Here is a 123,343-nt window from a genome sequence, read left to right on the forward strand (position 1 = left end):
GTGTGTGTGTGTGTGTGTACGTGTGAGAGAGAGAGAGAGAGTGTGAGAGTGTGTGTGTGATCGAGCGTTGCGGCGGCACGACGGCGGCGAGGCGGTTGAGCGCGGCGTAGCGGCGTCTCCCTCTTCTTCGCGGCGCGGGAATCCTTCATTCGCAACTACGCAGGAAGGTGAGTGACACACCATTCTTCCTTGTGAACTTGTCTGTTGTATGACTGTGTGCTAGGAGCCTTTGTGGCTAGCACACGGCGCGTAGCAATTCCCTTGCCGTGACATTTTTGGCGCCGCTGCCAGGGAGCTGCTGCGCGTGAAGCTCCAATGGCGATCTGTAAATTGTATTGAAGCTATTTTTATGTAGGAAAGGCGCGGCTTAAGTTTGATTATTGTTGTTATGCAAAAACAGTAGAGAAAGACACAATGTTATTGACTGCATTCAAGTTTTATGTGTTCTGTTAAGCTCTGTTTTGCTAGTTCTATTAAGCTCAGATTTCAGCTTACACAGTTAGCATTTCTTGCGTTTCTGCATTTTCTGCATTTTTTGGTTTGCACTGCACAGTTCTGTCAAGTTTCAATTTTCTGCATTTTCTGTGTTTTCTGGTTTGTGCACAGTTAGGCGCACAGTTAGTTAATTAAGTAGGTTAGTAATTAGGTGAACCACTGATTAGCAGGTCAGTAGGTAGGTGAGACAGTAAATAGTTAGGTGAGGTCAACGCGCACCAAAACGCGCACCAAAACGCGTACCAAATAATATCCATAAAAAAATTTAAAAAAATAATATCCAAAAAAAAAATCAAAAAATAAAAACGTGAGTGAGGGGGAGGTTATATAAACGGACGGGTAGGTTTGTATAAAAGTGAGATCGGGATCATATGACCCAATCCCAATCCCAATCCCAATCCCAATCCCAATCCCAGGCCCAGGCTCTGTCTCTGTCTTATGATATAGGGTAGTCTCACTCCTATATATATAGGCTAGACTCACAAGGAGGGAGTGAGGAATGTGGGATAAGTCCTACACTCTCCTCTCCTTCATTGCACACTAGGACTTGCTATTTGGAGCCTAGTTCCCTAGCTAGGAAAAGACTGTTTCGGGCTTTTCTGGAGCAAAATAGAACCAAACGGTGGGCTGTAAAGCACAGCGCGTCCCTCCTAGCGATACGCTCGTTTCGAGCTATCACACGGCCCATTCCACGACACGCTCTAAAAAATCTAGCAAAAAAACAAACAAAAAAAACGCAAAAAACTAGTCACAAGGCCTCCTAGAGCAGCTTTTTGACACCTTAGGGTATCAAAAGCACATGCACTTACGCTCTGGGTGGGTGCTAGAACACGAGCATATTGAGGGTGCCTCTGTTCATATGGACACCCATTACCCATCCACGATAGGCTCTAGACCCTCAGCGGGGACACAAGGTAGCACGACCCAAGACCCTAAAATAGCCGCTAGTGATTCCTCCTCCGACTCAGAAATCATGGAAGCATACCCTACCCAAAACACTAAGAGAGAAGGCCATGCACCTCCCGAAGCTCCACAGCCTAGTACTAGTATGTTTAGCCGTTTCATGGAAACATTAGGTAGAGCTACTCGCTCGGAACCTGATGCAAATGAAGCACACGAAGGGGGTGGGGAAGTGGACTCTCCTTTCACATCGCACGTGGACCCCACACCCCCAAAGAGTGTCCATGTGGATATCCTGCCAACTTCTTACCAAGAAGGCCCTGTTGAGCTGCCTCCTTCAGAAGTTCCCTCTAGAGTACCGTTGGTGACAAGTAAAACCACGGGGAGCAACATTGCTTCTACCTCACAAGAAACCGTTAACACGTCGACTCTAGAAGGATTGTTCATTAATGATCATTGGACATACGACCTCCACACTGAGGTGTTGACGGATCTACACTCTGGCCACGCCTACCATGTAGGATGGATAGAGATTGTACAATCCACCTCTAGTGCCACGAGCATCGAAGATCAACAGAAAATGATCTGTAATGTTATCCATGGCATTATTCAATCAGAAAGGCAAAACCGAGGGGTAAATATACTCTCAACTGGCCCCATGAGATTTCTGGATACGAGCAAGGCTCAACAGCCTACTCTATCACAAATGGAGACTCCTCTAATGAGTCCCATGGACCCATCTTACGTCATTTCACCTGGGGTTTCTATGCAATCTGAGCCTCCGAGCGAAAACTTTAGCTTCCCTAACTTGGCTCAACCCTCTACTAAGGAAAACACAGTGCTCACTCCAGGGATAGACCTGACAGAGAATGTACCGATGACATCTACGGTTAGCACAGTGCCACTACCTAGTGTCGTAGTACCTAATATGGGGCCTCGACCGTATGTGCCTCTAGCCCCTTATGCACACATGGCCCCCACACCTCCAATTGTACCACTTGTTTATGCTCCTCGAGTGCCGCTCCCTAGCCCTTATCCGAGTGGACCTATGCCCGGTTATGTTCCATATCCTGCATCATCCACACATATGCCAAGACCGGTACCCGTCCCTCTCCCACATATGATTCCAATAGTACCTCCATCGGCCCTGCCTCCTCACATAGGTGACTTGGCAGCGTTTGCTCAAACCATAGGTCGATCTATCGCGGAAAATATGCGTCATGCATCTGATAGAGAGCTTAGAAGTAAGGCAGTACAAATTGCCAAACTCACGCAAAAATTCGATGGGGACGAAGATGCTAGAAAACACATTGAAGTGTTTGAACAAGTATGTGATTCCTTAGGGGAACGCAACGAACTACATAAGTGCAATGCCTTAAGCTTGACATTAAGTGGGAAGGCTGGAGATTGGTATAGAACCCTAAGGGTGGACGAGAAAACAATCGACCCTCCCCTTCGAAGGTTGTTTCTAAAGGAGTACATACGAGAAGGTGTGCTTTGGGGTGTAGCATCTCAGCTACAGAAGCCCGAACGTAAGGAAGGAGAGTCAGTAAGGGACTTCATTAGTCGTCTAAAGCACTTAAACTCTCGCTGCCCTGTAAATGAGCGCTTCAACAATAACCAACTGCTTGATCGATTCATTCGAGGGTTGAGGAATGAAGGAATCTATAATGGACTAGTGATTAGAGGTATCACAACCTGGGAAGATGTCACTGCCAATGCAATCCAATTAGAGGACAACTTGATGATAGCAGGCATGAGGGTGTCTACTGACACGAGATCCACTAGCTCACAAGCCATTGAGTATGAACCCATGACTCCAAAGCCCATTTCCAATGAGCCAAAGGTATTTGAGACATTCTTGACAGACCTCACCAAGGAAATCCAAGAGTCTCTTAAGGATAATCGACCCCCTCAAAATAGTCACATGTATCCAAGAAGGGAGCAACAATGGTGTTCCATTTGCTTAGGTCCACATAGCACTAGTGAGTGCCCTACGTTTAGAGTAAAATTTAATGGAACTTGCAACGCATGTGGTAGGTATGGTCACCAATCTAAGGATTGTTTAATGATCAAACGTATGATGGCAAATAGACCACCTGTAGCCTGGACGGATGCGCCTCGAGCTCCTGTATTGATGTCTGCTCCACCTGTTGAGCAACTACCGCAACACATGGTCCCTAGATCTCAAAATGTTGTACAAGCTACACCGCTACCACCTCCTGTGCTAGGACCGCAGCCCCCGCATCCAAGAGTCGCCCCTATGAACCAAGTGGGTTGCGAGCCATCTAATGCTTATGCAGACGGTTGTGAGGAGCAAATAGACACTAGTATTGCCTACGGACTTGATACATTGGAAGAGTGTCTTATATACTACATGGAAGATTGTTAGGGGCAAGTCAAGTCGGTTTATCAAGCTGCTGCTCTCGCATCCAGAGGTCAAAATATCAACACCCAGGCTAGGAGGCCACCTCTTCAATGCTACGAGTGTGATGGACCACATCGGGCAGCGGAGTGCCCTATTAGGCTGCAAAAGAATGCTGCACAGATGCAAATGAATCAAGGGAGCACGTCTGCAATGCCAATACTCACATGTAATCGTTGTGGCATAGATCACTTGATTGCCCAATGCCCCTATAACCCAAATGCGCCTAAAATCACACCCCTAAATTTGGTCGAAATTGCTAGTGTGACATCGCCAATACCACCCGTCGCACCCGCTTATGCGATTACACGGTCCATGCTTCAAGGGCCAGGCCATATCCTCGAGGAGAGAGATACCACGTCAGTTATCCAAGCAAAGAAAAAGAAGACACGAAGGAAGAGGTCGCAGAATACGGGAAATTCAAAGCCAAGTTCCAAAACAAACATAGGAACAGGAGATGACCCCGTGTATATGAATGACCTCGAGGATGATTCAGATTCAATCGAGACAATGGAGACTAGAACCAATACCACAAAGGGAAAGACCGACAAAGAAAACCGTAACATGGAACCAAATGAAAACCGAATAAGAGAAAACCATAAAGAGCCTCTGAAAACACCACAAGTGTTTCCAAATCCAATCCAAGACCCCCAAGATAAACCGCAGGGGCAAAAAGGGAAGAATCGTAAAAAGAAGATTGCGACGAACCCAAACCCAGTAGACGAGATTGAGCAGGTGAAACATCTAAGAGGTTTAGTGGAGGAGACTCAAAGGAAACTAGAACCAGAACCCATGCATGTCAAAATTCATGACACAGTGTTTCCCACGCAAGTTCATCCACCCCACATGAACCATAGACTGTTAGCCATACCTAGTATCATCCAAGAAGGGAGTGAGGACGGGACATCAGAAAGTGAGCATACACCTTTCTTGTTGGAAAGGATGTTCAACGAAGGAATACCTGATCCCATTGAGGAATATGAGATTCCATCCTCACCAGTTCCTAGTCAAGGACCTACACCCTGCAAAATGCCAATGAATGTTGCCAAACTAGTGGACTTCATGTCTTCTGAGGTCCGAACCACGATCATAGCAAAGCTGTATGGAGATCCTGAGTTATTCTTTGCACTTCGAGCATTCCTTAACAGAGAGCTGCAAACGGGATTACCGCAATTTGCACAACCAAATAGGCCTGACTCGATTATGATTGATGAGGAAAATCATGTGCAATCACTTGACTTAGATGGACACGAGTCTGTGATCGAGGTACCCATTAACGAATTAGGGCAGTATTTTGAAGGCGACGAGTCTAATGCGACCCTACCCATCACTACCAAGGGATTAACTATAAAGGGAATTCTTGATGGTGGTGCGGGAGTTAGCATCGTTACAAAAGATTGTTGGGAATCCATGGGAAAACCCCTCCTCATTGTTACTAACATTGTGGTAAAGATGGCAAATGGTACCATAGCCAAACCTATGGGGATGCTCAAGGATCTTAAGATCAAAGTTCTCGGACACAAGGTACGACATACATTCATTGTAATGGATTTCTCTAAACACCTTATGTCATATGAAATGATTTTAGGACGACCATTCATGAGGGAAGCACAAATGGTTCATGATTGGTCTAAAAATCATGTGTATTTGCAATTCCAAGACTCTGTCCTTAGAGTGGATTTGGTGACTGGTAAGGTACACCCCTTAGGGAGTAAAACCATTATTGGTCATCGCTCTGACACCACAGTTCACTCGGCCCCACTACAATATTGTTACACTTGTAAGAAGGATACAGACATTGGCCAAGATTCTCCTTACATGGATGTGTTACCGGGTATGACGGAATCAGACAACGTGGACTGGGTACACCTAGCTGCAACCATAGATACCTGGGGAAATAGAGGAACCACTTGGGTCACACCAGAGGGGGAAGAGGTACCACAAATTGCACCTCTGAACATGATAAGTGCCATACATGCATCTTCTAAGGGCAAGGCAATTGTAGACCAATCTGACAGTGACACCGATAGCTCAATAGAAGACTTTGACCAACACGACTCAGACACGGACTCCCACAGTGAAACGGATTCTGAATCTCATGAATTAGAGAGTGGAGCAAGTTCAGAGTCAAAACATTCGGAAGGACCGAGCACATCAACCGATGATAGCTCCTCTGAGAGTGAAGAGGACACCAACGAGGACTCCTTTAGTGAGCCAGATCTAAATGCAAATCAAAAGCAGGTCTCAAATAAGAAAAAGAAAAACTTTAAGAGGCGTCGATATCGAGCCAATGTACGTGCTAGGATAAAAAAGAAGAGATCCTCAGCAGAATGGCTCAGTTATATAGGAGCATGTGATGCTCATCGAAAATTGGTAGACGATTGGGGTGAATATCTCCAAAATGTTATGTGGTGTAGACCACGACCCCATGACATAGCCCAATTAGAGATCATAGACAAGCCAAAGTTGAGCCGCACTGCAAGGAGGCGTCAAAACCAAGAGTTAGCTCGACAACACAAGAAAGCAGAAATAGAAGCACAGACCAAAGCACAACCAGAATCCACAGACTTGCATCCTGCACCAGAACATTTCAAATCTTACACCACAGGGGAAGCAAAGGTTGTGTACACAAAAGCCCAAAGAATACCTATCGATGGGAATAATGGAATCTATGATGGTCCGGCAATAGTTAAAGAAATAGAATTAGCCGACCCCGGTGAAGAATCAAAACCTGTTTTTATTGCCCAAGACCTCACAGAAGTTGAAGAGGCGGTCCTCAAAGAGCTTCTCAAGGAATTCAAGGACATATTCGCTTGGACATACCATGATATGAAAGGTGTTCCACCTTCTGTGGTCCAACATACAATCCCTATGATTAGCACTGCGAAGCCCATACAACAAAGACCCTACCCGATGAATCCTAAGTACGCAAAGATCATTCAAGAAGAACTAGAAAAGCTTATCAAATGTGGGTTCATATATCCTATTGAACACTCTGAATGGGTGTCTCCAATAGTTATCGTGCCAAAAAAGAATGGGAAACTCAGGGTGTGCGTGGACCTCAAAAAAGTTAATGCAGCTACTAGAAGAGACCATTACCCCCTACCATATTCCGAACATGTACTCGAAAGAGTTGCAGGCAAGGAAGCTTATAGCTTTCTAGATGGGTACTCAGGCTACAACCAAATCACGATAGCGCTTAGGACCAAGCTAAAACTGCCTTCATCACAGAATTTGGCGTGTTTGCATTTCGCGTGATGGCTTTTGGCTTAACAAATACCCCTGCTACATTCCAACGATTAATAAACACTGCTTTTAAACAATATTTGAGAGAGTTTTGTGAAGCTTTCTTAGACGACCTTTGTGTTTACTCTTCTTGGAAACAACATCTATCATCTTTGCGGAAGGTGTTTGAAAACTGTAGGTTATATCGTATCTCATTGAACCCGTTCAAATGCCAATTTTGGGTCAAGCATGGAGTTATTTTAGGGCATATAGTATCTAAGAATGGTATCTCAACCGATGAGAGCAAAATTAAAGTGATTCTAGAGTTACCACCACCAACCAATTACAAGGGAGTTCAAAGGTTCATGGGACACGTGGGTTATTATCGACGGTTTATTTTATTTTTCGCTGAGATAGCACGTCCTTTGTACAAGCTTCTCATTGAATTTAAATGGATTGAAGAGTGTGACCAGGCCTATGAACAATTGAAGAAAACACTAGCAAGTGCTCCGATTTTAAGGACACCTAACTAGCATGTCATTTTCCATGTGCATATTGATGCATCAAACTTTTCTATTGGGTGTGTTCTCACTCAACCAGGAGAACATAAATTGGACTATCCCATTAGCTTTGCAAGCCGTCAATTGAACGATGCTGAAAGGAACTACACCACTACAGAGCGAGAAGGTTTAGCAATGGTTTATGCAGTAAAAAAAATTCGCTACTACCTTCTGGCAAACAAGTTTGTATTTTATGTGGATCATAAAGCGTTGCTGTATCTGGTAAACAAGCCATGCTCCACAAGAAGAATCACACGATGGTTGTTAATTCTTCTGGAGTTTGATTTCACGATTGTAGTGAGACCCGGTAAAAGGCACGTCATGGCTGATCATTTGTCTCGCATACCCAATGGTGAAGCCCCTACAGGAGTTGATGATGAATTACCCGATACTTCCCTATTCATAGTTGAGACTATGCCTGAATGGAGTGAGAACATTGTTAACTTTTTAGTTAATGGTTTTCCACCCAAGGAACTTCGTAAGGATATCGCTCGAAGGCTAGTAAAAGAATGTGAACCCTATTGTTTGATTGCCGGAACTCTGTATAGACTAGGCAAGGACGATATTCTTAGGTGTTGTGCCCGCGAGGATGAATATTTGTATATCTTGCAAGAAGCACATATGGACATAGCAGGAGGACATTTTTCAGGAGACCTGACTGCTAGAAAGGTGCTGCAATCAGGCTATTGGTGGCCAACTTTATTTAAGGATGCATCACTTTTTACAAAAGGGTGTGATGAGTGCCAACGTTACAAGACCACACAGCGCAAAGACAGAATGCCCTTACATCCTATTAAAGTAACCCAACTATTTGAAAAATGGGTCTTAGACTTTGTAGGTCCAATTAGCCCCACAGCTCGCAACACTCAATCTCGATATATTCTAGTTGCTACGGACTATGTAACAAAGTGGGCTGAAGCTAAGGCTTCACAAAAAGCTAACGCGAGGACAACAGCTAAGTTTCTTTTTGAGAACATTATCACAAGATTTGGTTGCCCTTTTGAAATTGTTAGTGATAATGGTACCCATTTTATAAATGAGGTAATACGAGAGCTTACCACGACCTTTATGATATCCCACCATAAGTCTACACCTTATTACCCGCAAGCTAATGGACAAGCCGAGAGCACCAACAAGACTCTAATCTCTATTTTAACCAAGACGGTAGAAGCTCATCGCACTGATTGGGATTTGAAGTTGACATCTGCTCTATGGGCTTATCGTACTGCTTATAAAGTGGCTATTAATTGTACGCCATTCAAAATGGTATACGGCCAAGAAGCGGTTATGCCTTGGGAGTTTGTCATTCCTAGTCTTAGGGTAGCTTCGCAAGAAGGATGGAATGGTAACCCCTTAACCGAGCGTTTGTATATCTTAGAAAAACTAGACGAAGAGAGACAGTTGGCTGTGCAAAATGCTCTTGTGGAAAAGGATAGGAGAAAGAAGTGGTTTGATCTCCATATGAAGGACAAGGACATCAAAGTTGGTGATAAAGTCCTTATGTATGGAGTACGTAAAGAGAAGAAAAAGTTAAAATATGCTGGTAAAGGACCATATAGAGTATGTGAAATTACCCCACAAGGTACCCTTCGTGTGGAAACGAAACCATTGGATTCCTCAATGGGAGTAAATTCAAAAGATATTATGATCCTTTAAGCCAAGAAGAACTACGGGCCATTCATCAAAAGAAGGCCGCCAAAGCACAAACCGAGTTAAAGAAGATACAAGCTCAAGCTGAGGCTAAGGAGCGACAACAACGTATAAGACAAAAACGAGAGGCTAACCTTGGAGTCACAAATGCATTCCACGTGGAAATCGAAGAGGATTGGTTGGACTCTGACACACCTCTACGATACCCTATTGAGTTAAATAGTGCCTATGGAAAAGTGCTATATAACGCCTTATTGGACACGGGTGCTAAATATAATCTGCTATCCTATGGGGTGTGGTGTCAGTTAGGGAAGCCACCTCTATCTGAGAGTATTATCCAAGTCAAGGGTGTCAACAAGAAAAAAACTACGGTTTTTGGAATCTGGCACACTTCTGTCAGTTATGACAATGGAATTGTAGCTCAAGACTTTTTGGTCATGCCTACTGGAACTATGGAGGGTAATATAAACCTAGGACGCACGTGGATGATAGCCACCAAATGCACTATTGATTGGGGGACTGGGGGTGTCACAACGCAAAAACCAACTCTTATCCCTACCACTCAAGCCATAGTCCCTGAGATATTTCCTAAGGAAATAAAACCCAAGACATTGCATGTCCAGGAGGTTGAACCATACGTCCCCATAGCCCAACTCTCTAGATCTTCAACTGATGTAGTTGAAAGAAAGCTTGAGACACACAAGAACCATCCTAATATAACAAAGAAAGCATACAAGTGGGTCCCTAAAGCTTCTTTAGTAACCATGGCTGATGCTAAAAAACGGAAGCCTCGTAAGAAACGTCCCACTCGCTCCAAGAAATGTAAGAAAATGTGGCGTTGGATTCCTAAACGACTATTAAAAGCCCAAGGATACTATAAAGGAAATGATCAAATCTGGGTGCCCAAACGTAAATTGTACTCTTACCTGTCACCTGGCCCATGTAAACCCAATCCTGTGGCTCCAAAACAAATTGAAAATTGTGGAAAGGAAAAAATCACGGAATGCGACACACCTACTCCAGAGCTAGTTTGGGTACCAAAGAAAGAACGATTTGTTCCACCTAGCTCAGGAACAGGAAAAGAAAATGAAGCTTCTTGCTCTTCATGTAGTTCCTATACGGAAATAGAAGCTTCGACACAACCTCCACCTACCATTGTACATATCCATACAAGCAAGAAAGAGTTTGCACCTCCCGTTGTAGATTCACCACCTCCAACAATGTTGCACATAAAATCATGGGAGAGTACCTTACCACCCTTGCAACTAGATGAAACACATAGGGTGATCGAAAACTATTGGTTAAAGCCTTTACCCATAACAACTTGGAACAATTGGTTTCAAAAGGTGACGACATCATTCCAAAAAGTATGATCTACCCAAGGAAGGGGGGAGTGTTTGCTGACATCCGTCATTCACTTGCTTCCCTCTCAACCTTCCTCCCTGACCTCTCCATCTCCAATCTTAGGGAATGTATATATAAAGCCTTATACTCACAAAAATAAGATAACAAAGTAAAAGAGCAAGATCCATAACACAAAATAATAAAAACAAATTATGCACAAGAACACGACCCTTGTAATATTTGCACTCTAACCATCATCTATTTGCGTGTACAGATATGGCTAGTATGCTAGAGTCATCCACTCCTGCCTTGGGTGAGAGGTACCCTCGTTACTTTTCACAAATGTTTCACATGGTCTTTCCAGTGCTTGCATGTGAATGGGATTTGATAGGTACGCTAGCATGTGAGAGGAATTTTGAGGAGTTAGAATGGCTGATACGTCTCTTGACCACGTCTGATCCATACTTAGTAGAGAGCGTTTCTCCCATTGCACAAGCCTACCCTTTTGACCAAAATGACTATAGGCGTCTAGTGACCTTCTTAGTAAACGTGGGCACCTATGATGAAGAAGAAAATTTACATGACTACACGGATGGCACATATGGTCTCATGGATGATGACTTTGTTTATCTCAACGACGAGGATAGGGGTTTAGCCTTAGGGTTTCCCCCCAACCTCTACAATATCCTATTCCCTTGACTCTTTAGGGGGAGTGCAAATAATTAGGTTAGGGTTCCTTATGTTTTTTATTGTGTTCAATAAGTGTTGGTACCTTTTCCCACTAATGTGCCTCCTGGAGGTATTCCTTTTGTTTCCTAGTGTGTACAGGAGCGTGTTGCTATTGATAGGATTTGGACCTTCATAGAACCTTTCTCTCATTCACACTTCAAATCAAGCGCGACCATCAACACAAACAGGTGTTTTATGCCCATTAGCATTGCCCTTATCTTTTTGCATCCATGTTTGTCTGCTTTGATTGTGATTGGTAGCATAATATTCAGCGCATTTGCTTAGTATCAAACATTTAATTCAATGTAATTTTTTGTCATAATCACTTGTCTAGGTTTAAAAATCAAGCAGTCCGACTAAGCTAGTTTGACCAAGCTAGGTATAAGAAATCTTCTCTTAATACCATGGGGAATGCCTTTCTAATAAGCAATGGTTACTTAGGTTCTTAATCCGATTTAGGTAGCATTGTGTGAAATGTACTAGGGCTTTCTAGTGGGCTTAACCCTATTGACCTTTAGCTTAAGTATTATAAAGGGAGTTTACTAATGTGATGAGCCTGGGAGGGTAACAGTGTTATATGACCCCCCAAAGTTACAAAATTAAAATGCTGAAAATGAACAAACAAAAAATCAAAGTGCCACAATGTAAAATTTTAAGCTGGAAGAGAAATCCCTGCTTAAATTGGTACTTCACTCACATGTATCGCCTATGGTACTAGAGCCCTAGAGGTTCCGAGTGTGGGCGCTTTTCCTTGAAAAGCAAAAAACCCAAGGCATACAAAATAAGCACACACATCAAAATTGAATCAATGTGAAAAGACTTTGGGGGGTCAAAGAAAAGGTAATCAGTCACACGATGATTTCATGAGAAATTCCTTTTATCGTAGCTTAACTACAAGATCTTCTAGGTATAGCCTCTAGTCAGCCCTCGAACATCAAATACTTGGCTCTCACGATTAAACAACTTAATTGACCAAAAAAAATTGAGAAGTTACCCATGGTATTAATAGTCGAGCTCTAGTGCCTTTTGACCGTTAAGTTAGCGACCCCGAACTTGTTTAATTTTTTACCTTTACATCTGTTTATGCATTTGATTATATTGCAATTTAATGTTTATTGCTGACAAATTGTCTAAAATTCTGTTACCAATCAATTTGTCTGTCTAAAATTGCATATGATTTTTAATTGTATATGAGAATGCAATTACTGTGGCAATGTTGTTTGATTTTGCAGTGATTGAAGAAGGCTACGCACATCCATGTCGACTGCTCTTCCATCTCGACGAACGAGCTTCAACTGGATAGCTTCCGAGGACGGAATCTACATCAGGAAGGGGGGCATGTTAACCCTCACGGCACACGGACACCCTATGATCTATAAACGTTGTATTGTTTAGAGTGAGGTACCGGGCTTGTCGGACTAATAGGAACAGGGTAAGGGTGATCGTCGATGACAGGCGCACTCTAACTGGAATATTCAAGGAGTTAGCTGGCTAAGTATGGGCGCCCAAGTGTGAATGGGGTGAGCTCATATAAAAGCCACTAACCCTAATTTTTACTCATTCTCTCATTGTGCAATAGAGGCCGCTCTTGCTCCATCTCCACCTTCTCCTTCACCATCTCCTTGTGTGTGTGTGTGTGTGTGTGTGTGTGTGTACGTGTGAGAGAGAGAGAGAGAGAGAGAGTGAGAGTGTGTGTGTGATCGAGCGTTGCGGTGGCACGACGGCGGCGAGGCGGTTGAGCGCGGCGTAGCGGCGTCTCCCTCTTCTTCGCGGCGCGGGAATCCTTCATTCGCAACTACGCAGGAAGGTGAGTGACACACCATTCTTCCTTGTGAGCTTGTCTGTTGTATGACTGTGTGCTAGGAGCCTTTGTGGCTGGCACACGGCGCGTAGCAAGTCCCTAGCCGTGACAGGCGGCGCAAGCTTTACACAGGCGCACCCTACACACTCAACACACGAAGCGGGCAGCGCAAGCTTTACACAGGCGCGCAAGCTGCAAAAGTCGACTGTCACGCTGGCTACTTCTCTGCACTACACTCTGCATCACACTCGGCACACAATGCACACGTAGTAGGCGTTGCAAACAACACACGAACGCTCTTACTAAAACCGCCTGCTGTAACGCTTGCTGCCTCTTGCGCCCTCATTCCCACTGCACCAGGCTTGGCACCACTTACAACCTTACTGCTACTGTTGCGAAGGTTTTTCGTGTATTTAACACACCTCAGCCCACAGATATCTTCCTCAAATAGCGCCTCCCAGCACTCCGCTTTCTGCTCCAAGAGGGTGCTCCCGGCAGCTTACCCCTGCGACGTCCCCCGGATTTTTGACTCCCTCTAAAGCCGTGCTTAGCACGTAGGCACAGAGCTGCAAGACACCGGGAGTTGGAGGGGCGCCTTCTCACCCTGCGGCTTCTTAACAGCGCGACGGCCCTCTCACTCAGCAGCGTTGAATCTCCTCGGAAACTCTGAAGCAGGGCTAGGCAGCGACTGCAAAGTTTCTGAGGCTCAATTAGGTAGCTTCTTTACAATCCCCCAAGCGGTAGATTCCAGCTACCGGGGGCTCTGTTTAACACCGACAGCTGCAGCAACCACTTTACTTTTAAAGACGCAGTGAATCAGAGGTGGGCACGGCTCTGATACACCCCGGTTTTTCTCTACACAGAATACGGCCCTTTTCACGGTTCGGGAGTGTCGCATACATTGGACCTCTTCCCATGGCTTCTTCGACGGCAGCCGGTACCTTCCAACCCTCGGCTATGGATATTGTGGGGGCAGCAGCTTCGTTCAACACCCCATCCAAGCCTACGATGGCAAACGAGGCGGCCACTACCACCCCTTCGGTTGGTTCTTTATTCGCCGGCAGCGGGCTGAATTATCCTTTTTTGCAATCCGCCGCCACTACAACCTCTTCTTTGACCCTTTTTACCGCGAACACCCGCACATCCGTATGCCCTCCCAATGGGGCCGTTTCTCTCCCGGGATTTACCTCGGCGGCGGCCCTCGTCAACCCACCCTCTTGGGTCCAACACGCCCCCGGCTTACCCGCTTTCTCTACCCTAACCTCCTCCAAGAAGTCTCTTTTTTTTGGCCCGGAGGAGCTACGAGGCCTCACGGCCAACCTACCCCTCGAAGACCTTGACCAACTCTCCCTCCCCTCTTCCAAAGCCTTTGGCACCGCCAATGCGGCTTTTGTATCACGGAATAGTGCCTTCTCCAAGCCTAACCAAGGCGGTATTATATTCCACTTTCCCGACCACCTTCGGCTCTCTCTCGGCAAGCTCCTCCCCCTTCGCCTTTGCCCCATCCCTAGCCATGAACCCGCCTATGGATACCCTACCCGTTCTTCCCGCCATCTACAAACCCTTGGAATTTGACAAAATTGTTACCCTTTCTTTAGCGGAGTTCAAAACCCTTAACCACAAGCTCCACAAAGCCTTTTCGCACCTCACTCATTTGCATACTCTTCTCGCCAACCAAAAAGCCCCCCTTAGCCTTTGTATGAAGCCTCCCCGCCTCTCCCTAGAGGACTCTCAAGCGCAAGCGCTTTTGAGTGCCAAATTAGAAGCTCTTAACATCCAATTCCAATTGAATTGCACCCAAGCCTTCATTCTCGCCCAAGGTATTCTTGTCACCAACCTTCAAAAAAACTTTGACTCCTACCGTGACCTAGTTGAAGAAAGGCTTCTTGACCTCACCAAAAAGCTTGCCTCCATGTCTTTTCCAAGGGTCCAACCTTCAACTTGGGCCAATCAACTCCTCGCATGGAAGCTTTCCTCACTACATGAGTTTGATGCTCAACTTCAAAATACAATCCTCCAAACCCACTTGGCCTCTTCAATGAGCACGGCGGCCCATAATGCAAGCTACCATTTTGGAGGAAGTGCAGTCTCTCCCCAAGGAAGAAACGATTGGCGAATTGGTGCATCATGAGGTGACCACCCAAATGAAGAATCTTCTCTCACCTCCACCAAAGAGGCCTTCTAACCCTAAAAACACCCATCGGGTAGTCCATAATAAGAAAACCCTCCCTTTGGCAAGAGCCCCTCATGAAGAAGGTTGCCATCAACCCTTCAAGAAACCTAAACCCTCCTCCCCGGGGATCCTCCCTTCCCCTTACACCCCTTGTAAACCACCATCGAACTCCTCCTCCAAGAACCCCCTTTTTACTCCTCCCCCCTCTCCCAACACCACCTATATCCCTCCCCTTTTGAAAACACCTAACTATCCCTTGGGTCCTTCCTCCTCTTCCACCCCTTTCCCTCACCCTCCACACCCCCACCCAAAGCATAGCCTCCCTTGTAAACCTAGAGGGTCAAAAAACTTGCAATGGAGGAGGAAGTAATAGGCTTTGAGCACCCTTCCTCTTGGGTCCACTTGCTCTTCTCCCATACCCCTCTCTATCCCTACCTTTGGACCCCTCCTCCTTATAACTCCTCTTTTCTCCCCCTCACTTGCCATGATTATAGAAAAAGGTCTAAATATTGGCTCCCCCTCACCAACCCCCTTCTCTAAAAAATCTTAGCCTTGGGTAAGCAAACACTTTTGACCTTAGAACATAAGATTACTAACCTCTCCTTTCACAACCTAACCAATCGCTCTACCTCATCCACAGAGCGTACAGTTTTAGGCCTAGGACTCAATTACATTCCCCCCTCCCCTCCTCCACCCTCTTCTTCTATCTTCGGGACATACTCCAACCTCGAGAGAAGGTTACAACTAAAAAAAATTTTCAAAGAAGCGCTCCCTCTCTCTTTCTTTTTCTCTCCCTAACCCCTCTTGGAACCCTCCTTCTCACTCCACCACCTTGAGGCGTGCCTTTGATTGTACTTTCTCTCGTTTAAAACCCCTCCTTATTCCTATTTCTCCTTTTCTGCCCAAAACCCTCGTGTTGAACGCCATCTTTTCTCTAAAAAATGATCATAGAATTTTAATTAAACCGGCCGACAAAAACCTTGGCCCCATCATTCTCTCACATTCGTGGTACACTAAAGAGACACTACGCCATCTCTTAGACCCTCTCACCTACTCTCCCATCAATACCCCTCCTTTGCCTTTTGTACAATCCACTCTTTTTTCCATTGTTACAAACTTTCAACTCCTACCTTCCAAAGAGAGAGCGTTCATCCTCTCTTCTTCTCTTGCCCCTCCCAAGCCTTGTCCCTTCTTCCTTTTGCCTAAAATTCATAAACCTATCCTTGTAGCCGGCCCCATCCTAGAGAACGCCTCCAAGTGGTTGCATGTACAACTCTTCCCCATTCTCTTAGTTAAAAAACAACACCTCAAGGACTCTCATTCTCTCATCTTAGATTTAGCCTCTATCCCTTTCTCCCCCCATGTCACTCTCTTTACCTTTGATGTTGAATCCTTGTACCCTAGCATTCCTATCCAGGAGGGGCTTAACGCTTTGAAAAGCTCTATCCTGGGTTTCTTTCCCTATCCTAAAGTCCTCTTCATTCTTTCCCTTGCCTCTCTCATTCTCAACCATCACTACATCTCTTTTAAAGGAAAATTCTGGCATAAAGTCAAAGGAACCGCTATGGGGTCTAATTTTGCGATGGTGTACGCATGTCTTTTTCTTTGCTCTTTGGAAGAAGGCGGGAATCTTGTCTCTTCCCCTTCTCTCCTATACTTTAAGAGGTTCATAGATGACACTTTTGGGGTGTGGGACGGCCCCCCCGCCATCCTAGAAAAACACCTCCTTGAATATGGACATTCCGTCCAAGAGCATATAAAAATCACTCCCTTCACCTCTTCACAGGAAGCTTTTATCTTGGACACGCACTCTTTTAAAGGGCCCTCCTTCTTCTCAAAGGGGATTTTAGACACGCATTGTCACCAAAAACCTCTTAACTCATACAACTACATCCCGTGGCAATCTTGGCATCCCACCCACCAGAAAATTGCCTTTATTCTTTCTAAGCTCAAGAGGTATATCATTAGGGAAAACTCGCTTGAGGGCTTTATTTCAATTCGCAACCTGTTATTCCATCGGCTGAGGGCCAAAGGATATCCGGCGCACTTTTTGAGAGCTTGTTTTCTTTATGTTACCTATGCTTCGAGGCCCTCTCTCCTTCTTAAGGATAACCACAAGAATGCCCCACCTTCCATTGTCAAAATCCCCTTTTCTCCCTTCACCCGCAAACTCAACCTAGCCCGCTCCATTAACCAACCTCTTTCTAAGCTTCTTGTTAATAACTCCGAACTCCCCCCTATTTCCAAACCGGTCATTTGTTGGCTTAATGCACCTAATTTGGGAAATCTTTTCTCTAAAAGGAACCCCACTCCCCCTTTCCCTTGCCTCCCCTCTTTTCCTTAAAATCTTTCTTCCCCCCCCCCCCCCCCCCCCCCCCCCCCCCCCCCCCCCGCCCCACACACACACTCACCCATACCCTTACTACTACCCTCCCCCACATATTCTTTGGCAAAATTCCCACCATACCCCCCTCCTATTGCTCCATAATTTTGGTCTTAGTTCCCCCCATACCATGCCCCCCTCCTATTACTCCATAATTTTGGCCGTAGTTTCCCCCATACCACCCCCCTCTTACTCCATAATTTTTGGTCTTAGTCCCCCCATACCACCCTCCTCTTACTCCATAAATGTTTGGTCCAAGTCCCTTTCTCTTTGTACCCCCCAAATTAACACTCTTTAAACCTCCCTCTTTCCCTCCTTTTCCTACCACATTTAAGAGCTAATTCCCCTCTATTAAAGTGGCCTCCTCCTCTTTAAACCCTGCACCTACCTTGGGAGCCCCTCTTCTCTCAAGTGGATACCTATTTAAAACCCTCCTACTCCTCTTGTATGGTTGACACCACTGAATAGCTAATGGCGAAACGCGTTTGGTGTTTAACCTATTTTGCAAGATCTCCTCCCCCTTCCCTCCTTCTTTCCACTCTATAGAATTTCCTCTCTCTCACCTTCCTTAAGTTGGCAAAATCAATTTATCGCTTGCTTAGTTCTTTTTAGCTAGTCAAGATACTAGATTTGTTGTTGTTGTTGTTGTTGTTGTTGTTGTTGTTGTTGTTGTTGTGTGTGTGTGTATGTGTGTGTGTGTGTGTGTGTGTGTGTGTGTGTGTGTGTGTGTCTTTTTTTGTGCGCAACCGCACAACAAACAAATAGAGAATGAGAGAGAGAGAGGTGGTGTGTGAAGAGAGAGAGTGAAAGAAAGAAAGGTGAAGCTTGCATGTGGTAAGTTTAGAGAAGGTGAACTTGTTTTTTGCAATGAATAGCTCAAAATGAGCTCGCAACTCAATTCAAAATCGTTTTGCCCTCACAGAGCGTCAATATCACAATCGGTATTAGCATCGGTATATGCGTTGATATTACAACCGATATTTGCGACACGTGTATTGATGGTAATACTGATTTTGAGAAAATTTTCAAAAAGCATCACTCTTTTTGCATTGATACTCTCATCAACCGCTATTAGTGAGCGCGACAACGAGGGCGTGAGTTGGACGCAAATGGAGCTTCTGTTGACACCGAGTGTAGGTCAGGATTTAGAGGGGGGCAAGTGATGCTTTGAACCGGTTGCTACAGTGAGCGAAGAGTAGGATTGCTGATGTAAGAATGTCTGCCGACATGAGACGTATGTTTGTAGATATGAGACCTATTGGAAAACTCTGATTGCAGTTCATGATGGTGTAGGTGGACAACGTTGAGCGAGGTTATGTGGTAGAACACTATATTAGGGAATTTGGGAGTATTCCAATTTCCACTTTCAGCAAGAGCTTAAGATTTGAGCACATGGTCAAGTCTTAGCCAAAGTTTTGAGAGCATGTCTTGGAAGATCTTTTCAAGTACTACCTTGTGGAATACTTTGGTTTTACACAAACAATTTGAGATTTGTCCATATGGCCAAATCTTCAAGAAAATGGTGATTCCCAAATTGTATCTAAAGTCTCACACTATCTAATATGTTGTTGTAGGCACATTGCCTTAAGTATTGTATGAGACTTGGGAGACACTGAGCTGCTATTGTCGCACCATGAAGCTGCACAAGGCCTTGCTTGTGAGCCTAAACATGTGTACGATTGCTGAAAACTACAACGTGGAAAAGGGCTAGATAGACGGGTTTTAGGTACTAGTCCATATTTCACAATGCTCGGTTAGAGTTGAACCAATTAGTGGATTGATTTTAGCTCAATTGGGAGCTTGTGTCTTTTCAATCACACACACACTCAACTAAAAAAATAGTAAAGTGAATAATGAGAGCTAATTATGGAAGCCAAATTCCAAAGGTTAAGAGCTGTAATATATGAAACCTCATGTGCAGAGGACAATAAAACAATAAATTCATACAGATCATGGGAACAATCTAAATGGGGCTTCAAAGATGCATGAAGGTGCCCCCATATCTGAGCTGAAATGCAAGTTTTGTGAGATATGCCAATTACACATATAAAAAGGCTTAATTGACCATCTTAATTAATGGAACAATTGGATGCCAAAATAATGCTTAAGCCCTCAATAGAAAGCTAATGAAAGGAACTTCTCACAGAAACAACCAATTCCTTATTGTGCATTATTATCACGGTGTAATTGGGGATCAAAGATGTTCTTAACTATGCTATTTGAGAATAACCAATGATACACAATCAGATTTTATTGTAAATTGGACTGAATTAAACATATAATATACTAGTGCAGACTACTTATGTAAGGGCCCTAGTGGCTCTAGGCATAAGCCAAGAATGTGCCTAACAAAAAAGCAATCAGAAAATATATTAGTGCTAAAAAATATTATGCAATGTATGAGGAATTGGAATTAGCACTTGCAATGGCTAAGTGAAGAGCCAATGCAATCTACTATAGACAGAAACTCCTACGATCTAATTACATTAGATCGCAGCACTTCCTAATTACGTTATACTAGAGTCTATAGAACTTCCTAATTACATTGGGGAGTGCTACTTCAGAACTGGCTTTGATGCTTATGGTCGATAGATTATTGTCCCACTCACGACATAAACATACTTTGTGTCAAGTTATTGTGGAGAATAATTAAGAGCTCAATACATAGGGATATGGTTGCAAAATACAGACTTCCTTATTATGCATAAAGTTGTGTAGCACAAGCTCTTTTGCAGAGCTAAGAAGAGTAACTGAGTTGCCACACATGCAAGCACTCTAGGTGGCTTCTTTTAAGCCATACACATCATGGTTGACTAGACTTACCGGCATGCTTCCACATCGATGGAGGGTGTTCACACACACACAAGGTGCAACAAAGCTCACACCCAATAGTTATCACAGCTTATGTTTACCCTCTACATCAAAATTGGGATCTGGCACTGAGACAGTCACTCCACACTCAGGATACCGATGTCCAGGCATCCAACAAAATGAGTCTCTTTTTGGCACTATATGGAAGGCATCCAACAAAATGAGTCTCTTTTTGGCACTCTATGGAAGGGACAGTGTTTTTGTCCCCATACCTTCATGCAATAACGATTAATCCCCAAACTCGTGATTCGAAGGATTACGCACGCACCTCATAGAACACCCTTTTCTTCGACATGCTTTGCACATAAACCTCCACCGTGCCCACTAACAACAGAAACGATATGACTGTTGCACTCAACCGCATAAAGTAAAATATGTTTGAGCAAGAAGCAATGTAGCATAATGGTTTTGAGAAGCAACCATAGTCCCGACTCCATCACAGACAACCCGAAAAGTGAGTGGTGCCACAGTGTTACTCTTTTGCGCAGATCCGTAAAAATAACGGAGTGAGGTAGGTAATAACTCAAAAAAGAAGGGCAAGGTACGCAAGTAATCAATTACTACCCGTGTACTCTAATGCATATCCTCATTTCCTTTAAAATTCTTGAAATAAGGGGGGGTGTTTCTTATTTGAGAGGGGCACTGGTGACTGGGGCATGATACTAGGACGCTAGGACCAGCGCCAAAGGTGTACCGACCTATAACGGGTGGTAATGGTGCAACAAGACCCCGCCACGTGGGCACGCATTCACAGCTCCAGTACTGAACGGTCGAGTTGCTTTCTCCACTTGGCACCACGGGCGTCTGTCATCTTGCAGTGCGAATTAAAATACGAGCAAATAGTGCAGCTCTCGGCTGTCGTTTTCGTTTTTGAAGGGCCCCGCTCTCTACTGCTTTTCCTTTCCCTTCCTACGATCAGCAGGTGCAAGGCCAGTAATATCACATCCGCCCTTGTAGGCAGTTCTCTGCAGGGCCTCAAGGAAGCTCTCTCTCTCTCTCTCTCTCTCTCTCTCTCTCTCTCTCTCTTTCACACACATACACATACACGGAGATCAAAACTCTGGGATCGGCCTTAGGCGCTCTCTCTCATACACAGACGGACGTTCGCGTCCAATACACGCACAGAGCCAAGGTGCGATGTCGTTTGGTAGCTGAGGCGCCCTGATCAGGAGCGGCTGTCTGCCATCAACCTAGCTAAGGTCTCCTCTGCCTGTTTTGCTCGTGGGGGCATCTTGCTCTTTCCAGTTTTGGATAAAGTAGGCTTTTTTTAGCCTACTTTCTGGGGGCATGTTGCTCTTTCCAGTTTTGGAAGTAGGCTTTTTTTTAGCGAAGCCTCTCTCTCTCTCTCTCTCTCTCTCTCTCTCTCTCTCTCTTTGCCCGCTTTTAGAGGTCCACTTTTTACGGCGATTGAGACTTTCAATCATGCTTGTGACAGGAGGTGAAGTCATGAGTGCTTCTGACAGGAGTGCTGAGGAGATTGAGGCGGCCACCAAATCAAAGGTGCTAAACAGCTGACAACGCAGTCGATATGGAAATCTATGTAAAACCAAAGGCCGGTGGCCATGAACCAGATATTCATGAGGATGAAGAAGATGCTGTTCCTATCGACTTGCAGTGCAATAGTGAGGAGAATGTAATGCAGCAGGGCCAGCTGCAAGTCGAGGTTGAGCTGGGACTCACAAATAGCTCCAAACAGGCTGAAGCAATATTGTGGCCGAACAAGCATGCAGGCGCGAGCTGTGCTGATTTAGGGCTACAAAAAGGGCGGACACATGTGAATGCAGACAGTTGGAACAGTACTGCAGCTGGCCGTGCCGCTATGGCGGCACTATACCCCCTAGCTGCAGACGGGACGCGTACGGGGCCAATCGCCAATATGATCTATAATGGTAGTCCAGCAGGAGGCCCTGCACGCGGAAGAATACAGATTCGGCGCATCGAGAACACCACCAACCGGCAGGTGACCTTCTCCAAGCGACGCAACGGATTGCTGAAGAAGGCTTACGAGCTGTCCGTGCTTTGCGACGTCCACCTCGCTGTCATCATCTTCTCCTCCACCGGCAAGCTCTCCGAGTTCGCAAGTCCCAGGCAAGCCCCTCTCTCTCTCTCTCTCTCTCTCTCTCTCTCTGAATGATATTATTTAAGTAGATAGAATTTTAATAACAGAGCTATAGAAATGAATTTCATGTGACTAACAACATGCAAAAGCTACTTCTTTCTACTCGTGTCTCTCTACCTGCTGTCGCAGCTTCCTCGTTATATACAATATCCTTGTCAATTCTTTCCGCTTCATAGGACCGAGGAATTGCTCTCGCACATACTTAAAACAAATGAGGCTGATTCCAACTCGCACGGACCAGAGTTCCGCTACTTTGGTGCTGCCTTCACCCACGAGGGCAAACGTGCTCGTGTGATGATATGGGTGCACATTAAAATAAAAATAAATTTTTTTGGCGTCCCCCTTATGTCTCTCGCTTGCGGGACTTTTGTTGTCGTCGAGCTACTCACTCCTTGCCCCGTCCTCTCTCGTTCACCCTGCGTTGCTACCTAGACCTGGCTACCTTTGTCCCTTTTTTTATCATTTAGATTTTTCAAAATTATTAAAAGGTATTCTTAATTTTTCAAAAAAACTAAAAGGTATTCCTAACTCAAAGATTCTCTTAATAACAACAAAAATTCTCAATAACAATGAAAGATTGTCACCCATTTTAATTTTTCATGAAAATTAAAAGCTATTCCTAATTCAAAGATTCTCTCAATAACAACAAAAGCGATATACTAATCTATGGCACGCAACAACACGCGATGACGAAGCACATACATTTGCAACAATATCAGTTGGATGAGAAGGATGGATACAATTTGCGAGAGAGAGAGAGAGAGAGAGAGAGAGAGAGAGAGCAAGGACACTTTAAAAAGAAGAAAATGCTTTAAAAAATTTAAAAGAAAAAAAAAACACGAATATACAATGTGAAGTAGACGACCTCTTTATATGGACACAAAAGATCTTCTAACTTTCTACTTTCCTATGTCTTTTCACTTTCCACCTTCATCTGTCATTTCATTTCCCAGACTCGCCCTTCACTTACTCACTTAATATGTTTTGAAAGATTTTATTTTTTGAGATTGGAAAGACCTAATTCTTTTGTTTTCAATCACGAAGCCTCAAATAATAGACTGTTTCTACGAGACATTCTTTTCACCTCTACCAAAGGCCCTTCATTTTATGTGAAATGTTAACCTCTAAAAATTCAATCTTACAAAAAAATAGCCGATACATTCACCTAGTGTGACCTATCTTATCTTAGTAGAGATTGTTCCCAAACGATCACAATAGCTGGTCACCATGATGACTAATTCTTAGCTCGATGTGAAAGCTCCGTCACAAGTAAATCGTCTAAATCTCTATCAATTTTCTAGCAGAATAAATTTATCAAAAATCAGTAAACAGAGTCCTACTATCCATAGATTTGAGAGAGCAAGACTTTTATATGCAACGAGCGCGTGTATGAGAGGAGTAAGTGGTTGGGAGTACCTTGGCAAAAATGCACTTATAAATCAATGAAAATGTTAAGAATTATTAAGAGATGTGAGTTCAAGGGATTCTAAAAGTGGGTTACACACCTATAAAAGGATACGGTTGGGTGAAGATGAGCATGCCCTAGTTTCCTCTAGTCTTGCAGTGGTATTAGAGCTCACGGGAAAGAGAGGGTCGTAGAGCTCTAAGTGCATGAGTTCATGCATGGACTTGCATGCATGAACTCACTTACATGCAAGTGAGTAACTGAGGAGAGAAGGCTACGTGAAGAGAAAGGCCGTAGGAACTATGGCCTACACACACATTCGGGCTTGCAATGAGCTTCACCAAAATATTTGAAGAGGATCTAATCTAGCTTGCACTTGAGAGGTGCTCCTTTTACATTTTTTGGCCAGTTGCAACCAAGTAACACAGATCATGGCATGACTTTGTGTGTGTGGGTGTGTGTAGATGTGTGTAGGCTATGTAGCCTCTTCTTCATCGCCAGTGAGCTTTGTGTTTTTATATTTAGTGCATGTCTTATTAAGCTTGGGCGCCCTACTTTTGGGCAAACCCCCCTCCCCTCGTCTAAGGGCACTTCCAAGAAACATTAAGCTTAGAGAGAAAAAGCAATGCAAGGATGGTTTGTACAAGACAAACCAAGTAATCAAGGCAAAAGCAAGCAAGGATACAACATTCTATACCTGCACAAGATGTAGAGAACTTTCAAACTTGGTCGCTTTTGAACTGCAATTGGGTTTTCAAATTCAACCTTGATTTTAGATTCTATCCAAGCCAAGGGTCGAAGGTCAACAACCGCGGCTATGAGCTGAGTTTCGGGGGTAGATTCATTTTCCATCATAAAAGGGCACAAGATGCACAAATTCTCGAGTAGCTTTGATCCAAGCATGCAATTGGCACTACAACGGGTCTTTACATCTAATGGGCCTTTAGAAAATTCAAGTGAACCTGCAAAGCATTGTCCAAGCTTCACATAAGACATGGAGTACGGAGCTCAAAAAGGTAGCTACACATGGGATTGTGTATGACACAGGTCATCAAGGCAAAGTCCAAACTAGGTAGTAGACCTATTTGGGCAACAAGGTTGGGAGCTATTACGTTTCTTTAAGTTTATCGAGCGTTTTTTTCTTTTTTGGCATGATCAAAGTTTGTGTATGATACAAATCATCAAGAGAAAGTCCAAACTAGGTAGTATACCTATTTGGGAAACAAGGTTGGGGGCTGTTACGTTTATTTAATTTTATAGATAGTTTTTTTTTTGCATGTCCCAAGTTTGAAGAACTTTGCAAGGTAGTTCGTACAAGATATTAAATCAATTTTTCAGGTTTACGATATGCTATCAGTATACGAGATTGAGGGTTTTTTATGGATATACATGATTGCTACAACGGTGTTTCTGACAACCTACACAATGAGTTGGTGACTTGCCCATGATATCAAGGCCGATAGGTACCAAGCCAAGGGACTTAGAAGGTACATATTAAGGGTTTAAGGTATATTACAGTCCATGTCTATGTGCAGGGGCTATAAGCTGGCTTCCAAGTAAGATACTTTAGAAGCCACATCTACGAGCTAGATAAAGAGCTCAGAAACTCGAGATAGAAGGGCTCCATATGGGAATTTTAACCTCAACACCATCTAAAGAGCAAGGCTCTTTAGACTATTTATCCAATTGGAGTTGACACTTGCTATAACATTGCAAATTCGTGTAACGTCATTGGAAATTTAAAAAATTTACCCTCCCTTTTGCTTCATGAGAAAGTTCTTTTTACTTCATGAGAGATGTGCAAAGACTAGGCAGAAGAGAGAATGATACTTTGAGTTAGAGAGAGAGAGAGAGAGAGAGAGGGAGGGAGAGGGAGAGAGAGAAGACAAACACCAGATGGGATCCCAAACCCCCCTTTAAGGGACCCCCTCTCTATCACTAGAGAGGCATTTTCTTGAGATTGCACATATATTGTTGATACAATAGTCCTAGATGTTGAGATGTTGATGGGAAGTTGTTGTAGGTGCTTGGATTTGCAACAAGGCTATGAGTTGAAAATACAAAATGCTAGGGATGCTATATGCGATCTACAACCGCAATGAGGCTATGGACTGATCTGCTATCGATGTCAGCGATGGGTTGAAAACTAAAAAACGATGGCTGATCTAAGTACTGAATCCAAAAATGTTGGTTGATATACTATCTTGGAATGAAAATTGAAAGTGTGATATTAATGGCTTGATCTATGATAGTACGGCAAGGTTATTGAAACCTAAAAATGTAGGTGCTAATGGAATCATCAGGTGCAAAAACGTTAGAGATGTTGAGGTAGTGTAGATACTTGAAACTCGTACTACGTATTGTACTTGATACTGGTATTAAGGATACTGAATTATGCTTAAGAAGTGATCCCTACGGTCACTTATATATGGGATTAAATCTAAGTTGGGCAATGAAACTAAAAATCCCACGTTTTGCAAAAATGTCACTTATTAATGAGCTAATAAACTCAATTATAAGAGGTTCTATACATGCAGATAAATATATAGTTTGGATATTTATGGAACTAAATGGAAACACTCCGTAGTGCACGTAGTAGACACTAGCTATGCTCATGTGTAATCAAAGAGTATGAAACTATTATTACAGACTTAGGTACCCCAAGTTGGAAATCGGGCACGATACACGAGACAATCACTTAAAATATTCCACAACTTTAAAAGCACAATTCACTTTGGTTGACATGGCCCGACGTAGTCCATGCCCAAAGAGATTGGCCCCAAAGATTGGTGCCCCTTTCAGTATTTCTTTTATATTAATGCTTGATCAAAGTACAACTCCCGTGGGTCCTCGAATCTTAGATTCAATTGAAATTTATGGTTCTTACTCAAGATTTGATACAAAAGTTCTACTACACGCACATAATGTGAAATCCAGATAACATAAAACACACGTGCATCCAGGAACCTTTGAACATCAAATCACATTTATACATTTCATTATTTGAATTACATCAATCTTTTTTAAACAAGGTCTTCTACCATATGGCCCGCACATATGTCTCACAATAAAAACTTAATTCACTTCAAGCATTGACTTTTTTCCAAACAAGGTAAGGTTCACTAATTCTTCCAACCTTGACAATATCTTATCACAATCATTGATATGGTTTACCACATACTTACATCCCCTCAGTCCAGAACCACATCTATATCTCTTCGAGACTAGTAAGTGTGATAAAGATTATTTGATAGGAGCAAACATAATAGTGAAGGCTAATTGTCTACCCTTACTTGGAATGATCACAAGTTGTTCAATTACAAACATTCCTATATTGAGATAGATTGTGTACGTAAGTTCTTCACTCCATAATTTAAGTGTATTGCAGGTAAAGATAATCTAGTTGTAGATATGATTTCTAGAGCAGGGTATGAAAAGGAATAAGAAATAGTTATCAAGGATAATGATATAGGTATAAGGTTTTATAGTAGCTCTTCTCATGTTGAGGGGTGATCATGTTTTCTTGTCAAATGCACTTGAGTTATTTATAGAAGGTGATTGATTGCTCTTTGAATGCTATCTCACTATTTTGACAAGGCAAGAAGCGTGGGTCTAATCAAGGGACACAAAAAATTATATGTATACTTTTTAAAATATGGATACTTAGTAAATGCATCTAGAACAAATAAATAGGATGTCATTGAGAGTTATAAATGACAAGGACACTCAAAAGAAGATTATCAATAAGTTTCATGAGATTTTTTATGTTGTACACAGAGGTGTATGGATCACATCTACTAAAATCAAAGAGAGGTATTGGTGTAAGAGTATGTACAAAGCTCATATAAAGATGTATCTCAATTTGTGGAGTCTTGTGAAACCTATCAAATATATTCAAATGTATGTCAATGTGATGGATTACATCCTACTTACTGATTAGCCATGCATTATTAGTAGATTTGATTACAATGTCGTTGACAAACGAGATACATAGTGCTTGCATGAGTAGACTTAACCAACCACAATCAAGGTTGTGTTCTAAGAACAAAAGACGCAGAAGAGTTATGTAAGTTTCTTTTGAAAGATATAATTTTTTGTTATGGTGGTGTTGGTGATTCTCTAGGTTAGGCGTTAAACTTGCTCTCACTACTGCTTACAATCCCACAGAGAATGGTAAATTTGAACATGGATACCATGTTATCATTAAATCTTTGGCTAAGGTTTGGAGAGTGGCCTAGGTTATTTTCGTACGCTTTACGTGATGATCCTACAACTCTTAGCTTAGTTATTGATTATATGTTTTTTGAGTTGATATATGGTCAGAAACCTGTATATCAATTGAGGACGTGATTCCCACATGAAATTTATTACCTTGGAGGATGGAATGAGTAGCAAATATCTTCTTGCTTTGTACATATAACAATTAGGAAGAAGGTCTCGGGATATTGAGAGTGTAGGCGATCAAATTTTTATGTATATAAAAAGGGCTGAAGAACGACTAAACATGATTCAAATCACCAATTTAGAAGCATTTAAGCATATGCAAGTGATGTATCATAATTGCACATCACTTCCCTTACACATATATCTAGTTTTGACATAGAAGAGTGGAAAGCAGTACACACATATACATGAGAAATCCATATCTATCCTTTGAGGTTTTATGCATTACATAATATCAACACATAATCATATCATGATGTAAAATAATCCCATCACTTTGATCAATCATATGTCATCACTTCACATGTAGGCCGGACAAAATAACTTTCTTTTAATTTTTGGCCAATACACAAGAGAGCGTGTTTGACCTCATGCCAATGCTATACAAAACTTTCTATACGTACAATTTGTATTGGATAACTATACATCAACATATGTATTTATGGACATCAAAAAAGTGAAATCGACTCACCAAAACAAACCATAAAATAAAATTGAACATGTCAAACCCATAGCTCTATATGATATCCCTCCCTGGTAGTACCCCTATACATATAGATGATTTTGTAACCAAAAAAATTTAATCACTCACTCATAAAGTGATGGTGGGGAATCTAAATATGTTTATCAGTATATCTAGTGGAGGTCTTTAATTTTCTTAAATGTATTTCTATGTAGGAAAAGTCTTTATAGTGGCTCTGTGAGGTACCTCACGAGTCCAAAATATTGACTAGGTACAATAGACAACAAGCTGTATATTGAACATAACTCTTCACCCAAGTGAAATTTTCACATGATACATAAAAGATAAAATGGTGTAAACAATGTGCTCAATCTTTGATTTGAAGGGTACGACCTATTCATAACAATTTGGAAGATACTACCAAAATAGCTTTCCTACCACCTACATGACGTGAAAGCAAGATTGCTCTTTATATATTTACGTGATCATAAACACAATATTGTATGTATATATCTATATGATAAACACGATAAGACAAGAAAGAGTCAATCTCGTACACTTTCAGCAACTCCATACATGCCTATGTACAATGAAAAGAATCTACCGAGAGCGTAGTTTCTTTACACATAACAAAAATGGAAGGAGAGAGAGAGAGAGAGAGAGAGAGAGAGAGAGAGAGAGAGAGAGAGAGAGAGAGAGAGAGAGAGAGAGAGAGAGATGATGACTATAGAGTTTAGAGCTTCTTATCATGAACAAGGAGTGATTACCAGTGACCTAAAGGCTTTTTACTTTGCTGCAAGAGAGTGTTGATGAGAGCCACATGGAGGATTCTTTCACGAAGTTGATGTAGACCCGTGTTCACCGTGAAAAGAAAAGAGAGATAGTCCTTCTTCTTCCTCCCACAAACAAGAGAGAAATTCTTGTAAAGATGGTGATGGAGAGCTTGCACCATCTCTGTATAACATATATTAAAAGTTTTACTATATTCCATGTATCCATCAACTCCTAAAATTGAGGTCTACTATTTGTATACTTTCTCTGCACGCTAGAATATATCCCAAATAGAAACAAAGTGCCTTCTCTCTTGCTAGGAATAGCCCCTAGCTTTTGGAAAAGGCTCCCTTCTTTGCTAAAAACAATCCTTGCTTTTAGAAGTCAACTCTTAGTTCTACCATTCATTTATTTCTACTGCAATCGACTCATCAAAATAGTATCTAGGTAACTAATGTCATCGAAATTAAACTAGATCACACTGTGATATCCCAACATAATCATGACACTCATCTTTTTGTCCAACGTATTTATGATGTAGTTTTTAATAAAAATAATTTTTGTAAAAATCCTATTTAATCATTTTCTTCCACCTTATGTTCTTATACGTTGACTAAAAATAATATTTTAGGTTTAGACAATATTAAAAAGTGCATTGTTTTTTGGGTATGCCAAAGAGTAGAAAAAAGCGTAAAAAGATAAGATAATATATCTTTCTAAAATTGAACCACGACTTCATCTGATCTATCTAAGCTAGAAATAAATCTGCTTTTTATATTAAAAAAAAGCATCAAAACGTACTTAAAAAGCAATTTTTACAAAATTGAACCTTGGCTTCCCTCAATCTTGTAGATTAAGAACCCAGTCTTGATTTTTATAAAAAAGTATCAAAAAGCACAAAAAGCAAGAAAATGTAAAATTTTCTAGCACTAATTAAGTGTTCATCTAGTCTAATAGAGCATGGAAATATTCTTTAAAACACCACAGTGTAGATATGAGAGAAGTGAAGAGAAGATAAGTTTCCCTCCGAGCCCTATTCTTGTTCGTAGACATAAGGATACTACGGGGAGAGATGTACCTTGTGCACTAGTATTTTTTTACAAGAAGGTTGTTGATAGAGCGTTGTTGCTTGAATGCCTTTAAGAGAAATAATTAGGACACAAGAGAGATGGAGATAGGATTAGACGTAGAAGTAGGTTGGGCTTGGAGATAAAAAACAAAAATCAATAAATAACAAAGCGAAAAACACCTTACTTATCAACTCTTTGAGAGTATTTGCCAATTTGATGAAGATGGCAAGGGATAGAAGACTTCTGCCTTGATTTACTAGAGTTGATGTTTACAAGGATGCTTTCAAGTTTAGCTAGCCTTCCTCAAAGGCAAATGTAGAGCTAAAGGCTAATTTGACATGAATCCTCTCACTCCCTCTTGAATGGTTTTCAAGGAAGAAGAGGTCCCCCTTTATAGGTGAAGGGAACCCCCAAAGGTTACACAAGAAAGAGAAGAGTCAGTGTGAACAGAAACTGACAAAGTTTGAAATGAGTTGTTCCTACATGATGTGGTTAGACTCAGATCCACCATTTTGATCATATCTCCTCAATCATGGCTTTAAATAAATAAATAAAAATAGGAGCAAATAATTCAGCTCTTGAGCTACGACTCCCATTTTATATACGTTTTTCAAGTCAGATTGGAAACTTGTTTTAAAAAATTCACCAAAATAGGGTATCTTTTTGGCAGCAAATGTCTTCTTGTGGTTCCCTTAGCTTAAACTTCCACTTGATTTCAATGGACACTTTATGCAATATGAAAGCATGACATTGCTCCTAGACAAAGGTTTGTAAGTAGTCTCTTAATAAATGCATTAAAATGAGTGCATCTTTGAAAATCATGCAAGGTAGTGTCCCATTAGGATCTGATTCAATCCTAGTAGCTATTGAAAAGAAATATATGAAAAACACATAATGTATATATATATATATATATATATTGAAAGTTATCCTAGATATAGGATATAGATAGCGTGTGAGATGATTATGAGATAGTAGAAAGAAAGAACCAATGTTTTCTGTCCCAAGTTAAAGAGACAGAGCTATTGGCGCTTTTTTCCATAGTACTTTCTGATGGTAAAGTAAGAACATGTTATCCTTGAGATAAATATTAGGATGAGATAGAAAGTTGATTATTGTTCAGATATGTATATGTACATTATGAGAAATATACTTATGTATCTAAAAAGTTGCAATATAAATCTTGTAGCATTCGTTCTCACTATGTACATGTCACAGCATGACAACATATTTATATACCTCTATAAGAATAGATGTATGATCTTCTTTTACCATATACTATAATTTTTTTTATTTTTTATCATAATTATGTTTTTGGGAGTAAAAACATAATTATGATAAAACCTGTGGGAGTAAAAACGGTATTTGGGAGTAAAAACCGTTGAGTTGCATTGTAACTTCAAATTTTATTATTTCATGACTAACTTGAAAGATGAGGTATGTTGTAGATGAATGAACTATTGCCTTGTGAAATATAAGTAAAAATATTCTTTCATTCTTGATCATAGAAGAGTACCTTCAAATAGAAGTAGAAGTCTAACATCTCATCTCACGATTGGGTGGGACAAAGCAAAGAAGAAGAGGTTTAATATGTGGGATCCGAAACATATCAACAATGCTAGCAACAAATGTTTTGATATTGTAATGTTTAATATGTGGGGTCAAAAATATATTAATAATGTTTCACGATCATTTATCTCTATGTCTGGGTTATTATTCTTTGACCACTTTGGAAGAGTAACTGCTCATAATCTTCACAAGATAAATATTTTGCTTAACAAATATAATAGACCCTAATGTATTAAAAATTTTGTTAGTGTACATCACTCAGATGGGTAATTAACACCAGATGAGTTCTCTAAATATTTTTCTTGTCGACTATTTCACTGATCTGAATGTCAGCACCATCCATAGCGGTATATTAATACCAGTAAAAAATAGATCACTCACTCAAGAATGGTACGATGAACATGAGAGAGAGTATATATTTGAGTCCTTATTTTGAAGAGACGTATGAAAACTTTTCGATGATATACTTGAAGAATGAGATAAATTTCTCAGTTTCTCCCATGACCATCTTTAATTGCCCTAATATGTTTCCTAATTTTGGAGCAACAACTAGCTCAAAGCTTTGAATTATCTCATCTTCTGACACGCAATGCAACTCCATCTCCTTTGCATACTCGAGCAGGTACTTGGTTACATCTTTGCCACTGAACTGATCCTTTCTGTTGACGACTGCTTGTATGGCTTTGGTTGCTAAAATCTGCCTTCTTTCAGTGGCATGTTGTTGTTGCATAAACATTGCAAATTCTTGAAACATTTGCATTGTTTCTCGATCAAAATGCATACCATGTTGCTCCACATGATCACCCATGGTTACCCACAAACTCTCACCCAGGCAGATTTACATCAGGTTCACCAAAAATATGTCGAGAAGTTTATGGTCTTTCCAAGAAAGCACCGGGCTTTTGGCTATGAGAGTTTGCAAGAGAAATTCAAAAACTATATGAAGAAGTTATACCATAGATGCCATGAAGTCTAGGGTTTAAAAGGAAGTGAAATCAAAGAATCCCCACTCTTTCTCTTTTGCACTCACACACACAAAGAAAGAACACAAAAGAGCATATCAAAACAACACAAAGATGAAAACATCAATGGTCGTATCGTATCATGGGTAATATGAAAGGGTTAATAGATGAGTATATGGCGGCCAATCTTTGTTGACCAAACATGCTACGTATTGTCCTTTGGAATTGTTTTGTGCTAACCATAATATATATGTTTTGTCTAGTGATTGGGATTAATTCTATGTAAAAATCCTCCATGTTCATAGCAAGATGACTATACTTATGTCAAAAGAAAAATTATAGTCTATAAAGGGGGGGGGGGGGGGGGGGGGGGGGGGGGGGGGGGGGGGGGGGGGGTAAGTATGATGGGAGATGGAAGAAGTATTTCATTGAGCCATTCTGGGCCAAAGAGAAACACTATACATTGTTGAAAGTGTATTTTACGGTTAATCCATACATTAATTATAATAGATCGCAGAGAGTAAAAGCGATAGAAATTAACATCATGTAGATTATTCATCTGGGATAACTCTAGATTGCCCAACAAACAATCTATACCAAAAATAAAGTAATGTATTTTTATTTTTTTTAAAGAGACTTGAAAATTGGAGGTCTTACATGCTCCCGTACTTGAAAGATTTGAGGTGTTCTCGTATCAACATGAAGTCTGTATAATTATATCTCAAAATTCCAAGTAGTATATTCTTCAAAATAAGTTGACAATTTAAAAAGATATTCAATAACGATATTCGAGTTACGAAGAGGTTTGATTCTATTCTAGAGAACTAACATTAGAAATAGATAAGACAAAATCATCAAGAATGTGATTTGGTCGATCGAGTCACTGAAATGGAAAATATTATATACCTTCATATGGGATGGTAGCAATAATCGATAAGCTTAATCATTTATCCTTTATTTGTTAAAAAAAATTCACAACATCACGCACTAAGTTAATTTCCTACATTTACCAATTGATAAAGAGTTATATTATACTTTACTCTCAAAAACATCTAACTTCATCAAAGAGTCGAGGAGATTGTTTAGGGTCAGCATATCTGATCTTATGTCTATCTTGAGCAGACTTTATATCTTGGCGTATAAGGTCAGTCTATCATTGCATCATGTCCAATATGTCTTTGGATACTTGAACTCTTATAAGTGGATATGTCCCTTTAACGATGTAAGACACTCATATATGTAATGATTAAACATGAGACATCCCAATTGTATCTTAGAATATGTATACTCTATCAAATACAAATACTTGGTCCATTTATTCTATTCATGCATATAGAAAGTTTGCAATATGTCCTCAATAATCTGATTAGTTCTCTCCATTTGGCCATTAGTTTGAAGATGGTAAGCAGTAATAAAGGCCAACTAGATCCTTGTGATTGAAAATTAGGATTTTTGAAAATTTAAAGTAAACTTTACATCACAATCTGATATATATTATGCAGCGAGATAAACCATGACATATAATAATAACTTTTATGATTTAGGAGAGATAAAAAAATATGTACTCTTAAGATCAATATATAAGGTAATATATTTACCTTGATATTATGTGGGGTTCAAATTACTGAAAACTATTCATTAGCACCTTGATGTACGAATGCAGTATGCACATATATATTTGTCTGATTTTTGTCGGCTCAAGCACCTGAAACTCTATTGGCTTAAGCTCTTCCTTGAGGTTGTTTGCTTCCTCCTCCTCCTATCGGACAAGGTGATCAATTAAAGTTAATACTATTCTTATTGTTAGATGATCCATTTCTCAAAAATATGGATTCCTTGGTCTAAAACTCCCTTGATTCTTAGGTATTCTTTGGATTTGGTTGAAGTTCTGCTGAGTTAGAAGAGATCTCAGGATAAAATTCCTAAAATTTTAATGTAGATTCTAGTTCTTATTCTCATAATTATTTGCCAATCTAGTATAGTATAAATGACTAAATAGATAACCTTTGGACTGACGGTCAGGATCAAGTCAAGTGGAGTAGAGGTGATCCCATCTAGCCTTTATACGCAACAAATTCTCTCTTCGCTGCTGTGAATTTAAGGATCTTGATGTATTTCTAAGTCAAGGTCTTTTGATTTCACGTATAGGAACATACTCTGCATTTCACTTTCTACCAGTGTATCCGCATCAAGGATATCTGTAAAATTTATAAGTTATGGACTCTAGAGTCTAGTTTTTCAAGATTGTATAAATTTGTTGATACAAAACATGCTACATTGATTTTTTATAAGTTGTGGACTATTGAGTCATGTTCATTGGAGCATACTTGATAAGGATAAAATATATTAGTAATATGACTCTAATTCTTTGGTTCCTTGAGTACAATCAAGACATTTATTTATGCGACCGGAGTGATGTATCTTATGTTGATAATTCTTTATAACAACCAATATACTAAATTAATTTCTATATATCATAAAAAGTAGTGTATTCAAAAAATTCTTAGTACATCACCTACAATGGACTTAAAAACTCCTTAGTAGTTCTAATGTGATGCACTTGTTGAATCTCATTGTGACATTCTTCAAGTATCGGATGATGCTGAAAAGTATTTACAACAAATATAAATGGCCAATGGACACAGGATATGGTTGGATGGTCAGAGTGGCAAACAATTCATCAGGTGAATTGTATGCAGCATGTCCAAGTGTAAAGGTGACAATATGTGATGTAAAGGTTGAGCAAAACTTCTTTATACAGGACACATCTTCATATCATCTTAACCTTGGACAACCCTACATTGTGGGAGTTCAAATGGAAACAAAGGTAATGGATGATGGTTTAGCTTATGCCAGGATATGAAGCAAAGATGGTAAACGTACTGTTCAATTTCTCATAATTTGTGTAAACCATGAAAGAAATCGTAACAACCTCAGAGATCATCCTACCAAAGGTGAGCAAAGAGTTTCATGACCATAGGGAAATGATGGATTTTGGCCAAGTACCATTGTAAAGCAGGATTGCAGTGGAACAAATAGATAAAGGGTCTTGTCTCATCCAAAAATAAGTGAAACTTTCTCAACGGGCTCCTTAATAACAAGGATTGGATCAGTATGTTTTAATAAACTTGAAGATTTGAAGAGATGTGAAAGGGAATATGTACATAGTGTACAAATAGGCATGAAAGAGAGTGGGTTGCTAGAGCCTACTGAAAGTGTGATGGGTTTGTGTGAACAAGTTTCTTTTGTAGATACTATGGGTGAGCTTGATGCTATAATGGAGTCTAGTTTACATCTTGAAAATGAAGTTATGGAAGTATGCTCTATGGAAATGTATCAAGTCATAGAAGCCTTTAAAGAAAACCAATGTTTTAAGCAAACAGTTGGCCTATAAGTCCATGTTGAGACTAAATACAAGAGTGTAGCAAAGAAGGTGAAACCAGTAGCTTCATCCTTACCACCCAACAACAGGGAAAAGATTGACCAGGCTTCTTTGCAACCAAGTTTGATGAACCCTAAAAACAACCATTCGAGATGGAGTGAGAGGATTCATGCCAAATTAACCTTTAGCCCTACACTTGCCTTTGAGGAAGGCTAGCTAAACTTGAAAGCATCCTTGTAAACATAAACTCTAGTGAATCAAGACCATGTAACTTAATGAGTTACGTGGTGCGACATGCTTGCCATGTCACTCTTCGAGTTACGTGGCCAAGGATGCTTGTTGCCATGTAACTCGGTGAGTTATGTGGCTTAATTTTTCATGTAACTCGGCAAGTTACATGGTGAACAACCACGTAGAATTAGGTGATCATGTACCCAAGCCTTAAATATTAGTTTTATTTTTTTAAGTCCTAAAATTTAACCCATTTTATTAATTGGGCTACTCAGCAAGAACCTATAAGCTGGTGAGGACTTCTTCTTTCTCCGGCTTCCCCCGTCTTGGACAAAATCCATCAACATGGATTCATAAACAGAAGGTCAATTTATGACAACATTTTGGCAGCAATGGTCGCTATTGAATATGCTCCTGTCACTAGGCAAGAGTGTGTTCTACTGCAATTGGATCGGGATAAGGCTTGACACGATCACATGGTCGTTCATTGAAGATGTCATGAAGTCTCTAGGCTTCGAGCCCGCATGTGTCGTCTGGTCAGCACTCTTTGTGCTATGAGCCAGTCGGAGCTTCTCTTCAATGAAAGGATTGTGGGGGCCTTCAAGGTAAAAAGATCTATTAAGCAGGGATGCCCCCTTGCCCCACTAATGTTTTCCATTAGATCCTATCCTTTGGTTACATTACTCGAGGACAGTGCGGCTAAAGGGGAGATTCAAGGATTAATTCTTCCTAACAACGATCAACTTTTGGCTAATCTCTTTGCAATGACTCCCTGCTTTTTCTCAAAGCATGTCCTCAGGTCATCAGGAAGGCTCCGGAAATTGTGCAAACGTTGGCTCTAGCATCTAGGTCAAAGTGTAGCGTGGAAATTCGATAATGATCTCCCTCTCTGAGAATGACTCATTCCACCCGTCAATGTGAACAAGGGAGATTATAACAAAAGGGAACATATTTCGAAACCTGGGAGCCCCTTTGGACGTGGATGTAACCCACAAGCAAAGATTCCTATGGGTGATGGAGAAAGTGAAGAGCAAGATGCGAAGGTAGAAGTATATGCTCCTCCCCTTTCCAAGCAGAATTAAGATTATCAATTCCTTCTTACTCCCCTACTTAGCCTTCAATGGGCCGTTGCTTAAATGGCCAAGTGCAAGTGGAAAGAGTTTTTGAAGCCGATTAAGAGATTCCTATGGAATAACAACATAAAGACTTGGCACCATGGCAGTGGGCTAAATGGGAGATTGTTGCCAGACCAATGGAGCAAGGCGGTCTTGGGATTCCTAATACTAGCATTCATGCGGAAGCCCTCTGTGCAAAGTGTGTGGTTGTGCTCGCAAAATAGGACCAGATGTGGGCTATTATGGATAAGGAGATGACGGATAGCTGTAAGATACGCTCAAAAGACGGTCTATGGAACGGGCTTGAAGTCCACAACAATCTGTTTGCCCTCGGTGGTCCATTCTCAAACTTAGGGGTATGGCAGGTGAACTCGCTCGGAAATGCAACAGGGCCACGAGTCTTTGGAATGGGGAGAGTTGTTTAGCTACTTTTAACAATATTTGGCACCCACCATGGCCACATAGGATGAAGGTTTTTGTGTGGAAGGTCCTCTGGGGAGCCACGCTAACTGGGGTGAAGGTATTCTCCAGGGGAATTGGTCCGGTCAGATGCTCTCAATTCAGATCAACTAGGAAAGACCTTGCTCACCTTTTCAAAGAATGCCCAAGGATTTGTGGTCTAGCAGGGAAAATCTGCAAATGGGTCCAGAAAACCTGGGAAATAGGATTCTTCAAGAATGACCTGTTCTTGGGAGGGAAGGTGTTCAAGAGTCAAGCACTTCACTTAGTCACACAAATTGTGGCTACTATTATTTTCGGCATGTCTAGCATGTGTGGAAGGCGAGAAACAATCGAATATTTGAGAACACATTGGAGATACCTAAATTCACGAAGATAGTCCAAGAAAGTAGGGAGGCGGTCATGGACTTCAGGAAACAGGTCAACTCTGATGAGTGGAGCAAGGCTGCTACTACTGTTATGTCGGTGTTTCTTGGGTGTAAGGGTGATATTATCACTTACATTGGGGTGGCTCCCCCATCAATCGATGTAAGGTTGACCTAGGGAAGCTGTCATGGCTCGGCTAATTGAGCATGGCAGGAACTTGTATTTTTTTCGCTATGTTAATATAATCCACTCACAATTGTGAGTTTTGCCCCAAAAAAAAAAAGGAATAAGGTTATGCTCGGTGGAGTGAAGCAATTGACCTTCTACCAAGATGGATCTTTTGGGCATTTGTAACCATAAGGATTGAAGATGATAGTAACTTGAGAAAGTGACTCATAATTATTATTAAAAATATTTTTTTAGTATTTTTTGGTCATCCTTCATATCCATTGAGTATAGGTCTTGGCTAGATAATAAACATGACTAGATGAATAGATGAAACAAGTTAATTGGGTCATAACTAGTTTCAAAATACTCAAAAAAGAAAAAATATATACACCCACATTCACACAAACACAGAAAGAATTGATAATTATCTACATACACATTCTCTCTCTCCCTCTCTCTCTCTCTCTCTCTCTCTCTCTCACACACACACACACACACACACACAAAGAATTGATTATCTACATTTCGTAGCATGGGAAGGGTTTTGGAAAGACATCAGCATTGCTCAACCTCCCAAGACCATAATGCAACCAATGTGCGTGAGCTACAGGTATGATTATCATTTTATAACTTTTCTTAGTAGCATTCAAGATTCAGAGTTTTGTTATACCATTTTTACTCGTCTCCAAATTATGTTTTTTGCTTCTTTTCATTATACTCGTGTCTCTATGAAAAGCAAAATTTGTATTATAAAGAAGCCTATATATTCCATGCATTTTTACCTCTACCAAGACATGCAAAAATCCATTCTAAACAAGAACATGCAACCAATTTTTTTGAGTATAACCAAAGTTTAATATATTAAATTTTTGTGAATGGAACAACCATGCATACATTGCTTATAATTGTTGTTTTGAGTGGGATGGATAAAGAATAGGTCTTATGAAGTTCACCTTTTTGGTGTTTAAAAAAATGGATCGTGATTGTACAAGAAAATTAATGTTTACTTTCTTTCTTGATGTAGCGTGTGGCATGTTATGCCCTGGGGACATTCGCTCTATGTAAAACTACTATCTTCATAGGCATTTTGCAAGAGCTGACTGGAGGCCAGTGGTGCCCTTGTTTAGACTCGCTTCGAGTTCTTGACGCTAGCATTGGCTTGCAGCTTGGGGTAGGTTTGCAGTGCCAATAGGAAGTAAATATTAAGGTTGTGAAGCGTGATCCATCATCCACTATCAACAGATCGTGATCCATTAGCGACTGTCGGTGTCTTCTTAGCTATGATCATCTGTCGGTGGATTGTCCTGCGAGTGGTGGCGGCTCCATCTCTCAACTGCTACACGTTTAGTTTCTAAAGTTTAGAGATTGATTGTAGGACTGCTAGCAATGGTTGCCTCACCCTGGAGAGTGCGATCCGTCGTCAGGGGAAAGTCTCAAAGGTTGAGAGATTAAACTCTTTACTTAAAGAGCTTACCGTAAAGTTTTCTTGTTCATGCCATGGAGGTAGAGGCTCTACCCACGGATGAAGATATCGTCAAATTCTCGTAGGCGCTCGTGGCTAGAAGAATGCCGTCTTTTGAGGAGGTCATGCCACTGGACGAGGGAGCGAGCCGGCATCGCGACCCTTGCATGACTCCTAAAGCCAGGCGACTTTTCGCCAAGGAGCCCATCCCTAGTGGCTAATAAATCTTTATCGATGGAAAAGCCCTTCGTAGATGTAGTCAAAAAAAAAAACATGCGACCAAGCAGCTAAAGGTTTCACGTTTGAGGTAAAGACCCTCAAGGCTGGTGTTCCTCAAGGTTCGATCTTTGCGAATGGAAACAAGGCGACAGCAGGCCCCGCAACGCTCAAACCAGGCGTTTCATTCGCAAGCATTCTAAAGGGTTATAGCTTTAAAGATAGTGCTAACCACACATCTCTTGAGACCCCAAGTGATGAAGGCCATGAGAAACTGAAAAATGACAATGCTCGGCTCGTACAGGAACTAAAAGAGATCAACAAACACATAGAGACAAGCCTAGGCTGGAATGTCTCTAAGACACCTAAGAGCATGGTAATCAATGTTGGAGCCGACCTAATAACTATTGGGCTTGCTTCGAGTGTAACAAATTTGGGCACTTTGCCAAGGATTGCCCTTTGAAGACTAAAGTAAGTGACAATGAAGGGGATCGGGGAGCACCACAGACGGAGAGTGAGAGAGAGAGAAGGAGACACACACACAAATGTGGGTGGGGAGACTCAAAGAGTGAGCAGCCCCCTATACACTTATGCTATGTATAAGGTATACAAGTCAGTGGGCCCCCAGACTCTGGGCGGCCGGGCAAGGCACAGACGCCTATACTCCAACAACCTCCCACTTAAAGGCGACTGTGCCTTTAAGCAAGGGAACCTAGTCTAAAGACTACAAAAGGTGAGAGAAAACCGCTCTCAACCGATGCCCACTGGCTGGCTGTGATCGTGTGCATCCGACTGTCCTGCTCCCGTGTAAGTCCATACACCACCAGACGTACCACACACCTACTGCAAGTATGTATGCAATACCTGCATATCTCCCTCGTGCACTATGCCATCATCAGTCAACAAACAACTGACAACCCCAACTGCAAATTCTCCCACTATAGCTGCGATATCCGATCTCAAGATCAACATCTCATACATGAGACCACCGAATGCCGATGCAATGCTAGCGGGCCCTGCTAGTTCTACGGAGCATGCATCAACATATATATCCGTGGCAATAGGCATCTCTGACTGACAAGGCGTGTCAGCCACATGCATCTCCTGACTGTCCGCAAAAGACGCATCAACCTGTCGTGCAACCTCAGAGCAAACCAGCTGCTCTAGATGTCTGCTAGAAGACATATCCTGCACAACTATATCCCCATGCTCACTGTCGAGCATAGAAAGAAATGACTGCATAATCGTTGACATCTCAGCCTCCTCTGCAATCATCCACTGCAAACATGACCACTCAATCTGCTGTGACTCACTAGAGCTCTCATGCTCTAACTCCGTATGCATAGACTCTTGCACAATGTCCTCCTGTCGTCACTCACTAGAGCAAGACCGCTCTACCTGTCTATCCTGCATAGAAGTATCTCGCACAACTGACTCTCTGCTTTGCTCAGTCACTAGCAAAGCATGCATGTCTGACTCTGTCACCTCTCTATGTGACTGCTCAATTCGTGCCCCAATAGTGTGCACAACGAGCTCACTACTCTCTACTCCATGCAAAGCATCCTGCAACCCACAAGCAAAAGAGACTCGCCTGCTCTCTCGCTGTCTACCTGGCTGCATGATCACAGAGACAACACCGTCTCTCCCGTGATCCACATGCAATGGGTAACCTGTACCACTCCTGGCACCTCTCGCAATCACTAGCGAATCCAAATGCATCACAAAATCTCGCTCTCGTAGCAAAATCTGACATCCACAATCTCTAAGCTGACCAATCGAGATCACACTCACTGTCAAATCTGGTACATAGCGCACATGTCGTAACAAGTAAGATGCACCACTCGATAATGACAGTCTCACATCTCCTGCACCTGCTATCGCATGCACCGATCCATCGGTCAAACGTACACTGCCAAGCATCCCGCTAGAATAGCTACAAAACCATTCACGATGCGGCGTGACATGAAACATAGCATCTGCGTCTAGCAACCACTGCGAAGGGAGTGCACTATCCACGTATAGCATCTCGTGCATAGCTCGAGGTAAAAGTGACATCCCCGTCACTAGTATACTCCGACACTACATGTGCCTCAACTGTCAAAGCAACTGAGTCCATGGCATCACTACATACATCTGTGAGACTGCCATGTCTCCTACGATGTCGCATACGACAAAAACAACGCCGTCTAACGTGTCCAGAATGACCACAATACCAACATATCACCTGTCGGCATACTCGTGAATGTACATGTCTCACACGAGTCCGTGATGACTCAGATCTATCATACATATCATGTAATCTGCGCCAAAGTGCTCTCGTAGTAGTCTCATACATAACAAGAGCATATACAGATTCTGCAAGGTGCAAAGAGAGTGTAGATAGTGCCATCTCCTCTAGCTCCTGCCACTGATCGTCAAACATGTTTGAAGGTCTACCTGCATCACCACTCAATGGTCCATGCAACCCTCGATGTGTCAATGCGTCAATCATACACTCTCTCCATGCCGCGAAGTCTGACCCATCAAACACCCGCATCTGTGAGAGGTCACAATCTGATCGATCACCTGTCTCTGCCATGAGCACAATGTAGCAAACTAGAAAGCAAAACCACCTCACCAACAACACCTAGAAACTGTCTACCAATATGGCCAGAAACACAATGTAAAACCTGTGAGACACAGTCCAAAATAGAGCTCCCGCAATGTCAATACAAGCCTCGCATGCTCTAGTATCACACTGCAATCTGTGAGCTAATCACCAAGCCCACACTGTGCGGTATCGATGCATACACACGCACAAATCTCCCACCTGCAGAGAACACCGCACGCAAATGCTGAGTGCAACCTGCAATCTCTACCTAGATCGCATAAATGATGCGCATAAAACTCCTGGGAAAATTTCGCCAGAGTTTCGACGCACAATGGCTATCAACACAAAATAACCATTGTCCTGCAAGCTCAATACAATGAGCAATCAATGCGCATCAAACTACACTCAACATACATCAACGGAGTGACCGCGCATAAGCAAACGCCAAAAGATTTGCAATCCGAAAACTTGATCGATGCGAAAACAATGCTCTCAAGAGAGCTCACCGGCACTTGAAAGTGCTCGTCAAAATGCATGTATAATGGGCATCAACCATGCGCCATAACCATATGCAAACCATCCGCAAAGACCATGAATCCAAGCACAAAATCACTGCCAAAGTATCCTGTGAAAACCAGTGAAAGAAGCTCCACCTGTGTGCTCCAAAAAACTGCGTCTCTCAAGAGACCGCTTCGGTGGTGTGTAAACGCCTCCGTACTTCGTTGCCCAAGTCTACCAAAAACCCTCAAACCACAAGCTTAACACAAGCTGCAATTGCATCTTCAGCTCAGAATTTATGCACTCAACTTCAAGCATCTCCCGTGCTTCCAAAAGTGCATCAAACTCGCACACAATGCGACAACAGAAAATCTGGAATTTCTGTATACAGTCAGTCTGAGCTGAATATCAGCAAAACGGTGAGGAATTTGCAAAAAGTTTCTTCTGCAAAGTTGTAGACCACGTCAAAACGGATGGGCTTAACGGACAGAATTCTCATATCTGCATTCTACAAGGAGAAAAACGAATCTGAAAACTGTGCTGCTGCGCACACAGTTTTAGGGCAGCACCTTACACACAATCTTCCATACTCCTTTCTGAGCTTCCACAAGAGCATACATCACTCTCAACTGAGCTCACAAGCTCCCATTGCATTCTCACAAAGCTTCCAAGCTTTCTTAATCTCTCTACCGTCGAGAGTGAGCGAGCTATCGCCTCGAAGCTCTCAAAGCCATCGTGCTCTCCGCGTTCACCATAGCTCTGATACCAATTGAAGGGGATCGGGGAGCACCACAGACGGAGAGTGAGAGAGAGAGAAGGAGACACACACGATGTGGGTGGGGAGACTCAAAGAGTGAGCAGTCCCCTGTACACTTATGCTATGTATAAGGTATACAAGTCAGTGGGCACCCAGACTCTGGGCGGCCGGGCAAGGCACAGACGCCTATACCCCAACAGACAACCCTACAATGCATAACGACTCAACAGGAGAAGATGGCCATGCCTTCGTCAAGGTTACAACTACGGAAGAGAGTGTTGATACAGGCAAGGAGAATGGAAGCCACAAGTGCAAAGGACGGAAAAGAGGCTATAATATACGACAAATAGGACACTTGTGCAGGATCATGTTGTGAAGATGAAAGAATTCACGCAGCAAATCCCTGAAGGCCCATCCAATGAGAAGGCTTTAGTCTCCCCGACTTCTAATTCTAAGCTTTTCACCGTAGCAACAGCTTCTATAATTCAAATCCCAGGGCTGAGAGGCATTGCTTGGCGACAAACGGGGGGGGGGGGGGGGGGGGAGAGAGAGAGAGAGAGAGAGAGAGAGAGAGAGAGAGAGAGATGTGATGCAATTCTGTAGCCCGGCCCCTCTCCCGTGAAGGTTCACTTGTGCATTTTGTTGCTAACAAAGACACAAATTCTTGGCAAAGCAACAGGGCGATCAATCGATCGATCGAGAGAAGAGAGATCAGAGAAGAGAGAATTATCCACAGGGAAGAGGGAGAGACAAAGACACTTGGAGAGAGAGAGAGAGAGAGAGAGAGAGAGAGAGAGAGAGGGATTTGTCTTTTCCCACGGATTTCCCGGTTTTTTTAAGGGTAAGCTTAAAATTTAGCCAAGATTTTATATAGCCAGTTGAAATACATTGAACCCCAGTTTTTTTCTAGGGAAAATTACCAAAATACCCCTCTAATTTGAGGAAATTCCCAAAATACCCCTCAAATTTCAAAAATTCCCAAAATCGATCGATCGAGAGAAGAGAAGAGAAGAGAGAGAGAAGAGAGAATTATCCACAAGGAAGAGGGAGAGACAAAGACACTTGGACAAAGAGAGAGAGAGAGAGAGAGAGAGAGAGAGAGAGAGAGGGATTTGCCTTTTCCCATAGCTTTCCCGGTTTTCTTAAGGGCAAGCTTAAAATTTAACCAAGATTTTATAATTTTAGCCAGTTAAAATACATTGAACCCCAGTTTTTTTCTAACACCGTCCACAGCATCCCTGCAAGATTCCACGTAATTTGACATTTTGAGCCACACTCAGGCGGAACTTGAAATTCCTCTTGCATGCCCAATAGGAGTCAACCCGAGGACATTCCGCTCAGAGAGAGCATTCTGTCATAGGCCATGACACCCTTGTGCGTGCGCATTGTCAGCTTTACTCCAAAGCATTAAAAAGAAAAGGTTATTCTCCTCTTGTCCCTCGTGCGAGTGGTTCCACCATCCACCATCTAGCAACCACACGTCAGCCCTGCTCGTACGACAATGCCATCAGCCGCCAACTCCTCCTGCCCTTTGCTAGGTCACCTTACATTTGTCACACGTGCTGGCTACTTTTACCATCTCACCTTTGCTTCCCAATGAAACTAGGTAAGGTAGAATCACATTAGAGAGGGACTGCTTCTATGTCCCATTCCGCCGTCCAAGTGTTGGCTTCAGTGTGTGGGAGACACAAAAAGAAATATCTCCCTAGCACTAGACTCGTGGAAAGAAATGTATGCATCGAAAAATATTCAATTTCCCCCCCCCCTTTCCTTTCCTTAAAAATAAACTCAATAAAGAAATTCATTTTCACAAAGTAAACACAACACAACGATCGAACTCCCAACATCGAGGTCGCGATAAGCATTTGAACCCAACCAATCTGCCTTGCGACCTCTCGTGTTCGTAGTGCTCCCACCAGTGTTTGCGAAAAATATGTCTCAGCTTAATATCCTGCCGTTTTCAATTTCCAAAATGCCGGTTGAGCGCAAGGGGAAAAGGAGAAATTCCGGCCCAAAATAGAGAAAAATAGTGTAAAAACCTAAAAAAAGTAACCTAATTTTCTAAATTTTCCTCTTGGCAAATTCAAGGAAAGGCATTTTGTATGTTTGGGAAAACGATTTTTCCCGAACACTGGCTCCCCCATATTTATAAAAAAAAGTTGACATGCGCTACAACCCCCCTCTGATCCAAAGGCCACTTGCCTGCTACGTGCAACGGCATCTGGCTTTCATTGTGCTCATCTTCATTGTACTTTCCTTGGCCATCATCTTGCATGCACGTGCCTCTTCGCTTCGTTCCCAAAAAAAAAAAGGGTCCACTTCATGTTCGTTATAGAAATTCCACCTCGCCAAGTTGGCTTTCTTTTAAAGCCCAAAATCTGGACAATTTAGTGGCTAGTCTAGCTCATTACGTCCTTGGTCAAATAGAGTCATCTGTCATAAGCCACAAAGCTACGAACAATTTGTGTACGTTGTGTAAGTCCATGCCAAAAAAAAAATCCATCTACATGTTCATGCTACCTCGCGCAAGCTACACCCGTCAACTCTCTACCTTCTGTTCTTCTGTGGCACCACACATGGCACTCCATTCAGCTCCTTCGGCCATGTCCATCCCATCCTTCCCCAGACTCGCACCACATGCCAATAGAAAAGAACAGACTGAACAGACTTTTAGCACTTCAATAACAACTGAACTGAAAGAGCACTACAAGATGTTGTGTGCTCTTGTGACGCTGTTAGCGACGGAAATACACTGGGTTTTTATAACCCCCGGTGTCGCTAATAGCGTCGCTACGAGAGCGTCGCTATATGCGTCGCTATATAGAGACGCTCATAGCGACGGTCATAGCGACGGTTATAGCGACGTTTACACAAAAGTCTATAGCGACGCTACAGAGCCATAAATAGCGACGGTTATAGCGACGCCCGAGAGAAAAAAAATTTAGTGACAGGGCATTGAATGCCCTGCCACCCATCAACCATATTGTACTTGATTCACTTTTTAAAAAAAGTGCAAGGGTAGATAATAGACCCAAAATAGTCACCCACAAGACGCATTGTTTGCAAAATTGACAAGCGTAAAATTGACAATTGTACACATCATAGGCAAAATGAATTGATTGGCAAATGTAATAATGACAATTGTACAGCATCATAGACATAAAGAATTGATTGGCAAAATGAACTGCAGTGACAAATGTAATAATATACATGGTTCAAAAAGACGTATAAAATCCGTCTCATGATACATAAGCTATGAGAAACCCTAAACTAATGCTATCTAGCTACGGCTAAACTGACGTCGTCTAGTCAGACGTCTCATCGTGTCCAAGCGGCGTATCTGTCGGATTCTGCAAAAAAAAAAATAAGACAGCTTTCAGTAAGTATAAACATATAACGACATTTATAAAACAATACAAAAAATAGAAAAGAGTAAACCCTAATACTAACCATGCCGCCGCGAGAACTGAGAATGTCCATCAGGGCGTTTAAGCCCTTCCTGCCTGCGTACTCGCGCTCGTACGGTGTGGGATCACGTCCTATCATCGACCACTGTCAAAACATACAAAGATTTCATTATGTTAGAATTAAAAAACTCATAAATCCTAAACTATCGAACATAAAGAGCAATGCGAAAACACTTACAAAATCGGCCTCAAATGATGCCCATCCACCGCTCCCCAAGTGGTGCGAGCTCCCTACCTCTACTCGCGCTCTGGTTGCATCCTTTTGTTGCTTCCACTTGTCGGATTCTCGCGCGCTGCTTTCTTCGCATTCTTCCAATCTTCTTTGGCCAGCCAATCTGGCCTGTTCCACCCATGCTTGATTGCTTTTTGCACTTCGAAACGCTTGTGTTTGCAGTATTCGCGCATTCGAATATTCATCAGGTCTTCATTGAAGTGCTGATCCCGTGTTGAAACGGGAAACTCATCATGAAGTATGCTGATGACTCTGGCTTTTAAATCACTTGGTACTTCACTCCATTTGTTTAGTATGTAGTGTCTAAACAGCTGAGATCAAAGACCACGCATGCGCGAGATCACCTTCTTCCCGTCATCATCCATGATGATGCTCCCGCTGAAGTCGACGGAGTAAGGCAAGCCCTCTGGCCGGTGACGCGTGAACCTGGGTGTCCCGGCAGGGGTCTCTAGCGGTGTGTCGATGGGGGTACGGACGTCAGGTGTCTCCATCAGCGTCTGGGCCCCGAAGCGAGGAGTGTCGAGTGGGGTGGCTCCTGGCGGAGTAGGTAGAGGTGTATAGCTACTAGGAACAGTCAGCCGCGCAAAACCTGGTGTAGATGGCGATGTTGTGGCTGGTGTGGGGGCGGGCAAAGAAGGGGAGGGTAAAGAGCTTCGTCGAACACGAGGCGGTGTGGAGGCATCGGCGGCGGAATCCCCACAACAACCGCCACCACTAGAGCGCCGGTGTCTAGACAAGTGTGAAGATCGTCTCATCGACACCGAAGCTTCGGAGCGCGCCGGATGCTCCGAAAGAGAGGGAGATGCGGATGGAGTAGGAACGCGCGATGATGCGCCAGAGAGATGACGCTCCACGTATTACTGTCTCTGCTGCGGTAACAAAGAAGAAAGAAACTCCTCATCATCCATACCTGCATTAAACACACGAATATTTAAACTTAATATTGAATAAATAGAGTAGACAATGACGCAAAGACCATTAAATACAATGACGTAATGACGCATATAAATACAATGACGCAATGAATTGAGTGATAGAAGAGGCAAGTCGAAAACTCAGAATTTTCAATCAAAAGATGTGAGCGCGAGTAGAAAAGAGCGTTATACACCATGGAAGGTACTTGGAGAGCCAGAGCTTTTACAACACGGAGCAAAATTGTTCAAATACAATATTTGTGGCTTTAAGAGATCTCTCTCGATCTCATCCTCGCATAACTCAGCATAACTTCCTATATCTATATAGAGCTCTCCATTTAAACACATATCCTCTGTTTCATTTTGTAGCTCCTCTGCATGCACCCCATATAGAGTAGTAGCATCTTGATGCTCGTCTGGCACCACCGCAGCGGCTTCTGATTGAGCATCTTCTCTGATCTCCTCCATTGATGCCGTTGTGATTGGCACATGGTAGCCTTCATACATCCTTGCACTACGAGGGGCTACCTCTATGACGTACCACCAGTTTGATGTAGACTTTGTAGGATGAAATATTACCTTCCAGAGCCACATAACTTACATGAGAGCTTTCAAGCACATAACTTGTAAAAGGGGGATGTTAACTATTTACATACTTACTTGTTCACAATGCTCGGGTAGTACGAAAGTGTCTCTTAGGTCAGTCCATTTCTTAGTAGAATCCACCTCAAGAAAATCAGACTCTCCTCTACGCACAGTAGCGTTGCGACTCTCCATGATTATCTTGAACCATTTCACGTCGAACAAGTCGACAAAAAATCCTCTGTAATCGATCCTCAAAATCTCTTGTAGCGTGCCGAAGTAAGTGAGTTCCGCCACCACAGGATCTGCATCAGAGGAACGTCGTCGACTAGACTGTTCAAATTTTGCCATGATTCCACAATCTTGAGTAAAACGCTTTTTGTCGATCCGTTCCACCCTAAAATGCCGACCTTTACACCATGCTGCTGTGTATGACTTATACTACAACGAACAAAGATTATGAGTGGCCGTTCAAACGTTTAGAAATAAAGTCACTAGCTAGTCGTACATTGCAAACTTACCTTGGTCGTGCAACCCCGAGAGTACTCCCACTCTTCCTCAGTCACTTCGTCACCGCATTGTTGTGCGCTTTTCAATTGGTTGCGCAACCATCTTAAGCTCATGAATGTTGGTAGGCTCTCCGGACCCGTCGGATAGTGCATCGGTGGTCGTCTTCCCCGTCTCCACTCGATTCGTGCCCTTTGTCGCTCTTGCTTTGCATCCTCATATTGTGAAATCCACTTTTGCATCACTGGATTGTGAAGCATGCAAAATCGGTTGATTTTAGCCTCTAGATCTTCCGTCATCTTCTTCTCAACACCGAGATTGCACATGACAATCCCAGATATGCGCTCATCATCTATGGTTCTCCATAGCGTGTCCCGGGCTTTGTCAAATCCGTCTAGCCACTCTCCAATGTACACTAGGGACTCTGATACCAACCAACCTTCTGCCATGCTACCCTCCGGACGTGCCTTTTGACGCACATATCCCTTAAGCGTTTTCATGAAACGTTCTAAGAAGAACATCCATCCGGAATGAACTGTGCCAGCTATTTCCACCTCATCAACTATGTGAACAAGAAGATGCACCTGAATGGTTAGCATGGTAGTAGGAAAATGTTTCTCAAACATGCACACAAGCTCCGCAGCATTTAGTTTGGCAAATGGTATGGAGTCTACGTTGATCTCCTTTTGTGAGATCCATTGCACCAGCTTTGCAAGTTTGTAGATTGTGTTACGGATGTCGAGAGACAAACATCCCTCAATGGCAACCGGTAAAATAAATTGTAAAGTATGTGCAGCAATGATATTAAAGTCCATGCTTGTGGACCATGCTTGTGCAGACATCCTTGGTGGCTCTCTTCCCAAAAAGCCGTCGCGTAACACATGATTCTCTAGAAGATACGCTTGATGACCTTCGTAGATTTGCTTCTTCAGTGAGGGCACCCTACGTGCATTCAGTCTAGGTCCACATGTGACACATGCTCTGTATCCGCTTGTTTGAAGCCCTGCATGTATACACATGATAATAGATCAACTATGGGAAAAAACAAGATTTACAGTGTCTGAGTGAGGAGTGTCAATAGATCACCTGAGCATTCTGTTAGCCCGGGATAGTCATGCATGGTCCACATTAGAATGCCTCTGATCAAAGCATTTCGTCGTCCTGTGTGTCGGCTCATATCCACCACCTCTATGCCAATCCACAATTGTTGTAGCTCTTCCAATAGTGGACGAAGATACACATCCATATTCTCCACTTTATATCGCTCTGGCACAATCAAGCTTAGCCATAGGTGCCCCTTCTTCGTAGTCAACCACGAGGGAATGTTGTAGTTGACGATGACAACGGGCCATACACTGTAAGATGTTGATCTTTGACCAAATGGATTTACGCCATCCATAGCCAGGCCTAAGCGCAAATTTCGTAGCACACCATCCGAAGATTTATTCTCCTCATGCCATGATGCTAGGGCGGCCATGGACTTACATTCGAAGAAATGCTTGATGCGAGGAAGCAGAGGAAAATGTCGCAAAACCTTTTGTGGAATTTTTGTCCCGTGGAGATCTACTCGATATCTTTCGGAATCACATTTCGGACACTTCTCCATGTCTATTATTCCCCTCTGAAAAGAATGCAGTCATTAGGACAAGCGTGGATAGAATTGTAATCCATCCCCAAGTTTCGCAAAATCTTTCTTGCTTCATCTCGGGAATCTGGCATCACATTGTCAGCTGGTAGTATGTGCTCTTTAAGCAATCTACACAACATAAAAATACGATACAGTCGTGTAAAAATCTATCAGATCATTATACATTTAGAGTTTTATTAAAGTAAACTAATTGTAATAGATCACCTGAAAAGCGCTATGACGCTAGTGTCACTCCATCCAAACTTTGCCTGCATGTTGAGAAGAACCAGGAGTGCTTTCAATGTAGACATACGTGCTCCATTATACAATGGCGTATCGGCTTCACTCTTCATATCATCATAGATAAGCCTTTCTGAATCCATGATCGTCTCGATCATTTCATCAATCTCGGGCTCAAACATTGCCTCGTTGGGAATGTACTCTGCATGATCATCCCCCGAGCTGTCAAAGGCTACATCTTGTGGCCTCACATATGCTGCTTGACCAAAGCGCCTGCGAACACGTCTATTGGGTTGCAAGAATGCTGCTTGTTGGCCAGTGTCAGAGTCCGACGAGTTATAATTCGCAACAACTCGATCTATAATAGATGGATCGAACTCGCCAAATTCGCGAACGTGCTGCAAAGAAACACGTCTTGTCCGTCGCACAGCATGCTTGCATTGATTACAAGGACATAAGACCCTCGTTGAGAGATAGGTGTTTCGGTTGGACGGTCCCACATCCTCGTCACTACTTTTTTTTTTTTTTAATTATAACCTGGACAACAAATTTAATATTCTATTGGCATTCTTCGTCTTATCTCTCTCTCTCTCTCTCTCTCTCTCTCTCTCTCTCTCTCTCTCTCTCTCTACCTCACATTCTCTAGTCATGTCCAATCCCCGCACACTTCGGTCTACAGGTGCACGGAGATCTGAACCACCGGGTTATAATCTCGTCTTTATTGGTCAATACCTATATTTGTGGGTACAAGAAATCTACAGACCCACGTCTACATGATACTGCATGTAGTGGACAAAACTCCTTTGCCTCTTCTCTAGCTGTAGCACTTCACAGCATCTTAACATCTTTTCATCGTAGATCTTTTCACTGTTCGTCTAACTCTAAACCCTAAACCGTAAGTAATTCTTGCGTGGACTCGATCTAACGTAAATAAGCGTAAATCTAAATAAACGTAAAGCTAACTAAAAATAAACCTAAGTCTAATTTAACGTAAGTCTACATCTAACTTAATCTTTAACGTCTTTTGGGATAGTTTCCTACGACGTTAAAACTCTCTTCTTCTTGTGTGTGTGGGTAAACCTAAATAAACCTAAGTCTAATCTAATATAACATAAATCTAAATCTAACGTAAATTATGTTATATTAAAAACAAAGAACTAAACTAACAAGGATTATAAGAACCTTAAAACTGATTTAACACATAATTTTTCACATAACTCGGCAAGAGTTGGCATTCTCATCACTAAAGATGTGAGAGTTAACTTCTAGCGGTGACGCTGCCTCATCTCCATCCACATCTGACGACAGCAATTGGCCCTTTGGACCGTTCTTGCTCTTGTTACTAACTTTGAAGTTGTTGTTGAATGACTAGATGTTGTCTAGATGGTCATTGTCGGGGATGTAGTGACTCTTGCCGCCCTGAAGATCCACCTTCTTCCCTATCTTCTAAAGACATTTCACCAGTACTTTTGGATCGACGGAGCCCACCATGAGTGAAGGCAACAATACCCTATATTCCATTGAGGGCTTTCTTCACCCGCTTCATGCAGGCATCGCAGTCTATGGAGACCTAAATCTAATCTAATATAACGTAAATCTAAATCTAGCGTAAATAAACGTAAATCTAACTAAAAATAAACCTAAATCTAATCTAATTTAACTGAAATAAACCTAAATTTAATTTAACGTAAATCTACATCTAACATAATCTTTAACGTCTTTTAGGATAGTTTCCTACGACGTTATAACTCTCTTCTTCTTGTGTGTGTGCGCGTGTGTGGATGTGTGTGCCAATAAAAAGAGATAAATGGTATAACCTTTCTATCACCCATGCCAAGTATGATAGATTGGTTATGCCATTTCCCTCTTGAACAATAGGTCTTGAGTTCAACTCCTCGTCGGCTAGATCTTTAGGTCTTTTAATTTTAATTAGTTTCCTACGACGTTAAATTAGTTTCTCTCTCTTTCTCTCTCAATGTGTGCGTTTTTTTGTTTATGCATGTTTTCTCTCTCTTTTCCTCTCTCAATGTGTGCGTTTTTTGTTTATGCATGTTCTCTCTCTCTTTTCCTCTCTCAATGTGTGCGTTTTTTGTTTATGCATGCTCTCTCTCTCTTTTCCTCTCTCAATGTGTGTGTGCATTCTTTGTTTATGTATGTGTGTGTGCGTTTTTGTTTATGTTTGTACTCTCTCTCTCTCTCTCTCTCTCTCTCTCTCTCTCTCTCTCTCTCTCTCTCTCTCAAAAACACTATGTGTGTGTGTGTGTGTGTGAGAGAGAGAGAGAGAGAGAGGAAGAGAGAAAGAGGGGAAGGGAACATGAGAGTGAGGAGAGGGAAGGAGCATACATGGCTCTCCTTCCTCTCCTCGTGTGTGTGTGTGTGTGTGTGTGTGTGTATGTGTGTGTGTGTGTGTGTGTGTGGAGAAGAAAGAGAGAGAGAGAGAGAGAGAGAGAGAGAGAGAGAGGGAGAGCGTTACCTACTCCTTGCTTGAAGGCGCCGAAAAACTCAGATCTGAGATCTGAGTTTTTGGGCGCTCTCTGTTATTTTTTTTAGCCCAGCCGGTGTCGCTATGAGCGTCGCAAATTTACAAGTAAATTTGCGACGCTCATAGCGACGCCGGGAAAAAAAAAAATTGAGCGTCGCTGTGTGAGCGTCGCTAATATGAATAGCCTCTTGTAGTGGAGAGAGACGGCACACGACACGGAGTGGCAGAATTCCACCCCAGAGAGTATTGGCCCCAAACCTAAGCGCCCCTTTCGATATTTCTTTATATTGCATCAACCCAGTATAAGTTGGTAGTCTAGACTCTGTACCTTCTCCAAGAAGCATGCCAGAGAATGAGCCCTAACCTCATATTTAAAGGCCCTTGGGTTGAAAAGCAGTTACAGTAAAAAGCCTTTAAAACTCAAAAGCTTCTGCTCCAAAAGCAAAGCCAAAAAGCTACCAACGTAAATCATGGAAATCCGTACAACTTGCCACATCATCATCCATCGCAAAACGTGGAATTCCGTACAGCTTGCCACGTCATCATGACAGTGCAATTTTTGGAAAATCTGCCACATCATCAGTTTGTGTGTGTGCAGGTCCTGCTTTATTTCAATCCTTTATGTCACTTGGGGCCCCATCGGACGGGGTCCCCATAAGTTGGTAGGACTTCTTCTTCTGTTACTTGTTCTTCTTAGGGTTTAGGCCCCTCGGCCGGCATCTGTAAATTGGCTCCATTCTTTAGGCTTTGACACGTCAGCAGTTTGTTACATTTTCCCTTTCATTTTCTGTCCCTTTTATTTAAACCTCCCTCTGACATCTTTTTATATTCCCAAGCAAAAGAAATGTGTGCAACCCTATCTAACTTTTTGATACTAAGTCCTTAAATTTACCATTGTGAATCCTCGCCAAAAAGAAGGTTGTAGTCCTAGGTGAGTGCATCTAAAATCTTAGGCAATAGGTTGTGTAAGCATGTTGCTATTCCTAAATCTTTTGCCATGTATCTTGAGCAGTACATATTCACATTCAAAGTGGTCTTGTCTTCTTCCTATATACGTGTCACATAACTTCATTGATATTAGAGACGAGTTGACAAGATCCTTTGAAGCCAATTGTGAGTGGAGATGTTATACTGACTCACAAAAGACTACATGGGCTTGATGGAAATTGGAGCAAATATTTTGTGCTATTCATGGAGCTTCAATGGCGAGCTTGGGCCTGCAAGGTTTTGAGAGCTATGGTTCTCTTGCCTCCCTTGATTTGTAAGTGAATGATGAGTTGATAGGCCAGCGAAAGCCAGATGAAGTGGGGCCGATAAGGATATGATAGGGCCAAGAGCTATGGCTGATAATAATGTTGAGATATGGCACATATTGCTGGTCCTCTACTGCAGCCAAAGATGTCTTGAGAAGGTGAGGATGCACAAGCCAAGAACAAGGGCTATGGCTTCCTTGGCTTTGTGGGCAATCAAATGTATGTACAAATGGAAGAATTGCGCAAAAAATAGCTGGAGCATGCAGATGAAGCCAAGTATCGAGAGTAGGCCGAAATGATGGGTGCACATGGTTGGCCCTGAGTTGCAGGCTGAGAGTGATGATGTGCAAGACTTGAGATAGTTGAGGTCAAGTAACAGCCTATAGTTGGGGATGCAAAGGGCAATCTATGCAATAGATCCGAGAGCGATTGAGAGGGGTTCTGTAGGGCGTAGCAATTACCATGCAAGGATAGGGGAAGCTCTGTATTGGGTAAGCCAAGCTCTATGGCGCACTGATGAGACTTCAACTTGCCTCGACTAGTTTTTGGAAGCATTGACTTTAGTCTTGGACTTTTGCTAAAAAATGATTGTCAATCATTCAGACAAGGAATGACACTTCGGATATTGGAATAGCTAGAAAGAAAAACACCTAATTCAAATGCAAAAAATGCATAGCAAGTATTATTCCAATCCCAGTGCTAATTAACTAACCCCAGTGCTAATCAACACAAGAGACTTGATGCAAATAGAGAGCTTGATTACTAGAATGCAAGAGAGTTTGTACAATGAGGAGTGTGTGCTTATATAGCACTAGGTTGCAGCGTTTGCCGATGCAGTATGTGAGGTGTAAGTATCTTGACCTTCATTCATTATTCATGTGCCTAGGGAGAGAATCGTGGAATTCTACAATAGTGGAATCACATGCGTGATGGATATGTGTTCATAGCACCATGTGTGCCTCATGGATATGTATGGTCATTATGTCATAGAAAGAAAGGGTATTGCCGTAGCACTCCATGGCTAGGGCAATCCTAACACTCGTTAGTTGGGTACACACTAGAATTGCTAGATTCTAAAATTTTCTCCCTCCTAAAATCGAGTCATTCGTAAAGAATAGCACCTTCCACGTCCTCTGCCCCCATTTGTAGATTTTGAGGGGCAATCCCCACGTGGATGGGCTCAAAAATTCGTGGAGGGTGAATTGGTCATTGGCACTTTTTTTTTCCATACTCACCGTTCTGAGCGGTAGTGTTGTATTAACTCGGAACAAAAATGTACATTAACTCGCAAGAATAGTTAGCACCTTGAGGAGACAAAAAAATCCAAAAGGTTGCACAAAGAGCCAAGTGAGGCTCTGTTTCAGATGTTAGTTAGCCTAGAAACATTACAAAGCTCTTCTCCACTTACATGTGATGATGAGTTGAATCGCCCTTTTATGTCTAAACACAATCATTACTTTTTGAACTCACTCTTATTATAGATGGAAACCTATAATGTGTTCGAATTAAAACCCTCCCACTCACATTATATATCTTTTTTCTCTTCTTTTTTTTTTTTTTGGCAAAACTCACATATGTGAGTGAAATATATTAAGAATAACCAACAAAAATTTACAATCACCAACCCTGCTCAACACGAGCCAGGGCATCAAGCTACCAATACTAGATATCATAGCATTACACGAGCCCCAGTTCAGTACTCAAACCACCAAAACGACAAAAGGCCAGAACAGGGGAGGCCAACCTCGACTACGAATCGAACTAACCAAGCAGGAGAGAAGAGCATATCGTAAAGCATCCGATAGGGCGTGGCCCAAGTCCCCACCACCATAAGAAACTCCCAGGGTGCCATTAAATGATCGCCTCTACCATCAACGAACTCGGGGGGTTCACCGTTCTGTACCCCCCTATATAACGTGCATTCGCATAGTATTAAAAAACTCCCTCTTTTAACATGCCTGAGTGAATAAAATGACCCCTTATTTTAGGAATTTTTCCAAAATTGAATATAAGAACCCTTTATTTTAATGTATCTCAGTTAAATTGCCCAAATTTTTTGCATTTTAAAACCCCTCCTTTTGGACTCACGTTATACATTAACATGATTACATAGTGCACCCCTCGAGTCAACGAACCACTTTCCCTGAGGGTTCCTACACAAACAATCGAAGAAAGAGCAAACCAGCACCTCCACAAAAAGTATCCACTAGACTCGAACCACCGCAAAGATCCCTGGCTTTTTACGGAGAGCCAAGCACCCACATGCAGTCCCAATGCCACCAGAGATCGACATCCTCGAGCAGCAGGCTGACGAGGGAGCCCACCCCACCAGAAGAGAGCCATGTGCCACCAAGCCGAACTGTCCTGTCACAATGAAGTCGTCTTGCCGAGAACGCCTCCCCATGACACCCGAACTGGCAAACGATTCAGCTCCAAACCGAAGCAGGCTGCCGCCAAGCCACCATAAGGTGCAAAACTAAGCTTCTTGCAGCACCCCCCAACACGGACGGGAGAGGAAGGGGCAGCCGGGCGTCCCCCTCCCGTAGCAACCCCTGCCCCCCTACAAACAGTGATCCTCTCTGTCCGTATCTCGACAGTGCCATGCCCTAAGTACATGATCAATCCATAAAGGAGAGTAATCACAAAGCTTTGCGGAAAGCTTTGAACTTCTCACAAGGCAATGCCTTTGTGAACAGATCTGCAAGGTTGTCTTGTGTTGGCACATAAGCCAAGCTGATCTATCCTACTGAGAGTCTCTCCCTTACATAGTGATAATGTGCCTCAATAAGCTTTTTGCGAGCATGAAAAATTGGGTTTCTTGCAACTGCCAATGCACTCTAAGTGCCAATGTAGATAATGTTGAAAGTGTTCTAGCCAATATCCAAATCAGCCATAAGGCGTCTGAGCCATACGCACTCAACCGTAGTTGTGAAGATTGCCCTATACTCAGTCTCACAATTGGAAGTGGCCAAAGTAGGCTACTTTTTGCTCAACCATGATATGCATGAGCTACCAAGCATGAAGAAAAAACCCTCATGTGGACACTCGCGTATCAAAGCAACAAGTCCAATGTGAGTCCGAAAAAGTGTAAATCTGGCGACAATGATCCCTCCTTGAGATAAAACAAGCCAGGACACAAAGTACCATTCAACTATCAAAAAATTCTCTTGACAGCCTGTGAATCCTTAGACCCTAGGCTAGCCGCTATGCATAAATCTGCTAACTTGTGAGACTATAAGCTAATATCATGCATTGTGTTGCATATATAAATAAGACATCCAACAACATTTTGGTAAAGAGTGACATCGGCAGAATCATCAGCATCACGAAGACTCAATTTCAAACATGTTTCCATAGGAGTAGTAATAGATTTGCAATCCTGAAGTCCAAACTCTTATAGCAATGTCTTTATGTAACTTGTTTGACACAAGGCAATACCACCATCACACTGCTTAAACTGCATACCCAAGTAATGATGCAACAAACCCAAATCTTTCATCTTGAAAGTAGCATTCACTTCAGCATTATGTGTGTCATTGGATCCAGTGAACAGCAAATCATCAACATAAAGAACGACAATGAGAAGTACATCACTCTCACGCTTTACATACAAAGTGCTTTCTCTTGGATTGTTACAAGAGCCCTGTTTAATCAAATGAGTGTTACATAAACTTCCTCAAATATGTCACCATTCAAGAAAGCAGTAATAATATCTAAAAGTTTTCACGCTGTGTGTCAAGGCGGGGAGCCACTAGACTCCAACCTGTTGCTCGCCCACTGTCACACCCGATCTCAGCTCCGTCACCTGGTTCGTGCTCCATACTGCTTTGATTGTCTCTCAATTATCTTAATCGCATTATTGAGTGGGATTTATCTTTAACAATTTCAACTTCTTTGCTGCATACAAACTATCTCTTAGCCACCTATTTGAAGAATATGAACTATTTTTAATTTTTTTGTAATTCCCACAGCATGTGGGATATTATATTAAAGGAAAACAAGAAAGATACAATACTACCCATGCAAAGTTGCCTTGTCATGGGAACCTGAGGACTACATATACCTGGCTTTTATAGGGAGCCAATAACCCATACAGTCATAAACTTAACAGATGATGGGAGACTCACCACTTCTTTTTCTTCTTCCTTTTGATCAAAGTACTTTAGTAAGATCGATCAAGTGTCTTGAATAATGATATTTTGCTCAGGGTTTCCACCATCTACAAAACCTCATGTGAAAACCCTTCTGGCTTACATGTTTTCTCTTGATTTTCTGTTATAGATTGGATAGCATCCTAAACCACTGCATCTTGAACCACATCTCCATCTAGTGCTTCCACCTTTAAAGTGCATTCATTCAAAGGCACGGGTAACTTGACATCTTTAGAGACACGTCTCCAAGTGGTTTTAACCACCGCCTTATTGGCAACCACTGCCTTGGGGGAAGTGCCTAGCATAGTGACCAATCTTGCAATATTTGTAATATGCATCGAGGAAGGGACAAATGCCAACTCTTTTCACTCCCCATGTTTAGATCCACTTTTTTTTGGTATAGGCCTGATTTTTTTCTACAAGATGCATACCTTACAATCCAAACTAAACCTCATCCATTGCAGCCTCGAGATGAACAACACACAAACCATCATAGAGGCAATGGAATGGACATGGTCATGTAACCAAAGGGAGAGATTTTCACGTGTAGCCCACACGAGATAAAAAGCCATAAACTCCTTATTGGGAGAATATTCCAACATTGACGGCATGGCATACGCAAAATACAAAGTCTGCCCATATACTGCCTCTTAGATGTTCGGTCCCATAAGCCTTCAAACGTCATTCGTGTGCCACTAACGATGTAGCACATCATACCTCCATACTCTACAGAGCAGCCTCACGTGCAACGGATGAAGTTTAGTTTGGATTGTAAGGTATGCATCCTGTAGAACAACACACAAACCATCATAGAGGCAATGGAATGGACATGGTCATGTAACCAAAGGGAGAGATTCTCACGTGTAGCCCACACGAGATAGAAAGACATAAACTCCTTATTGGGAGAATATTCCAACATTGACGGCATGGCATACGCAAAATACAAAGTCTCCCCATATACTGCCTCTTAGATGTCCAGTCCCATAAGCCTTCAAACGTCATTTGTGTGCCACTAACGATGTAGCACATCATACCTCCATACTCTACAGAGCAGCCTCACGATTAAAGTCAACATTCATTGCATACTTGTTCAAGTCTTTGTTTTGCTTGGACAGATTAATATCGTAAAGTATCTCCTCGATCATATTGCATGCACCAAAAGAGGATGGCTTCAAATCTTTTCTGTGGCTACTTGTACTTATATAGTTATCATTGACTCATTCTTTGTCCTCGACACCGAACACGATGTCACAAGACGGGCACCACGTGCCAATAGAAAAGAACATACTGAACAGACTTTTAGCACCTAAATAAAAACTGAACTGAAAGAGAGAGACGGCACGCGACACGGAGTGGCGGAATTCCACCCTAGAGAGTCTTGGCCCCAAACCTTGGCGCCCTTTCCGTATTTCTTTATATTGCATCAACACAGTACAAGCCGATACTCCAGACTCTACACCTTCTCCAGGAAGCATGCCAAAGAATGAGCCCTAACCTCATATTTAAAGGCCCTTGGGCAGGGTTGTAGCATAGCGTAGCATAGCATGGTCCATTAGCTCTTGGACAAACAATGTTTCTTTGGCGGCGATGGTAGTCCCATGATAGCGATCACACTAAAGCTTCAAGGTCATCTGCTCGTGAAGAGACATCTACTAAGAGATGTTGAGAAATTTCGAGTTATAATCTGCTAGGGTTTCCATGGCAAGCATTTTAGGATACCCCACTCTGCCAGAAGTTGCACTCCGAAGGAAGATGTCAAAAACCATACAACTTCGGGCAAAAATTTTCTTGAAAGCTTGCCAAGTACTTGGAGTATGCTGCTTCGTAGCTATCAACATCTGCATGGCACTGCTTCTGAGAAAAACAGTGACTTGAAACAAATCTAGATCCTTCTCTTGCAAGTGATCTTAATTGGCTTATGCCTTGTAAGACATGAGCGGTGAAGACGGGAGCGCGCCCAATGCGCGATGAAGTAAGGGTGGAGTGGCTAATAAGTTCGGGTTGCAGGGCAAAGATACCTCAAATAAAATTTTAAAAGCTCTGTCTACTCTTTTGTAGGACCGGCATGCTTTCAAAAAAGCACACGCCTGATGCTCTGATACTACTGTCACAAGTAAAACTCAAAAGCTTCTGGTCCAAAAGCAAAGCCAAAAAGCTACCAATATAAATCACGGAAATCCGTACAACCTGCCACATCATTAGCTAGCGCAAAACATGGAAGTCCGTACAGCCTGCCACGTAATCATGCCAACGCAATTTTCAAAAATCTGCCATGTCATCAATTTTTGCGTGTGTGCGGGTCCTGCTTTATTTGAATCCTTTATGATCACTTGGGGCCCCATCGGACGGGGTCCCCATAAGTTGGTAGGACTTCTTCTTCTGTTACTTGTTCTTCTTAGGATTTAGGCCCCTCAGCCAGCATTTGCAAGTTGACTCCATTCTTTAGGGCTTTGACATGTCAGCAGTTTGTTACACACGAACTCTTGGTTTGCCAGAGTTGGTGCAAGTGAGTCTATGTGTTGTGGCTCATCTCTAAGATGTTCAAGATGCTCTCCCTGCTAGAGCTTTCCCCCCATCGTACTTGGTAGCTCCTTCTTGAAACTACCTTGCCTCAAAAGCAACCCTTCTTCATTCTCCATTTTGGGAAGCCTACTATGGGAATACCCCCTTAAGCATGCTCAGTATCTTAATGCTTTACAAAAAAACGAGCAAAACATAAGCACACGTGGCCCACCTCCAGACTATCTCACACGGGGAGCTTCAAGTGGGATCAATGGCTGAGGTGATTCGGGCCGTCAGATGCTCATCTGTAAATTCGAGACATTTGGTAAATTCGGGAAGAAAAGTAAACTTAGGGTGGCTTGTAAATTCGGGGTAATCCGTGCCCCATGACTTGAACCCTTCACCTCCCCACTGTGAGCCATGTGCACTAACCACTACACCCTCATGCGTTCGTTACTTCGTTAGCATAGCAGCCTCTTTTGAAATTTTGGCTGGAGGTTCGTCCACTTGGCCTCGTTAAAAATAGTGGCTTTTGCAGTCCTCTCTCTCTCTCTCTCTCTCTCTCTCTCTCTCTCTCTCTCTCTCTCTCTCTCTCTCTCTCTCTCTCTCTCTCTCTCTCTCTCTCTCTCTCTCTCTCTCTCTCTCTCTCTCTCTCTCTCTCTCTCTCTCTCTCTCCCCCCGTTGACAGAAAAGACGTCACATCCACGTGCTTTATTGATCCGAGCTGTGTGCCTCGCACACCCACCTCTAATGATGCATGCCACTACGAAGACCAGGATGAGGACTCAAGAGTCAAGGCCATAATGTCCATTCAAGGAATTGGCTTCTTCATAGAGTTAGGCTGGGTTCAGACGAGCCCGGTACGGCAGCCAAAGGGCTCGTGTTGTGCCTCCACCACGTGCGTTCACAAGGTGCGAAAGACGACCCTGACACAGAAATGACATGTAGAGATTAACCAATATGTATCATCCAATCTCTAAAGCGTAAGATTCAGTTGTCGTCGATCTGCGATCAAAATTGCAGTCCGTCTTTTGTGTTGTTGCAAGCTTCTCTCTCTCTCTCTCTCTCTCTCTCTCTCTCTCTCTCTCTCTCTCTCTCTCTCTCTCTCTCTCTCTCTCTCTCTCTCTCTCTCTCTCTCTCTCTCTCTCTCTCTCTCTCTCTCTCTCTCTCTCTCCGTTGACAAAAAAGCCGTCACATCCACGTGCTTTATTGATCCGAGCTGTGAGCCACACGCCCGCCTCTAATGATGCATGCCAATGAGGACTCAAGAGTTAAGGCCATAATGTCCATTCAAGGAATTGGCTTCTTCATAGAGTTAGGCTGGGTTCAGACGAGCCTAGCGGCAGCCAAGGGGCTTGTGTTGTGCCTCCACCACGTGCGTTCAAAAGGTGTGGAAGACGACCCTGACACAGAAATTACGTGTAGAGATTAACCAATATGTATCATCCAATCTATAAAGCGTAAGATTCAGTTGCCATTGATCTGCGATCAAAACTGCAGTCCGTCTTTTGCGCTGCCAAGCTTGCAGCAGCTGTGCATTTTCGGGGGGGGGTATCGCCCATGAAGTGGCGGGTCTGGAAGCTTCTCTGCTTTTCGCTTGCCAGTCTCATTGCGCCACCTAGGCAGCACGCACCTTTCTCTCTGTTTGCCGCTGGGTCGTCTAAACCCAGCCTTATTACGGCTGAATCCAAGATTCCTCTCATATGTGCGTATGTGAGGATGATAGCAGACGCCATGGCTAAAGTTACCCTTGGCTCATCCAGATAAGAAGGCCCCTATCTATGGATTGGTTATTGAATCTGTGAGGCTGAGAAGCCAGAAAATTCATTCGGATATTGTTAATCAGGGTCTGTTTTAAATAATTGTCATGCTTGGCAATGTCTTGATCGATATGTATGCCAAATGTGGTACGAGATGTCGTCTTTTGGAACGCACTGATTGCAGGATACGTTCAACGAGGTCTAGGCCAAGAAGCTCTGGGTGTGCAAGATGCTCTTGAAAAGAGATGGCATGCTTGGCATTGCCTTGATGGATATGTATGCAAAATGTGGGACACTTCAGCAAGCACAAAAAGTTCTTCAGGAGTTTATTGTTCGGTACGACATCAATTGATTGCGGGATATGCACACAGAAGCAGGGAAAGAAAACTCTAGGCTGTTTTCAGTGGATGCAAAGTGAGGGCCTCTGTCTAGATGCAATCACCTTCGCATGCATCTTGAAGGCATGTGGCTCTACGCAAGATGCTGGTATGAGCTTAAAAATTCACTCTGATATTTTTAGTCAAGAGCTGTTGCAAAAAATTGTCTATCCCTTCCTCTCCCATCGACAATGGTTCTGTACATATGGCGAAATAATTTTTATCACATCAACTCATGATAATAATGATTCTGTTATTTTGAGAAGTATCCATGCATGGGACCTACTACTTACTCTTGCAAACAAAGACTCAAGTCCCAAAAGAAAGCTATTAAATCAAAGCAACACAAGGAAAGATCCAGAAAGCTCTTGGCTATTCTCATCGGATGCAAAGCGAGGGTCTCTCTCCAGATGCAATCATATATGCATGCATCTTGAAGGCATGTGGCTATACGCAAGATGCCGATATGGGCTTAAAAATTCACTTTGATATTGATAGTCATGGACTGTTGCAAAAAATTGTCGTGCTTGATAGCGCCTTGGTCAATATGTATGCCAAATGTGGGATGTCGTCTATTGGAACACACTAATTGCAAGATATGCCCAAGAAGGGCCGGGCTAGGAAGCTTTTGGCTGTTTTCAACAGGTGCAAAGTGAGGGCGTTTCTCCATACGCTATTACCTGAGTGTGCATCTTGAAGGCATGTGGGAAAGATGCTCTTGAAAAGAGATATCGTGCTTGGCATTGTGTTGGTCGATATGTATGCCAGATGTGGTGCACTTCAAAAAGCACAAAAAGTGCTTGAGTCCTCATCATGGTCTTCATGCATGTGAACTAGAAGCAGGTGCACCAAGTCAATAGTGAGTTGTGTTTCTTCACTTCAGAAAGTCGCATATTTAGGATCATAGTGGTGAGTGTGTACGTTGGTCGATATGTATGCCAATTGTGGTGCCAAAAAATATCCATAGAGAGGAGAAAAATCCACTAATAACTCCAGGGGAGAAGCAATACTCGCAACACAAATCAAGCATAGACATGAAGAGCATGACGAGTCGCAGCTAATTTAACCATATGAAAAGTGAGGGTTTCTTACCAGACGAAGTCTCTTGGAGTACTTTTATTCACGAATAGGCCAAAAAAGAGCAGGAGAGGAAGCTCTAGAAGGTTTTTTTTTTCTTAGATGCAATACGACCTGGGCCTGTTCTTGATGACCATTTTTCCTGAAATGTTGCATGTCAGATGCATTGAATGATAGGAATGACATCTCTTGCAAGCTATTAGTCATGGAATATGCACCACAGGAGCAAGGCCAAAAAGTTATAGGCTGTGTTCAGCCTCCTATCTGGAGTGTGGACTCTTGGAATGCACTGATTGCAGAATTTGCCCCACAGGAGAAAGCTCTAGCCTAGTTTCAGCGGATGTGAAGTGAGCACCTCTCTCCAGATGCAATGACCTATTGATGCATCTTGAAGGCATGTTTCTCTATGCAAGATGCTGATGTGGGCACAAAAATTCATAATTATATTGTTTTTGCTGTTGTAAAAAGATATCGTGCTTGGCACTGACTTGGATGTATGCCAAATGTGGTGCATTTGAGAAAGCACTACTCCTTGACCATGACAATAGCTTGGATCACCCAGGGCCCCTTATGAGCTTTAGAGTCAGCTTCAGAGCTGCATAGATGTGTGCCCCCACTCAGTTGGAGAATCCACGATGAGATTGCAAGATATACCAATAGGGGCGGATAAGCATCATGTCAGCAAACTCATTCACAAAGCTTTAGCCAACATCATCATGTTCGTTACAACAATTGACTCTCTCTCTCTCTCTCTCTCTCTCTCTCTCTCTCTCTCTCTCTCTCTCTCTCTCTCTCTCTCTCTCTCTCTCTCTCTCTCTCTCTCTCTCTCTCTCTCTCTCTCTCTCTCTCTCTCTACTTTCTTCTCTAGGGATATTACTCTTGTTGAATCTTCAAATGACACAACCACACTGACACAACCACACTTACACAAATGACAAGAACGCATAAATAGAGCAAGATTGAATCGAAGAATTAATACAATTTAAAAGCTAAGGATATATTTAGACATATCAAAATTGAGACATCAAGATCGTTGCGTTGTAAACACAGGACCATGTCACCTTAAGGTAATATAGGATTTTTGGTCTCTCTCTCTCTCCAAACTTTTCTCTTCAGGTTCTTGTTTTCTCTCACCTCGGACTCAATTCAATTCAATATAAATGCGGCTAACAAAGCACTCTAGCTGAAATATATGTGATTCGAGTATGTCATATTGTAAACGTGGACCGATTAGTAAATTTGGGGCAAATTTGTAAATTCGGGGCAGTCGTAAGATCTGACGGTCCACGATTGGCACGCCCCGCGTCTTCCTCCTCCACCATTGATCCCACTTGAAGCTCCCCATGTGGTATAGTGATGAGGAGTAGCCTAGGCGCTAGCTAGGGTGAAAAGAAGTGGTGGCCGGTGGGCGAGACCACACCAGCGGGTAGCAAGAAGGATCTCGCTAAGGTGAAGCAGAACCTTCACCTCAGACACTCTCTTGTCCTCGCAACCTTGTAGCTGTCATTATCTTACAAAGCCAACACTTCCCCCACTGTCACTCAGGCTCCATCTTTGTCCTCAACGCAGGAAGTCCTAAATCCTACATATGAGAGATGACATGACTTTGACAACATTTATGTCTATTAAAGCTAGTTTTCAAGTCAAACCAAGTTCCCATGACATGTATGCACACATTTTGGAAGTTCTATGGTCTGTCTAGGCTTCCTTGTCACTCCCATCTCCTCTAACCTCCCACCTTAGCGTTGGCTTTCTTTCTCCGCATTTAATATGTACAAATCTACAACGATGTATGAATACTTAATTATAATTACGCAATCGACGGGGCTACAAAAAATAACTTTTTGCAAAAACCGAGCAAACCCACATATGAGAAATAGTAGACGTATATTGACTAAATTTTAAAGATTTTACATTAAATTACACTAATTTTTTAAAAACTTTGTAGGTTTTTTCACCTTTTTCCCTCCTAAACTCATAATAGTGAGTGTATAAATGTATTATGAAAACAAGAAAGTTACAATAAAAGCCATGCTCCAATTGAGCCATCGCATCTAGAAACAACCAACTCACCAAATCATCCAAACCAAAAGACCATCCATACATCAACTTACAAAGGGAGCCACCTTGAGACTGTAAAATGCAAAAAGAAGCCATCGTCTTGGGGTTGCCACCAAGGAGGAAGCTCTATCATAGCAAACCCTTGAACACTAGGCATGGGCACCAGGAACTAACCACTACCATATGGAACTAACCACTAACCACTACTGCTGCTTAAGTAAGCTAATAATTATAGTATTGGTCTTAGTATCCTTAAACTTAACAACATGACTGATAAGATCAATTTTTTTTCCTTGAGCATTGCTAGCAATCGACTCAGGCTGGCAAGATTCGCTGGACGTTTGCGACATTGAGACATCGTTATCAATTGGCACAAGTTTGTCATGCATTTCCTCAGTCGGACTCTCATACTCTTTGCTTTTCTCACCATAGGGTCTGACTGGCGTAGTTGGTTCCTCTTGCATCTCAACCGCTGGGCATACCATTTCTTTATCCACCTCCCTGCTTGTCCCATCCTGTTCACTAGTCTCTGCTTCCATCTTAGAAACATCTACCGAAGGCTTGATCTCTCGAGTGACCCGTCTCCACATTGCCCTGATCCTAATCCTTGGATTAGGGGTTGTGGCCCCTCGAGGCAATCCCTAGGCATAGTGCCCAATTCTGCAACACTTGTAGCAGGCATTTGGGAATGAAGAAAATGCTAATTTTTGCCGGAATGCTCCAATACTCCCCATGTTCAAATCCATATACTTGGGGATAGGTTTGCTCATATTCCACAATATGTATGCCTTAATGTCCAGATCTGACCTTACCCGTTGCAACTTCGAAATGAAAATCACCCTACCTAGTGTGGCAGCTATGAAGTCAACGTGGTCTCAAAGCCAAAGAGAAAAGTCCTTGAGCGTGACCCACACCGGGAAGAAATCCATAAATTCTTCGTTTGGACAAAACTCGAGCGTCCAAGGCATAGCATAAGCAAAATGAGAACCTCCCCATATTCCTCCTCTCATTACCAAATCCTCAACAGTATGCGCGGAAGCACAACTTACCACATAGAACCCTTTTTCAGCTAGCATGAATTGGCTGATCGCATTTCTTTTGTTTGTGCCGCTATCGCCCACTCCCATAAGCCGGGAGTTGTCATACGCCGGTCCATAAAGTACAACACTATTGAGTGAGCACTTCATATCAAAAAGCTTCGAATCGCGGGTTCTTGGTTAAATTTTTCCTGAATCACAAAACCATTTTCAGCTTTGTTATGACTTTGCTTAATCACCCTGAGAAGAGTTTCTTTGGATAATGATCGAGTGCCAAGGACCGAGGGCTTTAAAATAAATTTTTTTCGCGAGAAAAAGATCCTTCTATTAGTTAATGAAAACTGTCCATAGGGCTACAACCATCTATGCAAGAGAGGGCTACAACAAGCATGATGGGGAGACTCTCCCAATGAAAAAACAACATATATACAATGAGGCTAAATCAAGAGATGGGAGAAGGGAAGAGCCACACAGGTGGACAGTAGTGCCATCTGAGCACCCCCTGGACTATGGTGTAGAAAGGCCTAGGGCTACAACAAGCATGATGGGGAGACTCTCCCAATGAAAAAACAGCATATATACAATGAGGCTAAATCAAGAGATGAGAGAAGGGAAGAGCCACACAGGTGGATAGTAGTGCCATCTGAGCACCCCCTGGACTATGGTGTAGAAAGGCCCAGGGCGCCAGAGTCGAAGGAAAGCCTCGCGGCGCTCCCGCATGCGGTCGGAGCTGCCCTGTAGTCCCTCAAGCTGTCCTCTAAGAGTATGGATCAGCTCTAGCCAAAAGTCACGAATAGTCTCTGCTGGTGGCACAGGGTGAGCCTCAAAGATGTGAAAACAGTGGGCATGCCAGATGAAACAAAGTGACATGCCATTGATGAGCTCCTAACACTCCTCTCTCTCTCTCTGCACCACTCGTGTGGAGTAAGCTCTGTAGCAGGCTGGAGTGTAGGACACCCCCCCTGCATCACTATCATCCTGCTGGTGGAAGATAGCTCAAACTAAAGTGCCGGGCCCGTGAGGGTGGACCAAGCCGCTGCCCCCCAAGTGTATTGTCAAGCCGTGGAGAGAGCAGGCATCAGCCGAAGAACTCATAGCCACACCTGCTGGGCCGAGGGACAGTCCCAAAGACAGTGACACTGACTCTCCACCAAATGGTCAAGGTGACTCGCCTCGGCTATCTGGAGTCCCACAACCTCTCCCAAAAGACTGCCAAGAACTAGACTGTGAGACCCTCCTCCTGCCAATGACGTGCTGCAGCGGGGAGGGCCTCTCTCTATGCTACTAGTATATGACGTCCCATTCGAATAGTGTACTGAAAGAACGGGACTCCTGGGTGGTCTACAGAAGAGAAGGGGTCCCTCCATAGCCACTCACTAGGATCCCACTGTACTCGTTCCAGCGGACAACACTCCCACGCCCATAGCCTCCAGTGTCCTGTCTCAAGAACTGCTCGGTCAGGGTCTATGACGCAGGTCCTCCCACAGATGCCCACTACTCGGATCCTCTGAAAACAGCACTCTACTACCTGCGGGGCCTCTACTGCAACTCGTTGTAGTCGTCCCCCACCTTGAAGCTCGAAGAACAAGGCTGAGACAGACTCTGAGCAGGCCTTGACTGAAATGAGATCCTCCAGTCATGTGAAGGCTCCCATCCACCGGGGTGCTACTGGCTCGAGAGGCGTGAGCCACTCAGCTGGAACTGACTCTGTGATGTCCTGACTCTGTGATGTCCTAACACATGCTCTGCACCCCTCTCATGCCCTATAGCTGGAAACCCTGCACCTCCTCTGACAAACATGTGAACTCTAACAAGTCACCTAGAGAGCGCGCTAGACCTGCTGCCATGGGATCCCAAGGGCTTTAAAATATTTTTTGGATAGGAGGTATCTGCATTCGCACTACCCTCCCTTTTCCTCCTCTTCGTTGTGAAGACAAAGGGTAGGCCCCACCCACCAGGATCAAATGATTCCTTGCCGTCTTGAGTCTCCAACACTGCCCCATGAGGGACCATACCAGAGGCACCAACTCCCCCAAAAGGGCCGGTAAGTAACATGCAACACACCGCTTACGAGCGCGTGCACTCCCTCTAAGCTTAATAAAATAAGCGCACTAAAGGATACAACTAAAAGCACACTAAAGGAGTTGATAAAAATTACTAAGTATCTCAAAAAGAGCTCTAATGAAATTGGGCAACAATCGTGCTTACATTTGGCCTCCCATGCTCCCTTGAGACGCGAACTAATCATAGCTGAGCAACAGGAGGAGAGCTCGCAATTGCCTGGGATAACTAAGCATCAGTCAACTCTTTGTACTCTTGCTCCCGCACAAAGCCTTGTTTCCGCACACCCAACCAACAGTCTCTGCCTCTAATCAACCCACCACATGCCTAAGCACACTCCCAAACGCGACTCTCAATACCCATGCACCATTGCAACCTTAGATCTCATATCCTAGTGCAGCCTTATGCCCCCATTGAAACTCCTTGCGCTCTCCTTTAAATGTAAAATTTAGAGATAAATCTCAAATTTGTCAGTAGGATTATACGAAATAGGTTTTTCTCGAGCATTGTTACACACATATACAGTTACGACGTGTAAGAATTAGTGGTGCTAATCCTAGAATTAAGACTGAAACTTCATACTTAAAATTAAATTGAGACTCAAGAGACGAGAACACTTGTTGAATTCATTTGATTGAATGTATGAAACTAAGTACAATAGGCTCCTCATATAGGAGGAGTTTAAATGAGTACAACAGGCTCCTCATATAGGAGTTGAAGAGTCACAAATGAAAAGACGCGTCTCATGATGAAGAGACATGATTGTCGACATAAAGCATCCCCCCCTGTGTCCAATGTGAGGGAGCCCTCTGCTATCCTGCATCCCCCGTCCCATCCCCGCCAAAAATCCTCTCATCCCCTTGGGTCCCTTGTGACTCTGAAAGACATATCCTTTGGACGAAGAGTTGTAACCATTGGGTGAAGGGGTGTGACCAGCCATCGAAGGAGTGTGGCTTTTGGCAAAGAGACATGTCTCTAGAGCAAAGATTCAGACCATCCAAGTGCAGGGGTCCTCCTTGCTATGTCACTTCTCGTATCTGCAACTAGGACGACTAGATGTAATAATGTAACATAGCCACAATCGTGAGATTCCCTCCCATTTAAAACGAAACCCAGGGGTAGTTGTAGAAACTCCGAGAGAAGGAAAAAATATATGTTGTAGTGCTTCTGTGTCCAAAGCTCTTATTGTTAAATCCCATTTCATGCCACTATTATTGACCATAACTATTTTGCTAAACTGAAAACTTATCATAGCTGCAATAACCGTTTTCCCATGTTTTCAGTTATCGCGAGGGATAGATTGGGAATTTTGAAAAATTTCTAAGGTATATTGGGAATTTTAGTTCTCATCATTGTCGAAAGTATGAGTGTCACATCTGTAACTTGGTAAGAATTCTTATCGAAATAAGGGCTTGCAAGGAATTTTGTCACATCTTCATATTGTGTATGAGAAAATATTGAATCTTTCTCTGCTTTGAGTGAAACTATTGGTAAATTGAGTTGAGTTTTCTGTTGAGTGAATGATCGAGATAGAGTAGTATTTGGAGATACATCCATTGGTAAAGTTTATCAATGGAACCAGTTGTATCCAAAGATTCAATTACAGTCGTGCTGCAAGAGTCTACATCTGATTTATCTTTTGCGCTGTTGAAAGTAAGGACTGGAGTCTTCAATTACAGTCGTGCTGCAAGAGTCTACATTTGATTTATCTTTTGCGCTGTTGAAAGTTAGGACTGGAGTCTTCAAGTTCGGAATGCTATTGGCTCTCCACAATCTCTCTAATCACTGTAATATAAGGCTACATGCATACAGTACCTTCTTTTTGGGTGGTTGTGCTTCTGTGTACATTACCTTCTCTAGTTTGTGCTTGCATCCTTTTCTTCTCTTTCTGGTTGTTTCACCTTCTCTGGCTAGTTCTCTTGCTTCCATCTGGGTCATTCACCAGGAGAGTAAGCATCAACAGCGAGTCCGGAGTCGGAGCCTTGAGCACAACAGCTTTGTTAATGGAGCACAACGAGTTGCATCGAGGTAGTAGATGTTGGGATTCAGGACAACTGGCCGGACATCCCACTTACTACTAACCCATCTATTAACTTAACCTATATACACTTATTCTTTAATATACAAAAAAATAAGGAGTTGCAACAGGATAACGTTGCTGTGCGCTCTACCCAAAGCAGGTCTCTCTCTCTCTGCTCTCGCACTTGCACTCGCACACGCTTCCCACGGTACCTTCAACTGGTATCAGAGCAAGGTTTGTGCTTGCCGTTTTTGTGTCCGTGCGCACGTACTTTCAAAAGTGCAAACACGTTTCCGATTTCGGCATCGGCAAATTCATCGTTCCAAGAGCGTTTCCAATAGGTGTCCTGGGGTTTTACCTCCCTTTCGAAGCTGTTCGTGCAGTTGAAAGCTTCATCCGAGCTACGCTTTAGAAGTTGTATTTTTCAACTCCAGTATTTTTGACAGTGGATGTACGTTGAGTCGATAACTGCCATATGTACCTTTGTGGAGCCGATTTGGCTTGTTTTTTGCAGTCCCGACCGTTTCTGAGACTCGGTTCGGAGGCCCTTTCTGAGACTGGGCTGGTTTCTTGTCTGCATAACCTTTTGTGAGGGTCGATAGCGTGAGGTTTTCTTGAGTTGGGGGATTCTCGAATATTGAGATCCTTTCGGTGATACAGGTTGTTGCAGTATCCCTTTTTCGTGGCCTCACCATAGGACATGTATAGAGAGGGCTAGGTGCATTTGACTCCCTGTTGGCAGTCTTGCGTCAGCTTTTTGACTTTTTATGCACAGTTGGTGGTTGATGCGTCTGTCTTATGCTCTGAGAGCATTACTTTTGATGCATTATTGATCTCTTGTGACAGTTTTGGATTGAGATTTTGTCAGTTTTTTTGGGGAAACTCTGTCGAATTTTTCCCAGATGTACCAGTGTTTATCGCCATATTATCTTTAGCTTACAGCTATGTCATCTAGTGGTGAAAATGATATTTACAATATCCGGAAATTTGATGGGACGAATTTGCCATCTGGAAAGAGCAGATTCAAGATGTTCTTATACAAAAAGGCCAGCTGGATCCTATCATGGAGCGCCCAGAGGCGAGTATACAGATGTTGAGTGGGAGAGACTTGATGCTAAGGCCAAATCTACCCTCTGTTTACATTTGGCCGAATCTGTGTACTTTACTATAGTTGGAGAAAGGACTCCTAGAGATGTATGGGATAAGTTGTGTTCTAGTTATGAGAACAAAAGTGTCACTAATAAGGTTTTCTTGATGAAGAAGCTGTTTGACCTTCGTATGAAGGAAGAGGGCACTATTTCTACTCACATTAATGAGTTCAATATCATTTTCACTCAGTTGACGACTCAGTTTGGTCTTCGATGAGGAAATCAAATGTATCTTCTTGCTATGCAGTTTACCCTCGTCTTGGGATACGTTCTGTACTGCGATTAGTAATTGAGCACCTGGTACCGGTCTAGTGTACAACGACGTCCTTGGGAGTCTGTTTATCGAGGAGATTCGCAGGAATCTCTTGAAGGCAAGAAGGATGGTGATGCGTATGTTGCTAGTGATAGACAGAGGGGGCCCACTCAAAGTCGTGCCAAAAGCAAGGAACATGGGGGCTCATACAGTAAGTCTCGGGGTTCTATGCGTAATGTCGAGTGCTATCACTGCCATAAAAAAGGGCATGTGGAGAAGGATTGCAGGAAATGGTAGCAAAGCAAGAAGGATAAACAATCCGGTGACACTTCTAAGTCTGATGACTCAAACAAGGGCAAAGCAAAGTTAGAGGAGATCAATGTGCTAGAGTCTTCAAATGCTCCTATTGTAGAGACTCTTCCAACGGTTGTTATGCCACTTACCTCTGACGTATTAGTCTTCATAGGAGATCTACTTGTCAGTCTTTTGTTATATCTAAACTTTCTACTCTGGTATGGATCTCTGTAATGCCCCTCCTTGTCCTTGTGTCTTATGTATTGTTGGGTCTCATAGCAAGTGGCATACATGAGCTGTGGATGTAAATGTTTTAAGTTAGTCCATGTATGTCTCATTCGATTGATATCCATTTGTATGTCCCATTTGATTTGTATGCTTTTGTATGGTAAAAGTGAATTAAAAATGGCGCGAAATGAATCTTTCTGTTGAACCCACATGTTTGCATATTTGCGAGTGACAACCCCCCTCCCCTTGTAATTTTTGATGTACAAAAGATTTTGAGATGATTATAAAAAATTAGTATCCAAGATACTTTAAATTGTGCTGAATAATTTGTCACTTATATAATGAGTTGTTTGTACTTGGAACGTGCAGTATTGGAGGTATAAGGCAATGCAATGGAAAGAAAAGCTCACGTACATGGAGGAGAGATATAGGTAAACAAAAGACTGATATTTTGTATTATTTTGTTAGAATAGAATCCAAACCAAATAAATTATGAAGTGAGTACATTAGGATCCCAGCGATAATAGCATTTGATACATTTGAAACAGGTAACGAAAGAAGATATGGTTGCATGATAATTGCATTTATGTAAGCATGTGGCCAAAGATTCAAATTATAAATCTTTTATTTTTTACCAAACTCACAATTGTGAGTGTACACATTGTTAGCGATTTGCGATCATGACGGCGAGGATTGCCTTATTCCACTCGTCCGAGTTCTTCATTTTACCAATGGAAATAATCAATTTCTTGCTTTCTTAAGTAACCTCTATGAAGCTAGTTGTTGAGAGGATATTTTCAAAAACCCGACCGTTGTTTTCCTTCTAGACTTGCTAAAGTAGTAGAATTTAACAATTTTTGTACAAATTAGAAGCGTTTGGCTTTTCACCACTATCCCTTCCAAGAATAAATCGTTCTTGAAGAACCCTATCTGCCAGCTCTTATGAATCCATTTGCATATCTTGCTTGCCAAGCCACAATCTGTCAGGTACTCCTTGAATAAGTGAGGGAGGTCCTCACTTGTCGTTTTATACCCAAAGCATCCATCTGTCTGATCCAATACCTCCGGCTAGAACCTTGACCCCGATCGATAGAGCAAAGCCCCCCATAGTACCTTCCACAAAAAGATCTTCATCGAAAGCGGCCATTGTGGAATCTAGATGTTATTTGCTATCACCACCCATCTTGATTCCGGTTCCTTTTCCCATTGCTTGTTAAGGGGGGGAGAACCAATCAGTTTTGAACATTAGAGTGTTGTAAATGTCCTTGGGTTGTGGTTTATAAAACTGTCTACGCTTCAAGACCACTGCCAGGCTTTTCACTCAAACTTAGGGTTCAAGCCAACTAGCCAAACACCCATCTTACTGACCATACTAACCTTATCTATTCATTGGTAATATAGATCATCAAGAAGTAGTGAAGCATGCCAATCCTCACTAAGAACTCTACCTAAAACTCTCTGCGCTGTTCTTTTTTGCACAGCATGTCGAGCACGTAGGCATCCGTACAAGCACTCTTCACAAGTGGTATCAGAGCCGAATTGTTGCGAGCGAGATTCCAAGCTGATTTAAAGCTGATTTTTAGTCGTTTTTGTGTACTTACAGAGGAGAGTATTCAGCCAAATCAGCTGATATATAGTCATTCTTGAGTACTTATAGAGAAAAATATTCAACCATGTGGTCCTTTGATTACACACACATTGGAGTACATTAGTGTGTGCTTATTATAGAATTTTGAACAAGAAATCTACAGGCAAACTCATTTAGGAGCTGATTTTATTAAGATTTGAAGGCATTTTGTTGTTATTGTTCAAAGTCTGGCATATTAGCAAAAACAAGTTCCGTAGGTGTATTTTTTACCAAAAGATATATTTTTTATCATAATTTTGTCATACATACACACATCTACGTAACCCAAGACTTATTTTGGGGGTTTTGGTATTTTGTGGACGTTGGTGTAGCCAAATTCAGTTGACCATAGAAGATGGTATGGATATGCTAGCAGGTGCATGGCAAACAGCTAGAGCAAATACAAAGATCTTGGGTAGACACACAGCAACGAAAGTGTATAACGATGTGGTTTTTTAGGCCATAAGGGCTCCAAAAAGGGTTAATGGAGTGCCAAGAAAAGGTGATTTGAGGTGCGGTTTTTTTGCTTAAGATTGTAGAGCTTAAAGTGGTGAGTGAGCTGGTCCAGACAGCTCATCAAACGAAGCCACGATGTGCAAGTTATTGAAGTTTGAAACTGGAAGAGGTTGTAGATCCAAGACAGACAGGGCAGATGCTGACAGGGGATCAAAGCAGGTTTCAGTGTATGGGTGTGTAGAGCTTGTAATACGGAGCCCGTTAGTCTTTTCAAATCGGCATTTGCATTCCTGGAGGTCAAGTTTATTGCCATATGAAGTTTTGTCGGGGGCCGGTTCTGAGCCGGGTTGACCGCTTTGAAAATGTGTTAGATTTACACCACTCTGCTGCTTCACACAGGTCTAAGGCCCTTCCTTGTATGGCCAATGTCTCCGGGCTGGCCACCCATAGTCTAAGTTGTACCTAGTCCGACCGCTCGAGTTTGGGAGCGGCCGCCCACCTTGTCCGAGCGCCCTCATATATGTTTCTTTTCTTGTTGGGTCGTGGGGGTTTTTATCTAGCATTGCCCTGCCTCCCCGTGAGCATCTTTATATGGGGCCAGGGGGGTACCCACTTCCACAGATTACAGATCACACATATTGTCATTGCATATTGGGTCTCTTGCTCTAGTAGTGAGTGGGGGCACATTGCCCCCTCTTCACCACACATAGCGTTCTCTCTCTCTCTCTCTCTCTCTCTCTCTCTCTCTCTCTCTCTCTCTCTCTCTCTCTCTCTCTCTCTCTCTCTCTCTCTCTCTCGTGCAATCTCACATGGTATCAGTCGCCAGTGTTGAGGGCGCACCACTCGCATCAAGGTACTCCTCCCAAGAAGAACCAGCATTGGCGTTTTTATGCAGATCTGCCAGTGTTTGGCAAACAACCAGGCACACGCGTGGACAACTCGTTTTCATTGCGGAGGACTTCCCTCCACCTACATTTTTGCAAATCTGGCCAACGTTTTTGCTTATGGCTGCCAAGGGCTACAATTCTGGGGCAGTTTCGTCGCTGAAAAATCCTCCCGGTACCTGTGTTTTTCAACCAGCAATCTGCGTTTTCAGCTAGTGCAAGAACATCAACGTTTTTTGCACCACATGCACAGGAAGACCCTTGCGTTTTTGCTGGAGGGCACCATATCTACATTTTAGGGCTGAATTGCCAACGGTTTTGGCAAGCAGGTTCGCGTCTTTGCAAGAGGGGGGCAGCGCTATCCGGACCCTATAGATCTTGCCTTGTTGGCGAGATTCCTCTTCATTTGCTTCAGATTTCAGCCATACATACCTGCTGTTTTCTCCGTTTTCAGCCCACTTTGGGTTGCTACATTGATTCCCCGCCCTCTCTAGACCCTCTGCACCGCTCCGGACCATGCCGAGAGCGTACGAGCACGCTGAAAATCGCTGGACAGCAACGTTTTCATCACCTGGCAGTTGTGTATTTGGGTGGACAGCAGCCACATGGTTTGAGTTTTTTACAGAGGATGAAGTTACCCCCTGCAAGAACACCATCTGATGGTGGTCCATGCGGTCTCTCATTGATTGCTGCAGTACACGGTGTCTTCAACGTCAGCTTGATCATCTACAGCCGTATCATACAATCCTTGGGAGATCCATTCATTCCAGCTATCATTCGGTGGTTACACACTCCAGGTTGTACACTCTAGAGGGGGTGGTGACTAGTGGTTTGCTATGGACACACCTACGCATTCATCAGAGGAGTTCACGCAAGATATGTCCATGCTCATGGCATATGGGATTTTTGGCATTCCCAGAGAAGACACCACCAACTTGGGTGGACAGACACTTACCACTTGACTTTGACACGTCAGATCACTTGCTTACACGGGAACATCTACATGGACTTAGGGAGAAGATCTTAGATCTCTTCTTGAACAGGTTCATTGCTTGGATCTACAGACTCGAGTGGGACTTCAGTGCTTTGGACTCTCTTGGAGAGTTTACCCGCGAGATGCGGGAGATCAAGCATCTTGCGACTACATTCGGAGTCACTCGGAGCTTGGCTTGGATGATAGTGCAGTTGCTCTTCTACACTCCTGACCATTTGGATTGCTACCTTCAACGTTGCTTACACTCACCCTCGATAACCTTACAACAGACTTATCCCCCTCCCCCGACCTGGGCAGTAGGCCACTCAGATATCATTCACATTGAGAGCCACAACGAGATGCGATGTGGTGGCGTTGTTGGCGTGGATTTTGTTTTGGTTGACACCAGAGGATTGGAGGCAGGAGATACACGCAAGATTGCGCAGACGGATTGGTGTGGCCTTTTCTCTTCTCAAAGGATCTTCACAACGTAGACTGCTCAGTCTGGCTTCCCTACTTCTACAAGATGATTACGGTGTAGTCAGCTTGGTCTGACCACACCTCTTCTCATAGGCCCTTCACAGCGTAGACTGTTGAGTCCGGTTTTCCCCTCATCTTGGATTACTCTACCTATTGACAGGACACCATCCGGTGGTGATCCGTGCGGTCTCTCAATGACTGCTACAGCTTACGGTAGCTTCTACAACGCAGACTGCCTAATTTGGCTTTTCTTGATTCGTAGGAGGTTTATATCATAGATTGCCCTACATCTAGCCTTATTGGAGTTTTACACGGCTTAGCCACCTGGCAAGTTCATGCATTGACAGGCTTCCGTGCATTCTCATGAGAATTCCTGGGCTTCTCCATTTTCTCCAGACGGTTTGACTACAGACACCACAAATCCTATTGGGAAGGACACTTGCAGGTCTATTGGCACTTCTTTCATGACAACGAGTTGTTTTTTACACTCAATTTGGGACCTTCATGCAGTATCTTTACATTGCATTAGCGGAGTACAACAGTTTTCTACACTGCTTGTGACGGCATCACATCATGGATATTTCTTGGCGATTGGGATATCCCATACTGCTGCTACACTCGTGGAGTATTGTCCTTCAGTGGAAATCGCTGCAGACATCTTCATCATTTGTCTCACATCTTCAGCTTCATGCGGTTTGTTCAGTATAAGGTGCTGAGAGGGGGTGTTAGATTTACACCACTTTGTTGCTTCACACAGGTCTAGGGCACTTCCTTGTACGGCTAGTGTCTCCGGGCTGGCCCACCATAGTCTAGCTTGTACCTGGTCCGGTTGTCCACCTTGTTCAGGCGCCCTCATATATATTTCTTTTTTTGTTGGGTTGTGGGGGATTTTATCTGGCATTGCCCTACCTCCCCTTGGGAACCTATATGTGGGGGCAGGGAGGTACCCACTTCCACATATCACAAATCACACATATTGTCATTGTGTATTGGGTCTCTTGCTCTGGTAGTTAGTGGAGGGTTGATTGCCCCCTCTTCACCACTCATAGCGTCTCTCTCTCTCTCTCTCTCTCTCTCTCTCTCTCTCTCTCTCTCTCTCTCTCTCTCTCTCTCTCTCTCACACACACACACACACACACACACACTTTCGCACACGCGCACTCTCACAACACTAGGTCCCATGAAGGAGTTTCCCGCGAGACGGAAAGTTGCAGAAAGGCTGGCACTAGACCTCAGAAGCTGGATTGCTGGCTGATCCGATCCCTTGGCAGGAAAATCTCATGTTGATGGTAAAGCGCTGGTCCCATGGAGAGCCTAAAGATGCTGATACATGTTCATGTATTGACAAGCTTCCGGTCATTCTCATGAAGGTTCCTGGGCTTCCCCATTTTCTCTAGACGGTTTGACTACAGACACCACAGATCCTATTGGGCAGGACACTTGCAGGTCTGTTGGCACTTCTTTTACGACAAGGAGTTGTTCTCACACTCAGTTTGGGACCTTCACGCAGTATCTTCACCTTGTATCGGCAAAGTATAGGTGACGACACTTTACCAATGGAGATATCTTGGCGATCTGACACCCAAGAAAACTCCTACACTCGTGGAGTTCGTCGGACTATTGTCTTTCGGTGGACATCGTAGCAAACATCTTCATGATTTTCCGCACAACTTCAGCTTCACGCGGTTTGTTCAGCATCAGGCTTACACCACTCTGTTGCTTCAAAGGTCTAGGGCATACTTGAACGGCTAGTATGTCTCCGGGTTAGCCACCCATAGTGTCGGTTGCTCTTGGTCCCCCGGTCGCCTGAGTTTGGGGCCGATCGTCCACTTTTGTCCGGGTGTTCATATATATCACCATATCTTGCGTTTGTAGTCTACTGTCTCTCTCTCCTCTCTCACGCTTTCGCACACGTGCACTCTCACAAAGTGTGTCATCTAGAAGTTTTTGAAGCTCGATCAGGTTCTGGACTATGCTATGCAGCGTATGGAGCTAACAAGAGGAGATTGCATGTCAATCGGAGCCCGGAGCGTGAAGTTCTGGCCGGTCGAAGTTGGCAATTGGGGATGACCTTGGAGGATCTAGTATTTTTTGCCATTTTGGTAACTCAATTCGAGGCCTCAGAGGAGTCGGGATGCAGCACAGAGGAGGGAGTTTGAAGCCAGGGAGATGAGCTTTCAGTAGGGGTTGTCGGCTCAAGCATCAGACCCTTGTGCATCAATTGGCAAGCTTGGAAAGAGGGGAGAAAAAATGATTCTTTTTGAAATCTTCTAAGTATTTTGAAAGGCCTTGGAGGGCCACTGAACCTGGGGCTGCCACGTGGCACCAAATGAGCCCACATGGGAGGGCACAAGTTGGAAACGAAGTTTATATATACTATAACTTGGCCTATAATGTGTGTTTCAAGGCGAGAAGAGTAAGCTCTCTCAAGTGGTGGCCGTGGTGTCTGTTGCATGGGTGCTGCTCTGCCGTGGTTGATAACGCCGTGGGCGACCGTTGGCGCGAGCTGTTGTTGGCGGTGCACTTTTGGTAGTTGCCATTGGCGGCGCTCTCGAAGGCAATGATGTGGCATTTGTTGGCAGTTGGTCTCGCGGCCCTTACGGGCGCCAAAGTTTTGAACCATAAGGGGGGGGCCTCTAGCGCTAGCGCTAGTAGAGGGGGATCCTTCCCACGCAGATACTGAAGAGAGAGAGAGAGAGAGAGAGAGAGAGAGAGAGTGGAGGCCTACCAAGAGGCAACTCACATGCAAGCTTACTAAATCGATGGGGACACTTGTCTGGTGGTCCTTGACTTACTAAACATGGTCTATGGGGCTTTATAAAGCAACATTTTTCGCCCATTTGGGGGGCTTTTTTGCACTATGGAAGCTGGTAGAAGCGGGGAGTGGAGTTGTTTTGGTTGAAGCTCGGCATTTTGGCTTGGTGATGGTTGTAATACCTCTCTGATAAGCACTACGAAGCCATTCTCCCACTTTTTAGTTTCATTTCTTTCCTTCCCCTTCCTTTTTCCTCGCTCTTTTGTGTGTGCTTGTACCTGCAGAGGTGTGCGCCCGTGGACAACTTCATGGTGCAAAGAGAGCAGAATTGGATTGTGGTGTGAGTTGGAAGTGGTGTGTTGAGTAGTCGTGGTGCATTTGGGTTGAATGGTGGTTTTGTCGTGTAACGTGCACATCTAACCCTATGTGCATGTGGACAAGCTGCTACTTCATGACAATGGTTCAATTAGCCTAGCTTAGGAAGTGTTCTGACACTTTTGTGAGTCTATTCGTAGACCGTGCATGCCCAGGCACTTAGAGTAGATGCATATCCTTTGGTTGCACACAGCATGATCATCAGCATTATCATCAAAATCCATCAGGAGCATTTTCCAATACATAAAACCTATTTTCCCTATTTTAGCCATTTTTCACTTATTATTTTTAAGTGACTTTTGTTGGGAACTGGTAGGGCAAATGAGCCAAGGCAATATAAAAGGAAACCTATCGCTAGTGCAATCTGGCAGAAGAGCGGGAAGTGCACAGGCAAGTGACCTTGCAGCATGCATCTCTCTCTCTCTCAAGCAAGGACTGTACAGAACCTGGACTTTTTCAGCAATAAAACCCAGTGTTTTCAGCATTGATTCACTTGTGTTTTCAGCCCCTGGACAACGCTTTTGCAGCCCCTGTACCAGCGTTTTCCAGCAAGCTGTTCAGCGTTTTAAAGACCAGCAACCCAGCGTTTTTCAGCCAGTAAAAACCAACGATTCAGGCCAAGAAATCATCGTTTTTCAACCAACCAAACCAGCATTTTGGAATAAACCTCCCACATGTCCATCATAGCCCATTTCTCACATAGGCTCAGCCATTTTGTTTTTTCCAATCCTACTAGTAGCAAACTTGAGGAGCATGTTCAGTCTTTTGTCTTCTCCACCTTTCTGTTTTGGGAGTTCTTTCTGTTGACCAATCACCGTAGGCATTCAAATTATATATCTTGTTGCAAGAATCAGAGTGATCGCATATAAACACAAATAATTTATGTGTAAATATACAAAATATTTAAGCTTACTGCAAGTGTGCTAATGAATGAAGAAAGCACAAATTGCTAGTAACTAAATTAGGGTTACTGGAAGGGTGCTAGTGGCTACATAACGCACAAATTGCTAATTTACATACCATATCATATTTTCTCCCATTGAAATGTTGAAACTAGGATTATATCAATGCACGTATAAAGCTTGGAAGGGAGGAAGAAGCTTACTAGCACATAAGATAAAGTAATCGTTAAGAGTACAAGTACGAAGATGAGCCGGCCTTAGAAATAATGTATGTATATGCAAACAACAAGGGAATGGAGCCCCTTAGTGAGGAAAAAAGGTGTCTCACTGGTCCTTAGTGTGTTCACGTGCATCACTACCAAAATTTGGTAGAGGTCTGCTGTAGACAAAGGTATGGGTCACTTTGGAGTGGGTGGCTGATTGCGTTTAGATACCAACAGGCAGCCAAAACTCGAACAATCCACCATTCTGAAGGACAATTAGGCTGAGTCTGCCCTGCATCTATTGAGTTTGGCCGAGAACTCGGTACGCAGATCTTTGTATTGATTTATGCTCGTGTGTGTGTGTGTGTGTGTGTGTGTGAGAGAGAGAGAGAGAGCATATATTGGTACCTAGTTTTACACCCACTATTGGGCACTAGTAGTTAAGAGGTTGATATTGAACTACAGACATGGTTTTGAGTTGGGTTTCATTTCATGCAACAAAGTCCTCTCAAGGCGTAGACGGCATTAGTGGGGATGTCATAGTATTTAGTCAGTGCTAGGCATGATGGAGCTGATGGTTGGTGACTACGACGAGTCTATATTGTCGTATGCGCGAGTACCATACCTTGGACTTGCCTTTAAAGGTGAATTTGGGCTTATCCTGGATTCATCTAGGTATATATATATACACACACACACACATGGAATGTGGTACCCAGTTATAGACCTACACTCCAATGTTTATGCTTTTCATTTTCTGTTCATGCTTATATGGAAGCTTTTCTGGCTTCTGGTGCTTTAGAAACTTAAATGGTGAAAACCTTGCTGGATTGGAAGTTAAAGATTTGCAAAACCTGGAAAACGAGCTCTGCGCCAGCGTAAATCGAGTGAGGGCAAGAAAGGTACAATTACATCATATTCATCTGTGAAGCGAATTGGGTGTAGTTAAAGAGGTACAAGAAAATTGATTTATTTGTTAATTATGTCCAAACAGATTCAACTTTTGATGGAACACATCCAAGATTTTCGCCAAAGGGTGTGAAGAGCCTGCAAAACCCACTTCATAAAAATATTGTTTTGTTTAATTGCCTCATTTCAAGTTCAGTCCTCAATTTCTCATGTTTTTTTTTTTCTATTTTGATATATAGGGGCTAATGCTTTCACAACACAATGAGCTCCTCAAGTATAAGGTGACCTAATTTTAAAATCTTCTTCCTTTTTCGAAAAAGGAAAACAGTAAAGAAAATAAAGTACAATGTAAAGAATCTATACAAATTAATCTATAGATCCCTTTTTTTTTTTTTAAGTTACATTAATGTAAAGAATCTAGACAAATTAATCCCCAAGGGAAGGGAAAGGGGAAGTCCCACAAAAAGAACAAAAATAATTCGTATATTTCTACACGGAAAAGCTTTTCTCATTTCTTGTTGTGTGTGATGATACAGCTCCTTGAAGCTTCACCTTTGCAAGCATGTAGTGTTACCAGAGAAACCACCCCCCAAGATATCCAAGGCTTCTCAAGCATTAAAGGTGGCTCTGTCAAGCCATGGGCGCTTGCACAAGGTATTGTAAGTGCTGCTCAAATGGCCCTCCAACTCGCATGTCCCTGAATGTGAATTAGAGCTTAATGTAATATTCTAAACTCAACAATAAGCCTCCCTTGAATACTTTGGATTGAACCTTCACTAAGAAGTTGAGATGTAAGGAAAAATAATACTTATTATTTGAGGTCTCTTGGGGTTGTTCCTACGTTGTTGAAATCAAAAGATACATTTTATTAACCACATCATTGGAAGATAGGTTAGGCAAACAAAGAATTGCTCATCATTAAAACAATTCATATTATGGCATAATACCATGGCACTTATCGTGATGTGGCAAGGTAACAAATATTATACAATGCACACAATAGAAGCCTACAACTAGTAGGTCAAGCAATATGGGAACACAGCTGTTTGGGTTCTCCAGTGTTCTTTGGCAAAAATGCTAATTAGTAACTTGTATTTTATAAGGGACTCACAAATAAGAAACATGGAGGTATAAAGGCCTTTCTTCAAGAATATCTGGAAGGCCAGGAACTGTCGTGTCTTTGATAGCGACCTCTATGTGGTTAGCTTCTCAGAGATTGTACAAGAAAGAACCCTCGCCATTCGGTCAAGCCTTGTGGTGTGAAGGACTGAGCTTTTGGTAATAGCACGTTCCTAGGTATTTCTAACTAGGCTCTGATGTAACCATCTGCCCCTCAACATGAGCTTGATGCTGATTTGTGATTTGTACATTTCTTGGTAGCATTCTAGTACAATTACTCACAATTGTGAGTTTTGTCACACAAAACAACAAGGAGGTGTCACTACATATCTACAACATTGTAGATACATGATGGAGTGGAAGTGTGCGAGCTTCAAAATTCTTACATGTGTCCTTAGTCCAAAGAGAAAAAACTCACAAAGAACATCCTTATTTTATAATAAAAGAACAATAATTAGTAGAACTTTGTTAGGGACAAATAAAATATTGAGCCTTTTATACTTGAGCTTCATGACATGCAAAATGTGTTTGCAGATTATAATTATAAACTAGTAACATTCGCAACAGAGAAAATCACAATAATGACATGTATCAATACTAATCACAACAACAAAGAATGGCATATAAAATTTCAAGCAATGACGTCATTGATGTGCTTACAAAATTTTATTAAATGTATAGTCACATTTATCAAGGTTTTCATACTTTTGTGTGTATTTTGCTTGAATATAAGACATTTTCAGCAAGTTATATGCATACACAAAGTACTAGTCATATGATCAACTTGATTATTGCAAAATGTTGCTACGAGTGATAATTTCTCTCGAGCTTATCTTAAGTTTGCAAGGATAGAGACATGATATATTGAACTCGATGTAATTTTGCAATTATAGTGACTGACATGAAACCCCAAGAAAAAAAGATTTGTAAAAGCACGAGACCTTGTGGGATCGACCAACGACCCAGAATACCTCCATCCCATTCTGCATGGCGAGTAAGGCCGTTTTGCCTCGCTGCATGAGCTCAATCTCTGAAAGGATTCCAATTACTTATTACTAGTGATAAGATATAAACGCCAACATAACAAGTTCAGGGGCAACGCTTGTTCAATATTCACACTAACTCCCAAATTAAGCCCCCAAATATGAACTAAGCCATACGGACGTGATAGATCTTTCTGTTGGACTCAACAATGTAGGCCCATCTAAAAAATCCTACCTTAGCCAACCCCTTTTACATGAATGCAACAAAGCGGACTCCATATGCCCCCCCTTTATTGTTATTATGAAGTGTGGGTTGCTATGTGGTTATCTAACAAAGTTGTATAACAACATAAACATGAATCCTCTCTATGCAACCATATATACATCAAACAGTTTCTTTCAAGACAATCAATCATATTGAGCCTCTACCCTCAACATGAACAATGAACTGTATATATGGATCCTCTCAAAGCACATATCATCACACCTTGGCCACGGCCAAAAGTCAAACCATCAACCCTACTCAAACCATAAATCATAAACCATAAACCATCACATGGGCATGCAATCCACCCCTCTTTGGATGATACACAACCATCCCTACAAAACCACTTTAGCACATCATATGGCTGCAGAAATTTTGGTGGCAATTCAACAACACAACCATATTCAAAAAATCCAAGAGCCACACCAACTATCACAACCAAAAAACATGACCATAACCATAAGAAAATCTCATTTCTTAACCATAAACTCATAATCATCTCTAAACACAACTCCCACACTTGGAGTTTAACTACACTCAATGTTAGTGGACTTACCACATACATATGACTCTTAAGGCCAAATCATTATGCATAAAAAATATTTCCACCAACGAGTAAACACCTTCTCAAAACACCAACTTGAGTGCCCTTAATCACATACAATTGACATGTCATGACCCCACTTCATCTCTCTTTCACATAAAGCTAGATTTGACTTAGAAGAATGGAAAGTGGTATACACATGTACATGATACATTCACATATGTTCTCCGAAGTTCCATGCCCAACGTATCATCACCATACAATCATAACCATGATACAAAACAATTTAATCGCTTTGGGTAAGCATAGATAGGATAACGTCCTTCCGATGTGCAAAACAATTTCTCTCTACTTAATGGAAGCATGCATAACACACAAGAGAGAGTGTTTGGGGCCTTATAACAATGAATCATGCCTAACCCTATAGCATAGGCTATCACCTTATCACATCACTTTTCACATATGAAACTCTTGTCAACAACCATGATGCAAAATGAAAACCATTGTATGCAAACAAAATTGACCAGTGTAAGTAACCATATATCATTGCATATCTGTATGGACATCAAATAAGTGAAATCAACTCACCAAAAAATTTCATAAAACATTCATGAAATTCGCATCAAATTCATGACACGATATGGTGCCCCTCTTTGGTAGAACCTCTTTGCATGTAAGTAATCCCTACCCAAAGCGATTTATAACTCACATCCATGATGTGATAATGGTCATCTAAATATATTTTTCAACGTGATAGGTTTTAACTTGGCTAAATGGAATTTCAATCTAGTGAGTACATATGGTATCCCTCCAAGGAGCTTAAGGTTCAAAATATTGACGAAGTATAGAAAACAACGGGTTCAAATATTAACATAACTCTTCACACATATGAAATTTTGACATGAATAACATCAGAAAATGCTCTTAAAAATATGATTAATGATCGATGAGTTCAAAGGGTTTCACATAATTCATAGCGATTTGAGAGATACGACCAAAACAGTGTCCTTATCGTATACATTACGTAGGATAAGAGCATGCTTTTCACTTGTTTATGTGATCATATATACTTCATACACATACATCAACATGCTAAACATAATGAGATAACTAAGCATCAACATTGTATGCTTTTCTCAATCCTATACATGTCTATGTATATGCAAAAGCACTAATCGGGAGCATAGTTTTTATACATAGACCAACAACAGAAGCAGAGAGAGCTTCTTGTGTTTCCACAAGAGAAAGGTGATAAGAGCGACGTAAAGGTTTATGCCACGAGGTTACTAACGTAGAGTCCAATCATCGTGAAGGAAAAAAGTAGTAGAGAGAGTAGAAAGAAAGAGATCTTCTTTTTTCGTGTGTAATGAGTGAGAGCTTGTAGGTAGAATACAGAGATGATAATAGAGATTTTGCTTTGCATCTAGTACGTAGTTATGTAGAGTTTGTCTGTGTATATAAGTCATCGTGTATACTAGTATAAGCACGCATGTTTCTTATGTAGGTTTCCAATAGGAGGAATAAGAGCCAAGTAAAAATCTGTGTCTCTAGGTTTTCTCCCAAAAGAAAGACTCACTTTGTGAAAAAAATCCTCTTTTCTCTAAAAACAAGCCCACTTTGTTTTCGCTTTAAATTGTCAATTTTTACCTCATGGCCATCCAATTTGAAACCTCACTAACTTAATAAAAAATAATGTCATTAACTAATGCGATAGACGCGACCATGGCTTCACCATTGTTCGGGGGGCATAACCACAATTCTCCACCATACAGCCTTTATATAATGCAGTGTTGCTTTCTACGAAACTATTCCTATAAAAATCTATTTAACTTTGTCCCTCAATAGAATGTCCTTTTACACACATTCAATGGTCAAAATTAATGCTCTTAAGATTCAACGAAATTCAAAAACAAGTTTTCTTTTCAAAAGCATCAAAAAAATGAAAAAAAAAGCGTAAAAACAAAAAAAAACTTTTGATCTACCAAAATTGGGAAACTCAATGGCAAGATCTCTCATAGAAGGGAATCAACCTAAAAAGCTTCAGACTCTTTGATCTTTGGGCTATAATATGGACCAGATTGATTACAAGGGCAAGTACTTGGGTGGTCACCTTGGATTTCGGATTTGACAGCAGGGAAAAGGGCGCTATGCGCTCAAGGAATTTGGTAAAGTAAGGGTGAGCTTAAGAGCAGATGGGAAGGTACCAATGTTTGGAGTAAGGGACAATCGTCGATGTTCACTGAGGGGCTCGAGTGTATGTGGCCTTGAGGGCTTAATGGACATGCATCAAGAAGACTCCACGATTGTGATTGAATGGGAGCTAGACAACGGTTCTAATTAGCTATCAATGCTAGAGCTGTTGAATTAATTTTACTCGAGGTTTATTAACTTTGTGGTGATTATTAGAGGTCGATTGGACTACACCTTGTACAAGTTCTTTCAATATTAATGATATAATGTGCATTTGGGGTTCCTGTTAGTGTTCATCCATTGTTTCTTTTGTTTTCTCTCTACCTCTCACAGCTAGAGGCCCCACGCCTTCTCGTCTCACATTTCGAACACATATCCCCCAACAAAGGATAAGTTGACTATTTTATAAAGTATTTAGTAATGATTCTATTTTGAAGAGGTTCTATCTTTCTCCTTAATCCGAATTTGGTAATACCCAAATTTGAGATCAATCTTTGTGAAAATAAATACTCTATGTAATCAATCAAGTAACTCATCAATTTCATGTATAGCATACTTATTCTTAATTGTTACCTTCTTTAGTTCGTAGCAATAGTTAATACAAAAGCGTAGAGTACCATCCTTATTTTGGTCGAAAAGGATAGGAATACTCCATGGAGAAACACTAAGCCGAATGTAGCCTTGGCTAAGTAGTTGAGTAAGCTGCTCTTTAAATTTGGTAAATTTTGGTGCAACATTTTGTGGTTTCTACGAGCAATTTGTTGAGCTCTTGGAACAATCTCAATTGCATGATCAACTTCACGCTTAGGTAAAACATCATTAAAATCAGTAAGCCACTCAAGTTTGGGCGTTCCTAATATCTCTTCTACACGGTCAAGCTTAATAGCATAAATGATCTCATTCCTTCTATGTCCTTTTAGTAACTTAGTCATTTTCAAACTCAATTTTATGTTTCCCTCACTTACCAGAAATAGTAACTTCAGAGTTGTGCTTATTTAAAAATGTCTTAAAGTTTGTCTAAAATAATAATGCACATCATTTATCTTGAACCAATCCATCCCTAAAATTACATCCTAGACTCCTATGAGTAATACCTACATGTGTTAAAGTTCATTGGCCATCCAAAACAAAAATTTAAATCACCCACTGCAGTAGATGATTTAACTTTCCTATCAGTAACTAATTTCAGAGTAAGGCCAATATCAAGGTGCTCATACAAATCGCGATTTTTAAGGCATTTAAGAGAGATGAATGTGCGCTTTTGAAATCGATAAAAATCTTGCCTTCCTAATCTATTAGAGTGTAAATTACAAAAAAATTGTTCATTTACTCCATGACATTTGATTGCAGTAGTATGAACATAAGAATTCTGTTGATTTCCTCTACCTCTAGCATTTTGAGCTTTGTTGGCTTGAGCTCTGCTATGAAATCATTGATTTTCTCCTGAACGAGGTGGTTGATTATTGTTATTTAGTAGTCCATTTCTCACAAAATGTGGATTGTCTATTCTAAAATTTCCTTGGTTCTAAGGTGGTCATGAGTATGCTGAGCTGCAGCAAGGCTTTGAAGTTTCTATTTGGTTTGGATTTGATGTCCTCCTGATTTTATATTGTTTCTTTAAATGGAATCTCTAGATGGATTAATGATCAACACAAATGAAGCAAAGATGATCCCTTCTAGTATTTATGCGTAGTATATGCTCTCGTCTTTAATAATTTGATGATCTTCGTTCACTTTTTGGTTGAGGTTTCTTGACCTTACAAGTTGGAACAAGTTTGATATTCTTTTTCCACCAGTGGATGCAATTTCAATTGGCTTACCAAAATCAAAAAAATCCTCAAATTTTATTAAGTTGTAAACTCTAAAGTTTAGTCTTCAATGGGTTGTGTAAGCCAAACACAAAGCATGCTACCTTAACTTCCCAACTCATCCCTGCTAGAGCATACTTGACTAGGGTCAAGAAGTGTTGGTAGTATGAATCTAAGTTTCTTGTTCTTTGATTAAAATCAAAGAATTCATTCACATATACAAACCAAGTGATATATTTTTTTCTGTAATTATTTTTTAGCCATGTCAAAGTATTCCCAAGTCAATGTTGTTTGGTTGATGTGATTCTCATTGCAAAGATGTTCTCACTAACGCTTGGTGGTTGTCTCAAATTTAAACTTAGCAATTATGGCTTTATTCTCTATGAATAAGTTTTTTTCTTCACCAATTAAATTTTTCAGGCTAACTTTTGGAACATAGCATCAATATCATGATCAATGATATTGTGTCCTAGAGCACCTAGTACATTGGCATGACTAGCCCTTCCATTTTCTCTTAGAGGTATGATTAATTATTGCATCATATCAATTTAAGATCTCTTATTTGTTGATAAATTTAACTCCTTTTATTGCAACTCTCCTTGTAGTAATAAAAATTGGAAGAGTTAGAGAGCGTAATAAATTACAATCAAATCGAAAGAAAAAATGAATTGGTTACTACAACTTAAAATTGAGATTTAAATTCAAAAAGGTTCATAGCATCATTTACAATCAAATTTCAATATTCCTTAGCAGTCCTTATCCTATATATTTTGTTATAACAACCTGAAACATTTGATTCAAAGTCATTCTACTATTCAAGCATGACGTCGGTAGTATCCCATCCATTTGTTGCTATTGTCTAGCTTGAGTCGCAAACATACAAGGATTCTCACGTTGGGTGTACTAATTTGGGATAATTGATCTATTCAATATTGGCATTTGTAGAAAGGCATGAATTGGAGCAGTCCACCAAGTAAAATAGTTAATAAGAAAAGTTGATCGTTGAGAGAATTCATTCCAAAGTACCCAACCATCGGACGGGTAAACTTGTTCAAAGTCAATCATACATCAAGGTCTATTATAACCAATGAATAGGATTTAGGGTTCCAGACATTAAACATGACAATGTCAAAACAACCCGTTACCAACACCAAAGGAAAGATAACTCATGCCTCTTGATCACATTACAGATTTTTCAACTCCGACTTCAAAAATGTATTCTCAAGCAAAGTAATACTTAGGGTAGGATTTTTAAAAAAAAAAGCATACATTCTTTATGACAAGAATAGAGAGTTAAAGTTTTCAAAAGTACATACTTTGACCAAAAATAGTAAGGACTCAAATGTTCTGATTTTGTTCCAATCAAAAACTTTGTGATCTCCAATGTCTCTCAAATATTTTTACTGAAACAATTACCACCAATCAACAAGACAAGTAGTATGGGTCCACCATGGATGTCGCTTACGACACTCCCAAAGTGCTATGTGTAAGCCTTGAGTATCAACTCCAACATGGTTTGAGGTGAAAATCATTATTACCTTCAAAGAGTAATTAATTGTATAATGCATGACCCTGTGGGAACAACCCCTTATGCATGTTTTCTTGCTGGCACACATATTTTAGGTGGCGCTTATGCAGTATCTATATGGAGCTTCAATGGATCATATGTAGCACCCATATGACTAATGACACAACCCATCTTATCAAAAGTACACATTATTTTATCTACACTACATCCTATTTTATCTACACCATGCCAACACCATGAGAGTGCACATCCATTTACTTTATTTGTGTGTCATGATGGAAATTACCCAATTGCACCCTTCTTCCCTCTCCAAATACCCCCTCCTAACAACTATATAAATCCCTCCCAAAAGAAAACACATACACACACACCACACACCTCTTCTTTGATTTGTTTCATTAAATTGAGTCACTCTGTTACAGTCATTTTGTCACTTGCAATAAAAACACCATAAGTTGCATCAACACAATTTGAAATGAAATTACGCGACAAAGGAGTTACAACATTAGAGAATATGCTAAAATGCACTGAAGTGTATACTCAGTTTGATTAGGAATAGTTTAAAACTAAGAGTTTGAAAGTTGATGCTTTGAAGGTGTTTGTTAAGGGAAAATGAATTGTTGATACGTTTGTATTGTTGCAATGCTTGAGAATGTGTAAACGGGTACTATTCTCCCCCTCGTAGATGACGCGTACTTATTTGTGCAGATTGGCAGGGACAACAATAGGATCGAGAGTGAGCACTTGTCTTTCCTCCCATGTGCTGGAGGTTTTTGGCATCCTTTCATGGATGTGTTCCGTTTGGATGCTTCCCCAGTAACACATGCACATGCTAGTACAATTGGAGGCAACCTATATCTACGTCCCCCTCGAAGGAGAAAGAGTGTTGGATGGAGCACATGTGGAGGTTACAACGACTTGGCCCTCTTTAATACTTAAGAAGAGGGAGCATGGTCCATGAGATCCAGAAGGTTTTAACTAGGAGTCCGTAATTCTAAGCATGCAAAAGTTGTTGTTAAATATACTTCAATTAATTGTGCCATTTATAGCCAATTTGGTTAAGGCCATCGCAAGTGCCAGTGCAGGAGTGCAAGTACAGGAGAGTGACCGCACAACTTGGGTGGAGTTGTTGTGGATAATACACTACTGCTCCTTATTGCTTTATGTATTAAAGAATAAGGTTAGAGTACAAAGATGGGCGGCACCCGGTGCCCGGCCAGTATGGCCTGCACCCTTACAATCTCTCACTTGAAGGCCATAGTGGCACAAGTGGCCTATGTTAGTACAAGCTTGTACAAATGTGAAGCATCATGAGACTTCACCCTACACCCATCATCTCAATGTAATGTGTGAGTCGCTTTGTGGCTAAGCTCTTCGCAAGAGCATCTGTAGGGTTGACATCCGTGTGAACTTTGGCTAACTCAATGCGTTTGCTAGCCAAAATATCCCATATCACATGATACTTGACCTCGATGCGTTTCAATTTGGAATGAAACATGGGATTCTTTGCTAATGCAATCACACTCTAGTTGTCACGATGTAACACTGCAATCTGGTGTATACCAAGGTCTCTCACTAGACGAGATAACCATAGAGCTTCCTTGCTAGCACTAGAAACTGCAACATACTCAACCCCACTGGTGGAAGATGAAGTGCAATTTTGGATACATGATCTCAAGAGATTAACGCTCCAGAAAACAACAAAATGTAGCTAGATTTGGATCTCCTAGTGTCCACACAACCCGCATAGTCTGAATCAATGTATCTGACTATGGATGCATCACAATTACCAAAGCATAAGCACTTGCTAGCTAAACCCTTGATGTATCTCAAGATATGTTTCACTGCTTTTTGCCCGGATTTCCATATACATGTTGACCACTCCCACTGAGACTGCCAACTGCCAAAGAATATGGCACCTTTTTCATCTCTGCCTTTTCAGCATCCGATTTGGGGCAATCATTCTTGCTAAGTTTTACGTATGCATCCATTGGGGTACTCAATGCTTTCCCCCTTTGCATGTTAACGTTGCAAGACCTTGTGAATACATTCTTCCTATAATAGTTCAAGTATTCCACGCGTACGATCTCTCTTGATATGCATACCAAGAAAATGATGTGCATCACTCAAATCCTTCATGGAAAATTTTTTGCTTAAGACATCCTTGAGAAGTGCAATCTCATCTTTACACTTTGCAGCTATAAGCATGCCATCCACGTACAAGATGAGAATGATGAGGGAACCATCGTTCAACCTCCTTGTGTACAAGAAGTGATCCTCTTGGCTCCTTACGTAACCTTGGGATTAAATTTACTTATCAAACTTGATGTACCATTTCCTTGAACCTTGCTTTAGTCCATACAAAGCTTTCTTGAGTCTACACACCAGTTCTACCCTTGTTGGCTTCTTAGGCTTGATCTCAAAACCTTTAGGCTGCTTCATGTAGACATCTTCTTCAAGATCCCTTTGAAGAAACTTCATATTCACATCCATTTGGACCAATTTCATGTCCTCAATGGCTACTAAACCAAGACAAGACGTACTGAAGTCATCTTGACTATTGGAGAAAATATCTCATCAAAATATATGCCTTGCTTCTACTTGAAGCCTTTAGCAACCAATCTAGTCTTATACTAATTAGGCTCAGGATCTTTTTCCATGTACTTCTTCCTGTACATCCATTTGAAAGGCAGTGCATGTTTATCCCCTAGTAACTCTGTCAATTCCCAAGTTTCTTTAGCTAAAATTGAGTTATACTTAGATTGCATAGCCTGCTCCCACTTTGCGTTATCTTCCATCTATATAGCTTCTTTATAACAAGTGGCTCATGACAGTCAATGACTAACACATAGTCCAATCCTGACTCAAACCGCCACTCAGGGGCACAAGATACACGCATAGATCTCCTCACTGCCTGACTGCTAGATGCACTCTCTTTGAAGCACTACTAGTGGCAGGAACCTCACTAGTAGACTGAGTTGGTTTTCCCAAATTTTTGGAGTTTACATCCTCAAATCTAACTTTTTGATATTTGGCCTCTTCAACAGGCTGTCTATGCATTTTAGACTCATTGAATATCACTTGTGAGCTGCGAATAACCTTTCTAGATTTTGGGTGCCAAAGACGATATCCCATCTCTCCATCTGCACCATAACCAATGAAGATGCACTTGTGTGACTTGGGATCTAGCTTCTGGCGAAGTTCTTTGGAAATGTTTGAGAATGCCTCACACCCAAACACACGTAATCTATCATAAGTTGGCTTCTTGTTAATCCGCATCTCCTGCAAAATCTTGAAATTCAATGGAGTACTAGGCGATCTAAATATGATGTGTACAGTTGTCATAACAACCTCTCCCCAAAACTCAGGATGTAAACTCGCCATAGATGTTGAAGATGATGAAACATGTTATAGAAGGAAGACAGCAACTCAGAGTAGGAAGAAGATGGAGAAGGAGAAGACACAGAGCTTGCATACGAGATCTCTGTAGTCTCTCTCTCTGTATTGGAATAATAGAGTATATAAACTCAGAGCTACAAAGCTTATATGAAACCCTAAGAGATAAGGTGTCCTTTCACACCGGATGTCCAAGGGGAAAAACCCAGTGGGAGAAAAGTGCCCCTGGTGAAGCGCGTATACACACTAACACTACTACATGTCTACAAATCCCCCCTGTAGTGATAGTGTGAATCCGTACAAGGTAGCAGATCATCATGTGTATGAGAGTAAGCCCAAAGCTTTTCGGAAAGCTTCAAACTTTTCTCGTGATAACGCCTTCGTAAATAGATCTGCAATGTTATCCTGTGTAGGACAGTAAGTTAGTGTGATCTCCCCTGCATGTAGCCTTTCCATGACATAGTGGTAGTGAACCTCTATGTGCTTTGTTCTTGCATGAAATACTGGATTCCTTGCAACTGCCATAGCACTCTGACTGTCAGTGAAAATGGTAGTGGGTGCCTGTTGACACTCACAAAGATCTGCCAATAACCTGCGTATCCATACACAATCAACTGTTGCCGTGAAAGCTGCCCTGTACTCAGCTTCACAAGTTGATGTAGCCACTGTGGGTTGCTTCTTGCTTAGCCAAGATATACATGCATTTCCCAAGAAAAAACAATTGCCACTTGTGGAATGTCGTGTGTCAAAATCACCAGCCCAATCTGAATCGCTGTAACCAAGAAGCTGCATAGAACTGTGCTTTCCATACATATCCCCCCTTGGAAAGAACATGGCAAGATTAGGGGTACCTGAAAGGTAACGAAGTATGCGCTTCACAGCCTGCCAATGATGCATACCTGGGCTGTGCATAAATCTGCTTGCTTGTGAAACCCCAAATTGAATGTCTGGACGAGTGTTGCCTGCCAACATTAGGAGATTTCGGAGGTCTTTTGGAGGGCCTTTTGGAAGAGAGAGGAAAATAAGCTCCTCCAATGAGAGAAGAGCCTACGTTACGTAGAAAAATAGATTGATATTAACAAAAATATAAAAGGTGTCCCTCTCCTCATTTAATAATCTAGTGGTCCTTGAAGACGATCACTCTCTTTCATTTAATGCGAGCACCTTTTTCAGAAGGTAGATGCGGTGCAGTTGATACGGCTTACGTCATCACTAGAATTCAAAAAGTTACAAAACTATCAAGTGGTGGAATATTTTGAAACTTTTGATACTGTCAATGCGTCCGGAACGCCCAAATATCCAATTGCCTAGCTCCGACATCCAAAAAGGCAAAGAATGTCAAAAACCCCTAAAAGAACATTTTACTAACGGCGCGCGAGGGGGCATTCCAAAATTTTGGAATGCCTCATCATGCGCCGTTAGTAAAAAAACCCCTTTTTTCCTCTTTTAGAAAGCTTTTTGAGAGGAAAATGTCAAAAAATCTCTAAAAAGGCCTCCATCTATCACATAGGTTTTTTCTTCATCATCTTAGCCTTAGAGATCATAATTTCGGGTCTATAAGAGTGAGCACGCACACCCATTGTTACAATTCTACAAAGTGCATTTTGATCACACACACACACACACACAGAGACATACAAATATAACATACACACAAACACACAGAGACACAAATATAACATACACACACAGACGACACACACAGAGACACACACACTCACAAACACACAGACACACAAATATAACACACACACACACACACACACACACACACACACATAAACACAAAGAGCCCCTCTCTCTCTCTCTCTCTCTATATATATATATATATATATATATATATATATATATATATATATATATATATATATATATATATATATATATACTATAGGCGCGCGTAGAGAGGCACAACCGGTGTGCATGTCTCTATGCGCGCCTTTAGTACTGTGCATCCACCAGTGTATGTGTTTATGTGTGTATGTGTGAGTGTTATAGAGAGAGGAAGTAAGGTGGGGGAAAGAGAGAGAGAGAGAGAGTCTGTCTGTTACCTTATACTAGCGGCACGAGGAGGTGTTTTTTGAGGTCAAAACATGCTCCACGCGCGCCGTTAGTAATGGGAGTCTCTCACTCTCTCTCTCTTTAAAGATGCTAAGCTATAGAAAGGAGAGGGAGAGGGAGAGGGACAGAGAGAGAGAGAGAGAGAGAGAGAGAGCATGGTGCAAAAGTGCAATAGAGAAACATGGGTAGGCTTTCTTGAAAGATAATTGTCCAAAAATCACTAAAAGGAGCTTTGTACTAACGGCGCGCAGAGGGGCATTCTAGCATTTTAGAATGCCTCCTCGCACGCCTTAAGTAAAAAGCCCATTTTTTGGGGTTTTTTGACATTTTTTGCCTCTCCGGATGTCGGAATGAGACAAGTAGACATTCGTTTTTAGGGTATTTTGGCGTTCCGGACGCATTGGTGGTGTCAAAAGCCTCAAAATCTATCACTATTTGACAGTTTGTGACTTTTCAACTTTCAGTGATGACGTAAGCTTCGTTGAATGCGTCGCACCTGCCTCCTGAAAAAAGACGCTCACATTAAATAAAAAAGTGACCGTTTTCAAGGACGATTGGGAATATAAATCTACTTTTTAAAGTGTTTGGTTGTCCTTTTGGACGTACTCACAAGGTGCAAGTGCATTTTAAAAAAAGTTTCTAGAGAGAGAAATACAATTTCTTACAAGGCCCTCCAAATGACCTCTGAAATTTTCTAATGATATATCAAGCAACCAACCGCTGCTGCATAAGTATGTACAGCAAAAGTTTCTCCAGCATCATGCATGCTCAACTTTGATCCAGTTTCTACGGGTGTAGAGATTGGCTTACAATTTTGCATACCAAACTTGTCCAAAATTTTATGCAAATATTTTACCTGCAACATGTATATGCCATCCTCTGATTGCACAAACTGAATACCCAAGTAATAATGTAGCAAACCAAGATCAGACATCTCAAAGGTTTTTCTCAAAGCATCTTTAAACGCTTCAATTTCATTTGCATTATTGCCTGTAAGAAGCATATCATCCACATAAAGTGTTAGCATAATGAGAAATCCATCTCTCTTTTTGACATATAAAGTACTTTCTGTTGGACTATTCTGAAATCCCTGGCCAATCAAATAAGTATGTATCTTCTCATACCATGCTCTTGGAGCCTGTTTGAGACCATACAAAGCTTTACGCAATCTACATACCTTTTGCTCTTGACCTTTTACAACAAAACCACTTGGTTGAATTACATAAACTTCTTCCTGCAAATCACCATTCAAAAAAGCAGTTTTGATATCCAACTGATGCACTTTCCAACCATGATGAGCAGCAATTGCAACTAGTGATCTAACTGTGGATGCACGAGAAGTAGGAGCAAAGGGTTCATCATAATCTATGCCTTTCTGTTGCGCATAGCCTTTTGCCACAAGCCTTGCTTTGTACCTGTCAACAGTACCATCTTGTTTCCTTTTTACCTTAAAAACCCACTTTGTACCAATAGGTTTTTTACCTGTAGGCAAGTCCACTAGATCCCATGTATGATTCTTATGAATAGAATCAATTTCTTGTTGCATAGCATCTTTCCACTGAACACACTCTAAAGCTTGTTCAAATGAATCAGGCTCATCTGCATTACAAAGAGTGCTAAAGCAAGCCAAATCTACTTGCTCTCTGCCAAAAGTAGTACCAGCACGTGTTTTTCGTGGCAACGGTGCATCCAACTTGCTATCCTGCAAAGTTTTCTGAACCCATTTAGGCAAGGTTCTTTCTTCCCTGAGAACTTCTTGCTCTTCACGCACAATTTCCTCTACATCATGAGGTGTCACATGCTGATCAAAAGATTGATCAAGATTATCAACCTGTTGTGATTCTTGATTCTCCACAAAAGAAGGAAGCAAACCTTCAAATACATCATGTGTCTGCATATGAGGTACATCAAAAGCAACCATAGATTGAGCAGTAGTTTCTGCAACAATTACATGTCCAAATCTAGCATGCCACAACTCAGCATCCTGCATGGCCTGAGTCTTTGTTTCTGCAATACATACCTGAATCTGCTTTTCATAACGATCTAGCACAAATATTCCATTGTCCAGCGTACCTGTAGTGATAAGAGAATAACCATTCTCTCGATCTCGTACAACACATCTGTCATCCTCAAAAATGACCCGAAGACCATTTTTTGCAAGAGAGGATACAGACAACAAATTCTTCTTGATCCCTGGAACATATAAGACATCTGGCAAGCATAAATCTGAACCATCTGAAATGGTAATCAAAATCTTACCAACGCCTTTGATTGGATAAGAAGCATTATTTGCACATGTCACCTTCTTTCCTGCTGGAGCTGCATCCAATGAACAAAACAAATCCTTCCTTGAAGTAATATGCCTGGATGCACCACTATCAAAGTACCAAATCATTTGTGTCTTGTCAACACTGTAAGCAAAAAAATCTGAACATACTACAAAAGCATAAGAATCCTGCACAAAGTTTGCAGACTCTTCTTTAGCTGTAGAAGAATCACCAGAAGCTGAAACAACCAAACTTGACTCTTTCTTCTTTTCGTTAGCAATTCGCTTTTTACACTCACTAATGTAGTGACCAGGTTTTTTGCAGTAGTGACATTTACCTTTCTTCTTGGACTTGTCGGAATCACCTTTAGACTTCTCTGAAGACTGTCCTGCACCAGACTTGGAGTGATGAGCACTCTCTTTACCCCTGTTTTTGTTCTGTACAACAAGAGCATGATCCATACCATCCACCTGTAAAGACTTGTTCTTACGTGATTGATCCTCCTGCAATAGCAAAGCCACTAACTCTTCAAAATGAAGAGGGTCAGGATTAGCTCGCAAAGACAGAGTCAAAGAAGTCTGAAAAGTCAAATAAGATGGTGGTAGTGAATTGAGTGTTTTGGAAACCAAGTCCTTCTCTGGAATCACTTCATCAATGCTAAGCAATTGCTCTTTAAGATCCCTGATTTTTGTAAGATGCTCGACAATATCGTCACCTTCGTCCATCTGTATTTTGTCAAGTTGTTTCTTCAAAAACTCTATTCTGGCAGCGTTTCTTCCTCCAAACATAGCTTGTAGAGTGTTCCAAGCATCCTCAGAAGTTCTGCAAGATCTGATATGTGGTGTGATTGTCCTCTTTATGGTTAAGGCAATCACAGCCATAGCCTGTGCATCTTTAGTATCCCATCTCTTTTGCTCTGGAGTGACTTGTGAGGGTCCTGCACCAACAGCTGTACCACGACCAGGCGTGGCAGGTGCAATGCTACCTGGACGAACTTCATCTCCAGATACATAATCCCACAATCCTTTACCAACCAAAACATTTTTTGCCATAAAAGACCAAAGAGAATAGTTGGTACCATCCAATTTGTCTTCGGATGTAAACGCACCAAAAATCTCTTTCTCCGTAGATTGAGCCATACTGTGGATGCACACAAGAGAGCAAAAGAAGCTCCAAGAGATTCACAAATCTCCTCTCCAATCCAAGCAAAACTCTACACAAAATCTCAGCACAAAGCTAAGACAAGCTGCTTCCCAAAAGAACTGTTTACCTGAAGAAAATCTGTCAAAAAGCACACCCTCTTGATCTAAACGCCTCCGAAAAGTAACTTCTGCTACGCTGCTCAGAACAAAATTCTGAGGGCTCGAACGGCTTCGAAAGGGGGGTAAAATCCCAGGTCCCCTGATCAGAATACTCCCGGAACGTCGAGGATGCTCCCACGAGCAAATTTTCCGAAAACTGCGATTGCGCGCGCGGACGCGAAAACGCAAGTAGAGGCTCTGGAAATCACCTCGCTCTGATACCAATTGTTGAAGATGATGAAACAGGAAATAGAAGGAAGACAGCAACTCAGAGTAGGAAGAAGATGGAGACGGAGAAGACAGAGAGCTTGCGTACGAGATCTCTGTAGTCTCTCTCTTTGTATTGGAATAATAGAGTATATAAACTCAGAGCTACAAAGTTTATATGAAACCCTAAGAGATAAGGTGTCCTTTCACACCGGATGTCCAAGGGGAAAAACCCAGTGGGAGAAAAGTGCCCCTGGTGAAGCGCGTATACACACTAACACTACTACATGTCTACAATAGATAACATGGTTGTGACTCTTTCTTGAACTGTGGGATTCATACGTTGAGCAATGCCATTTTGAGCAAGTGTATACAGCGTAGTAAAGTTTCACCGAATCCCTCATTTGCTACAGAAATTCTTGAACTATGTGGATACATACTCTCCACCATTGTCAATTTGAAAATCTTTTAGCTTTCTACCAGATTGGTTCTCAACCATGGCTAAGAATTTCTGGAATGTAGCAAACTCTTCGTCTTTCCCCTTCAAGAGGTAGACCCACACATTTTGAGTAGAGTCATCTATGAATGTTAAGAAATAGAGTGCTCCCTCTAGAGATTTGTGTGGCATAGGCCCACATAAATTGCTATGAACCAAGTTTAGAGGGTTTCCCAACTCTTTATGTAATGGCAAGCAAGTTTGCCTAGTTTTCTTGACATAGATGCAATGCTCACATAAATTGAAATCAGAATAGTTTGACACAGGTAAGTAGCCTAAACGTTGAAGGATCTTAACTCCTTCATGGCTCATATGGCCTAACCGGCTATGCCACAACTCAGTAGAAGGTTGCTCGGCTACATAGATAGAAATCTCTTTGACTGAAAAGACATATAAAGAGTAAAATGATCCAGATTTGTGACCTTTTATGACAACCAGATTTTCCTTACACACCATCCAAGAACCATTTCCAAAAATAGTAGTATAGCCTAGGGCATCAAGTTGGCCAACTGACACCAACCTCTTAGTCAGTTTAGGCACATGTATGAACCCACGAAGCATAAATTTAGTGCCATTCGTCATGCATAACTTGACGTCTCCCATACCGCATATATCAAGCTGATAGGAATCTCCAAGCTTGATTGAACCATGCATAGCAGTATATGTGGAGAATCATTCCCTATGGGGAGTAACATGAAAGCTGGCACCTGCATCAATGATCCAATTTTGTGCAAGCATAACACTCATCAAGATCCAATAATGCATTTGGACTCACATCAAAAGTGAAAATAAGCACATCTGGCAGCTATTGCACGTCAAGAACAACTTTAGAGAAGGAGATTCAACCATTTTGATCGCCTCTATCCTTACACTTCTCTTTGGACTGTTAGACTTCACAATAGATTTTCCCTTTTCACACTGCAAAACACGGCAACGATAGCATTCTATATTTCTCAAATCACAACCTCGACTCTTGCTACGATTGTGATGATTCTTACAATCTTGTGAATAAACACGGCTGCAATACGTCCACCTCTTTGCCTATGGTGGTTATGGCCACTTTGCCATATATTGATCTCCATGCCCACCGCTATCGAGAGATTGACGTCTAATCTCTTCAATGAGCAATGCACTAGTAGCATCTCTACACTTCGGTTTACCGTGCTTGGTGTGGAGTTACTAATTGCAATATTGAATGTATCCCAAGAAGAAGGCAAAGAGCATAACAAGAAAATGGTCTTCATTTCATCATCAAAATCCAACCCTTCTGATGTCAACTAAGAAAATGTGCTATTGAACTCATGCAAGTGTGCATGAACACTGCTACCTTCTTTCATATTCAAACACATAAGATTCTTCATCAAATAAACTTTGTTAGAAGTAGTTTTTCCATCCCAAGCTATGCATAGAGAGTCATAAATCTCTCGTGTTGTAGTCTTGTCCATAATCATGAAGAATATGGTCTCGCCAAGATGTAATCTAATCGTGGCCATAGCACGGGCATCCAACTCTTCCCATTTTATCAGTGTAAGCAAGCTCTCTATGCTCTTTCAATGGCGCTACCAGGCCCTTGTTGACCAAGAAATCAAGCATATGTAGCTTCCGAATCGTAAAATTTGTGCCATATTTCTAATGTAGTAGTCTTCCCTTTTTGAAGCACTACAATGACCCATAACTAAAGGAAAACGGACCAAAGATTTATGGCAAAAAGTGCAGGGAAAATTTTGATAGAGTTTTCCCTAGAATGGGAGCATAAACTCAAGACAAAATGTGACAGATTCACTGGTTGTAAGCACTCAAATGTGCCAAGAACGCATATGGTCGAGTCGCGAGAAAAATTTGACAAAGTCTCCTCTCTGTACATGGAGAAAAATTTCAAACCCGACAGTACAATATCAATACATAAACTGACAAAAGAAACCACTGGGCATAAAACTAACGTAACAAACTATAATGTGACCACCAACTCAGTATCAAAAGCAAAAATGTTCGTCCAGATACATAGCCTATGATGAGGATACGAAAAGAGGGTACTCAAGCAAAACTGTATCACCGAAAGTGTCTCAACATTCAAAAATACCCCAACACAAGAAAACCTCATGCAAACGACCCTCCACAGGCTAAGCAGGCTTAAGACTAGCCACAGTTTCACAAAGGGCTCTTCTGGACCAAGTCTCAGAAACGGCCAGGTAAACTGTCAAAATCATCAAAAATGGCTCCACATGCTATATAATAGGTAGTGACTGCAACTCAACATACATGAGAAATCGTACACAAATAGGTGCCAAAAAACTATTGCGAGCAGTAAACAAATCCCTGCGAGGATATCTACTCTCAAAAGAGCTCAATGACATTGTGTGTGCTCATGAAGGTATGCATCTATCAACACATGACCGTTCGTAGAGAAACTACCGTCAAAATGACTGCCAAGAATTCCTACAAAGCAATGTACCTGTGCGTATCTGAAACCTTAAACCTATAAAACTCCATCTGTAATGTCAATGGAGAACGCTATGCCTTGATCAAAAAGCGATCTACGATCGGATCTCCAACACTAACTCCACCTGTAATCTTGATGCCAAATCTGAGAGGGTTGAATCTTCGCCTCCGAGCAATGTGCTAAAAGAAACACTTCTCTCGAGAGACCCCTAGCACGGAGAGTAGCTGCTCTCTGTGTTACACAAATCAAAATAAAGTCTAGCTTGCAGTGGGATTTGTGGACTCGACAAAATCCACAGGTGTATGCATCAATAAACCACCAAAGACATACATCGAATCTCTATCTATGTCCGAGAATGATGTAGATGCCGTAAAAACCAATGTTGGAGATGTCAAAGCTGAAGAGAATGATATTGTAGATGTTCCAGAAGAGTCAATGCCAAGAGATCAAGTAGAGTCGATATTTCCCAAAAACCAATAGTACCTGAGATGGAGTCAATGTTAAAGCCGGATGTGCGCACACACTCTGTGTGCATCGATGCTGGAGCTAGAGAAGTCACACTCGATGTCAAAAAGTTTGGAGTTGGAAACGGGGATGCCGATGTCAAAGAAGCCCACACACACAGTGTGTGTGATAATGTCTCTGCTCTCTCTCTCTCTCTCTCTCTCTCTCTCTCTCTCTCTCTCTCTCTCTCTCTCTCTCTCTCTCTCTCTCTCTCTCTCTCTCTCTCTCTCTCATTGTAGCGCTACCAGAAGAAGCCAACAATACTTCTTCAATTCTCTGTTGCGCAATCTACATTGTTGCTCTTAGCATTATAAGATTAATGCTATACCCCTCAAAAGCTTTCAATGTCATGCTATATTGCTTCTCTAGCGCTATAGAAAAGCCTACGATGCTTATTTCTTTCTGTTACACTATGCAGCAAGGCTACTCTATCGTTAGAAGGAATTAACACTATGTAGACATTGAATTAAACGCAATTTTTGTGTTTTGATTTCACCAACACGTTGTTCCAAAATCTCCAATTGTAGACTGTCGAGCTCCTACTACAAAATTGTGTGAAACATCACCTGTTGTAAGGCTCTAAGCCTTAGCTCTAAGTGATGCTTGTGCAGGTGCCATCGTCGGACCCGAGAGAGCCGCATTGCTCTGATACCACTTGTGAGGCAAGCAGATGCGTCGCAAATGTGAGTGCAAGAGAGTGAGTGCACGGTTTGGGTGGAGCTGTTGTGGATAATACACCACTGCTCCTTATTGCTTTTTGTATTAAAGAATAAGGTTAGAGTACAAAGATGGGTGACGCCCGGCCAGTATGCCCTGCACCCTTACACCTATTGCACTTGAAAAGGTTTTTCCTATGCAATTGCCTAATTAAAGAGCCTACTTGTATATGTCACAAAACATGTTAGGTTGATTATAAAACAAAGCTATTGGTGGCGTACGTGGTTGGAAAGTGGATGGAGGGGTGCTTGAAGGCACTATCTTACAAGCGGTTTGACCCAATATTTTGAATGACTTTCCACGAGTTAGATTCTAGGTACATAGAGTCCAAGACAAAGTCAATTTGCGAAGCAAATCGATGGATGTGCCTCTTCATAACTATTGCCAAGGGTGATGACCAGAGCTATTGTATTTGATACATTTAGAAGAGGTTTTGTCACTTAACTTCATCTCCGTGTTAAGGATTTGATATGTGTGGATGTTGATTTGTAGATTATGGACATATATGTGTGATGCATGAAGATCAATCACCACATATGCTCACTGATTTCTTGATCAAACATACTTACTAGCCTCTCTAATTTCAATAATTTTTCTTCACTTGCACTCTAATCTTAGATCTTCATGCTTACCAAGTATTAGTAGCTTGGATTTTGAGTGCTTATGTAGAGAGTTCCACAGAATGTTGGAACTAATTGGGTAGGCCACGCAAACTAATCCACTTGTGGTGAAGCATCATTGAATCATGCAAATCTGCAATTATGAGTGTTTGAATAAGGATTCATGTGTACCATTGTGGCATTTTAAAGCTTTTGATTTGTCGACTTTCATGCCACTAAGAAATCGGATTTTACATAGATTGATGTGTGTGCATTGCAAAGTGGCATATGCATTTTATGTGTTGGACCAATGGAATTGTTAATTGATTTGATTGTGCACAAATTGCAAGTGTGTGCACTAAGCTGGGTGTGTACACACCTATATTTTTGTGCATAAATGCCTAATTATTGTGAGTGTGTACATGCATAAAGATTAGTGCTTATGCATAATTTATTGAATATGTGAATAAAAAATTATATTGTGCATTGAGTGATTAGGTCTTCCCAATCTCGAAAAAATAAAAGCCTTTTAAAACATCTTAAGTGAGTAAGTGAAGGGTGAATTTAGGAAATGAAAAGACCCATGAAGGTGAAAAATCAAGACTTTTTGTGCCCATATAAAGAGGCGGCCTACTTCTATACTTTTTAAAGAAATGCAAAAGTGAAGGGTAGGTGGTAAGTACTAATAACTATGATAGTACAAAATGAAAAGACATAGTTTTGAGTTCTTAGTTATGTCTAAAAATCAAAAAGCTTAGTACTTCATCTATCTATACTATATGTAATGCTGCTTAAATTTTTTGAGGAAGGAGAAGCCATCCATGTGTCACTCACTACTTCACTTGAAAGAAAACCTTACCGAATGTCTCATCTATCTATACTATATATGAAGCAGCTTAAATATTTCAAGCAGTGTTCGGGAAAAGTGTGCCTCAGCTTAGCCTTGAGCCAATTGCAATCACCCATTTGCAGTTTGGAAGCCATGCCAAAGGGAAGGTGGTGGAGGCTACATTTTTTGTCAAAAGGAAATTGGAGGTTTTGAAACAAGAATATAAGGAATTTAGGAAGTTTAAAATAGTTACAAAAAGGAACTAAGCCGTCTCTTGCAAACATGAGCGGGAATTGTGTGTGTGTGTGTGTGTGTGTGTGTGTGTGTGTGTGTGTGTGTGTGTGTGTATACACATATTATTTATTTGTTTATTTATATTTATATTTATATTTATTTATGTACTCATTAAAATGTTTCAAAAATTGGAACTTAAATACTATAGCATAGCATAGACTCCAGAGAACTTAAATACTAGAGCATAGGATGTGGATTATAAGACCTCAATTTATATTTTACTCTATCTCATCAACTTTGTATCTATCACACATTTAATTTGAAGCCTAACTTTGGAGTCTCCAATGTCCATACACGATACAGCTACTCTTGAGCTTGGCTGCTAATAACTAAACTTCTGGAGGAATCAATGCTTCACTTAACAAAAAACCTTATAAAACCTCTATTCTAAAATGCAAAAGTCAAGGGTAAGAATATTTAAAATGCAAAAGTAAATAGTAGCATTGGAGGAAATGAAACAAGTAAAAGGGTCACGACCGCTTTCAAAAACAATAAGAAAGTGATAAAATTGTTAGGTTGAATTAAACTGGCATCAGTGTTTGGGAAAAGATTGCCTCAGCTTAGTCTTAAGACGATTGAAAATTGAGACTAGCTAGCTGCAAACCATGGTAAACGAAAGAAAAAACGATGAAATTTGTAAGAAAGTCGTCCAAAAATTTTACAAATCTCAAAATTTCTACTAATATTTTTTGTTTTCTTCTTTGGGAGGAGGAAACTCGACAAGTAACCGCTTAATAAAAAAGACTTTCTCGAACGTTAACGCTGACTGGAATCAAGCTATAAAATTGAAAGGTGAAATAAAAAGAACTAATTAATATGTGTGTATAGAATTTATTAGAATTATGCAAGGGTTAAGCTTCACTTTAGTATTCTAAAACAATAGAATGCAAAAAAAGTAAAGACAGGATGGGAAATGAAAGGTAAGTTTCCATCATGCACTGAAAACTATCAAAGTCCCCCTAACCCAGCCCAACACTAAGGGTTTCTTTTAGAAAGCCAAAAACTTTTTCGGAATGGAAACTCAAAGACTTTCTACTTTACACAAAGTAAATGTACCCCTTTAAGTACACATAACAAAAAGACTTTTGAAAATGTAAACTCAAAAGACTTTCTACTTGACATAAAGTAAATGTTTAAGTTTAAGTGCACGTAACAAAAAATAATTGACAATTGTTGTGGATATTTTATTGTTTAATGAAAATATAATTTTAAAAGATAAATTTGGCTTTGTCTCTCCAAAGAGTTTTTTTTAAGACCAATATTGATATCTTTTAGAAATTGGTGCAAGTGTATTTTCAAATAAAAAATTTTGGCCAAACTCACTATAGTGAGTGAATGTATTTAAATCTCAAAGAAATTACAAAATGGCCTCAAGCTCAAGCCGAGCCTTGAGGTACTAAAGATTACACTTTTTCCTCTCCCCGAGGCTACCAAGAACACAATAGGTGTACTATAATAACAAACTTTTACTTATCGCAGCTTGCCACAACGGCATGGGTAGCCCTATACCAATGTATTTTGGAAACAAACAAGTGCATTTTCAAAATTTTAAAAATAACTATAAAGAGACACTTCTATATCCTTTCTTAAAGTGCTTGAAAAATTGTTGAAAATTGGGCACCTCTGTTGGTGTCCCTTCTCTCTCAATTTATTAATTACTATAGTGAGTGCATGTATGTATGTGCATGCACATGACAAAGACATTGACAAAAACTCGAACATTGAGTGTATTTTTATGAAGAGAGGAGGGCTTGCCTACTTACGCAAAGCTCGGTCATCCACGGGTAGCTCTCAATCCAACTCAAGTATGTCACCGAGGGAGACACACACACACACACACACACACACACACACACAGAGTTGGCAAAAAGACGAGTTTTGTGGATGGTCCACTATCAGATTTAGCAAGAGTACATTTGCTCGTGTGAATCACCTCTAGGGATGGCAGATAGGGCAATTTCAACACGTGCAAGCGTGTGTGCGAGCATGTGTGTGTGTGTCTATGTCAGAGAGAGAGAGAGAGAGAGAGAGAGAGAGAGAGAGAGAGAGAGAGATTAAAGGGGCACTGATCAACAAGAAGAAGAGAGTAGAGAGAGGTTTTGTGTATGTGTGAGGGTATGGGGAGAGAGAGAGAGAGAGAGAGAGAGAGAGAGAGAGATCAGAGAGGCACTAACCAATGAAAGGAAGATAGGGGGTGAGAGAAAGAGAGACAAAGAGATAAGAGAAGTTGACTCTCATGACTGCTCACGTTAAAATATCCTCAATTTTTGGTAAAAGATGATAAAAGGGATTTTCCTTGGGATGAAACAATGGGTCGACTACATGCACACATAGATAGATACATAGAGAGAGAGAGAGAGAGAGAGAGATTTATTAAAGGTAGAACTTATTGAAGAAGAAGATAAGTTCTACCTTCAATAAATCTCTCTCTCTCTCTCTCTCTCTCTCTCTCTCAAAAAGAAGAGGCTAATTTGTATTACTTAAAAATAACTCTAAGAATGTGCAAATGGTGATGATTATGAGGACACTGAAGAAACAACCTGGAACTGTGAGAGCTGAGTACAACTAGCCACATGGGCAAATTGGAAAAATCAAAAACCAAATGAAAACCTCTCTTAAAAGATCAAAATATACCCATGGTAAGCTAAATGGAGAAAGAGAGAGAGAGAGAGAGAGAGAGAGAGAGCATGCTTCCATATAGCCATATAAAGTGAAATATATATAAATATATAAGGTTACTCCTTTCTCCCATATATACACAGACATACATGCACACACGCACACATAAATTAATACACACACACACACATTAGTATTGTCATCAAAGGTGATAATATGACCTATGGGACCAAATCAAACATGTCAAACACTTTATTCTAGGTTGACTAATGGCTCTCTATACTTGAGGATTATGGAGACGAGGGTGACAATTGAGAATCCATGAAGTAGTTGGGAGGCTACAAATGTGAGTAAAGCTAGTTTGAATGTGATAAAAGTTGAACACTCAAGTTGGGCAGAAGCTAAGCCTACTGAACTTGCAAGGGGTATAGTGTATGTACAATAATTGAGAAAACTTCCCAAATGTCCCAATACCATGTTTCGTATCAAAGGGAGTGGGAGCTAAATTAGATCATTGCTTAGGTGCAAAGTGAAAATGATAAGATAGGCTCAAGAATTTAAAGATGAGTTTAGTAGATCATCTCTCAAAGGTTAACATGCTTTAGCAATTGATGGCCATATAGTAAAATGGGTTGTTATAAATTATTACAACTTCAATATTTAATTTGATGTTTGAAGTCTTCAGCCATCACCGTAGTATGATTAAGGTTATCATGATTCAATGTCACTCTCTCATATCATCATTCATAATCAAAGCATTATTAAGTGTATGATCATGATGATGAAGTGTGGGATTTCACTTTTAAAGAATGATTTCTTGGTATGGAAATTTATGCTCCAAAGACATGGGTCTCCTACTTCATTATAGTGTGTTGGGACAATAAGATGATGATGGCACTGCTTTAATTTCCTTCTTACGAGCACATTTAGCTTTAAATTTTATGAAATTTGATTAGGTTTGGTTCCACCCACCAAGTTTAAACTCTCTCTCTCTCTCTCTCTCTCTCTCTCTCTCTCTCTCTCTCTCTTCACACACACACACACACACACACACACACTTAGAGAGAAGGAAAGAGAGTGTGGAGAGTCAATGAGAATGTTGGATGGTTGCAACTCATTGATGTTTTCTTTACCTCACTCTCTCATGTTCCCCTTGCTACATCTATAGACCAAGCTCCATGTAATCTTCTACATATGGTTAACCTCGCGATTTTTTGGATCCTCAAAGATAGAATCTTGAGAGGATATATATGATATCATAATGAATCTTGGAAAGAGTGAGTGTGCTAGCATAGCAATGGGGAGAATTGCGGGCATTTTGATGGGCTATGTTGATATGACAAACTAAAGTATGAGTGTAGTAATGATTTGAGGTTGCATGTGTGTAAGTTAAAGCTTTAATTATGAAATAATCATGGAAACACTCTTTTATTTGTATTAATACAAAGTGATAAAGAGAGCGATAATTTTTCTTTTCTATTTCAAACACTCTTTTATTTTTATTAATACAAAGTGATTAAGAGAGAAAGAATGTCTCTTTTCTTTTTCAAACAATAAGCATCAATAAGCACTTTACAATTGTGAATTCACCATAATATACTTACCTTCATCAAATTTGAGTTCTTGTATAAAAAGATAGAAATATAAGAACTTTGTGTCTAGGACCAAGTTCATGTAAAGTTATTGTACTCTGTTCCGGCATTTATCTACTATGTTACTGCTATGCATACAGTCCTGGTGACCTTGAACACTAGTTAAAGTAGTGCCCAGCTAATAAAGTTGGGTATGGTAGCCCTGAAATGACGCTATAATATCCTTAAGTAAAACATGATGGACATGTTTTCCCGAAATACAGGTCATTCTTTAGTAACTGCTCATTATGTTAAAAAAATAATCAATGCCATCCCACTGAGACTCTCATGTGAGGTTGTAGGCAGCCCTGGTAGTGCCAATCATTTCCAAAAACCATTTCCCAACTAGACCATGTCAATTTATGTATACTTTTTCTTTCAAGTCTCAAAGTGAGCAAACCAAAAATAACAAAAATATTGGACAATATGGAATCCAAGTTTTAAGTGATGTGTGTGAGAGAAATAGAGTAATGACATCCTTGTCATGATATTACTTGTTACCACATGTACAAATGCTATAAGAAGAAAATTGGGCAGCATGCTATTTTTATACAGATTGTATTTTCAAAATATGTATTCATTACCACTTCTTGCACGATCATTACCGGAGGCATAAGCATATCAATATAATTAATTGAACTTGAAAGATCAATAATACCACAAGCTAGTAAGTGAAAACTCAAATTAACACAATCTACGTAAACCCAATCTGAGTGTCGAGCTGTAATCCATGGGGGTAACCCAATGGAATCTATAAGCCTACTATGTGTGTGCTTAAAGGATCCCAAACCCAATCTACCAAAGCCATGTTGATAGGTACATGTTTGAGTCTCTTTTTGCAGTCAGCATGTAAAAGTTTAAGAGAATACCATAGCTAAAATCATGTTTATGTTCAGCCCCAAGCCCAGACGATGTTTATTCTCAGCATAAAGTAAAAATCCACAAGGAATACCTATCATTGCAATATAGAGTAATTTCATCACGAAATGCTAGTAAGTTAAAAGGCCAAACCACCACCAGCCAAAAATCCAGCAAGTCAAAGCATAAACTTAGGTGCCAGCAAATTGTTTGTGTTTCTGATCATTATATCAAAAAAACCTAATACCATCATCAAATCGCATTATAGGACCCTAAAAGTGCATCAAACATTGCATAATAGGACCCAAAAAGTGCATCAAAAATTGTAAAGTTATTCAACTATTATATCCGGTATCATTATCCGGTATTATGAATATGCTTCATCAATCAAAACAAAGTTATTCAACTATTATACATCTAATGAGCCTGCAAACACTACAAATCTGCACCGCTTCCAAAGCATGTTATTCATCATGAGTAGGTGCATAGGCACCTACCTCTTATGCCGATGTCAAAATGTGGTTATTGGTTGCAGCCTCGTGTTATTTTCCAGATTGCTTCCGTTGTAGCATAGTGAATGTGGACTGCATGTACAAATAGGAAGGTCATCTTGGCATTACTCTCCATTGAAGATCCTCAGTAGTTGAACCATCATCTTGTGTGTGTGTGTGTGTGTGTGTGTGTGTGTGTGTGTGTGTGTGTGTGTGTGTGTGTGTGTGTGTGTGTGTGTGTGTGTGTGTGTGTGTGTGTGTGTGTGTGTGTGTTGAGCAAGGTGAAAAGCATGCGCAAGCGTATCAGAGAAAATGGGTTCGTGAATAGAGCCATAGCCTGCCTATCATGAGCAGCAAACCCCATCAGACCAGTAAGAGAAGAGGGAGATTCAGCTAGGTACGGGTATGTGTGTGTGCGTGCGAGTAACTGGTGTGTATGTGTATGTGCTCTCACCTATGTTCGCTTGCGAGAAAGAACCAAACTAGAAAGGGAATGTGGGTATGCAGAGAACGACCACCACTCTTGTAATAAGAGAATACCCATTCCAAAATTAGAGGGGCCATTTAAGCACCCATGCCTAATATTGTTGACTTCATTATGAACACCCATATTTTGTGAATTATCTCATAGATCATTAGTTCAAGTCCACCGCCTGTTCAAAGCTCCAGCTAGCCAAAAGAAACCCCATCAAATAGCAAGAGTTGCGTAGGTGAATATGTAAAGCATGCAGTAAACCAAGTTATATTAAGGTAAAAACCTCCACACTCGGGAAAACCAAGCATCAAGAGTATGTTAAGTATTCAGTAAACCAAGTTTTATTCAATTGAAGACCTCCACAAGGGCAATCAAGCTATATTTAGTAAGCAGTAAACACCATATGTTATATTAGGTTGGAGACCACTACAAATAGTAAGCCAGCAGCTTAGGAAAACCAATCCCAAGGAGTATGGTAGGCAATAAATACATCAAGCTATATTAAGTTGGAGAGCCTCCACAAAACGTAAGCCTGCCAACTAGCCATAGTCTTCTCAAGCATGTTACAAGCCAAGTGTGGAACCCCATTTTAGGGATATAAAAACATTAGATTATTGGACTGAACATATGACGGAAGGTGGTAATTGACAGGTAGCATCAGACATTTCTGAAAGCCCTGTAAAAGTAAAATCAGCATAGTATTAGCCACTAGTGTTCATATATAGATGATCAAGAGATGATTGCTCATGCAATGAGTTAAGTGTAGGTTCACAAAATCTGTATATGTACAAGTATATCATGCTTTATATACACTTTAAGAGGTGCCATGAGCATGGCTTGGGATTAATAGAATGCGTGTGATCCCTACTGCCAAACAATGTGGCAAGAGGCGTAGATAACAAGATATACCTTTGGCACCTGTGTCATAATGTACACAGGCGGAAATTCTGAGCATGGAACACAAATGGAGATTGGTATAGGCTACCAAACCTTGACAAGAATACATGATAGGGATTCCGAAACAGAATTTGGAGTGAGACAAACATCTCTCATCTATTAATGGTAAAACCAAACCGTCACGTTTAAATGTGTGTGTGCGCGTGCGCGTGTGCGTGTGCGTGTGTGTTTGAGAGAGAGAGAGAGAGAGAGAGAGAGAGAGAGAGAGAGAGAGAGAGAGCATGCTTCCATATAGCCATATAAAGTGAAATACATATAAATATATAAGGTTACTCCTTTCTCCCATATATACATAGACACACATGCACACACGCACACATAAATTAATACATACGCGCACGCGTGCGCACACACACACACACACACACACACATTAGTATTGTCATCAAAGGTGATAATATGACCTATGGGACCAAATCAAACATGTCAAACACTGTATTCTAGGTTGACTAATGGCTCTCGATACTTGAGGATTATGGAGATGAGGGTGACAATTGAGCATCCATGAAGTAGTTGGGAGGCTACAAATCAAGTTTGAATGTGATAAAAGTAGAGCACTCAAGTTGGGTAAGAAGCTAAGCCTACTAGACCTGTAAGGGGTATAGTGTATGTACAATAATGGAGAACACTTCCCAAATGTCCCAATACCATGTTTCATATCAAAGAGAGTGGGAGCTAAATTGGATCATTGCTTAGGTGCAAAGTGCAGATGATAAGATAGGCTCAAGAATTTAAAGATGAGTTCAATATATCATCTCTCAAAGATTAACATGCTTTAGCAATTGAGGGCCATATAGTAAATTGGATTGTTATAAATTATTACAACTTCAATATTTAATTTGATGTTTGAAGTCTTCAGCCATCACCATAGTATGATCAAGGTTATCATGATTCAATGTCACTCTCATATCATCATTCATTATCAAAGCATTAGTAAGTGTATGGTCATGATGATGAAGTGTGGGATTTCACTTTTAAAGAAAGATTTCTTGGTATGAAAAATTATGCTCCAAAGACATGGGTCTCCTACGTCATTATAGTGTGTTGGGACAATAAGATGATGATGGCACCGCTCCAATTTCCTTCTTACGAGCACATTTAGCTTAAAATTTTGTGAAATTTTATTAAGTTTGGTTCCACCCACCAAGTTCCAACTCTCTCTCTCTCTCTCTCTCTCTCTCTCTCTCACACACACACACACACACACACACACACACACACACTTAGACAGAGGGAAAGAGGGTATGGAGAGTCAATGAGAATGTTGGATGGTTGAAACTCATTGATGTTTGCTTTACCTCACTCTCAATCTCATATTCACCTAGCTACATTTGTAGACCAAGCTCCATGTAATCTTTCACATGTGGTTAACCTCGCAATTTTTTGAATCCTCAAATATAGAATCTTGAGAGGATATATATGATATCATAATGAATCTTGGAAAGAGTGAGTGCGTTAGTGTAGCAATGGGAGAGTTGTGGGCATTTTGTTAGGCTATGTTGATATGACAAACTAAAGTTTGAGCGTAGTAATGACTTGAGGTTGCATGTGTGTAAGTTGAAGCTTCAATTATGAAATAATTATGGAAACACTCTTTTATTTTTATTAATACAAAGTAATTAAGAGAGAAAGAATGTCTATTTTCTATCTCAAACACTCTTTTATTTTTATTAATACAAAGTGATTACAAGAGAAAGAATGTCTCTTTTCTTTTTCAAATAATGATAGGTAGATAAATAAGACCAGAGAGTCTATCCATGCCTTTAACAAAGTCCCCCTACAATGCACATACACATGGTGCATCAAATATGTCAAGTACCTAACACAACACATAGGTGAACGAAGAGTTAGGTAAGCAGACATCTTCGGGGCCAATTACTTCAAAGCATTGTCAGAGAAAATTCTCAATGGCACTTTATATAGTTTGGTGTACTCCTTTGTAATGAACAATGTTGTATGTGAAGATCCCATTTTACTTAGAGAGAGAGAGAGAGTTGAACTCATGCATCAGCTTTCTTGGCTAATGGAACAACAAAATCTTAGAAATTATGATTGGAATATTATGTGATATGCAAGTTTGCAAATCCTCATAAATTATACATCATGGTTATACATCCCATCTATAGATCCTAGAAAAATTAAGCCATGCTACGAGAAAAAATTTTGTATCACCTCTAAATCATTTGTCAACCAATGCATATCAAAGAATAACCACGTCTATGGAACAATATAGAAACTTAAAGCAACCAGCAATTACTTTATGTTTAAAAAAGGTTATAAGGATAAACACATTGATGGAGGTGGATTTTCAATTGATTGTCTTCTCAGAGAGTTTAGATGTCATCTCCTCCATTTTTTTGTATGAGATGTCACTATTGATAGTTAATTATAATAAATGTCTTATCGTAGCTTTGGAGGATGATCTTAGTTAATAATGAAGCATTCATGAATATATTTGGCAGTACCTTATTCATGCATAGAGAATGTTTGCAACATGTTTGCAAACATTCTATGAGAGAGGAGAATGTCACAAACTTAAGCCTGGCTTCTAATTAGCCGCAGCAACGTACGAGACACATACTAGTACTATATATAATGGAGCTTAAAATTTTCAAGAAAGGAGAGACCCTCCATGTGTCACACTCTGCTTCACTTTAAAGAGAACTTAAGAAACATTTAGTTTGAAATGCAAAAGTGAAGGATAAGTACTTCGATGATAGAAAATGAAAAGACTTTTGAATCCTTGCGATTTAAAGTATACTCTTATTTATAGTATTTATAGTCTTTGAAAAGGTCCAGCCCTCAAATTTCAAAGCTCACCGCTGACCAATGAGTACTTCTATTTTTAAAAACAATTTGAAGGATACCTTTACCTCGCATTTTTGAAGGCCATAAAGAGATTCCCTAAGTTTCCCTCCATGTGTTGCTGCCCATTGAACCTCCCTTTGTAGGTTTGCACAGACCTTCTATGTCGTAAATGATCTTCGACCATTATATTTATACTATATACGATGAGCTTAATATCTTTTAGAAAAGAGAGAGCCTCCATGTGGTGAGTTTTTTGTGCATTGTACAAACTGCACCTCTGCCAGCTTTTGAGCCTTTATCATTGTGGCGTCTTCCTACCTCCTTTTTGAACTCCACTTTTGAGCCTTCATCATTGTGGTGATCTTTTCTCCTTTTATAGGATTGGTTCGAATAGGTTGTACCTGTGTGTGTGTGTATGTGTGTGTGTGTGTGTGTGTGTGTGTGTGTGTGTGTGTGTGTGTGTGTGTGTGTGTGTGTGTGTGAGAGAGAGAGAGAGAGAGAGAGAGAGATACGACTATGTGTACGCACAACCGATGTGTGTATGTGAGAGAGAGAGAGGAAGAGGGAGAGAGAAAATAGCATATTTGAGAGCGCTCACAAGCATTCACCTACATCCAACCAAATGATGCTCATCATTGGTGTCTCTCTCTTCCTTGGTGGCCCCACCGTCACCGGCATTGTCATCACCCTTGTGCTCCTCACACCCATTTCATTTCTTTAGCCTCATCCCCATGCACATGTGCATTGTGCTATTTCTGTGCGTGGCTGGTGTGCTCTTTGCTGGAGGTATTGTGGGTGTTGCTATCCTGTTTGTGCTCTTACGGGTTTGCAATAACTTCAAGGGATGACACCTGTAGGCCGAGGCTCGGATCAAGTAGAGCATATGCAACAGCATGTTTATGAGGGTGTTGAAGAAGTTTGGCAAGAAGCCCGAGACATGCATGGGTGTACAAGCCCAAAGCAAGGCAGTCCCAGGTGCAGTTGCTCTATAGTATAGAAGATAAGTGTGACGTACTAGCTTTTATAAGAGAGAGAGAGAGAGAGAGAGTTGCATATCATTTTTGTGGTAGGTGAGATGAGTTGCACGATTAATGTGGGTGAGGCCTTAGGTAAAGCATAGATATGACTGCTTCCCACTAGAGACTTCCACGTTTGCAAATTAAGAAGGTAAGGCTTGCCCAAGGAAGAGCGTTCAGCATAGATAGATAGATAGATAGATAGATAGAGAGAGAGAGAGAGAGAGAGAGAGAGAGGGGGGGGGCGGGGGGGGCGGGGGGGGACACATTGACACTGCTCCCGCATTTATTTGGATGCCAATAGTGCGTAAAAGAGAGAGAGAGAGAGAGAGAGAGAGAGAGAGAGAGAGTCAATGCTTGAAAAACACTTTTTCCAAAAGCTTGAAAAACCTACAGGAGAGTTTTTGGAGGTAAATTGACTCTTTTGAATGGTTTTAACACTAAATTTTGTAGGTTTTGTCACCTTTGAATTTAAAATTTAGCAATAAATCTCAAAATTTCTAGGTAGGATTGCACTTAACCTAGGTTTTTTTGTGCACTATTAGGAGTACTAGGGAAGAGGGGGGGGGGGCATAAGACCACTTGTGTTGCAAGTGCACAGAGACACAAAGAGGGAGAGAGGCAAGAGAGGTTGGGACGTAGTATGTCTCTCACGAGAGAGAGAGAGAGAGAGAGAGAGAGAGAGAGAGAGAGGAAGAGAGGAAGCAAAAGTATCCCGTCAAGATCTTGCTCCCATACGCAATAGTTAGAAAGGTTCAAAGTCGTGTTCAAAGATAACCGACGGTTTGTGGTGGTCGACCATAGCCGACAAAGGACAAATCACATTGGAACACCGGGACAATTTACACATGCATATTAGCAACATATGCCTTGCAAGGTGAGTACACATTTGTTTGCCTCTATTATAAACCACGTTCTCATATTAACCACGTTCCTGCATATGAGAAATTTTAAAGGTGACATCAAGGTTTTTACACTAAATTTCTCTAAGCTTTGTTGGCTTACTTGCCTTCAAATTTAGAATTAGGAGGTAGACCTATAACATTTACCTTGGATTGCACTAAATCCTTTTCTTTGTGAACGATGCTCATAGAGGTAAGAAGTTCTGGATGAAGGTTTTTACCGTAAAAAGTAAGCTTTGTAGATTTTCTCGCCTTCAAATTTAAAGTTGAGAGGTAGACCTAAAAAATTGTAGATGGGATTCCTCAAAAAAAATGTGGGGTTTTTTTTTAGGGCACGCGATACTATTTATCGAAAACTTGGAAACCATGCATATAGGGTTATTCTAAATCACTATGCTCTTAAATATGAGAAGCTTAGAGGTAATTTGAAGGTTTTAATGCTAAGTTTACTTTGGCTTTTTAGGTTTTCTCGCCTTCAAATTTAGAACTTAAAGATAAACCTAAAAACTTGTAGTTGAGATTACACTAAACCTCAGTTTTTTTTAGCACTCATCGATACACAATCCTCTATATCGTAAACTTTGAAAACTTGCCAATGAGAAGTGTTGAATGTGAATTGCCCACATTCCAAGGTTTTTGAGTACGCGCACGCACGCAGAGAGAGAGAGAGAGAGAGAGAGAGAGAGAGAGAGAGAGAGAGAGAGTCAATCTTGACTAATGACCTGATGACATTTGAGAGAAAGAAAGTGGGGGGAGAGACAAAGAGGGAGGGAAGGAAGGCGGAATAAGAAAATAATATTTATTGTTATAAGAACAATCCTATTAGATATCAAAGATCTAATCGAGGAATCTTGATCGAGAGAGAGAGAGAGAGAGAGAGAGAGAGAGAGAGAGAAGTAATTAAGGGGTTGAATGTCAGCATGTGTGTGTGTGTGTGTGTGTAGGTGTATGTGAGTGTGTGTGTGTGTGTGTGTGTGTGTGTGTGTGTGTGTGAGAGAGAGAGAGAGAGAGAGAGGGAGAGGGGGGGGGGGGGGGGGAGAAAGAAAAAAAAAATCCAGCCACCAATAGTTTCCTCTTCTTATTCACTGAGAGAGACACAAAATACGTTAGTTTACAGAAGAAATGCTTAATCAATACAAATAACAGATCAACGAAGCTGCAACACAAATGAATGAATCTAAAGTGTATTGTAACTTCTTTGAACATTGTAAATGTATATTTAAAATATTATAATATAACAATAGGTATATATATCTCGACAAGTCTTGAATTCAAAACTCTGTGTGTGTGTGTGTGTGTGTGTGTGTGTGTGTGTGTGTGTGTGAGAGAGAGAGAGAGAGAGAGAGAGAGAGAGGGGGGGGGGGGAGAGATTCTTGACTCAAGACCTGATGATAGAGAGAGAGAGAGAGAGAGAGAGAGACAGACAGAGAGACAGAGAGAGGGAGGGAGGGTTAAGAAGAAGAGTGTTTTTATTGTGAGAAGAAAAATCCAAATAGATATCATAGATCTCTTCAGTAGAGAAAATTTACATCTTCATGGAGTGATTAAAGAGACTATATTCCACCCTCCTCACTTGTGCATGCTTGTGTATCAATGTGCACACATACACACTAATACGCGTATGAGTGTGACCTACTAGCCATGCTTTTCTTGGCCGCAGCAACGCACGGGTCACACACTAGTCACATCAGTACATTTGTGTTTTTCTTCTTCTTTATTTTTCCTTTAGCGTTTTCTTCTCCCTAAAGTGTCCTTGCACTATGTAGGTAGTGAATATTTTTTTTTTTGAAGCCGGTATGTCTAAAAGATTTCAGAAAAAGGGTGAATTACCTGGAATTCGAATGAGAAAGCTAATCTGAATGTGCATATGTGACATGCTTGCAAGCTTGTGTATATGTGTGTTGATTGATTTTAGTGCGTTTCACCAATTTGAAAGTCGAGTTGTCATTTTTCATCCAATTTGAGTGTTGATATATATAGTGTTTTAGGTGTGCATGTGCATCGTGAGTGTCTTCAAATGTTGTAAAACACCATTGGACATCTTTATATGATATAGGGACTAGTTGAAGTTCATGTCATACCCACACATAAAGAGTGGATTTGAAATCGTTGTTTATTTGAGTGACACGGCACATAATACAATGATTGTAGTAGTTGATAAACTTGATTTCTTATGTGCCCAAAGAGTTTGTCTAAGGCTTTGGCCACTCAACCTACAAGTTATGGGTTCAAATCCCCGGTTGGGTCACACTCTAGAGGGACACCTTGTGCTCACATGTGTTCATGTTACTATGGCTCTTGCCTTTGGACATTAGAGTGCATCCTCCTCTTGAGCTGGGTCACCCGAGGAGGAGGTTCCTAGCTGGTCGCTACGAGTTCTCTCCGTCGTTCCCAACATGTGGTGCATCAATTAGGTGGCCATGGTGATGCCTACATGTGGCTCTCGCTCGATGGTACACGGCCCTTGCCCAACCATGTAACATGGCTAATATTTGGAAGGGATGAGCACCTCCCCCTGTGGGCCCTCTAGTGTGTCGAAAAAAAAACTTGGTTTCTTATCTCTTACGGCTATAAAACTAATAAAGACAAGATGAATACACATTGTACATACAAGTGTAGAATTATAAAAGTGTCATCGCAATCTACGATATTATCCTTTTCCACTTCTATTTTTGAGTATGGGAACCCTTCGTTTTGGCACCATGGGGAAGGGCTAATATCACATTTGTAATGGATATTTCTCTCTACCAATAGCCATGGTAAAGCTTGTCAGAACTTTGTGACTGCACATGGGAACAAGGGCGATTATAGGCTAGTGAGTAGCAAAAAGAAACTCGAATTTTTAAACGTTTGGTGATTGTTCCTTAGTGCCTACTTAAGCTCCTCTCACAAAGGATAATATCTAGGAAATCAAATCTTTATTCCAACAATAAAGAGCAAAGGCCATGCAAGGTGGAGGCCACTCTTGTTTGTTAACCTTATAATACCAATGCTTGTAAGCTACTGCAAGCATACAAAAACATAGCCATCTGTTTCACAGTAAAGATGTAAATGGTGCTTGCACTTAACGCATACCTAAACTCCTCACATAAGGATATTACTGAAATGTCCAAGTGCTTATAAAACCATGAATTGTCATACCATTATATGATACCCAAAACTACTAAAAGCAAGAAACATTTAAGGCACTGAGAGGAAAATGCCCATGTTTACAATGTGCAAAACATGTTTCCCGACATGCTTCAAGGTTTTTGTATTGAAAATTAAGCTTCAAAAATAAGCGGTACGCCCTTTATTGGCTAATGAGCCGTTTTCAACAACCTACCTCCATGGTAATTGATGACACTTGATTCCACTTATGGAAGAAAAGGCAAGAAGAGTGACGAACAATTTGTAGAAATTGATTTAATCTTAATTGATGTATTAGCTTAACTTACAAATACAACAGATGTTTAAGCTACATTACTTAAATAAGCTTTACAACAATGTGTCTAGACCATGTCACCCTCACTAGGCTTATCGGCTCCATGAGCTTGTTGTTCGAACTGTTCTCTTAGAATACATTGAGTGCAAGGTATGTCCAATTGGGGTAGGGCAAA

General features: G+C 41.5%; 1 protein-coding gene across 3 annotated transcripts; it reads left to right on the forward strand.

The window, feature by feature from the left end:
• The first annotated feature begins 21,514 nt into the window (after positions 1 to 21,514).
• On the forward strand, positions 21,515 to 85,835 carry LOC147449129 (agamous-like MADS-box protein AGL11). 3 transcript variants are annotated; one of them, XM_086521692.1, is made up of 8 exons: positions 21,515 to 21,755; positions 21,992 to 22,644; positions 39,620 to 39,689; positions 75,245 to 75,306; positions 84,333 to 84,432; positions 84,525 to 84,566; positions 84,679 to 84,720; positions 84,976 to 85,835. In XM_086521692.1, exons 2-8 carry the CDS (start codon positions 22,085 to 22,087, stop codon positions 85,138 to 85,140), a joined length of 1,041 nt encoding a protein of 346 aa, XP_086377818.1. In that variant the 5' UTR covers positions 21,515 to 21,755; positions 21,992 to 22,084; the 3' UTR covers positions 85,141 to 85,835. The 3 variants fall into 3 exon arrangements, with proteins under 3 accessions (XP_086377818.1, XP_086377817.1, XP_086377819.1); XM_086521691.1 differs by having other exon boundaries at positions 21,516 to 21,755; positions 39,611 to 39,689; XM_086521693.1 differs by lacking the exons at positions 39,620 to 39,689; positions 75,245 to 75,306 and having other exon boundaries at positions 21,516 to 21,755.
• The last annotated feature ends 37,508 nt before the right edge of the window (positions 85,836 to 123,343 follow it).

This window comes from Adiantum capillus-veneris, chromosome 10 (genome assembly GCF_014529385.1).
Source record: "Adiantum capillus-veneris isolate H3 chromosome 10, ASM1452938v2, whole genome shotgun sequence".
NCBI lineage: Eukaryota > Viridiplantae > Streptophyta > Polypodiopsida > Polypodiales > Pteridaceae > Adiantum > Adiantum capillus-veneris.

Coding starts and splice junctions, on each gene's coding strand:
- LOC147449129 (XM_086521691.1), top strand. CDS start 22,085: ATGGAAATCTATGTAAAACCAAAGGCCGGTGGCCATGAACCAGATATT. Junction 39,690..75,244: donor CCAATGTGCGTGAGCTACAG/GTATGATTATCA, acceptor TGGAACGTGCAG/TATTGGAGGTATAAGGCAAT. Junction 75,307..84,332: donor TACATGGAGGAGAGATATAG/GTAAACAAAAGA, acceptor CTGGTGCTTTAG/AAACTTAAATGGTGAAAACC.